Raw genomic sequence first — 106,790 nt, 5'->3', positions numbered from 1 at the left:
ATCTCATTTCAATGACCACTGCTGTTCTTCAGAAGTGAATCGATTTCTGTTTTCATTTTTGTTTGGTGCAATACATTCTCACTCCCTTACGTAGTTCTGTTTTTTAACTAGTAAAACGTGTGCTTTCACGAAAGGGGTTAGAATGTGTATGCTTAAAAACAGCAAACCGTTCTTTTTTCCTGAATTGAGTGTCCAGCAATGCACCATAACAAAACTGCAAATCCTTTGCAACTGTAAATTTCAAGAACTGTGAAACAATATAAAGTCTCTCAAATGTAAACATCTAACATTATGTACATAGCCTCGTTGTTTGTACAGGTTTTGTAACAGCGGTTAGTAAACTACACTGCAGACCGAACAACTCATTTGATCACTATCGTTATTAAACTCCAGCCATGGGTAAATCTTCAGACAGTTTGCCTGAAAATCTTTTTTTAACTTTCCCTTCACTGACATCGCTATAGTGCTGTTGTATCTCTAAGGCTGTATATAAGCCTCTAGTCTAATCTATGTATTAGTTAGTGGTGTGTGACTGAGTTTAGTAAAAATTACCCGTTGTATGTTTTCATTATGAAAGTTTATGTTTTTTAAATTTGATTTTTTATACCATTTGATTTTTACAATGGAAAAGTGACCTATATTTTATTTTTGAAAACAATGATTTGTGTTTATTTGAATTACAATTTCATCAACATAATAGGCTCTGTATTTCTTTTTTGTTGTTTTATGAATGAGTACGAAATTGACTTGGTGCCCTTAGGTTGGATCTATGTTTTGCCTTTTTGCCCCCTAGAACTGCCTTGGTGCCCCTGAATTTTCATGCCCAACAAAGGCAACATTGCCTTGCCCTTCATGATCTTAACTTCATGACCTGAATTAAATAAAGTGCCTCCGCGCATCAGCAGTTTAAATACAGTATACAAATGTCAATGGTGCTCAATCACTGAGAACAATAAATCAAAACAATTAAAACAACTTCTTGTGGGTAAGCAACTTGTTATATGATCACGATTATATTTACTCAAGGTACTGAGTCCTATTTTACTTCAGTATACTTGAGAAGCAATCGTCTCGTGAGGCGGCTTAGTTTAACTGCTGTGCTGTGGTACGTGTAATGGCCTTTGAATTAAAATGACATTACGGTACAGTATTTTACTGTCATGACTACCACTACATTTAAGCATCTGTGGCTTGCTTTTTTTCAGTTTTGATGCAAATCTCACAGTTTTTCACTAAGCGTAGATGCAAAGCTCTGCAATTCCCCATTCCCCTCCTCACCGCGCCGCTACGCAATCCCCCTCCCTCTACATGCATATCACCCACTCAAGACTTGCTTTTTTTCTACTGGGGGTCGCTGCAGACAAGGGATTGTACTTTATACACGCTGCGTACCTGCCTAATCACGCAAGATGTGATCAAATTCAAATTCAAAAACAGCTTTATTGGCTGTACACATCATTGCATGTGATAGAGTATTGCATTACATGCAGTCAGTTTGCCCCAAAATGATTCTTATAAGCAGATCTCTTGATTCTTACAAGCAGAATATTTTTGCATGGTTAGTATAGGAATTCTTTCGTTCCAGTGGTTTGATCACCTTATGCGTTTGATTCTTATATCAGTAATTCGTATAAACAGAGTGCACTGTATATAAACCTAAATATGGAATACCTAAAATAAATAGAAAACATTAGATTTGTTACATTTGGACTTATCCTCAATGCAATTTGAAAATAACAAGCATTAGTCATTTACTTAACACGATTCATCAGAACTGCCCTTTTGGAAGTGTGGGCTTTTGAATGAATGGCTTTATTGAAGTCTGAATCCTTAATTCTCAGCTTGTTGATGGCATACACTAAAAATGAAAAAAAAAACATATATTAGTTGTATTAGATACAACAGTTTTAAATCACTTACACTTACTAAAATGACTTTCACTTACATTTAAGTACTTCAGCAGACCCATTTAGACAGAAATGAATAACATTGGATTGCCTATTATGCTGGTCTGCAAGAATATAACTATCTGAAATTTGTTATTGTTATGTCTTTAAGTGGCAAACTTCCACTTGTTTTTCAGCCCATGTAAATAGCAGCAAACTGAAATAGCTTAAATATATACAATACACAACGTGAAAGTAGCATGATTCAAGATAGCTCACTCCATGTTGCTGCAGCAGCTAAGTACTGTCATAACACTAACAGCGACTAATTTTATACATTTATGAAGCAATTCTGTGCATTTTGCACACTTTTTAAGTACATGATTAATATTAACAAACATAAACAAGCGTTTTCCCCAACGAAATGATAATGACATCATAATTCAAAAGGCTGACATGGACGTGTATTGCACAAATGTCGTGCAGCGTTTCAATCTTTTGCACAATAACTTGTTTATTTATTTATTTTATTTAGCAGCCTTTATCCAAGGTGACTTAAAGAGACTAGGGTGTGTGAACTATGCATCAAGTTGCAGAGTCACTTACAATTACGTCTCACCCGAAAGAGAGAGCACAAGGAGGTTAAGTGACTTGCTTAGGGTCACACAATGAGTCAGTGGATGAGGTGGGATTTGAACCGGGGACCTTCTGGTTACAAGCCCTTTTCTTTAACCACTGGACCACACAGCCTCCTCTTAAAAAAAGTTGGATAGTGACATTATAAGCATTGTTTGATCATAGAAACAATGTCACATTGTTCTAAAATGGACAACAAGTGGATAAATAATTGTAAACAATGAGCTTATTTTTTATTTCAACATTTTTTAAATCATTTATGAACATAATGTACTGTAAATGTTTATTATTAAATGAATGTGAGTTTAAATTATTTTCGATATGAAAGCTGAACTTTTTCACTAAAGTAAAATCAGGCTTAAGTGATTTTGAAATGCCACTTGCTATATTTACTACTACTTAATCTAAATAAATAAATAAATAAATAAATAAATAAATAAATGATTTTGGTGGGAATTGAACTTGAACTCGGTCATGGCCCCGCGACAAGATTAACTTGCTAATTTATTATTTCATTTTTAATAACGGGCTGATACTCGCTCTTCATCACCTTTTTCTAAGAGTTTTTGCTGGTATAAAAAACCTTCATCTCTCTTGACCGCCGTTCCTGCCACTACCTTAAAACAACGTGTTTTTTTGTTTTTGGTTTTTTTTGTAATTGTTAGTTGACTGTTCACAGATCTTGGGTAAAACCAATATGTTAGTGTAGGGAGAAATTATTGTGAGTGTTTATAAATTTGTCCCATCTTCGAAACACCTTTCAATTTTAGGATTTTATTTGAAACCTTTAAAGACAAAAACAATGTTATACATTTCAATACAGACTATATATATTTAAATGTTGTATATTTTATAAATGTAAAGCTATGTAAACTCACCTGTAAACTGGTGTGGTTCGTGTCTTTCCAACGGAATATGCGCAAGCCTTGTGAAGCTCTTGAATCCCACAGCTCGTGCAATATGTAGCTCGCAGGATATGTTCGAAATGATACCCAGATTTCTCTGCACTGCGACTCCCTTCTAACAATAAAAATGACTACGCGACCCCACTGCCCTATGTTATTGCAGAATAGTTAGTATTGATAAGTAAAACGTGCATTTCAAGACAATATGAACAAAAACGAGTTAGTTTTCAGAATACAATCGCAAGATTTTTTAAAGCCAACAGTAAAAAATATTAAAGAAAAAAAAAAGCTTCCACGTTACGCGATCGTACCACAAGGACAGCTTCTTGGTCTAGCGTTCGATTTAGTTATTGACAGAAAGGACATATGACATGTATGTCGAGATCAAAAATATCTGCCAGGTAAGCTAGCATAGCAAGCCATTTCACATCTACAAGCTTTTGGGGTTTTAATTTTGTACTGCTGATCGTCCTTGTTGTCGGCACTTCCTTTGCTGCAGTGCCACTCGATTCTGCTTCATTGCTCCCGTTTCCAACACTTTTCTTCAGAAAGCTGTCAATTTTTAGATATTTATGCAAAATAACTTTTTGAAATCACTTCACAACATAAATCATAGAGGGTGGACTAAACTGTCACTACATAAGTGCATTCTGCTGAGTGGCTGACATGCAAGTTGGTTGCTAGGTAACCAGTTCAAAACAAATATAGAGTGAGGACTCCTTGGCAGTACGTTTTCGAGTAAAAGTTCAATAATAAAAATGAACGTACCTGTTTCTAAAACTTAAAACGATTTTTAAATTGCGCAGATATTCACAACCTTTTTAAAGACATGTTGCTATCCCTGGGACTAACAAAATATTTGCATGTGAAACGCCAAATACATTATTGATAAGATTTAGTTTAACATCTACACCATTGGATGCTGTTGTTACTACATATCCCATTCAGCTCAGTTCCTTACACCTTCTAAGGAGAGATGTGAAATGTTGTCAATTAAAATTGTATATTTAGTAAGGAGAATCACAGTTATACTACTTAGGATATCTTCCTATTATTATTATTATTATTATTATTATTATTATTATTATTATTATTATTATTATTATTATTAATAATAATAATAATAATAATAATAATAATAATAATAATAATAATAATAATAATACAATCAGTACCATGTATATTTTCTCATGAAATCTTTATGTTAACCAGAAAAAAACTTCTGGCAAACTGTCTGCCAGAAGTTTGCCCATCTGTCTGCCAGAAGTTTGCTAAAGGTTAAAAGTTAAAAAAAAGTTAAAGAGTTGCTTTACCTGAGGCACCTATAGTAGATGTTTGCATTTGCCTGCATTTGTGTTATTTTTGTGATGGAGCAACTTAACCAGGAGTGGTCAAAGCATACAATAATCCTTAATGCTTGAACTAACTACTTAGCTCATTGTGTTTTTATTGGTAATGAATATGGCATGGCTTCCCTGGTTACACTATTGGCAACACCGCTCAACCCCATCACTTTGGCTCGGCCCTCTTACAATAAAGGGATCGGACATTGACACCCTTAAAAGGCTGAATTAGTCCGAAGGTGGGAATTCCCTTTCCTGGGACTGGCATTCACCTCTGATGAGGGGATAATCGCGTTTTCGTAATCTTAGCCTGGACAGTGGGTACAAATCGCAATCAATCATCACAACGGGCATTGAAATTCAAATGAGTATATAATGCCTCCCAAAGTTTCTGCACCTTGATCTGTCAAGCACTTGCATTACAAAGCATTTTAAACATGTACATTTGTTATCCTTCCCACAATACTTGTAGTGGGTAATGTGTGTAGGTTATTGGTGGGTACCCATATGTGCCTAACAGAAAAAAAACAAAAAAAACATGTCTCTATAATTTGTGGACTGCCTTCGTCCTTCACACCTAAAGCTAGCAATAATTGATGTTGAACCATGTATTCTCCAGTGGGTTAGAAAAGTAAACCAAACTGTCTATACTGGTGACAATTCAGAGACAAGGCAACGCTGTGAGGATCAAGATTCTGTTTACTTAGCATTCTGGCTTCAGGATGTATTTTCTTTCAGTCTGCTAAATTGGTAATTGCCACTCAATTCGTATTTCTGTTAATCTCTTTAAAAAAGCAAATCTAGTGAATTTTGGGACAGATCAGGTTTTAAGCAATACTAGCACTTCAGATGTCCCCTGGAATTGATTACTATAGAAAAAGATTCCCAATCCCAATGATGAAATCCCTTATTTCTGACTCAAACTAATTTGTTCACTGTATAAAAATTAGAAAAGAGCAGGGATAAAATATACACTGTTGCATCCTACACCATATATATATATATATATATATATATATATATATATATATATATATATATATATATATACTGTATATTTTCATATATACAATTACGTATTTGTATTTGGAAATATGCAATTAAATACAAATAGGAAAGTAAAACCTAAAATTCTACAATGTTAAAATCTCACTTTAGGGCCACAACTTCTCATTGCGTACAGTCACATGCTCCACATGCAAAGACACACTGAAAACACGGTGCAGCACCTACCCAAACAAACAAAGGTCACATTGTCAGATTAAGAAAACACTTCAAGGTACCTTGAAGTTGAAGAGATGTTCAAGGTACCTGTGGTAAAGTGTTAGTAGATTGATTTGAATTGGCGAATAATTCCTTTTCTCCTAACACTTTATCATTATGTATTCTTTATTTTCAATAGTATTGACTAGAACTTCACAATCTTACTCATATTTCACATATACTTCATTATTTTGTGTCTTCAATATTTGAGACAGATCACATTTTAAGCAAGACCAGCTCCTACAGCAGATCACCTATATACATCTGTACATTTATTACTCAGCTTCATTAAGAAAATTCATCACTTAGGTTGTCATAACCTTTATCCAGAATTAGCTTTATTTCAATTCTACAAAGAGTGCTGGCATTTATTTAATCTGCCACTGTTTAGATCAAATTATAGACCCTGACGCATCTGAAAGTGTGACTGAAACAGTAATACATGCTGGTTGTTAGCAGCTTGTAATCAGCTAATGGTGTGTTTTCAGAGCTAGCTTACTGCACATCCATCCCCAGCTGCACTTCAACCCTTAACCCCTTAACCCCTTAACCCCTTAAGAGTTGCTTCCTTGACTCATTCTAAAATGAGCGGTTAATGCTTAACTGTTAAAATGAGTCACAGAAGCAATTCCCATTGTCAAGGATGGCATCTCCAAGCCACATTGCTGTCAGCGCTAGTTTATCCAATTTTGGGATTAATTTGTGAGCAATCCTGTTAGTTTTATTTTCACAAGCTTCTCAAGTCTCGGTTAGACCCTGCAGTGTTAGAACTGTGATTAGAATCTGGTATTAAATGGGTTCTTCCTCTTGTGGTGCTGCAGATCAATGCAATTTAGAAATCCATTTTGATTGGCTTTGTGGCAAGGCGAAAGCCCTAAATGTAAATAGTGTGTGTGTAGGAATGTAAGGATGGCAGGGATGGGGTTAAATCTGTCCCTCCCAACAAATCACAGATGTGACCATTCACCAGTTAGGTAATTGAGTGCTAATTGGGGAGTGGCCATGTGTATAAAAAGAGCCAAAAAGCCTTTGTTTGTTTTGTTTTTTTGGTACTGCTTTGCAATGGTATAGTGAAGGCGATTGACCTGCCTGCTTTGTGTAAACCTTTTGTTTTGGCCCTTGTGCCATGTTTATTATGTGTTTGCTTTACTGTTTTTGTTTAATAAAGTGTGCAACAGTGCTTTAAAAACTGCAGCTTTCTGCATCTGGGTCTAATTTCTGCTGGTAACCAGCCTGGGCCGTGATGCTACCCTGTCACAGGATTTTAAGTGGTCAGCAATTTGAAATGCAGTCTGTCAAATTAAACTAGTAATGCATTTAGAAGTATTATAGATATCGGGGCTGTTAAAGTTTGAACTCGTACCACAATGTATTCTGGTTCTTTAAAAGAGAAGGTTAAAGGTACCAGAATGCTTTGTGTTAAGAACCCAACCTGAACTGTCCCAAACTGTCCGGGAGGGTGCCATCATTAACTTGTTTGAGTATCAATCTGAGGTGTTAACATCAAAAACTACTGAAGTAATACTGTTTATCAAATCATTCCCTGATGTTTTCTGGAATATGTTAAGCAGCACTTGGACTAGCTATGTGGCATTGGGGAATGGTTAACAAGTATGTGTTCCAGGAATACTTGTCAGCACATTCAGGAGCTTGGAGGAACAGGCTTATCACAGAATGGGAAGCTGAGGCTGGTTTCCAGAAAGGGGGCTGATCCCTCAATCGGAGCATCCTCTACTGTCACCCTATTCTCTTGTCTCTTCTGTCGATCCACCACAGTGCAGCAAGACTCGTTCAACAGGGAAGGGTGGCTTGAGAGAGGTTTAGCACGAGCAGTCAACTACAGCTTGGTCAACAGCACTGTAGTCACTTGCACAGTGAAGACCTTATTACTGTGATATATCATTAAATCATCCTAAGCCTTTAGCACTGGCAGCCCATGTCCTAAGCATTACCAAATACAGCATTGAAATCTATCATGTGGTCGGTCAGTCTTTCTTTCTGAAAAAAAAAAAAAATACTTCAGCTGAAGGGAAGGATGCATAATAAATAAAAAACCCAGCAAAAGCTCATTATGTAATTCCAATGTTGTACTTTGATGACAACCCTGTATTAAACTGAAAGATTCTTATAAGCAAGTAGAATCTGTCTGTTTTTTCAATTAATGTTGTGCACAGGCACAAGACTGTTGTGTATTCTGTTATTAGCATGATTCCTTTTCAATTCTGTATCTGATATAGCAGGCACATGGAAATCGGCAGGTTAAATTAAGAAATTAACACTAAATTATTATTATTATTATTATTATTATTATTATTATTATTATTATTTGTTTATTTAGCAGACGCCTTTATCCAAGGTTACTTACAGAGACTAGGGTGTGTGAACTATGCAGCAGCTGCAGAGTCACTTACAACATCTCACCCAAAAGGCGGAGCACATTAATGAAGAGATCTGTCAGGTTAATAGTTTGTCAACTTTTTCTGGGTAAAATCTGAACATTTCCATTTGGATGTATAAATAAAGCTTTCCAGGGCTTAACATTAAAATCAGAACCCCAATCAATAGGCTAACTCACAAGGAACAAGGATACAATTTCTACTGTAAACCGTGTTTCTGTCATTTTTTGTTGCAGCAGCTTGTAAAATGTTTTTTTTAACTAAGCAGCAGTTCCCTGGTGGTTGATTCATTTGTGTCGCTTAAGAAATTGTGCTGATGAACTTTCTTTCCCCTATGAGATGGTTACACAGCAAACAAAACTGTTTGTTTACGGGTAAAACAAACTATAGACTCCTACAAGCTTGCTGACCTCACTCTCCAAATCGCATTACCATGATTACGAAGGAATAGATGAAAAATATAGGTTAATGCCATTCTAATGGCAAAGACCATAAGTATTTTCCAGAAGCAGGTCTCTTAATCGAACTACTATAACTGATCAGAAAAAAATAACACAACAGGTAGCTCTTTTGTTTCACATGACATACTTGACATAACTTAATAACTTTATAAGAATAAATTACTATTCCTATACTCTTCCAGCACTATGTACGTTTACACAAAAATAACCCCACACTAACCTATAAGTACCGGTAGTTCCAGTGTGTGTTATACAGAAATAAATCATGCAAAATAAACAGTGTCTGGTTAAATGATTTGTTTTGTTGGGTGGATGCTTTTTTCCCCCTGGATTACATGAGTAATGTGTAAGTAGAACCATTGGATATACACGGTGCTTCTCATCTTTTAACTTATAATTATTTATACAATGTCAATGTCTTCTCTTAACAGTATGGTATAACTCATCATACATTTTCTGACAGGCCTAAAATTACTTTTCCCCTCAATCCCAGGCCTTCAACTGACCATCACTTGAAAAAAAAAAAAAAACTGGAATTCAGTGTGCACCCCTTGTCTGTAGTTTGTGGTTTGTGTGGAGAGCCACAGCAGATTTTCAAGTTTCTGTTGTACTGTACTCTTTAGACTGTAGACTATGGTACAGTATTAGCTTCATTTTGTGTTGCCTGTATCATTTTATTTTTTATTTTCTACAGTTCTTTTTTTATCCTTCATTGGTGCTCCAAAGCACATTTATTTGGTGCTTGCAATCTCATCACAAACAAGCCAGCTGCATGGAGGCTGGCTTTCTTCAATAGGCAAATCAAATCAAAACATTACAGGCTGCTGTTTAGTGTCTTTACAATATGTTTTAGAAATAGCAGTATTGATATTTAAGTATGCTAAACAAAAAACCATGAGGAATCGACATGAGTTACACAAAAGTAGGAAAAGCATGGACAACCTAGGACTTTGTCCTTAGTTAATTATGTCTTTTCTCACTCATTGTTTATTTTTGTGTTACATTGTATAACCTAATAAACTGACATATACTGCAGCTACAAATGCCATTTTCTAATAGGTATACCAAAAACAGACGCAGATCTACAAGTGAGTGGACGGCGGCCATTACACAATGCAGTAGAGAAATGTATAAATACAAACCTCAGTATCAGAGCAACAACGCTCATTTAAAATGATGGCAAACTACATACAAAAGTACAAAAGGGGTACTATTGAAATGGCATGCAGCTATATGTTCTTTAAATTGTATTGCATTTTCCAGGACAGCAAGATGTCCTAATAAAAATCAGCATTAGGGACTTCCTAGTCAATCTGTTTGCAAAAGCTTAAACGGTATACACTTTTCAACAGCAGAAGGTAACATTTCTCAGAGAGGGGAGGGGTTGTGTTTCACTGAGGCCACCAAAGTGAGTAAAAGCTACATTTAATAGAAATCATATAGTTTCTTTCTTTCTTTTTTTTTTTTTTTACATTGATTTATCATAGATCCAATTAACCTTTTCTAGCATCCTAAAATAAGCCACCTGAGCGGCAGGTAGGGACACTAGTGTGGATTATGTGCACCGTTTAACACATTTTACGAGCATTGCGACACTGTATACTTGAGTGCAGTTTACATGTGTATCGTACTATAAGTCACTCACAAACTACATGTATACCATTGATGAGATAGCGTATCTATATCTATCTATCACACACACACACGTAAGGTATAAACCACAGCTAGCCGTGCGGTTCCCATGATATATACCACGCCTGGGGTGGCGATCTACATGTGTCTGTAATATCATCGGAACCGCACTGTCCAAAGCGGTTTAACACGGCTACCATTTGGGGGATGAAAAATTATTTAAAATAATTAAAACACATTTTAAATTAAGACAAAACCTGAAACTTTTATTGTGTATATATCCACAGTGTAATATAGTCCCTGTAATTTATTGTTCGCTTATTAAAAATAAATTGCACATCTGTTTATTGTGAATTTCTGCATTGAAAGTGGCATCTCACTAGAAACTAGAGGACTGAACGCACCATTTACAAATCCATTATTGGATTTATATCTACAGCTCATGTGACATTGCACAAGTAAGCTTCCTATGTTGTTACTACTGATTATTACACAGAGTTTGTACAAAAAAGGATTTCTTCACTTACGTAAAAAAGTTTGAATATTGTAAATAAGTTGTCCAAACAAAAGTACTTTCTTTTCCGCTGCAGTCCCTCGTCTCTGCTAAATGAGACATTGAAACTGTACTCTTTGTTGTTTTTTGTATTCTTTCACAGTTGTCTTCAAACCCATTATCAAAACACAGTATCAGTTCACAAAAAGATCTTCAGACACTTTAAGGCTGCAAGTATCATTGCAAAGTTTAAAAGAATGTTTGCAGTAGAAAAATGTAAAATAGTGTAAAAACGAAAACAATTTTTGTAGTGATACATACAGCAGTAAACATGTTAAATACAGCTGGAAAACTACAACCAACTGAACACCACAGTGTATTTTTTCTTCTTATTTTTTTAAAAGAAAGTTACTTGACAGACCAAACTACCTAGGGAAAATGTGGTTTTATTATATTTTAAGTTACTACACAACATTCAGAAGCCCGTATTGCAGTCAACACCTTTGTACAGTTCATAATTACAGACACACACTTTCCATTAATGGAATGAGAAAAATAACAAACACACACACACACATTTATATATATATATATATATATATATATATATATATATATATATATATATATATATATATATATATATATATATAGTTAGTAAAGAAAATAAAATTCAAAGTATGACAAAGTTGAAAAGAAAACTCAAGCTTTGTTATCTATGGTTTTGATTAATTAACTCAAGTTTGCAGTTCACAAAACCATTTCAACTGTTAGTGAGCTGGTTACAAGTTTATTCAATTTTTTTCAAAGCACTGTTTAACCTAAGAGAATGCTATAATTTTTTTTTTTTTAAAAAAAGCACAGACTGCCAACAAAATATTCCTTAAAACAAATTTTGTGAATAGGGCCCTATGTGTTTAAGAGGTAGCGAAAGGGGTTTACAATTAAGTAAGCACTAATATGTTGTCTGCCACTTTCTTGGTCCACTATCCATACAACCTAAATGTATCTAAATGTGTTAAAACACGCAGAAATGTAGTGTCCCCTTTCCCTTATGGACACAAACAGCTATGGCAAAAAGTTTTGCATCACCTAGAATTTTAGGATTGAGACAATTAATAAAAAAAATAAATTATATTATATATATATATATATATATATATATATATATATATATATATATATATATATATATATATATATATCTGAAATAATTATCTTATTTATCATGTACTCAAAGAAACTACAAAATTATATTGCAAAAGTCTACCGGAAGCCCTAATAAGCAGTACAGTATTTCATGTTAAATTTTGAAATGTCACATTTTTAAAATTTGTCAGTTTTTCATTAAGTATATGGAAAACTACAAAGTGGTATGTTATATGTTAATGTAACATTATTCAGCAGGTTTCATTCGACTTTATGAAGCAAAATTAGTTAATTCTATAGGGTGATGCAAAACTTTTGGCTATTGACGTATAAAGAACATGTGGCTGTACACATCTCTGTTTGTCTTGCCAGTGATGGATGGAAGTGAAGTTAATTTAAAAAAGGCACAGAGTTTCGTGTTAAGGCTGGTCCATCATTTCATATTACAGTTACAAAATATAACTGGTGTTCAATTTGGTGCTAAGAAAAACAACAAAACACAACCCACAAAAAAAACAAAAAACACCTTCTGTTAATATAAACACACAACAGATCTCAATGTTAACACCCACTGAGTCGAGACACTGCAAACGGCCCTCGTTTTTGAAGCGAGTTCAGCATACTTAAAAGTGTGTTCTGTTATCTGGAGTGCAGTTTGCATGTCAACAGCAGCCGGTGAGGCAGAATGGGAGCTGAATGAAGATTTATTTTCATATTGCTCCGACTTTGTTTTGTAACACGTTTAACATACAAATTTAATTTCAGACGCCAACATTAATCCTAGAACAAGCTTTCAACATCTGAACAAAAGACAATTTAATCAAAGACAAGATCACAAAATCTTTTCAGTGCAAAATGTCCCTAGATGGTTCCTTAATTACCCCACATATAAAAACGGGAAACAAATGGAGTTTTCAGGAGTAAAAATTCATTTGTTTGACAAATATTCTTTGTTTAAATGCTATGATTCTACAAAGAAAAAAAAAAAGAAGAAACAAAAAAGAAAAATATGCATTTTTTTTTGTTTTGTTAATTTAACCTTCTCTTCCCTACACTTCCACTTCCCTTTCTAAGCCTACCCACCCCCTCTATCTTTACTGAACTGATCAATAGATTCGCTGGTCATCAGCGTGGTTTCTAGTGTGATTATTGCTCTTCCAGCCAGGATGGGGTGTCTGCTCCGGGAGTTTTCAACTTGATGTGGAACTGTTTGAGCGTCTGTTCAAGCTGCTTCTGGTTCCCGGCGTAGTAAGCCGCAATAGCACTTTGGAAGAGAACCAGCTGATTGTGCAATACTTTTACCTGGGAGAGGGAACAAGAAGAAACAGAACTACAAAATCAGCCAACAAACATGCTGCTAATGGGACAAATAACTATTATAATATGTCCCTGATGCGAAACTGCCTGAAGATAAACCCTTTATTACTGTTTATGGTGACGAGTCACACTGAGGAATCCTCTTTACTGCTTGAATGGAAGTTGCAGTGTGGCCTTCAGCGCACAATTAAAGGAGTTGTATGCAGACAGGGCAAAGGTCATTCTTAAGACTAAAAGCTTCTCATTTCTACAAAAGATCAGTAACATATTTTCACAGTAAAAAAAAATATTAGTGAACATTCAAATATTAAGACATAAAAAGGTGCTACTTTTGCAATTACTTTATAAAGAATGGTGATTAAAGCCTGTATAAAAACACTGCTGGCACGAAACCTTTTTTTCCTTGTTTACTTACCTTGTTTTCTTCCAGAAATTTCAGTTTAATAGAGACATCATTGCGCATTTTTTCATATTTCTCTCTGTATGCCTGGAATGCATACTGAGATTGCTCAATCTTTGGAACTGTAGTGGCATCCCGAGGTCCAAGATTAAGCTCCTCCAAATCTGTACGGTATGCATCGTACTCTATCCTGCAAGGAGCCAAGGACAAAGATCACTTTAAATCTTTTTACAACAGTCATTATATTTTATAAAAGCAAGGCAATTTTACATTCCAAACTTGTATGAGGATGTCAGAAAGAAAACTCTCTAATCTAGTTGCATGATCTCCAGTTTGGTGGTCTGAACTAAGTCCTCAGTGGATCTACCATAAAAATCACTGTAAAACTCAGGTGTCTGGTTGGGACTGAATGGCAGGGAGCGTTCAGGGGAAGATGGATGTTTGATCCCTGAGCTCAGGGAGGAAGCTCATGCTGAATAGCATACCTGGCATTTTCATATTGTTTGATGTTGACCATGGTGTCTTCAATGGTTTTGTCTACCAAGGTCTTCACACTACAAATGAAAAAGTTAATGGCCCCTAGGAGCGTCTCCCCATTTTTGGACAGAAGTTTTTGTGTCTCTGCATTGAAGCCAAACTCCTCCTAAAATACAAAACAATTTTAATCAATCAATTACTGTATGCAGACGTAAGTCATCTTTAAAAACTAGCCTATGGTACATCAAATAATATAATAAATAAAAATGATGCTATCAAAATCTTAACCCCTTTAAAATGATGAACACGTCATCAACACTGGATAACACTAATGTACGTTTATAAAATGGACGTAACACCAATAAAGGGTTAATGAGAGAACAAGGCAACAAAATGAACACACACGTCAAGTACAACATGAGGAAAATATAGCTAGACGGTACAGCTATATGCATCATTAAGATGGCTGGATTCATCTGCAGCATGGGACAGTTTAGAGACAAACCCTGATTTCCTTGAATGTTTGTCCTCTGGATAAAACAGAAACATCTAAGGATAATGGTCATTTAATTTAGCTTCATCTTAATGCAGTCTTCTGTGCCATTCTTCAGTGTCAAAACAAAAAATAGTTTACTTCTAACTGCTGTTCCCAGTTTTACCCATGCCCTTAAAGAATTCATCTGCCAACAACAGCTGAAGTGTACAGTTTGCATTTGGATGTTTCCATAGAGATGTTGTTAGACAGTCTACCCCACATTCTCAGCACTTCTATTTTTAAATGCGTCCCATGCCGGTATTTAAAATTGTTTTGGCAACCATCTTTTGTATTGGTGTACACATATACATCAAACAGAACATGCAAACATACAGCACTGTACATTTTCCACATTTATGGTCCCCCCTCCATCAACCCCACAGCAATAAAAGACCTTCACCCTCCAGAGAAATGGTATCATTATATCTATCTTTTAAGTTTACCAATATCTTGAACTTGAACTGGTTGGAGTGGTAATAAACAAAGCTATACTGCTTCTAGGTTTTGTTTGTGGTTTCTATACTCTGTGTACCCTGAGTAAAAAGGGATTCCATACCTCTTCAAACACCTGCATTCTGTTTTGTATTTTATATATCAGTTTTTCATAGGATGGTGTCTCAGCTAAGTTATTGTACCATTCCTCATATGGATTTGGGGTTTGATCTTTCCAGTGACGCAGAATAATTATTTTAGCTGTTGCAACTGTCAGCACAATTCAATTCAATATTTAACGTCAGCGTTAACTTTTATGCCAATCAGAACTGATAGTTGAGAACCTTCCTCCAAAGTCTTGATACATTCCAAATGGACTCTTTGAACAATACAAGTGTCTGTGCCCAGACTGAAACAGTATGAGCTATAATAGGGTTAGAACAAGTTTGCTCAGGCGGATCCTATTCTATATAAATCAATTGGGGGGGAAAAGCGTATTTGCATCTTCACTTCAATAATTACCCAATCTGGTCTTTCATTCCCTGTCTTTCTCAAAGAAGCTATTTGAGTTAAAGAGAAGGCAAAATGATAATATTTCAAGGATTGGCAATTTAACTGGATCTTGTAATTAAGTGAGGGCTAGCCGTGGTTCAGAGAGCCGCAATATACTAATTTAAATATTTGTTGTGTCATCTTAGTGAGATCTCAAGCATGGCGAGAGTCGTGGTACATTTTTTTTTTTTTTTAAATAATGAAAGGTAGTTTAATCCCATCACATTCTATAGTGGGGTCCCCACCTTCACCCCTAAACAAAATGTGTTTCTATCAAAGCTTTTCATAATCATACAGTAGCCCCTCGCTAAACCGGATATGTTTGTCTGATATAAGGCGGTGTAGGATTTAAAAATAATATATGTACAAAATAAATCATGCTGCTGCATTGTACACATTATGCGAATAACAGATTATTTTAAAATTTAAACTAAATGACTTGAGTTTAATTTATTATTATTATTATTATTATTAACTTGGCCTAGTCAATGAACACAATAGATCATGGTGCCGCATGGAGGACTGTCAATTCTCTTTAATATGAATTTCAAGGGACCTGCAACAAACTTTGCATTACACCACAAATTCATATTATGAGTAGCCTATAAGCCAAATGTATGCTATCTGTTTTTATTTAAGTTAGTCAAGGGTGCAGTGCTAAATTGTGCATTAACAGTTTCCTATTCCTATACAGATGCTCAGAATGAGCTGGAGGGGATAGCGGCACATGTGTGCAGTCTATTACTCCCAACACGTTGGGGAAACCAGAAATGTCACAGAAATTTTTCTTCAAGGCTTGTAAATACACCTTGCTTTTAGGGAAAAAAATAAAGTATTTGGGTGCTCAATGCACATTTGAGGTGAGCACAACTGGCAATGCACGAGAAAAAACAGACTAAGAAATGCCAGCAACAATTGCAACTGTTTAAAACATGCTTTCAAAAGTTCTTAACAAATTAATGCAATTGTAAGTGTCGCAATTGCTGACAGCTTTAGTACATCTCATTACAATATTTGAATGCTCATTTGCACAATCTTTGCCCCCTTTTTGCTAATTTATGCAGGAACGCCCATAATTACATATTCATCTAAGGTTGGACCACAAAAGAAAAACTGCAGCTGCAAAGCATTCCCAAAAAAGTCGCAAATCGCATTGCGCATGTTTAGTACATTTCACCCAAGACTTCCGACTCGTTTGCAACTGGTTTGCGACAGCCACAACACTTTAATACATCTACCCCTGAGTATTTACTGAACTTTCAAAATAGTTAAAGCCATTTTAGACATTTAGAGAAAAACAGAAGAGTCCATTTCACTTCTTAAACGTTATCTTATTTGTGACATTTCTCTTTTTAATTCTTTTTGAACACCCTCATGTCTGTATTTGATAAAGCACCTTTTTACTGTGAGATGTTGTGATTTTTTTTTAATTTTTTTTTACAGTTTTAAATTCTTTGAAGTTATACCAGAATTTCAATTTCCAGTTCACTCCAGATTGTTTAAAAAAACAAAATTAATGTTAACTTGAGAATGCATGAGACCTGTGAATTCTAACAGCATTTTATTTCTTTAAAAAAAAAAAAAAAAAAAAACCACAACACTAGTCTGGAATATCATGAGTTATTTAAAGCAGTTCTAACATGCTGGAACAGATATTTGATACATCTTTAAATGCAGCTTGCACTGAGGAGTACAATGTGTGCATTTAAATCAAACATGGTTCTAACGGCAGAAGAGATTTTCTTCTAAACACCAACGCAATCGTTTCACACATGAACCCTGCTGAAAAGCAATAAATCTCTACTGGAATCAGAACATCATTAAAAGTTCATAAAAAATGACAAGAGGATTTATTCCTTTCTAGAGGCATAGCACAATAAAATGTCAAGGCTAATGCAATATAGTACAAATGTAATGTATTACCTGCATTACATTTCATGTTTAGTATTTTAATAGCCAAGACAAGGTAAATAAGATGGTCATGTCTGGAAACAACCTCAACTGATTTAAGAAATAATCTAAACAATTTTGAAAAAAAAACTCTTTAAAATAATGAATAAGCATTGAGTAGCATATTGATATAACATTACTGTCAGATATAAAAAGAAGAAGAACAGTAGGTGCTGTCCATGTGTATTGAATGCAAAACTGTAAGGAGCACCATTATAACCAACATTACATCATTTCTGCAGGTCTGTTTGTAGCTCTGAATTGTCAAAGAGCGTGGAAGTGATTGATATTGTCCATATGTCCAGCTGTCCACCAACTGCTGTAGTACTAATTCACAGCAGTTTAACAATGCCCACTAACTCACTAATCCACTATTTCTGTAACATTTCCTGTCAATGTTGCTAACAAGGCCTTTGCACAGTCAGCAATTACGTGAAATGGCTGAGGAGGCACAGTGTGCCTCACACATCTCGGGAGACCTTGACTGCAGGCTGAGAAAAAATGAAAAGGCTGCTGCAGATTACAGTGATCTTCACAAAGCAGCAAATATTCTCATTAGTTAGAAAAAAGACAAGCCAAAGGAAGCGTCAAGATTAGTAAGAAATCAAAAAAGAACTTATACATAACAGATACTGGTTCATAATTACAAAACGAATACATACTGTAATAATCCACCAACTCCTGCTTTTAGAACATTGTTTTAGAAGCCGGAAGGCTTCCATCCAACCCCACAGCGGGTACAGAAGGTATGCTCCACATCGTCCTCATACAAATCAGTCATCTGACTTGAGGAATAAAGTTACATAATCAAGTAAACGAATCGCGAAAAAAATATTGTGCAAAGCCAAATTTGAAAGTCACTTTGCCAAAAACAAGTCATTTGTGGAGTTATTATTATTATTATTATTATTTATTTATTTCTTAGCAGACGCCCTTATCCAGGGCGATTTACAATCGTAAGCAAATACATTTCAAGTGTTACAATACACTGCAGACACCCAATGAAGCTTTGGCCAAAATGTGAGTAATTTTATGCAAAAAAACAATTGACAACAATTTACACATTTAAAAATAAATGAATGAACAAATATAAAATAATAATACTGTATAATACTGTATAAGCAACGTTTTTCAAGTACATCATGTGATTGATGTGCACCGTGGCCTAGTTAGTAATCGCAGCATGGAGCTTCATTTTTTCCATGATTGAAACCCATGCTTTAACTTTTGGACAATCGCTCGCATACCTGCTGTCCATACTGTAGTGCTTCCCAAAACAAAAACACCTCCAGAAATGCAAAATAACGTTAATACATAACACATTTTGCTAGTTAACATTTGTTACACAAACAGAAATACACAATCATACAATTCATTTTAAATTATTTATTTGCTGCTAATATATATTACAACAATATTTACATTCTCTTATCTAGCGTAATACTGTCGAATATATCCGATCTACATGTTAATGTAAATTATACGTACAAAAGTCATTTTAAATTATGCATTTTTGTTAGGCTAATATATCGGATCTAAAGCGATATTCACATCATCTTATCTAGCAGCATACTGCCGAATAAATCCGATCTACTAATTGATATAAATTATACTTACAAAATTAATTTTAAATTATTTATTGTTCATTAATATATCCGATCAACTTATTTCCTGGCTCGATCTACTTATTTCCTAGCCTAGGCTCGTTTACATTACAAACAATGGAACCTCCCCTTTAAATTCTAGAGCTTGATCAACTTATTTCCCGATCAACTTATTTCCTGGGACACCGAGACCAAAATTTACTAGGGGCAATTATTTAGAAATTACAAAAAGAACCTTGAAGCTTGATCAGCAGCATGGAGATCAGAAAACAGAATGAATAGCATATCTATTTTTAAATGTGATTGTGGTCTGAAATAAAATAGTATTTTTAAAATAAAATTATTAATATGTAGCTACAGTAAGCACTTCCAGGAAATAAACTGTTAACTGTGAAGAGAACATAAAAAACAACAATGTCATCATATCCAAAAACTGCAAACTAACAAGATAATTGGTAGGCTTTACGTACTACGCGTAAAAAAAATAAATGCAGTCTGCTACAGTGGCGTAACAAGGCTTGGAAATGTGGGTGAGCCCCAATTTAGGTTGGACGAGCAATGACCAAAGGTCTGACGTTACAGGAAATAGTTTACATTTCAAAATCAATTAAAATCATGAATACATCAAATATTTCCCCTGTAAATCCATTTAAAATGTTTGAAGTAGACAAAAAATAAATGTACATATATCTGCCGTGAATGCACTTTAAAAAGCCAAACCAGCGAGAACACACTAATATTACATTTTAAGCAATTATTAAATCAAATGAAAGTTAGTAAATGACTTCCCATTGCCTAGTTAGTATCCCCTCGTCTCCGCTCCACCTTGCAGGATAAGGCGTCGGACTTGCTGTTGAATATTGCAATTCTAGTCATACTCCAGAGAATCGCACAGGTCTCTGTCAAACCATAGGAGAGACAGCATGTTCTTCAGCGACTTGTCAGCATTGTGGCTCGCAACAGCTGTATTAATCCTGTTCACGGTGTACACATGGTCACTGGGATCAAAACTCTTAAAAGTGCATGTATATATGGAAAGATATACAAATGGCAATAATCTAAAACTTAAATTAGTGTTGGATATTTTTTCCCCACAGTCGATTTGCGCTTTATTTGTTGAATGAAGACTTCAGCTTCATCCATATTAACGTTGTTCAAAGTACATGCCAGTTCTGTAGACTTCCTCTATTGCCAAATGTGTCGATTGTGGCAAGCATGCAGACGCGGCTTTCATGAGGTCATACGTGTCATTTTGAAAGCGGCTGTTCAATTCACAAAGTTGACAATCTAAAATATGATTCCACATTGCTCTCAAATCTTCATTAGAGTGCTCCCTGGGTCACTTTCCCAAAGATGAAGTAACAAACGAATCACCCAGTTGATTTGGTAATTTTCTCTTCCGACATTTATTTTCACATGTTGCCATTTCCACTGCTTAAGTAGATGTAAATTAATAACTTGCAGATATCTGTCTGTTGTCTAAAAACAAAATTAAATAGACTCATTTGTTTTGCCACGTTGACCGCCACACTACTACAGGCGCTTAGCGTCCATTGAGGCGGCTGCCTCGGTAAAAATCGGCTCAATTCTGTGAAGACGAAAAAACAAAACAAAAAAAAAACAACGTGTAAAATTGATTTGAGATATATATATATATATATATATATATATATATATATATATATATATATATATATATATATATATATATATAGTATTTTTAATTTCTTCACATTACTGTGATCTCGGGCTGTAGACACTGGGGTATATGTCAAATTCGCGCCACAAAGACGTTTCTCATCAGTCAGTTTCCCAAGTTACTCTGTACTCTGGTTTACAGTGCAGCACTAACATGAAACGGAGAAAAAACCAACCAATTACACATTTCCTTCTAAAGAAGCCAACTCTTGGTAAGAATCAACGTTAAGTGAATTTATCATTTATATTGTTGTTTTTCCCCTGCGCAATGTGATGTTTAGCTGCAATACGTTTTGATAAAGCTTTTTTTTTTTCTCCCATGTAGAATGTTTAACGCCAGCACAGCAAAAATCAAAGTACCTGTTTTTATGTAGACATTAAATGTGTAGCTAAACCGGGATAGCTGGCTGTATGTTTTTTTTTGTTTGTTTGTTTTCTCGTCACTTTAACTGGACAGTCAGCTCGTCCAAGTATCACCCTACCTGCCATATCATAGCGTTTTATTATAGCATAGTGATTGTGTATTTGCATGTATAGCGGGGCCTGTGCGCTAGGCAGCACCAGGACCTCTGGCGACCGGTTTCCCCCGCCTAAAGTACTATACTACTTCCTATCGTCGATTTATATTGACAAAAGAATATTAGAATTGACTAAGAAACTGTGTAAACGTTCAAAGGAGATCTAGCGTTCAGAGGTGGGAACACCATCATTATCATCATCATCATCATTATTATTATTTTTTGTGAATATCTTGTCAAAGTACTAGAGAGTTGTACTCGAACAGCACCAGTCCCAGCAGTGTCAGCACCAGTCCCAGTGTCAACACTTGTCCCAGCAGTGTCAGCACCAGTCCCAGTGTCAACACCAGCAGTGTCAGCACCAGTCACAGTGTCAACACCAGCAGTGTCAGCACCAGTCCCAGTGTCAGCACCAGTCCAAGCAATGTCTGGCTAAAGCCTGCGAAATTTTTAAAAATAGTATTTTTGTCCTAAACTTGAGCTCCCGCCTTCGGGGTGCACAGTTTAAAAAAAATAAATAAATAAATAACAAATATGCAAATTTACTTAAACCTGGCATTCACACAGGCACAGATTTGGGTGGGACTGCGTGCTAACTGGGTATGCCCCTGGCCTACTCTTATCATACTTAGCTTGATTCATGGGCTTGCACCGATCCTGAATGTCTGTCGAAACTGGTGGGTTTAATTTGTTGTTGTATTGTTGTCTGTAGCAGAAGAGCTGCTGGTGTATTCTGATAAGTGAAGGCATGTTCAGCACGCAGCAGACTAGATGCACTCGTGTGATACTGTGTGTGATTACTGGAACTCACTCTGACAGTATACAAGTAAGCGTCTTTCTGCCCAGTGAGCCGTCAGAACGTTTTTACAAAAAATAAGTAAATACATAAATAAAACTCCCATTCATTTTAGTGCTTTGCTCCATTAAGCGGTTCAGTGACTAACTTTCTATTTAAACAATAACTGCACTCAGACACTCAATACAATCCAATGTTGCCGCGGCCGGGATTGAAGTACGGTATGCTGAAAGGCTCAGGCACAGCAATGCAAAAAAATGTACGCATTAATTGCAGAAATTAACTACGATTAATTGACAGCCCTAATATATATATATATATATATATATATATATATATATATATATATATATATATATATATATAGACACACACACGGATGAAGGCTATATTTGCATCCTGAGCCATTCGAAATTCGAAATAATACCACAGTAGTGACGTCAAAAAGAGAGAATTCCTCTAGAGGAAAATATATTTGAACTTTGACCCATTCGACTCCTCAAAACCATCACTTTCAATTCAAACACAAAATGTCTAGTTTTCAATCACTCGACATCACCCACAGTACAGAAATGTTCATTAATGATCAACAAAATGAGAATACGTTAAATAAAATGATGTAAAGCTGGTGCATTCATAGAGAAACTGGAAAAGAACGGGAAATTAAAACAAGGTAAAAGGCAATCATCCAAATAAAGCTGAAGCACTAACAGATAACGACACAGAACACCTGAACACTGAAACACTACTTTAAAAAAAACCCGGCTGTACTGCTGAACCTCGTCTTCTTTAATATTAGCATCACAAGGGTATCCATGTATTATAAAAAAAAAAAAATAATAGATGGGCCTCTTCATTGAGTTACAGGAAAACAATTCCATCTCGGGTTTCTGTGACAGTTTATAAATTACTTGACCTTCAGTCTCGTAATTTATGATGTCACAGAAACCCTTGATGGAATTATTTTTCTGTAACTCACCGATGCCCGCCCATCTATATATATATATATATATATATATATATATATATATATATATATATATATATATATATATATATATATATATACACACACAGACGTGCTCAAATTTGTTGGTACCCTTACAGCTCATTGAAATAATGCTTCATTCCTCCTGAAAAGTGATGAAATTAAAAGCTATTTTATCATGTATACTTGCATGCCTTTGGTATGTCATAGAATAAAGCAAAGAAGCTGTGAAAAGAGATGAATTATTGCTTATTCTACAAAGATATTCTAAAATGGCCTGGACACATTTGTTGGTACCCCTTAGAAAAGAAAATAAATAATTGGATTATAGTGATATTTCAAACTAATTAGTTTCTTTAATTAGTATCACACATGGCTCCAATCTTGTAATCAGTCATTCAGCCTATTTAAATGGAGAAAAGCAGTCACTGTGCTGTTTGGTATCATTGTGTGCACCACACTGAACATGGACCAGAGAAAGCAAAGGAGAGAGTTGTCTGAGGAGATCAGAAAGAAAATAATAGACAAGCATGGTAAAGGTAAAGGCTACAAGACCATCTCCAAGCAGCTTGATGTTCCTGTGACAACAGTTGCAAATATTATTAAGAAGTTTAAGGTCCATGGAACTGTAGCCAAACTCCCTGGGCGCGGCCGCAAGAGGAAAATCGACCCCAGATTGAACAGAAGGATAGTGCGAATGGTAGAAAAAGAACCAAGGATAACTGCCAAAGAGATACAAGCTAAACTCCAAGGTGAAGGTACGTCAGTTTCTGATCGCACCATCCGTCGCTTTTTGAGCGAAAGTGGGCTCCATGGAAGAAGACCCAGGAGGACTCCACTTTTGAAAGAAAAACATAAAAAAGCCAGACTGGAATTTGCTAAAATGCATATTGACAAGCCACAATCCTTCTGGGAGAATGTCCTTTGGACAGATGAGTCAAAACTGGAGCTTTTTGGCAAGTCAAATCAGCTTCATGTTCACAGACGAAAAAATGAAGCTTTGAAAGAAAAGAACACCATACCTACAGTGAAACATGGAGGAGGCTCGGTTATGTTTTGGGGCTGCTTTGCTGCGCCTGGCACAGGGTGCCCTGAATCTGTGCAGGGCACAATGAAATCTCAAGACTATCAAGGCATTCTGGAGCGAAACGTACTGCCCAGTGTCAGAAAGCGCTGTCTCAGTCGCAGGTCATGGGTCCTCCAACAGGATAATGACCCAAAACACACAGCTAAAAGCACCCAAGAATGGATAAGAACAAAACATTGGACTATTCTGAAGTGGCCTTCTATGAGTCCTGATCTGATTCCTATCGAACATCTATGGAAAGAGCAGAAACTTGCAGTCTGGAGAAGGCACCCATCAAACCTGAGACAGCTGGAGCAGTTTGCTCAGGAAGAGTGGGCCAAACTACCTGTTAACAGGTGCAGAAGTCTCATTGAGAGCTACAGAAAACGTTTGATTGCAGTGATTGCCTCTAAAGGTTGTGCAACAAAATATTAGGTTAGCGGTCCCATCATTTTTGTCCATGCCATTTTCATTTGTTTTATTATTTACAATATTATGTTGAATAAAAAATCAAAAGCAAAGTCTGATTTCTATTAAATATGGAATAAACAATGGTGGATGCCAATTACTTTTGTCAGTTTCAAGTTATTTCAGAGAAAATTGTGCATTCTTTGTTTTTTGTGGAGGGGTACCAACAAATTTGAGCACGTCTGTATGTGTGTGTGTATATATATATATATATATATATATATATATATATATATATATATATATATATATATAAACACACACATACAATACAAATTCTAAAAGGTTTAAGAACTTACGTGGAGCTCGAGCGATTTTAAACTGAGGTCTGCGAAAGCATCTCCAAGCTGCCTCTGGGTCTGCACCATCTGGTAGAGCTGTGATCCCAGGGTCTGCGCCAGTTTCACCACATACTCGTACTTCCTCTTGTTGTCACGCAGAATTTCTATCTGTGCCTCCAGCTCCAAGTCCACAGTTCTAGAACCTCTCCCCAACTTCTCCGACATGATCTGTCTTGTGCACTGTAAAATATTCAAAATGGGGACACAGATTGGTTAAAGTGGGTAGAACAAAACAGCTGCACTACAGCTGGGTTTGAATCCTAGCTATCCTACTGAATATCTGGAGTTGACCTCCATGTGTCTTATTCCCACCTTGCTGAAAAAATGGATAGGAGCACAAACCAAATGGAAATCCGACGTAACTCCTCAAACAAGGGTTATCCTGCTTTCGTATTTTAATACAAATGTTGCAATGTCTTTAGTTTGATCAAAATATGCTGGGTGGGGATATTATAATCCAATGTTCACACAACATATGTTAAACAAATCTAAATACATTGCCTCAAAGTAAATGCAGGCAGCTAGTTTAAAACACTAAACACACACTTCTGTCCTGTTAGCCTATATTGATTTTAGCAGGGATGACTACTTTGCAAGCCATCTGCCACTGTCCAGAGATAAACATCATATTTATATGAGAAACGGACACTACAAAAACATAACTCAAGAATTCTAATAACTTCTAATTTTCAGACAAACTTTTATTTCAAGGCTGCAATCGTCTTAAGAACTTTATATTTCCAGTCCAACAGTGAACATAAAATAAAACCATGTACAGTAACATTCATATTCCCAGAACAAGATTAATAAAATCAATAAAAAGTATGGAATTAATTATATTGGGAAGGTGCCAGGAATATGCATCCTTGGGTCTTTTCAGGTAGGCCCTAAAAAAAATAAAACGGAAATTACTGTCTCCTCAAGGAAGGTGATGTGGATCTGAGAATGCAAACGTCCTCTTGCTAAAGTAAGTATTCTGTTTTACTGCATTAACATAATTATATCAGCAGAATGTGCCCTATGTTTTGGTTACTGACATATGAGGCTGGTGCCAACCAGTGGGTTGTTTTCCTGAGTGATAGGAAAGGAAGCAACTCCAGCAGTGAGGATAATTGGATCAAAAAAAGATATATATTAAAATGAGAACACATTTTTGAAATGGTGAAAGGCTGTAGAGGAAAATACCGTACAGCTGCATGAGTCCTGTCTCTCTCAACAGGCACTGCAGTAGTCAAGGGTTGTTTGAGGTGATTTAGAAGGGAAAAAAAACCCAACACAATTTCATATAAATAAAAACGACGTTTAAAACCAGCAGCCTTGTTTCACTTCAACTGTATTACAGTCTGGTAATGCAATCCAAGCCAGCTATTGTAATGTATACTGTATGTAAAGCAGAATAGGCTGGGTGTTGAGATTTGCATTTTCACACGAGGCAATTTTCACCTACTTTGTATGTGTTGATGCTCCATTTTCTCACAAGCTCTAGCTTCTCCATTGCAGGATTCTTAAGGTCATCTGAAAGAACTACTGGCCCACTTACAGGTTCAACTTTCATCATGTCTGGAATGACAAAAAAGGCACCTTTAATAAAACTACAGACGTCTCCTCTTCAATGTGTTTTCCCTTTAAACTATACATGTTTGAACCGAGAATGCCATGACAGAAATGTGGGACAGACCTGCAGAAAAAGGTTAAGCTCCCCTTTAGCTGTGCAAGGCAGATCAAACACACAGACATTTCTTACACACAGACATTTCTTGGAAAGCAGTGGAACACAAATTTCACACAATATATGCAGTTGTTGTAAAACTCTACAGCCTTACTACTTTCCACCACACCATAAAGATGTTTTGCACCCAAAGTATCAAGTGTAAGGCATACAAATTGAAAACATTTTCTACCAGACCAGTCCATGGTATCTAGAGCTATGCAAAAGTCATAACACACTTGGCTCATTAGAAAAAACATTGCTTTTTTTCTGCGCAATGGAAATCTAGGAAAGATAACACTTGAGTTTCTAAGTTGAAAGAAGAGATTTGATTGGCACAGTTGTTGCTGTTGTGTATAACCACCAGCAAAATCAGCAGTAAAACGAGTAGACCTGAAATAGAGGGATGATGAAAACCTGTGCAACACCTTAATACAACGCAAAGATGCTCAATACAAAGCAATTTAAAAAAACAAAAGGGCATTAGCAGAATACTGCTCTTACAGTATTCTCAGGAGTAGATTCTGTCCTAAAATAAATGTACAGTACTGTCAGCTAGTGTACAACCTCCACGCTAAAATAAGTAACACCACCACTGTCCTGCAAGGTTATTAAGAACATAAACATGTCAGCTGTCATAAAAGCACCGATCTCTGATTGTTTCCTCTTTTAAAAGACTGCAGTACCACCATGCATGTGATGACAGTTAGAAATACCACATATATATTTTTTGTCTTGATAGAGCAGACAGTAGCCTGAAGAAGAGATTGAAAGGCAATAGCTATGTTGAAGCAGTGTTTCCTTCAATCTGAAGAGTTTAGATTAAGTTTCAGTTTAGATTAAGAATTACAGATTCCCAGGAAAAAAACTACATGAAGTTGTTAGTGCACCACCATCTGATAGAAAGGTAATTATAATCCAGTCAGTACACTGAGTACCTTTTGGACTAAGAAAATTGTTGTCTGGTCTGGCCAATCTGCTAGTCGCAGCAGTGCTGGGAGACACAACAGTTGACATGGGCTGACTTGAAGATCCTGAAAAGGGTAGATAATTTTCTAATAAAAAGGATTTCCCAAAGGTTTAGATCTGCATGGCTTCCGCTACTTCTCAGGGGGAAAATAAACAGAATCCAAATTGTTCAGGTCAGATCCTTTGGAATGTGCAACAGGAAGGGCAAAAGGAACTTCTCACTATCCCTCACTAGCCATGAACCAGGTGAGTGCAGCAATGGATACTGCTGCTTGAGGGCACCTCTAGCAATTCCTGGCTCTCTGCTGAATGAGGTCTCCAATTTCAATCCTAGGGGCTCCTGAGGAATTGACTTATTAGCCACTTGATATATTTTTGTTCCAGTACCGTGAAGGGTGCAGACTTTAAAAACAAGCAAAATGAACAAAACAGCAGCGTAACTAAATGGATACAGTAATTTATATCAACATTGAAACTCATAACCCTATTGGCTAATAGAGTGTGAATGACCAGAACTAGTATGTTCTATTGCCCACCACCAGATCAATGAAATAATATAAATAACTAGATAACTAAGTCTACTTGTGTTTTAAGACATATGCAGCTTGATTACTGGCACGAATAACAATAAACGCAGCTGTTTTTACTGTAGAACTCTACAGAACTCTACTGTAGAGTGAAGACGCATTTTAATTTATGTTTTACAAAAGCACATTTTAGACATTAATTCTGATTGTTACTGAATGTTTGCGATTCCTTCCTGTTTTAATAATTTTATTGAGATTTGTTAATAGTAGTAAAGTGAAGTCCCATCAGTATTTGTTTCTAAACCTGGCAGTAACTATCCAGGGAATTTGTGATAATACATCCCTGTGAGGGTTTTATTTTTGATGACAGGCAGTGGAATAGATGGAAATTATAGTTATCCATTACCACAATTATCTTTATGCTTTTTAAATTCAAATATAACCTCCTGATTGGATTGTTTTAACAAATAAGAGATCGGAGGAAAACAGCTGCCTATGTCAATGCTAGGCCCTGGAAACGGTGGGAAGTTTCATGGAACCGGTTGCTATGATGTGCCCTTTTTATGAAAAAGTTTACAGCATATTCACCAAACATGCCAATTAAAATACTTAGTGGAAAGGAATATGGATGGCACCACAACAGTGAAACTCGACAACACATTCTCCTGGTAAGTGTTGCTGCAAACACAAGCATTTATGTATGTATTTATTTTTAAGATGCAACTTTCTCCTGTTTAAAAACAAACAAAACACCTTGTTATGTTAGGAGCAAGTCCAGAATAGTTAATACCTTTTTTTGGCCCTGCTTCTATGATTCCCTCTGCCGTGGCCCCAAAGCTACTTGAAGAGATGTGGTTTTCAGACATGCCATGTTTCAGGTCCTGTGAAATATGAGAAAAGGAAGGAATATTCATCCTTAGTTCCCAAATTAAAGTACATTTAGGCATTTTGGTTGGCCACAGAAGGACATGTAGAACAGAAACTTCTTTTAAGAGGAGGCTGTGTGGTCTAGTGGTTAAAGAAAAGGGCTTGTAACCAGGAGGTCCCCAGTTCAAATCCCACCTCAGCCACTGACTCATTGTGTGACCCTGAGCAAGTCACTTATCCTCCTTCCGTCTTTCGGGTGAGACGTAATTGTAAGTGACTCTGCAGCTGATGCATAGTTCACACACCCTAGTCTCTGTAAGTCGCCTTGGGTAAAGGCGTCTGCTAAATAAACAAATAATAATACTCTGTATGCATACCATGATGAAGTAAGTTATTACCAAAACTCCTTCAGCAACATAGATAAAAATAGGTGCTACAGTAACATGGATGTTTTATTAGCAAGGCAGACTTATCTCCAACCACCTCCTATGCACCCTGTAACAATAGCTATTATATATAGTTTTGGTGTTTCTTTTTTATAGTCCTGGATAATAAATAGTAAAAAAAAAGTTTAGTTTATTAGATTTATTGATGTGCACAGATATTGTTCTGTTTTTAATTTTATACATACCTTTATTCATTTAAACACATTAGAATGTTTTTTCACTTTTTACTTAAAATAATCTTATGCATTTATTCGATTTGTTTTGCCTTTGTCGCCGAGGAGAATAACGGTAGGCAGGATCACAGAGGGCTGTATTACAGATCGATCATGGAAATACAGGATTTCTGGCTGCTTTTTGAGTCAATTTTCATAAAGATGGTGGTTATACACTGTATCTGAAACAAAAACACATTGGGAATGTGAAAAAACACCATGTTATCAAAAGTGCCCAGCCATTTAAAGTGGAGATATCAAAAACACAAGCCAAGTTTCAGGAAACCATTGGGGCAACCTTGCCCAGCACCAAGCAAATAGGCACAACTGTAAAAGCGGTGGGGGTCAAGGTTGCCCCAATTGTTTCTACTAACTTGGCTTGTGTTTTTCAGGCACAATAAAAGCAAATTGAACTTGCATCAAAAACACAAGCCAAGTTAGTAGAAACAATTGGTGCAACCTTGGCCCACCACTTTTACAGATGTGTCTACTTGTTTGGTGCTGGCCAAGGTTGCCCCAATGGTTTCAACTTAGCTTGTGTTTTTGATATCCCCACTTTAAATGGCTGGGCACGTTTGATAACATGGCGTTTTTTCACATTTCCAATGTGTTTTTGTTTCAGATATCACTTCTTTTTTCACTTAATGAATAATAACACACACACATTACGGGAATAGCAAAATTGTTCAACCTATATTGAGGCAATGTATTGCTGTTTGGATAGGGTAAATGTAAATAGTAGCCAAGTCAGTTGAAAGGGTTAAGATGCGAATCTGTGTAGCGTAGCGGTTATGTAGTTGGAGTGAATGTATGACTAGTTAGGGATCAAATCCTGCCATATATATATAGACACACACACACATTAAAGTTGTGTGCAAAAGCATGTATGTTCAAAGATAGTGTCAATCATATCAACTACATTTTTACATTAAAAATATGTTTTACACAAATAAAATACATTTAATTTTTTTTTTTAAGTTTGCAATATAAACCCTGTGTGGGAGTTGAACCCAAGACATGCTTCCAATCCAGCTTGCAATGCAGACACCTCAGCTTTCACACCACAAAGTTTGTCCTTCCATTTCACACCATTTGCAAGTAGTATAGCAGTGAAGTTACAGTTTTTAACAAGTATCAAGATGAACAAGATTTTGTTAATAATGATTATGTATTATCCTGAGTGTATTGAAAGCTTTCATCTGATTTTGCAAACTATCATAATAAGCTTGATCCGTTCATTTAGTATATTGTAACGTTTTCATGTTTAGGAAGTAGTACTCAGGGAGACGGTGTTGAATTCTCAAAATGTTTGTTTTATTTGAAACTACAGAGAATTCCTGTCAGGGGCCGGAATTCCCCAAGCTCATGCACCCCCTTATTATATAATAACCTCCCGTCGTTTCCCGCCGCTGTCCGGCTCATCAACCAGTCCATGCTCTGCAACCCTGAAAACAGCAGCACACATTCTCCCCACTCATGCACTCACTCCCCCTTCCCATGCTAAGTAACATCGTGACCCGTCCCCCTTACAATACATGTAACATATATAAAAGACAAACTAAACAAACTGAACAGACAACAAGTCCTGCAGCAAAGCAATTGTCCGGGTCGTTACACTATATTTTTTAATTTGAAAGTAAAAATATATGAAAGCATGGCGACTTTTATGTACAAAAATCTTCACTAATATACAACTGAACAAGAACTGCTGAATATTTATTTTCGTTTCATACAGTATTAAATAGCAGTGTTTATATGATAGTGAAAAATAAATAAAATAAATATCAAGATAGATAAAGAAGTGGCTCCCGAGTGGCGCTCCACGTGGAGTGCAGGATGCGCCCTATAGCCTGGAGATCGCAGGTTCGAATCCAGGCTATGTCATGACCGGGGGTTCCTAGGGGGCGGCACACAATTGGCCGAGCGCCGCCCGGGTAGGGAGGGCTTAGGTCGACAGGGCAACCCACGGTTCACAGCACACCAGCGACCCCTGTGGCTGATAGGGCACCTGCGGGTCTGCAGTGGAGCCATTCAGATCTCTGTTGTCCTCCAGCACTATATGTCTGGTGGCTTCGCTGTGGATCCACAGTGTGAAAAATGACAGATTGGCAGGAACACGTTTTGGAAGACGCGTGTTTCAACCTCCGTTTACCGAGTTGCCAGGGGGGTTGCAGCGGTGAACCGGAATAAAAGTAATAATTGGGCATTCCAAATTGGGGAGAAAAACCGGGGTAAAAAAAAACCCATTGGCAATGACTAAATGTTTATTTAAAAAAAAAAAAAAAAAATAGACAAAGAAAGAAATACAATATGTATTCATTTATTTCAATATTTATTAATGTTTTACTTTTATCAAATATATAGGCTATCCTTCAGGATAGCTAATTCTCAGAAAAATGTACGTTCCTTTTTGTCCACTGGGGACCACAAATAGTGTTACTCTCATCAACCAGTATCAAGAGGAACTGTACTTCCTTGCGCCAACAGGGACCACAACGAGCGTTACACAGACAGGAAACCAAAATTTTTCAGAGCTCAAGATCAGAATCTCAGAATGAGGAGGAGGAGGATGATGATGATGATGATGAAGATGAAGATGAATCTCCAAAATATAACAAAGTCCCGGGAATTCTTAGCTGGCTGACTTCATCTTTCAAAATACTGCTCGTCTCAACACATTGTGTAGCACTGACAGTAGAACACAACACGTTTGCAAACTGAAGGTTATAGTTTCAAATCCCATGCATGCCAGGCAAATGTTCCATTTAAAAAAATAAATAAATCAGTTAATATAAATTATACAGGCATCACAATGCCTGTATCAAGTGCATTCCTTAGTATATTTCCATGTTGACAAAACAAGTTAATTGTCATTAAACTCAGATGTCCTGTAATATACATATGTGTGGATAAAACTCCCTGGGGTCTGCAAAAAAATACTTTGGGAGAAAAAGGAGAAGGACATTTTTACCTTACCTTGGCGACTTATTTCTCTTACTGTATGACAGGTATGTACTTTTTTTCTTCTTCTAAATTTCACCTAAGAGAGTGTTGGGAACTACACATTAAAAGGGAAATGGTAGTTTGGGGAATTTTTTTACTTTTGCTGCGCCAATACCCTGAAAACACATAAACTATCCTCGCTGTATAGAGAGTCTGGAATTTCTCGTGCTTTGCTCATAACTTGGTGCAAGGAACAACCCTTCAGTATTATCTGTGAAAACAGCTACTTCTATATTATAAACCTGAGTAGGATCAATTCCCATCAATGACACAATAAGGTGTATGGACTTACTAATAAGAATGGATCATCTTTTTTTTTTTTTTTTTTTTTTTAAATGTACAATTCCTTTAAATCATGAGAATGTTTAACAGCTCTGCAAGCAGGATTTTCAGCCCAACTGCTCTCCCCCCCGCCCCCCTCCAATATTTTTTTTTCAATACTAAATGTTTTTCACGCTCTCTCAGCAGGGTTACATTATTTTTGTGGCAATTAGCCTATCCTAAAACACTGAAGAGTACACTAGTCTTGCCAAGAGGCGTGCCAGTAGTTTGATTTTGAGGACTAATTCATGGACTTTTTAAATACATGGTGCAATTTGGTGCATTCCAGCAGCAGAATGCACACCTGTGACTTGCATTCTATTGAGGAACCAGGACATCTTGGTCTAATTATTTCTTTAATTATTTTTACTAAAGCAGATTATTGCAGTTTCCCGTACCTAGTCTTTAGTAAGATTAATACACGGTTTAAGCTAACAACATAAATCAGAAGCCTGTCTTGGAAAACAATAGGAATATCTGAGGGCAGCCAGATAAAGGAATGCAAACAGATAACCTGAACACCAAGTCATCTCATTGCTTTAAAAGCTGTACCTCCCTTGTCAACAGCAGAATTACATCATGTGCCACACAGGAGAACACCCAGCCTTTCATACAATACATGGTCCCAAGATTAATGTGAATAAATGATTTATAATGTTTGTTTTTCTTCTGATCTCAAAGTTACCATCACAGTTACCATCACAAAATTATATAAAAGCATTTATCAAAACTCACAGTGAGCTCTCGTGACAAGGTGTATGGAAAACAAAGCAAATATTACAATGATAACATTGTACCTAAGTGCATTATGAATCCATAAGATTTTTTTACCCGATTAAAATCAGCTTCATGTTTGAGGAGGAGAACATGACGCATTACATTGCTACAACACCCGTACATCATTTTTACATTTTTCATTAGATACCACAAAGCACTGTATTTATCAATTTTAAATGATTCTTTAATTGTCATTAGGAGATTTCAAACATGCACTTTAATGATGCCTTCTTTCCATTCCGTCAACTTTCCTTCATTAAAAAAAAATAAAAAAAATACTGAAAGCTCTGCATTGAAAAAACTCTCAAAATAGTAAACTGGAGTTTATTGGCTTGTGTTTTTGATATGATCAGTGTTTTTTTTTTTACTTGTTAATTTCATTGATATTTTAATAGCTACTTTTTTTGAAGACATTTTTGGGGTTTTCTTTGACAAAAATCACAAAAACAGCTCACCTACTGGGACGCCACGACAAGCTTCCCTGTAATTGTAAATTCACATACCGCAGAAGGGTTACTACCTGCAAACTTAAGCTATTCTGCAAAATAGAACTACTAATGAGAGTACAGCTAATTGAAATTCAATCTCAAGTCTTATCGTAATTAAACTGTGAATCAGAATGTAATCTGACATGGCATTCAATCCTACAGTATTACAGCCAATGTTTCTTCCTAATCCTAGTGTTCAAATAAAATCAAAGCCCTGCCATTTGTTAGGCAACGTAATACATATGTATACTGAACAGAATCACCAGTTAGATAGTCGTGATCCTTAACAACGAAAGACCTTTGAACCTTAAATGGTTAAAACAAACAAAGATGCAACTACTGAAAAACATCAAAGCCTCTCAACCATCAGAAATAATGCATGTATGCGCTCTTCACTTTATGGATCGCAAAACCTTTTCAGAAAGAGCCTTTGTAGTGCAGATCTATAATTAAAATAAGAGATTCACGGGCTCCCGGGTGGCGCATCCAGTAAAAGCACTCGCATAGAGTGCAGAATGCGCCCTATAGTCTGGGCATCGCCGGATCGAGTCCAGGCTATTCCACTGCCAACCGAGGATGGGAGCTCCCAGGGGGCGGCGCACAATTGGCTAAGCGAAAGGCGACTACTAAATTAAAATAAATAAATTGGATTCATAATACTGTTATCCGTGAAAAAAGAAAAAAACACAGTGTTGCATGTTGTCGCATGTATAGTAAAAAGGCAGCAGAAAGGAAGATAAGCGAGCTTGCATACTCTACTGTTTTTTATGTTTTCTTGAATGAATGTTTGTAAGTTTCTGCGTTTGGATGTTTGCTTGTTTCCCGGAAACCTTGGGATTCCTAAATTGCAAGCACCTTTTAGACTGATCTGAAAATGTTTCTACGCCTTGATATTTGTTGATACCCCAAACTGAACAAATATTTGAGTGCTTTTTTTTTTTTATTTATTTTTTATATATAAAGATTGTTTGTTAAACTACCACAAATTGTGTATTTTGGTGTTTGTCATAATAATTAGTGGCTAATGTTCACAAAATGTTTGTTTTGTTTTCTTGAATTAGCTTATATTAAGTTTAGGGTGCCAATACTTTAGTCTGTGACTGGAAATACAGATTCAACCCCCAGATTCTAATAATCTCCAAGCTTGTGCTAAGGAATGTCATCAGCAAGTTCGATCACAATTGGACAAGGGGTTCTCAAGAAAACTACAGGGCTGTATAAATCGCACAAAGCCATTTTAACACAATAGACATATTTAAAGATATAACAAAATGTAGAGAAATAGTTAAAAACAAACAAAAAAAAATTAAAAGCAACCACAAATGACACTGCGAATCGTCATTGTGGTTCAAACATGATCTAAATAGATTTTCCAATTACTTTACAAACCTGACCACCAATGCCTGGGATTTTAACAAAAACATTTTTCTCACCAGTGTTTTGTCTTGAAAACACGGTTTAGAAAAGGAATTAACAAGGCTCCAGCTTTCACAGTAAGGTGCAAATTGCTTTTCTCCAATGTAAAAGAAACCAAAAAAAAAAAAAAGAGAGTCAATGGAATAAAAGCCTCTTAGTGTTGGTACTTGTACAGGAAACAATATAGCAGGGGAAGGGGAACGGAACAGTTGAGCTTTATAAAGTAATTTGCAGTCATTAAGCTACAAATTCATCACTTCACAAACCATTACTTCCGAAGGACGTATTTCACTCTGGTGCTTTTTGTCAAATTTTTCTAACCAGACATTTTGAAACTCAGCCAACTTTCACTTTATCAAAAGCACAAGTGTTGTAAATTACATAACAGGTCTTTCTGGCTGAACATAATGTGTTAAATTCAACAACACTTGCAAAATGCTAATACAGGCCTACATGAAGTATATATTTGAATGCAGTAATACTGGCCTGCCACTCAATCACAGACACAGGATTAGCACAGAGTCAGATTAAGATTTTCACCCATTTAGCAGCAATAGTCATCCTTGATGTAATGAGAAAAAGTCAACTGGATGACATCACTTATTAAACAAATAGGCTACGTTTTTAGCTTGGGTATTTTCACTTGATATCCAAACTCAAAGCTCATTACAGGGGTAATGTACGATTCCAAAGATTTCATTTAATTGCAATTGTGGTCAAAGCTGATTTTCATAAGTGAAAGACATTGTTTCAACTTCTGTGAAACAATACCTAAAGTACAGTGAAAACTCTCAAAGTGTGCTTTTTCATTAGGAAACCTAAAAGGTCTTATTAATGGCAGCCACACTGGGTGGATAGCTAATGTCAAGGTCACCAACACATTTAGCCTGCAGCACTTGTATCTGAAAATATGAAGTCAGTACCTAAATGATCTCTAGGAGTTTTTGAGAGTTTGTAAGTGACAGCTTGTAAACTTACAGCCACAAAAGGGTTACTTATGTTATCTTATCTCCCTAATATACCGCTGGTGATACTGCCAAACACATGACTCCTTAAGCACAGTACTATGAAGTATAAGACTAACTTAGAACACTTGCTCTTCTTACGTTTATAGAGCACATTTTAACACGAAGACAGCGCCATTATTCTCTGAAATGACATCTAAAAACTAGTGAAGTGAAAAGTGAAGCCTTTTGAACCTCAGTCTGAACCCTTTGAAGCATTTGGTTCAGTAAGGTTCGCTCGCTGTGTCACAGAACTAATGTACCTTAATATACTCTTGATACAGTATATTAAGCAATGTATACGGTAGTTTAAATAAACTACTGTAGCAATGTGGCACCCTTTTCCTTTTTGTCTAATTTATTATGGTTGAGGAACAAAGTGTTCTGAAGAGATTGGTTTTGTTTTTTTATTAAAATATTGTACAAACTTTAGTAAGTGCTGCACAATAAGATACTGTGTATTTAAATAATAAAAAAGCATGCACGTCTGATGTATTCAATTTAAACTGAAATGTCAGTGTAATGTGTATTAAATATAAACAACACATTTAGAACTTAACGTTCAGTGTGAAGCAGCAATAGGCTACCGGAAAGTTAAAATGCAAGTATGATCCGTGTGCGGAATGTGCATAAGAAGACATGTAGTAGGTTACAATTACATTATGAATATAGGTGTACTTTTACTTAAAATGTGTTTGGCCTAATCACGCCTAAAGTAATAAAAACGCTTTTACCATTTTATCATTAATATATTAATTATTTGCTTTTTCCATAAATTTTCATATTTCTGACTTTTTTGCCGGTTCAATATCTTCAATGTATTTTATCAAATGCTAGTTTGTCTTTGCACTTTAATTTGTGATTTTCCACCCGCATTTGTAATGGCTTATTATGGGTTGGTCCTCATTATCCGTCTAACTTGTTCCACTTGTTCAGGTCAGCTAAACCAATTTTTAATTTTTTTTTTGGTAAGGAGTAGCTTTTTTGCTAAGATGAACTGTTAACAAGCAACCTTAGAATAACCATTCAAACTTCACAGCACTTTATATGGCAGTGGCTAGTCCTCCTTGAGTAGGTTAAATGAGTGGAGCGCTGAAGAACATTTATTTTTCAAAAAGCTGTGGCTTGGGTGCAACAGAAACTGCAATCATTTCTGAAAATCCATTCATCTGAAATCAACTAAATGTAGCCATGGCTTGGGAGAGTTTCTGGAGTCCTGCGTAAATTATTTAGCAAGTAATGCCTGCTGTGTTGGATATTAATTCTTAAAGGTTACATTAAAAGGGACAATAAGTGGCGGCAGTCTGTAGGAGTCAAGATTCACATACAGTTACTCATCAGCAGGCATCACTGCAGTTGCTATTTTCCATTGAATTGAGTGGGCTTCCAAGTGCTGGAATATAACTGTGGCTACACAACAACACATTTCTTTAAACAGATAAAAACATGAATTTGTTCCTTACAATTTAATTTGATTTAGCACCTAATTATGACATAATCAAACTGAGTTTTTTAATGCTCTTAATCATTTTCATTAACTTTTTTTTCCTGAAAGTTAAGCTTGCTTGCCAGTTATATTCACACAAGAAAATTAACAGCAGTACTGTATAAATTAAGAATTACCATCTGGAAAACATCTTCACGTGTGTCATCTGAATCTCTGTTACTGGTCACTGAGATTTCAGCGGCTGTGTTTCTCGGGGATTCCTGGGCCATTTTAGTCTCCTAGAAAAAAAATATATATATAATGATAGGGGTTTGAAGTCAAAGCCAGTTCTAAACACGGAATAGGCTGTCAAGCAGTTCGTGATTAATTATCTGTGTGAAAATAATTCACACCTTGAGTGCAAATAAAAAAAAAACCTGATGCATCCCTGTCACAAAGACGGCCGGAGTGGGTGGCGTCAGACCAGATGCAGGAAATAAACAGACAGAGATTTGGGGTTTGGTGAAGCTGGGCGCGTGATCGCGCTCAGCATTTACAGTGCCTTGCGAAAGTATTCGGCCCCCTTGAACTTTGCGACCTTTTGCCACATTTCAGGCTTCAAACATAAAGATATGAAACTGTAATTTTTTGTGAAGAATCAACAACAAGTGGGACACAATCATGAAGTGGAACGAAATTTATTGGATATTTCAAACTTTTTTAACAAATAAAAAACTGAAAAATTGGGCGTGCAAAATTATTCAGCCCCCTTAAGTTAATACTTGCAAAACAGCTCGAGCTCAGTGAGGTTGGATGGAGAGCATTTGTGAACAGCAGTTTTCAGTTCTTTCCACAGATTCTCGATTGGATTCAGGTCTGGACTTTGACTTGGCCATTCTAACACCTGGATATGTTTATTTGTGAACCATTCCATTGTAGATTTTGCTTTATGTTTTGGATCATTGTCTTGTTGGAAGACAAATCTCCGTCCCAGTCTCAGGTCTTTTGCAGACTCCATCAGGTTCTCTTCCAGAATGGTCCTGTATTTGGCTCCATCCATCTTCCCATCAATTTTAACCATCTTCCCTGTCCCTGCTGAAGAAAAGCAGGCCCAAACCATGATGCTGCCACCACCATGTTTGACAGTGGGGATGGTGTGTTCAGGGTGATGAGCTGTGTTGCTTTTACGCCAAACATAACGTTTTGCATTGTTGCCAAAAAGTTCGATTTTGGTTTCATCTGACCAGAGCACCTTCTTCCACATGTTTGGTGTGTCTCCCAGGTGGCTTGTGGCAAACTGTAAACGACACTTTTTATGGATATCTTTAAGAAATGGCTTTCTTCTTGCCACTCTTCCATAAAGGCCAGATTTGTGCAGTATACGACTGATTGTTGTCCTATGGACAGAGTCTCCCACCTCAGCTGTAGATCTCTGCAGTTCATCCAGAGTGATCATGGGCCTCTTGGCTGCATCTCTGATCAGTCTTCTCCTTGTATGAGCTGAAAGTTTAGAGGGACGGCCAGGTCTTGGTAGATTTGCAGTGGTCTGATACTCCTTCCATTTCAATATTATTGCTTGCACAGTGCTCCTTGGGATGTTTAAAGCTTGGGAAATCTTTTTGTATCCAAATCCGGCTTTAAACTTCTCCACAACAGTATCTCGGACCTGCCTGGTGTGTTCCTTGTTCTTCATGATGCTCTCTGCGCTTTAAACTGACCTCTGAGACTATCACAGTGCAGGTGCATTTATACAGAGACTTGATTACACACAGGTGGATTCTATTTATCATCATTAGTCATTTAGGTCAACATTGGATCATTCAGAGATCCTCACTGAACTTCTGGAGAGAGTTTGCTGCACTGAAAGTAAAGGGGCTGAATAATTTTGCACGCCCAATTTTTCAGTTTTTTATTTGTTAAAAAAGTTTGAAATATCCAATAAATTTCGTTCCACTTCATGATTGTGTCCCACTTGTTGTTGATTCTTCACAAAAAATTACAGTTTCATATCTTTTTGTTTGAAGCCTGAAATGTGGCAAAAGGTCGCAAAGTTCAAGGGGGCCGAATACTTTCGCAAGGCACTGTAATAACAGAACAGAAAATAAAAGGTTTGAAACAAAACAGGACACGGCACTTTAAGCCAAAATAAATAGACAGACAAAACGAACTAACACTTAACAAACGGTGCACGGAGACAAACAAACACGGTGAGAACAAACACTTATATTTACGCTTTCTTTCGCTTTCTTTCACTTTCTTTCACTTTCTTTCACTTTCTAGTTTCTCCTTCTCCACACCCGTTCTCCACTCTCGAACACCCAACCCCGACTGCAAGAAATGTGCGTCTATATATACTATTGTGCTGGGATTCAATTACTAATTAATTACTCACTTGAATCCCAGCACGTGAATTAATTCTGTGCAACCCCGTGCTCACATATTACATTTAACCAGCACGTGAAGTGATTTGTGCCCTCCTCGTGCCTAAATACAAATCTACATTTTTAAATCACACGTGAAACACAGACCCGTTTATATCCCGTGTACCAATCTGTACACCGACATTAACACACGCACGCAACACACAAATGCACACAGGGACGGGGCACATTGCCACAATCCCTTATGCAAACTCCAACACCTACGTTTGGTTGACATTGGAACATGGTGTTCCTCACTGTAGTGACATGGTGAAACTGACAAATAAAAAAATATATCATTTTTTGACATACCAATACATCTTCTTTCATAACTTTAAACACTCAATCATATACTAATTCAATAAAAAAAGACATTTCTAATGTTGTACTCCAATAGAAACTTTCGTTAAATCACTTTCGTATAAATACTATTCTATAAAAATATACTTACCACATTTGTCTAAATTGACTTACGTTTTTTTTTAGTACTACAACACCACAAAATATTGTGCGACTTATTGTATTAATTGCTACTCGTGACTCATAATTTACTGTAAGTAAGCAATGCTCTTCATAAATTGTAAATAAGGATAACATATATTGATGGTTTATTCCAAATGAGCATTCTTATTTCATTATTAGAAATTTTAAAACAGTTTGTATGAACTCTATCGCGTTCAAAAAGTTGCTCTGTCAAAACTTTGAAAAAAAACATTATGCATAACAAAACAGATACATAAATAGAAAACTTAACATGGTACAATTATACACACAGAGTTGTCAGAACTGTGAACACCAACAGTAATGACAACTGCTGATTTCCCTATTATAACACTGGTTGAAACAGATCACCATCTGCGCACATTGTGAGAGAGTACAACAGTTTCCTCACTTCTTGCTGAACTTTAACCTGGGGCCATCTCCTCTGAAAAAATATCTATGGGTGTCTAAACCCTTTGCCCACATCAAAAATAACAAAGTAGACATACTTGACCTGGGTACAAAAGAAAAAAAGTGCTTATACTACTATGACTACTACTATAATCCTAATAAGAGTAATCCATCATGTATCCGCCCAACACATATCCACCATGACCAAGCTTTTCAGCAACATTCATTTATTATTGAACAGAGAAGATTAGTTCAGAAGTGGTAGATCCTACCAAAGATGTTATACACTGTGTTGTATGTGCCCCATGCGCAACCATTGCTGGTAGTGTCACGTGAGCGGTTCAGTGTGTTGATCTGTAAATAAATCCTGTTCGCCTGCGGGGCGTATCAACTTCAACCTCCGTCTTGATCACCTGCCTGTCACTCAGCAGCCAATGCACGCACCCACACGGCTACTCTGTCACAAGCATTAATACCCTGTATCTTTCTAAACAAGGGATTTAGAGGAGCTCCCTAATAAAAGCTGAATCTCAAAACAATAATTGTGTGAATATAGTAATTGTTACAGCTGTGTATAATGGTATTTAAAACAGGATTCATTTATCTGATTACACGACAGACTACTGTAATACTAATACTAATAATAACACCATCAATAATGTCAACCAAAAATGCTTTGCAGTACAAGCCAAAGAACGGGGATAATGCTATATGTATTAATAAAATATGTAGGCTTAGTAATTGTTAAAGGTTGGAAGTGCTAAATACTCCTTCTCAGTATCTAGGCTAGTAGCTACTGCATTACTTGTTAAATGATTATTCTATCTGAAGCAGTCGGAGGACATTAAACTCCACCTGCGGATATTTGTGAAAGAGGTGGAGCAGATTAATGACTAATGTAAAAAAACTATACCAACTCAGTGTTGCAAGTCAATTTCAACAGTTTTACCACAAAAAACAAAAAAAAAATGGTTTGCCTCACTTAATCACTGAAGCGATGAAGACAAAAGGAAAAGTTGGAAAAATATGATTGCTGCCCAAGATGTTTTCTTGAGTATCCAGTGGAATTACTATTTTATTGTTTATTTAAAAAAATAAACAGAGTAGCCTATATAAAAAGAGAGAGTAAGCAAGGCTGCCAGTCAGTCATATAGTCATAGGACTTCAATCCAGACACTTAGAATTCAATTACTGGAGCAGCAGACCACCCAAAATGCCTGCCAAATCCTACAATAGTAAGGGAATGTTAAAAAATAAATAAATAAACAAACACTATTAATTACATTTGAAGGTTCTTGCTCTTTAAAAAGGCATTCAATCTGGGAATGCTGCAAGGAAAGGAAATGAAATGTTTTTCTAAAACAAGTACAGTATAAAAGTTCGATCTGTGATGCTCCAGTAAATGCAAGAAGAATTTTACATTTTGCAACCAAGCCTCAGGCATTACTATTCAAATACATTCCACCTCTGCACATTACATCTGCAGCACATTTTGCATAAACATGCATAAGGTAACTCCTGACAATTCCATATTTCTGCTGAGCCAATTAGCAGTAATAATTCACTGGTTATGTGAGCAGCAGTGGTGTAGTCCTAACCCTGAAAGTATGCCAATAAAATATAGATTTTCTTAAAACACAAATGATACAAATTCACGTTTTATTTGATCACGGAGCTTGAGGTAACATTTAATAGGTAATGCATACGTTTATAGGCTACTTCCCCAGTCAGTGCTGTCAGATTGGCGGTCTCCCAGCCAAATGTGGCTTGTTTTGAAAGCATCTAGCGGGTAAATATTGTCTCTGGAGGTTTGGTTATTTGTATTGTGTGTTTTTATCTATTCCTCTAGTTTATGAGGTCATCACCAGCGCAGAACTTCAATCACCACGATGCCCTGTATAGTATATTGTTTTTTAAACGTATTTTTAAAGACTGTATCCGGTAACAGCTCTGGACAATTTGGTTCTGGTACTGTAAATTGTGAGAAAAAAACAAGCAAACAAGATAAATAAATAGTTTATAACTTTACTTTTTTATTTTAAATAAATGTGTTTCACTTATTTATGCTTTTTTAATATCTAAAATGTAAGTGCGGTTTTTAGCTAGTCGGCTACGCAATTTCACACTGCTTTTGATAAACCAGGGTTGACCTGGGTGACAAACGCAAGTAAACAATACCTGTATCAATGCCCCGGAAGCAGCTTGTTACAGACGCTTCCATCCAAGCTTCTCTGGATTGAACCGTCAGCCCAAATGTTGATTAGAGCAAACGTTTCTTCATCCCTGCTGAAATCTGGCTCATGGGTGTGTCTCAAGCAACAAAAATATGGCTAAACTGAATAAACAAAAACATTCCTTGCGGAAGTGAAACCTTCACGCAGACGTGGCTGCTTGTTATTTTTTCGTCGGCCCTCATGCATTTTGTCTCACTCAAAGCAGGTCAAAGCGTGTCAACCCACATCCTAAGGTGGGTCGCTGGGACCCGGGTACGTGGTTTCACACTACGTGGGATTGTGACCCAGGTAGCCAAAATCCAGGTCCGGACCCAGGAAGAAAAAGTGTCACACTAAGTCATTTGCAAGGGCAGTCGTTCATTCCAATACCCGGGCCTCTGCACTGACTGATATACAAAGCAGCTGTAGGATGCGCTTTTGCTGTCTTTTTCATCAGCATTCTTACTATAAAACATTGTTAGCCTTATTAAACTTTAGTATTCTAGTTTGTAATAGAAGTTCCTAATGTTCTCTTAATTGCATCACAAGGACGACTGACTGAATCAGTCAATTGTGTGGAAATCAGTCAATTGTGCGGGAATCAGCGTGTGACTCCAATTTATGTACCATTAGAAGTGACATGTAGGAAATCAGACACTAGTTTTTTTCTGCACAATGCCATTGTGCAGAAAGACTACTTTGATTTCCACACAGAAAAGAGATTGCGTCATCAGTGCTCATGCACCAAAATTACAGTGGTCGAGTGCTATATAAGCATTTTCATAACAAAACGGTAAAGATTCTTAAGTCAAGGTTTTGCCTGTAGAAAAAAAAAGTACTGGAACAGTGTTTTCCGACTTGACTACACCACATAACTAAAGCTCTTGGATCTACTAGTCTTCTGTATTAGTCTTTTTAAATAGGCCAAACATGTTGTAGCGCTCAAAAAGAAATCAAATTACAATGTATTTCATCAAAAAAAGCCTGTTTCACCACTCTCTTAAAAACTCTTATTCTGTGGGCCTGCCTGTAAGTTGCCCAGAGTGGTCCTCTGACGCTGTAGCTCTGAGGTGGCTGCATGTCGGGCCTGCAGAGTGAAAAGCTGACAGCACACGTTTCGGAGGTTCCATGTGTCAGTCTTTGTCCCTCCCGAGTCAGTGCGGGGGTGGCAGCGGTGAGCCGGGTTGAAATAAACAATAATTGGGCTTACCAAATTGGGGAGAACATAAGAAAATAATTGGAGATTCCAAATTAAAAATAAATAAATAAATAAACTCTTATTCTTCTCATTCTAAGACTTTAGACTGATCTATGTCAATGCTCTGGTGATACCAGCCTGCCCACAGCTCCCTACCACTGTAGAGGTCAACTTGTAAATGCTAAATACTGTATATCATTTTTAGAAGAGCCACACACTGAGAACTATTGACAACCGCATAGCAGGGAATTCAAATTAAGTGAAAACTAAAATGTTTTTGCATGCATGTAGTGTGGGAGCAGGATTGTCAGCAAGTATAAAATGACTCTCTGTGATCTACTATACCTATTCATAGATTCATCACAAAAATGAATGAAAGATCAATCAGGCATTACAAACATACCAACAAACAGTATGAAAGTAGCACACACGTTCATTTAAATGGGTGGTCCGACTGATTTGTTCATGCAAATGGAATCCCTGACATTCTGTAAAAAAAAACAAAAAAACCTTACGCCTGGTTTCAAGTCAAGATCTTGACTATTCTGGGGAACAGACTTCTACAGATGTTCACCGCTTCTCTAAAGAAATCAGAAGCTGCAATCACTGAAGTATGGTCATGCATCCCTTCAGAACAATTGAAAACAATTGCAGACAAGTCAAAGCAGTGCTGTGCTGGATGCCCATTTGTTGGCCCTCAATGCTGAAATTTAACCTGGGGCCGTCCCCTCTGAAAAAAAACATGAAAAGGAAATTTATAGATATAGGAATAGATTTTCTAAAACACAGTATAAAAGTGGTACAATTTAAAAAACAAACTGCCTAAAGAAATTTCACCAAAAGAAGCCTACAGACAATGATATGGAATGCGTTTCTACTGCTTTGTGCAACCCCTGCATTAAAAGCATTTTATGACTTTAAAAAAATGGAAGCACTACGAAGCACATTATTATTACTAGTGGAATATTAAGCATCCAATCATACCCTCTTGTGGTTAGAAATTGAATATAAGACAAAACAAGGCAGAAGGCAAAAAAGGAACTAGGACAAAGACCAAGCTCATATTATGTTTTATAAAATAAAAGTACCCCAAAAATACAAGTTGTCAGACAACTTACTGTAGCTAAAGATAAATGGCATCCTGCAATTCTGTCTTAGCACTCCATGTGTCAATATTATCACTACAAATGTCCCAGTACAGAAGATGGTGTAACCGAGAGTGCAGTACTGTACTGTACTAAAAATAAAAAATATATAAATGACAAACTATTTGACTGGAAGTCTTTATCAATGTCTTGAAAAAGGTTTTTTTTTTTTTTTTTTTTTTAAATATTACTAAATATATACCACCTTTTATTATTCTGGATGAAATAACCTATATTGTATTACAAATTGCATACTGTACATTATATTTGTAATTAAAACATTACAAAGGCCAAAGACTTAGGATGGGAAAAGGCACAGTTCTCACAACAAATGTTAGCAAAATAATTACTTAGATTCTACCATTTTTTTGTTTTGTTTTGTTTTGTGCAATAAATCAACCCACTTAATTTTGCAACTTTGATACTTTTTCTCTTTTCTTTATATAGGCTGCCATCTAGTGGCTAGCTAAATAACTACACTTATTAAATAAACAAATTCCCTTTAAATCGCATATTTAGATTTTAAATAAGGGAAAACAAAATATGTAAATTGCTCAATTAGCAAAGGGACAGTATTTTCAGTGTGTTCAGGAAAAAGTTTTCATTTCAAATTTTTGCTGATTTATACGTTGTTTTATTAAAACATGGCAGTTTGATGTAGCCAATCATTCACTACCAGATACAGCAGATGATATCTCACAAGGATGATTTCAGATCTGGCCTTCACTGATGATACTGTTGCACTAGTAGAAGCATGCAGACTCAGCACAGAGCTCCTGGGGAGTTGAAGATGTCTTGAAGATCAGGCAGACATAGAGTAGAATAAGAGGTCACAGTGTATTTAACATTTTTTCTCCTTTTCTTAGTTTTTTTTTTATTAGCTATGTGAGAAAACTCCTGAATTGAGAAGAGTTCTTTTTGTTTTGTTTTGTTTTTTTGCATTTCCAAATCATGTGTTAGAAGTGCCAGGTGCTTTCTTATTCCACCAACTAGCACGTGTAACCCCCCATGGCACAATTTATTAAAGGTTACCTTCTTGCCATTAAGAGTGCTGTCACAGGCATTCTTTGTAAACTAGTCTGATTGGGTCTTGACAGTGGATGCCGACAGGCTTATGAAGTTAAAAAGAAAACGCTTAAGAGCTGAATCAATAACAATTATACTGCACACCTCTCCTAGTTAATCAGCAAATAGAGATTCTGTTACCTGACCCAATCATCTTTTATGACACTACAGGCTTTATTTAGAGGGAAAAAGTACAATCAATCCTGATTTTTTTTTTTTTTACACAATCAAACACATTGGGAGGTGGGGGAGGAAGCTGCTCTCTCACTGTTTTTATGGAGGTTCTGTTATTACTCAGTAACTTTTGACCCAGACACCAAGGTCAAACCGCAGGCAGTAAACTGTAGTTTCCAGGTAATAATGCAGTCAACAAATTCACTGCAAGTACCAGTAGTTTTCAAATTCACCTATATTAATATGTTTTAAGTGCATACATATTTAAATACTATATAGTACACGTACATTTAGTCCCTTCAGATCTGTAGTTATTAATGTTAAATGAGCTTCATGCTATGGGATTCTTTGCGCCATCTATTGGCCATATTCTGCTGTTGTTGTTGTTGTTTTAAAACATGGCATCCAGCAAAGGAGCACTGTGTGGAATTTCTTTACCAAAGCAGGAGAAAACGAAATTTGCAAACTGCCAAGGAAATATTTCATTCAAAAGGAGGAAGCACTAGCACACTTACTTAATGTGCTCCTCAAATATTTTTTGTTTAACCCAAAACAAAATATGTAAACGTTTCATAAGTGTGTGAGTAATGTTTTTCTCATACTGATTTAATTTTGTACTTTGCACCTACGCATTTTGGAGTGCGTCTGCTTTTTCTTTGTTAATCTACTTCATTAAAACACAAAATGTTTACGGTTTTCAGTCTGTTTTCTGGGGTACAACTGTTACTTATTAATATAGGGTTGGTAGATTTACATTTATTTCTGTTATCTTTACCTGTCTTTAAAGCTGTAATTAGCATTGTTAAACCTTGGGCTGGATTAAATCGAGCTCAGATATTTTGTAGCTCTGCATTCCTTAATGAAAACTGGTGGCTTTCCTCTCACTGTAAGCAGGATGGAGTCACTACACTACACACTGATTTAGTAAAATACAGATATTCTGTCTGGATACACACGTATTGGCTTTTTGTGGGTTGCTTGCATGCACAGAAAGCATAGCAGATGATCGTATTCCTTCACATACCAAGACCACTTTTCAAACCAAGCTGATTTACAGCATCCAGTTAATTTTTCATTTCCAAAGCAGCGAGCAGGAAATCTGTAGTCCTTTGGTTGAAATGCCTCATACAAATGTTCAGTGGACACAGCTGGGGACGTAGTGCGGCAGCTGCATAGGCACTGATACTGGTGGAGCCGCAACCTGAGGCAATGCATTTTCAGGGGGCTGTACTGTGTCAGTAGGTCTACTAATTTTAGAAGGTGGTGCTGCACAAATATTTTTTTAGGCTTTATCTACTACACAGTACTAGTAATTGAATTGATTTCTTACCGCACACCAGGTCTGTTGTCTTCAGCTCGTTTTTAAACAGGCGAGATTACACGTTAGTTCTGTATTACGAAAGCTTATTTTGGCCAGAAAGACAAAATATGTATTGCATCATAATCATAGACGTTTAACATTATTAAGCTTACATGTGTGCTCTTGTAGCCATTAGAACTGCTTTATCTCCGAGTAGTACAGTAATATACAATGGTTTCACCCCCCCTTTCAAACGTCTTGCATTTTTTAAAACATTTTGGAACTCTGCCATTACCTTGCGACCAATCAGGACGCATTCAGTCTGTGCTGATCTTGTTACAGTATTACTCAACAATGCAAAACACTTTTTTGGAACTCCCCCATTCCCTTGCGGGCAATTAAATACTCTCAAGTCAAAATGTAACAATCAACAATGGTCAATGGAAAAACTATTTACTGCTGGAGGCTAAAAATGAAATGTGCAGTTCGTCATCCATTAAAACTGACGTATCTTGTTAATCTGCCTTCCTTTAACGTTTTTTTTTTTTTAATAATTTAGTCGTTGCCAATTAGTTTTTATTATTTTCTCCCCAATTTGAAATGCCCAATTATTTTTTAGGCTCAGCTCACCGCTACCACCCCTGCGCTGACTCGGGAGGGGCAAAAATGAACATACGCTGTCCTCCGAAGCGTGTGCCGTCAGCCGCCCGCTTCTTTACACGCTGCAGACTCACCGTGCAGCCGCCTCAGAGCTACAGCGTCGGAGGACAACTCAGCTCTGGGCAGCTTACAGGCAAGCCCGCAGGCGCCCGGCCAGACTACAGGGGTCGCTGGTGCGCGGTGAGCCGAGGACACCCTGGCCGACCTAACCCTCCCTCCCCCCGGGCGATGCTCGGCCAATTGAGCGCCGCCCCCTGGAAGCTCCAGTCCACGGTCGGCTGTGGAATAGCCTGGACTCGAACTCGCGACGTCCAGGCTATAGAGCGCATTCTGCACTCTAGCGAGTGCTTTTACTGGATGCGCCACTTTAACGTTTTAATGTCTCTTCTTCAGTTCTTATTGAAAGAATAAATGCCACTTTCTACTTGAAGCCATTACTAAAAAAATCACAAATTCCAAATACAGTACTAGTAAGAGCCCACTACTGAAAATGATCGTGCGTCACTTGCCTGGGCTGTTGCAGTAACAGTTACAAAAGGGCACAGTGAATAAAAAAAATCACGACAGAGAAGACAGCAGCACTAAAAATACAAAGTTAGAGTACGATTTCTTTAAATTAAAATAAGTGGCATAGGGAACGTGGATTGGTCCTTACTACTATAAAGAAACGCAGGAAGGTTATGGTTTGTTTTATTGAGAAATATATTGACATGTGAACAGTTAAATATCCTTTATTCTCGACTGTTTTAAATGTGGTTCTGGAAGTTAGAGGTTTATTTGTAATGCTTTGCCATCCGACATTGTTAAGCACAGTTATGATAGCAAAACCAGCTGCTAGGTCAGGACACATTTGTAAGTAAACGCTGTCTCTCGCATGACAGTCCTTGGTGCTGATACTATCACTGATAGGTTGAAACAATGAACGTCTGCCCTCGCATAGCAATGCCTAGTGCTAATTGACTGAAACACTAAATGCCAGCACACACTCGGTAATACAATTGGTTGAAATAGTTGATTCATGACTTTCTTGCAGTGCAAATGCTCATTCACAAACTAAAGTTAACGAGAAAAATTGCCGGTGCGACAGCACAGCCGCACTCCTCCCTCAGCATGTGCACTTCCTGCATCCCTGTCACAGAGTTATCACTGACATAAACCCAACAGGATGTTATTTTCTTTCAGATTTAGATCCTGAGAAGAACAGTCGCCGCAGTTCTTATTATTGAGGTGTCCTTGCCGCTCACAGTGTGTTTTATTGTTTTCTGTAAAACACTGGTATCCTGTCAGTTAAGAAAAGGCTTAATGCAAAAGCTTGTTTTAACATTGTCTTTATTACACCGGCAAGAGACCCTCGCTTACAACTGTATTGTCACATTTTCTACATTTTCTTTAAATTCTCAAATTAATAAATCGATACCCCAGTAGTATAAAGAGACCCTGTTCGGGTCGGGTAATTTAAAACCAGACCTCCAATAGTAAGTGTGCTAATGGATGAACATTTACATCTTACTATAAACAATGAACAAAATTAGATTTTGTGACAGAACCAATATAAAGTGAAATTGAAGAAAGGAACTATGAAAAAGACCTAGGAGTTTATGTTGACTCAGAAATGTCTTCATCTAGACAATATGGGGAAGCTATAAAAAAGGCCAACAAGATGCTTAGATATATTGTGACAAGTGTTGAATTTAAATCAAGGGAAGTAATGTTAAAACTTTACAATGCATTAGTAAGACCTCACCTAGAATTCTGTGTTCAGTTCTGGTCACCTTGTTACAAAAAGGCTATTGCTGCTCTAGAAAGAGTGCAAAGAAGAGCAACCAGAATTATCCCGGGTTTAAAAGGCATGTCGTATGCAGACAGGCTAAAAGAATTGAATCTATTCAGTCTTGAACAAAGAAGACTACGCGGTGATCTGATTCAAACATTCAAAATCCTAAAAGGTATAGACAATGTCGACCCAGGGGACTTTTTTGACCTGAAAAAAGAAACAAGGACCAGGGGTCACAAATGGAGATTAGATAAAGGGGCATTCAGAACAGAAAATAGGAGGCACTTTTTTACACAGAGAATTGTGAGGGTCTGGAACCAACTCCCCAGTAATGTTATTGAAGCTGACACCCTGGGATCCTTCAAGAAGCTGCTTGATGAGATTCTGGGATTAATAAGCTACTAACAACCAAACAAGCAAGATGGGCTGAATGGCCTCCTCTCATTTGTAAACTTTCTTATGTTCTTAAAGCAAGTCACTGCAGGAAACACGATTATACAAAGTAAGAACGCCTATCATTTGCTAAGCAAATAAACCATGTTTATAATAACACACTAACTAAAGAAATAGGAGCACGCTGAAAAAAGCATGTGCAGCAATGTTCTGTATTCACGGGGTGCTAAAGGCTCAAATACATGTTCAAAATTAAACGATCAAACAAGCACTGACCAAACGTCAGCAATCAAGCTTGTATCTTTATTATTAAAAAATCCTTTTTATAGAAACCGTAGAACAAGAGAATTCATGCTCATGCAGACACGTTGTGGCCATTAGCCTTCGTCCGTGCAGTACAAACATTTAAAAAAAACACACACACCGGACAGACATTTAAGTGCCTTAGACACTAATTGTCCAATTAACTTTCAATTATACAATAACATCCATCAATTAATTATAACAAAAAATTTCAATCTCTTAGTGGAAAAAACAATAATCAATATGTTGAATGACTACAAACTAGACAATAGATCCATAACAGAAAGCAAGATGTTACTCTCATGGATAAAGAAATTACTGTGTATTAGTATGTATCCAAGAGGCTACCCTTTGCAATACAAGTTAATTACGATCTCCACCCCGACATGGGGTATTAACAAATTCAATCCCCATAAATCTAAGAGTGCAAACGCTATGTTGTTGTTCATTAAAATGTCTCGCTACAGGTGATCGTGTCCTTATTTCTAATAGCGCTTTTATGTTCACTTATGTTTATGTTTTCATTTCCCTAATGGTCTTGCCCACATAGCACAGACCACAAATAGACTACAAACTTAGACACAAGTGATCCTACCTCTTACTTTACTTCACTTTTTATCATCGCACTGCAATATGCGCAACTGTAACAAGGACAGTTACCTTGCGGTATCGTTGTTAAAAAATGAGAAGGTGGAATAAAAGTGTCTGCTTTAACAAATACATTTCTCATATATTTTTGTCATTTAAAATGTAAAACGTGGAGGAGTCTGCAAAACAAATCTTAATTTAGGATCGGTTGACAATATGTGCCAAGTATGTATTATGTTTTTTTTTACCATATTTGAAATAGGCGAACAAACAGAAACAAAAGTTAGTCACAGATGCGTCTTAATCTAAAAAATTGACTATATGGCAAATTACATTTTAGTGCAGGTGGATGGTAACTAGACGCATTTAGATAGCACACTCAGTTTATTCTCTCTACATTTACTGTACATTGATTTCAAACTATGTTACCTCGATAATAAAAAATAAAATAAATAAAAATAAAACAAAAACTACATACTTTCTAATTTTAAAAAATCAATGGGGGGCGGCGGGGGGGCGAGGACGAGACAGCTGTGTCATGTTGAAAATAAAACACCAACCCATCCTTAACTGTACATAAACTAGTTAACTATTTGCTAACATGCTGCAGACACCTGCTAATCAGGAAGGTTCCGCCTTCTATACCACAATCACTTCAATTCGGTCTGTAGACGCATCGTGAAACAATTTTACAATTTTAAAGGCTAGTACGAAAGCAGTGCACTACTGTTTGGAGAGGCATTTGGTAGCAACTGTTACTTAGTAATATAGGGTTTGTAGATTTTGACATTTATTTATGTTATTTCTACCTGTCTTTAAAGCTGTAATTAGCATTGTTAAACCATGGTCTGGATTAAATTGAGCTCAAATATTTTGTAGCTCTGCATTCCTTAATGAAAACTGGTGGCTTTCCTCTCACTGTAAGCAGGATGGAGTCACTACACTACACACTGATTTAGTAAAATACAGATATTCTGTCTGGATACACACATATTGGCTTTTTGTGGGTTGCTTGCATGCACAGAAAGCATAGCAGATGATCGTATTCCTTCACATACCAAGACCACTTTTCAAACCAAGCTGATTTACAGCATCCAGTGAAGTTTTTGTTTCCAAAGGAGTGAGCAGGAAATCTGTAGTCCTTTGGTTGAAATGCCTCATACAAATGTTCAGTGGACACAGCTGGGGACATAGTGCGGCAGCTGCATAGGCACTGATACTGGTGGAGCCGCAACCTGAGGCAATGCATTTTCAGGGGGCTGTACTGTGTCAGTAGGTATACTAATTTTAGAAAGTGGTGCTGCACAAATATTTTTTTAGGCTTTATCTACTACACAGTACTAGTAATTGAATTGATTTCTTACCGCACACCAGGTCTGTTGTGTTCAGCTCGTTTTTAAACAGGCGAGATTACACGTTAGTTCTGTATTACGAAAGCTTATTTTGGCCAGAAAGACAAAATATGTATTGCATCATAATCATAGGCATTTAACATTATTAAGCTTACATGTGTGCTCTTGTAGCCATTAGAACTGCTTTATCTCCGAGTAGTACAGTAATATACAATGGTTTCACCCCCCCCTTTCAAACGTCTTGCATTTTTTAAAACATTTTGGAACTCTGCCATTACCTTGCGACCAATCAGGACGCATTCAGTCTGTGCTGATCTTGTTACAGTATTACTCAACAATGCAAAACACTTTTTTGGAACTCCCCCATTCCCTTGATAATAAAAAAAATAAAAACTACATACTTCCTAATTTAAAGAAATCTATTGGGGGGGGGGGGGGGTTGGGGGTATTTTTTTTTTTTTTTTTTAAAGTTTTGGCTTTACCTTCAAGAATAATAGTTGGTTGAATTTGTTAGGCTGGAGCACAGTGGGCCAAACCACAGACCAATACCTCGTTTCCATGGACAGCCAACTCGAGTGGACTCGAGTGCGCTCGAGTTTCCATGCTTTTCCGAGTTACACACGTTATAACGTGAGTTGGGAAGGAAATACAAGTTAAAGATCAAGACGTGCATTCGTTGCAGACGGTATTACAGTCAAATTGTCAATGATTTAAAAGATACATCCATCTATGAAATTCCTTCATATTTGTTTCACGCAGTACATACACCTCTGGCAGACTGATATGCAGAAAGTGGATAAATGGCAGTGATGAAGCCAATTTGCTTGAAAACATAAAAAGTAGACTGGACATTTCTATCAAAGATTGCAAAAACCTGGAATTGATCTGATGCGATCAGAAACCCAGAGGCACTGTAAACTGTGCCTGCTAGTAGGACTGTTCTTTTTTATGTTTAGCATTTTTTCGTGGTGTTTTTTTATTATTATTATTTATTTTATTTTTTTTAGCAAGGGTTCAATTAAGTAACAGCCCAAATTGTTTATGCCAGACTTGTTAGAAAGTCTGTAACAAAACGGTTCATCGTTATTGTCGATATGTTGTAGATATTACTAAAGACACCCACCGTGCAGGTATCACAAAGTCCATAAACAAAACAAAATAAAGCATAAAAAAAGAGTTCTGCACTGTATAAAAATGTGCTGATTTTACCAGTGCTTGGTAGTCTGAATAGAAGGCCTTTGTTGTTCTCCAAATTGCTGCAGCGACACTGTGGATGTTGTACAGTATACATGACTTACACCGTCCAGGGTTATCGCGGGCAGCCATTTATATCAGACAAATTGCGTTTGCCATTCCCAACGATTTCAATAGCAAAGGCATCGTTTATACTGTGTTAAGCACACCGTTTATTTCGGGCAAACTCAGCTGTTTGGATCTTATGTGCCATTCACATAGATTTAAATAAAAAAGGCAGCACTTTACTGTAGTAAAAGCTTGACTGAGCGATTACCCATGTACTTACCTTGGCTATTTAATCCCTGTACGCACTGTCGGGTTTACAGTTTGAAAAAACAGCACTGACTGTGCAACAGCAAGCATGGCTGGAAAGAGAAAAGCGATGCGCATCAGCATGAAAATTGCCCTCCTAACTCGGTCAGTTAGCAAACAATGCAATGTTGCTTAAAAAAAGCTGGATTTTCTGTAGTTTAGGAGGAGAGTGCTGACAAAAATACAACCGAAACTGAAACTCTGACAACCTTTTCTATTTGATGTGCGTGCTGTGCTTAACACTGCGGTGTGCTATGGAGCATCGAGATATAGTCGAATTGGGATTTTTTTGGGAAACACTGACAGTTTGCCATCAATACTTGCAAAAAAAGACTGTCCCGATGCGTATATCACAGAGTTCTTCGCTGGAAACAGTAATGTAGCCTACCTGTACTGTACATTTTTTGCACTTACTTTTTATTACATTCATAGGTTTTCAATTAAAAAAAAATTGTGTAATGCATGTCTTAATAAAGATTTTTAACCGCATACACGCTTGTTTGTTTTGATTACTGTACTGGTGATTGGGGGACATTTTGAATGCCAGGTTATTGTGTGGGAGTTTATACCGTCCATCACTTACTGTGGGCGAGTTAACACAAACACACCCGTTCTAAGTGGTGGCAATTCAAAAACAGTCCAAATCCCCCAAGGTAGCAAATCTGCCTAATTTAATACTAGCTAAAATGTCCCGTTATACAGTATGTTCCTGCCCCCTATAACATTTCTGATTGACATTTAGTGATGTAATTTCCTCCCAGCCCAAATTCAGACTTTAGAATTCAGGCCAGCCCGAGGAGTGAAATCGGACCAGAGAATTCAGGCTCCTGCTCAAATTGGGAGCTGACTCGAGTAATTGAAAAACATGGAAACTGAGAAGGAGGTGGGGGGTGTCAACTTGAGCAGTTACCCGGGTTATGTGGTTCATGGAAACGTGGTACAAGAAACAACTTTGTTAGCTTTTTCTTTTGTAATTAATACATCTGTTTTAATACATCTGAAATATCTTACAGCTACAACAGTATTACCTCCATTCCCAGGCGTTAAACCCCCAAAAATCTGAATTATTCAGTACATTTAAAAAATATACACTACATTAGTGAATTACATGTTCTTTGTTACCTTGAATATGTTTTTGATAAAGATAAGTAACGGAGGACTAGAAGACCAAACTCTATGCCCACATGCACAGTATTGAACTTGTTCATTAGTTAGCCCCTAGGAAAGAAAGCATTTGAAAAACATCAACAAGAATAAAAATTACAAAAATATGAAGATGAATATCAGCCCATGGCAACATGTAACATGTTCTTAATTTGTCTTCCATTTTTTTAAAATGAAATATACCAATAAAAGCATACTGGTTTATCTAAAGCTTTTAAACAAGCGGTGGATGTTTAGGATTATAACCATTTTTTATAAATAGGAGTCTCCTCTTGTATGGATATGGTGTCTCTTTGCTAAAGCAAGTTTCCAAGCACTGTAACCTTGCATAACAGCACAAACAGGTCTGTACGTGTTGCTATAAACCATTTTTATTGAAATATTTCATCACCTTTAAGATATGGGGTCATTCCATATAAAATCAACACGATAGGTCACCTCATCAGAATTGCACAAAAGCTGGCAGACATACTGTAATAGTATTGTACAGTACTGAGACCTGTAAGTGCGAGGTAACAAGATTACAGCCAAAAACTTGACCTACAATGACCTAGAATAACAGTTCAACAACAGTTATTCAAGGATGTGTTTTCTGACCTCGTATTATTACAGTATGGGTCATAGAGACAACCAGCTTGTTGCACAAACTCAAAACACACACACACACACACACACACACACACACACACACACACACACCTCCATCCGAACTGGAGAACATTCAAGAATATTTTCACATGGAATGACCCAAGAGTAGCTGTAGTCGTAGGACTAGCAGTACCAGTGATATCGAAGGAAACAAATGTTTTGAAAAAACGGTCTTGTATATTGTTCACCTTTGAGTCAGCCTCAGCGTACTCGGCATCCTCTATAGCCTTGTGAGATACATCAGCCTCAGCTTCCTCATTATCCTTTTGAGGATCATCTGGCTGAACCTCAAGAGCTTCCACCTCAACAATACCTTCAGACATTCCTGAAAACAAGGACATTTGTCATTGTAAAAATTTACATTATTATTTTTATGTTTTTTGGTTTTACTTACCCCGTTAACCAAAAAGTAGCCTCGATAAAGGTTAACAGGTTATGCAAAACAAAAACTGGCCACTTTTGCAACTTTGCTAGTAATTGCTAGTTGTAGACCATCAATGTGAAATCTCAAAGACACGTGTCAAATTTCAGTGAGCTGTGTTATTCAAATTGGAGTTCAAATCTCTGCACAGCTGACACACTGTCACCCTGGGGGCAGGTCTCTTGTGAAGGCCCGAGATCCACTAACTGCTAAGGTAAGCAGGACCCTAGTGAAAACAAGACTGGGCTATTACAAGCAAATGAAAAAAAACAAAAACAAAAAAACACATACCTGGATTCCAGGGCTTTATAAACTATAGGAGGAGGATTGTTCCTAAAACAGAGCAGAGATAACAATCAGCAAGTGCTTCTCGCTAAGTAGCACCTACAGTACAGCAGGATTTTCACAGCTGAAGTTGCTGACCTTGGTTTACTAACCTGGCAGCATCAGTCCCAACAGCCTCTGCACAGAAACTACTCTGAGCCAGCAATGAATCACTCTGGTGCAATAGCCAAGGAACACCCCATAAATCAAAGCTCACAATTTATTTGAGAAACCAGTTCTGTTACAAAGAATCGTTCTTGGTGGTAACTCAATGCAGGACAACAAAAGAAAAACTATAATAAGCTTAAACTTTGAAAAATCAACAAGGGTGTTATAATTTTAATGCAAATCATAAACTTGAAAACTATTGTATATTTTGTTTTTGAATTTATTTATGTATTTATTTAATAAAACCATTACAAATACAAGCAACACAATCAATACATGTCAGCGAACTTGGTAAGCAGCCTACAAAAAAGAGCAGCATAAATAAGACACATCTATATGTTAATGTGGACTAAAGGAAAAACAATGGCAAGAAGCTATTCCCAAATACCATCTTTAAAGCCACAAAAGGAGAGATCGTCAAATTCCATCATACTATAAGTAAGAGTTCTACGTTTTTGGGAGCGGATAGGTGAAAGACAGTTCTCCCAAACGTGTGCAAACCCTTGGGACTACCAAACTAACAGAATCCTGAGAGCTTAAACTATAGCCAATTAATCCTTTCCACCAGAACATTCAGATAAGGAGGTACCAAACATTTAGGAACCTTAAAAACAAAACAGTACCAATTAAAAATATTTGTTAATGAGAGCCATCCTAGCAGTGGTCCGTGGTACATCGATACCTATGGTATATCATGATACCAAAATCCTATGATACCTAATATCGGGATATCATTGAAGTATCACGGTTTTTCGATACCGTGGGTTTTTTTTGTGTTTATTTTTTTTATTTTTGAGCTTTTAAAACAAAAACTAATTGTGTACTTTAAAAACAATATGAACTAAGCTTACTCCAACTATCCTGCACATTTAAGTTACTGCAGCAGTAATGGCGAATGCCGGAGAAAGAAGCTTGGTGTGCAACTATTTTGGATCTCTATACTGAAGTTTACTTTTCTTTTACTGTAGTTTCTTCAGTTATTTTAGTTAAGTGAATCCCCAGTGCATATTACGTTAAAAAAAAGGCACAGCAAATAAAACAGGAATGCGCTAGAAGCTAAAAGGGAATTCATTGATGCTTGTTTATTTCATCATTACAGTGCATTTGCTACAATATGCAAAAATATACTTTGTAGACATGTGTCATTATCACATGTCAAATATGTTAGCAATGTTTTCGTATTCTTTGGATTTTGTGGTAATCAGTATTTTATGTGTATGTAATGCGATAGCTGTGTTTTGAATTGTATGCATTAACAGTGGAAAGACCACGTGAAAACAGACTTCATCAGGTGCATTTACACTGCCATTTCTGATCTGGATCAAAAGCTTCGGTAGCATTTGATCCTGTCAGTGTAAACGCTCAAGTTCTGGCATGCACTGCGGGCGCCAGACTGAAACATTCCCTCCAGCATATATGCATACCTATGAATCTAGCAATATATTTATTTCACTTAAATAAATTATCCATTACCCTAACAGTTATATCAAGCTGGTACCGGCACTCTTTCCATTCTGGGGAAAAAGTTGTTATTATTGCTTGTGTTATAAAATAATATTACTTACTACAAACATTATTACTAACAAAAGATATTATCACAAGAGTGATCTGCGGGAACAAACAAGTACTGGGTTGCATTTTGTCTTAATTTTGTGTAACAATTAACATTTCAATTTAAACCGACCATAGCTTCTCACAGTTAAAATAGATACTTTCTTTCTCAGCATAAAAGTTTATAAGGGAGTCGTTTTTTTTGTTTGCATCTTTTTAAAACATGTACTTTGATGTCTTTCATTTTTCCTGGACCTTCGTTTTTTTTATTAAAATAACTTTGATCCTGCTCAAATGGCTGTGTAACCGCAACACCACTGATCATGATCAATTGTACCGATGCATTTGATCCGGCTTAGAAATGGCAGTGTAAACGCACCTATTGCTAGCATATCAGTTTCCTACAAATAACAGGATCAATGTGACGCTTCACCTGCAGAGGAAAGCACAGGACCTTTAGAAGCTTCCGAGTCACAGTTTATTATAGTAGCCAGAGTGGTTGTCTCTTGTCTAATTTACTTTCTTTGTAAAATTTTTAACAACCAAACGAGAATGATGGGCCGAATGGCCTCCTCTCACTAGTAAAATGTCTTATGTTCTTATTTAAGGTGCACTGGGGTGTTGTTTTGACGGAGACACTTGGCTTGAATATGCTTAAACAGAATTATGTTCTAATAGCACTAAGAGGAAGGCATCTACATTAGTAGCCCGTTTATTGTAGAAATGTAGTATTACATGTTTCACCACTGAAAAGCGTTTTAGTACTAGCAGAAGCAGTTATTTGCCAGAAATACATTTTTTTATCCACTGAACTAATTTTATTAAATTATAAAATTGTAAAATGAACGCAGTGTTTAAAATGAAGGACCAAGTATTATTCTGCCTACACATTTGTTTCAGCATTCTGTGATTCTAAAACCCGCCTCTCAGGTCCTTCTCGATCTGCTGCTGTTGGACATAAACGAGTCTTTCAAGTCAGTTTCATTGTCAGATATTATAATTTGTTATGAGTTGATTTTCCTGTAAACTCAGGTGTGACTGATTATTAAAGTTATAACTAGTCTTAATTCCATGACACATAATAAGCTAGTGTTATATACACAACAGAACTATGAACAGACACAGCAAGGTAATGAATTCGCTATGAAAAAGCTGAAATAATCTTAAAGAACAAGCAGAATTTGCTGGGGGCGAGGGTGTAGCGTTCTTTCTAGCGGAGAATCCAAGCATTCCAGAAGGTAATTTTTTAAAAAGCCATTCTATGGCTAATTTTAGAGTATTGGGTGTTTAATACTCTAAGTTTAAACACGTTGTACTACAGAACACTGAAATACTACTCAGTAGGGGGTTTAAAATCATTGCCTTTTTTAATGGAAAGTAACTCTCAATTTAAAACACAGCTGCTTCTGGTAAATTAATAACAGATTACAGAGTAAGTGCTTCAAATATAATTCTTATTTTTTTCCTGCAGTTACTCCATTGTGTTAAAGTGCTTCAGCTTTCAAAATAAACTTTTTAACTTCATATTCACAAGCACAAGCCACTCAGCAATGCTAGCACACAAGCCAATCGGCACAGGGCTCTCTCAGTGCTGCAGCTACTCAGCATTGCTGGTGTCATGTCAAATTTCATCAATAATATTTGATGGCCACTCACCTTGTCAAAATGTCCTACCTTAGCTATGAAATAGGGCAGGGAAGCAGAATTTTATGGCCGTTCACCTTGTGTCAAAATGTCCTACCTTTGCTATGAAGTAGGGTAGGGAAGGGAAATTTGTAATATTCTGTTGTATAGTTTTATGTTCTCCTAATAAAAATTTGATTAAAAAAAACACATAGCCATAGCATTTAACAGAAAGTGCACCAACCTTCAATCGAAAACGCAGAAGCCAGGTGACTCAAATTTTGCTTTTCGGCTTTTTTGTAGCCTTCTGGATATCCTTTAATGTGAACACCTGTCTATCATCATTAACTCCCTATTTAAACCCAGTCACAGCTCAACTCTTTCTCTTGTGTTTTGCTTTTTTACTTTATTATTATTATTCATTTCTTAGCAGACGCCCTTATCCAGGGCGACCTACAATTGTTACAAGATATCACATTATTTTTACATACACACTCCCTCCTCCTCACTTTTTTCATATGCCGCGTGCCTCTGTGTCGGTCCCCTCTGGGGGGACAGTGATTCTCACTTCCCCGATCTAGAGTTCCAGTGACTTGGCAGGTTCTTCGTGTGGTCAGAGGGGCCACCGGCCACACTTTTCTTTCACAGCTCATGTGCTATGTCTTGCCTCATGAAAGAAGGCTCTGTCTTACTTCCTCCTTTACCCTCCTGGGGCGTGGCCCTCATACTCTTAGTGCTCAAGTTCCATAACTAACAAATTATTTGTGTTCTTTCAGATTCTCTTTTCTTCCTTACGTCAAGGCTTCATACGAGCCGTTCCGTCCTCTGAGGGTTGAACCCGGTGCGCTAACTGGGACCTAGTCGCGAGGCAACACCTATAACGACTCTCCGAGAAGTCAGAGGACTGTTTCAGGGGCCCGGAGGCCAACAGGGAAGGCTCTCTCGGTTGGAGTCTGGCCCGTCCTTTTCTCTCTCCCCTGTCCTAGAGGCTGATCCTCTGATCCTAAGTTGCAAAAAACACTCCCTTCTTGCAGCCCTGGCTCTCGCCCCGTGAATTGGTTAGGAAGTCACAAATAACTGAAACCTTTGCAGCCATGATCACACTGAATAATTAGAATGAAACAAATTCCGACATTTAACAGTAGAAGCAAAATGTGATGACCTCTCCTGAGCTGTAAGGGATAAGCTTTGGGCATGTGCAGCGCACAAGGGAGGAAAAACTGACAGGGTAGGAAAAAATGACGTTACACAGGTTTAAATACAGTTTAAAGCCATAGTGTGGACAGGGCCAGTGTTTGAACGCATGAAGCCTGACTAAACATGAAACGGTACTTCAGTGTGGACGCTTTGAGCTGGACTAATTAGAATGGTTTCGAGTATGGTTCTCAAGTTTGGTTATGTAGTGTGGACAGGGCCCAAGTCTTTTGCATAAGTGACCTTGATTAGTTGTGAAATAACATTTTCTCCATGGCTCTGCAGCCGATAGCCTCCTCCGTTGGCATGTGAAACCAGTAGGCTTTAAACTGTTCTTGGATCAGCCAGCAAAATGACGTTTCAATTTGCCTGTAGTAATATCCAAAGCTCCAAAATACTGCCGTTTAAAGAATGCTTTTGGCATTTCAAATCGATGAGAATGCAGCTCAATTGCTGTCAAAGCATGAAAAAAATGCAGAAATGTAGTTCTAGTGACTTATTAATTAAGGCAATCAAAAAAGCCATAAAAACAGTATTTCATTTTCTTATTTCATAAAAACACTGATCTGAAATGGCAGAAACGTGAAATAACTAGCATTCTTATTAATGGCAAATCCATATACATGTATAAGTAGAAATGGTTTACAGTAAATCGCTTACAAAACATTAAATCCAGTAAACTTTGTAGACCAACTGGTGCATTTACAGTATTTCACAACAATGAATAAAGTTGGAACTTGGAACACAAAAGCGAGCCTAGACATACAGGTATATTTACAGTTCACACCCCAGGCATTCATTTCAAACAAAAATACGCTCGATACATTTTTTAGATACTGCCAAACATGGTCTCTATAACACTGACAGACATTACTGAGAAGACTGTATCGCCAACGTTTTTAGGTGGATTTCAGTGATAGAAATAAGACTCCCATTTCATAGCAGTTTGATCCATTCCTGGTTTAACTATGAAACACCTGAGCTTGTTACCTACACACTGTGGTTAATCAAGCTCATTGTAAAATCTGGAATGGGTGAAACTGCTATGCAATAGGAGTCTTAATTCCATTCCTGTATTCAGTAGCGGTGGACAATAGTCACGCAAATAGCACATAACATTTGACACACAAAATGTGTTGAAGGCAGACCACTGTGTTGTATAATATAACCAAGGGGCATCATAGTCCTACTAGTAGGCTTTACATGTAAATAGGTGATTTGTTTAACCTGTCTAAAACTTTTGATGTTTAAAATCCTCTCCACCAAAGCAAAAAAAATAAAAAATACAGTAATATATTTCCCTATTACCACTGGCTTGTCCAATAGGGAATTGACACCTGACCTGATCTCCATGTTGGCAGAAATGTAAGTAAAACAGAAAGGCCCAAAAATATACACATCTTAAACTTCAACGACAGGTACAAAGTAGTCTCCGAGAATGAATAATATATATATATAAACGGTATATTCTGAATACGATTTTAAAATAAATCCCCGATGCACTGTGCCTTTAAAAGAAAAGAAGGGAGCACTTTCACGACTCGTCTGCAATGTCGTGGACACGTAAACGGTAGTCGTTATCAATTTGTACCAATGCAAAAACTATACATCGAACACTTTCAACACTGCTATTTGATAGAAGCGTACTTTATCATGAAATAACACATCCCTATGTAATTCGACTAAACTCTCTCCTGTGGATCCAGCGACTATATCTTATGATGTTATGATACTGTGCCATCTATAATCATAAACTTCCTGTGGACCTTTGTTTTTCTAAAATTAATTTCACCAATTAATGCATAGAGGAGGCATTGAAAAAGTATGCGTTTATTGCTTTTTCGTCATGCTATTTTTTTCACAGGACTTAATTAATCAGACGTCATTAGACTGCTGGGTATTATTTAAAAGTGGTATACAGAACTGTGTAACTTTAAATGCTCAAAACTTGCAAAATGACACTAAAAAACACCGGGTCACCTTTAATTTTTCTTTGTTTGAATTCGGTATTCTCCATGGCCATCGACCAAAGTCGTGTACTTTTGCCATTGAACCGAAGTTTCCTGGTCACTGTATACTTCATGCCATGGGTTTCCACACCCCCGGCAGCAACATCGTTCGGGTTAATTTGCGTGTAGCAAACAAATCGTGGTTTAATGAGAAAAAATGCACGTAGCATGCGATAAAGCTTAGTCTTACCTGCAAATCCTTCGTGATGTGCTAATCGTCAGTCCTAGGAATCTAATGATGTGAGTGTTTTGCGGCGTTCATTGGATCACCTCGCACAGTTGAATCAAGTCAGTGGGTGCGATCACGATACTTGGTGTTCGCCGGCTAGATTGCAGCCAGTCTGCGGGTGACGTCACGATCTGTGCAGACGGAGCGTTGTTACGGGAGCTGCCGAAGAGCAGACTGTGAGGGTGAAATGGGGTGCTGGTAGAATTGTATATGACCATTTTATGTTGCAAGATAAAGATAAATGGAAATCTTATTTCATTCACTGAATCATCTTTAGTAAAAAGACACATATATACGCGATATTGTGTTCAACATCAACAATAGCCGTATTGTAAAACTTAACTTCACTGAAATAGTTTGCTTCATAATTTTCAGCTGTACGACATTTCCTTCTGCATAAGTCTATGCTGGCAGACCAAACAAGAGTTGAGGTATACATCCATATACAATGTTGTATTATGAAATTTGAACATATGTATCTGTATTATTGGTGCCTTTGGAAGGTTTTTTATTTGTAATAGCAAGTTAATACAAAATACCGTTTAGTCATTTGCAATTGCGTTTAGGAATTGCAATATCAATGACATCTGTATAGGCAGTGATTGTAGGGGTGTTTTTAAGGGTTTCCGTATTCAGTAGTTTGTAATTCATGAAAATATGACATGACTAGAAGGCGATTAAGTGTTATTCATACCTCCTGACTAGGTGGCAGTAGCAGGTTGATTGAGGACCGTATGTGGTTGCCGATGCCCTTCTCGGTCAGTCAGCACTCTTCTGTTGTTTTGAAGCCGGCTGCTTCAGTGCAGCAGCTTTCAGAAGCTGCGCGATCTGTGCAGCAGCTACATCCTGTGTCTGCAAAACCTCAGATGTCAAATCCGGCTGAGGTCAAGCAGACTGCAAACTTGAACGGTTTCTGCACAGCATCTGCACAGAATGACACCAGTCTGCGCGCTGTGAACGCATCCTGTTTTTCAGACCCGGAAGGGGACGAATTCCAAGGAGAAGTGCTTGTAATGGGCAAAAACATCCGGGCTGTCAACGACTGCTGCAACACAAAGCTGCCTGGGCATCCTTTGATGGAGTAAGAAGGAAGACAATATCGTAGACACGTTTTATAACTAACAGGTCATCCGCATTCACGTGTTTAGAAGCTGGTGGCTCACCGCCGGATCCACAGTCTGTTGCATTAGAAACACTCGTTTATAGAAACAACGCGCCGCATTTGCTTTCTGTTATTTTCTTTTTCCAGAAAAAGCCAAATGACGGCATAAAATGAGAAACATCCACCTATCGCACCAGCTGCTGGGCAACGGATTTTGTTGTTTATTGAACAATATTTAACACAGTTTGACTGCAGATGTTAAGGGGGAGTGGATGGCTGAACTTGTCGAAAGGTTTACCCTGAACTGTCTTTTCATGGAAACATAATTACTTACAAAAAGAAAAACCTTGTGGCAGCGTGCCAGAAGACAAAGGATCTGTATCTTGGCATAACACGTTAACACTGCATATTCTCAGTCAAGGCAAATACGTTAATTAAGTCTTGATTTAATCCAGGTTACACGTTACTCACCGCACCAGTCTAGCCAATAGAGTGTTGTCAATAACTTTGTGTTTTTTTTTCTTAACAAATAGCACGCTTGAGGGAGAATGTAAGCCTGGAGGCACGATTTCCCTTATTTTTGAGGAAAGAAATTCTGAATTTGGGCGATTCATAGTACTTTTAAAGTCACATGTACAATTTATCTACATTTAAAGGTATTATAAACAATAGATACTTGCTACTATTTATATAATTCACTCAAAACGTGTTAGCAAAATTTATTTTAAATGCTTATAGAATAGGAATTTAAAAGTATAACGTATTGTTTCAGATTTCCAGGATAATTAAAAATATATGCATAGAATATATTTATTTGTTTACTGCTACTTGTGCTACATTTTGTATAACAGTGTGTTGACTTCAAGCATGATATTCCTCTGTATAAAGTACTTACCGAAATACATGTTGATGACCAAATGAAATAAGAGGACTGTGTTTTGTTATTTTGAAAGACAACTACAGAAGAATTAGAAATTGAAGCAACAGCAGCATCATAATGTCAGAGACTGTGGTCGATTCCTACCCTCTACATCAAAATATATCGGGGGTAGCACCAAAAAGTCCATTGTCCTTGCCTGAACATCTAATTCCAGGGACCCCAAATGATTCCCTGACTCAACCTGAAAACGTTTTAGGAGACGGTCAAATGGATAAATCACCCTTGCCTGTAATACGGAAAAAGAAAAGTCTTTCCATTGAAGAGAAAGTGGATATTATAAGTGCTGTGGAAAGTGGGAGGAAGAAAACTGACGTTGCTGCAGAATACGGAATAAAGAAAAATTCTCTGTCCTCCATAATAAAAAATAAGGATAAGATCTTGGATGCCTATGAATCTTTCCGGTTCGATCCCAGCCGAAAGCGGCTAAGGACAGCTACTTATACAGATCTCGAAGAGGCCTTAATGCGATGGTACCAGATTTCATGTTGCCTGAATGTACCAGTGAACGGACCTATGTTACGTGTAAAAGCAAACGATTTTGCACAGAAGTTGGGATACAAGGACTTCAAGTGCAGCAACGGCTGGCTGGACCGTTTCAAGTCTAGGTACGGCCTGGTGTTCCGTTCTCAGCCTGTGGAGGCCTCTTCTACTCCTGTGGATACATCAGCTGTTTGGTACCAAACTGTGCTTCCATATTATTTAAATGAGTATCAGCCTAAAAATGTGTTTAGTGTAGCAGAGACAGGGCTGCTTTATCAGATGTTGCCTACCAATACTTTTGCCTTCAGGGGGGAAACCTGCTCGTTCGGGAAGCAAAGTAGGAAAATACTAACTGTGGTTGTCGGTGCCAATGTGGATGGCACAGAAAAGCTTCCGTTACTGGTGATCGGCAAAAGCGCTAACCCGTGCTCCTTCAAAAGTGTCAAGTCACTGCCCGTGGATTACGAGTCCAATAGCAAGGCAGGCTTGACCGCAGAAGTGTTTGAAAAGTGGGTCCGCAAAATCGATGAAAGGTTTCAGGCTCAGCAACGCCGGGTTGCTCTGTTCGTCTGCCAGAGCCCATCTTATCCTGAGCTGAAAAACTTGAAGGCCATCGAGCTCTTGTATTTGCCTTCCACTGCCATGCCAAATGAGCACCCAATGAAACAAGGGACTATCAAAAGTCTTAAAGTTAAATACAGACACCAGCTAATAAAGAGGTTTGTTGAGTGCGTCGAGAAGAGCAAGGAGTATACGTTGTCTCTGCTGGACACGGTCGATATGCTGCACCTGTGTTGGAGGAATGTTACACGGGAGACTGTGGCATACAGCTATAACATGGCCAGATTCAAACCGCAAAACCACGCAGCAGGCGTGGAGGACGTCAGCATGGAGGAGGAAAACAGGCACAATCTTATTGAGCAGGCCCGTGCAGTGGGGGTGGAGTTTCTTGAGGGTTTGTCTTTGGATCAATATACAGAACTGGATGAGGACTTGATGGCATTAGACCCAACAGTACTCAGCGTGGAGAGCCCGGGAAGGAGTGAAGGGACATCTGAAGAAGCGCTGTCTTTGGGGAATGAGGAAGAAGAGGATGAGGATGAGTATCTGGGGTCTGAGATGATAACTCCTTCCAAGACTGAAACTTTGGCTGCCTTGGCGATCGTGAAGAGATTTCTCAGGGCCCAGGAGGTTAACTATGGTCTCCACAATTCCGTGGCTGACATAGAGAATTTCATTCAGAGTGATCCCTCCAATTGAATGTTGCTTACCTTACAGAGAAAATGCTTTAGCAGGTTTGCAATTCCACATTTCCTAAAACAGATTATAATGATTTGATATTATTTTAATTCAACTTAAGCAGGTGGATGCTGGAAGGTAAAATGCTATATATGATGCCCAGGTATATCGCAGTGAGACGTTAGATTTATGTCTTTAATCAGTGGAAAGCATTATAAGTGGCAGCCAGGTAAAACCTGTTTACGAGAAGTAATGTAATTTTCAAAGAAAACAATGCATATTTGGAGCATGTAAGGAACACATTTTATCTTCGTACAACTTAATGTCAGTTTTTGATGTTCTGTTAATTTTAAAATGTATTGTAAATATGTACAAAGTAAAAAAGTGCCTAGTACAGTTTTGATTAACTGCAGTCATCTGCAGTGAGATAGTGTCCACTAACAGAAGTTCCTGATTGGTCACAACTAGAAACTACTGTATTACTTCAAATTTAAGACACAGCCCAAATTTCCCACCCTCAATTTAAGAAAAAAATAAAACCTAAAATAAATATGCATTTACAAAGATACAACCTCAGTTATGCATATGGAGGCAGCTTCCATCAGTCTGCTATCACAGAGCCTTACAGTTATGTGCTGTGTTGTTTTAAAAATAAAAGGTTAGTTAGGTGTTAGTGTTCTTTTCTTCTTCGTACACCTGTCAGTATAAATAATTATTATGATTCCGAACTCCGTTGTAGATTTCATAATCAGTAAGACAATACAATGTTGTAGTTAATATAGACTTAACCTTATGACATCACTTTTTTCCTTTAACCCAATCAGAAGAAAAGTTTCTTAGTTACAGTTATACAAATCTCTTATCAGTCCTTGAAGTATCTGGCTCAGTCTCATTAGAAATGTAACCAGAACCTATGCTCAATTTATGAGTTGTATTCTAAGACCTAACAATTAATTTATCTCTAAATAAAATGTTCCAACACGCTGCTTCTCATTTCCAGTCATGATTACTCACACCTGTTTTCCTCCCAATTTGTGAACTGTGGTATTGCTTGGCCTGTCGAAAAATACGGGGGTCTGATCAGCATTTCGGATCTGTCCAAGCTGGTACTGTTTGTTAGAAACACTGACATTGTAAAAGCAGGTCTTTAAATTCCTTAGGAAGCTAATGACGCTTCTTTGAAAATGGCTGCCTGTATGTTATGGATGATTCGAGATCGGGCAGTAACATTTTGGTTCGTCTTTTCTCGGCAGTCAGTCACGTTGCTTCTTGTGTATTCGGACAGTGACGTCTTTTGTTGGCGATTTTAATACACTCATCACTATACTGTACTCGAATTTAAGACGCAGGCTATTTTTGATAAGCAAAACATGATTCAAAAGTGCATCTTAAATTCAAAGGAATACGGTATACTCGTATGAACCACCTGCTGTATAGTAAATACTCCCATATAAATAGTCCTGTATTAAAAACTTGTATATGACCCCTGAACTGTTACTATTCAGCAGGTTTGCCTGTAATGTTTCTCTTTGCCTGTTTTGATTATGAAAAAAAATGTCAAGTGAAAATGTTGAGATTGCAATTGCCACCAGAACTCACAGGCTCGTACCCTGTATACGAGAATCTTTGCAAGACCAAACTTTGTAACCTGTTTCAGTGTGTTGTGGATTTGCAGCATAGAACTACTGTGGAAAATGTGATGCTTTACTACGTTGAATATATTGTGAGGTTTCTTCCTAAAAGTGTTCAAAACAGATGTAAATGTTAGCACTTACTCAGTGAAGCATTTGCAAATGAACTTACAAAAGTTTTTGTCAGAAGTAAAAAAAAAAAAAAAAAAAAAAAAAAAAGAGACAATGTAAGAAAAGGAAATGGTTATGTTTAGCTTTAGGGCTGCAACAAACGGTACATTTTGACCTTCGGAGGTTCAGAGCACATTACCGAAGGAAGCTTCGAACCTTCAATGGTAGTAATTTGCATAATTTACTGGTGATGTCACCATAGCTACATGTTTATATTTGATTGAAAATCCTATTATTTTACAGGTAATCCATATGAAATGGAATAAAACATTCACATGTAGCTTAAAAATACGTTATATAGACAGTAATCATGTTTTTATAATTGAAATAAAAATACACGTAATTGATACTTCTTATGATATATACAGTAAGCTTGCATTGCACCAGCACCAACTGCAGCGGACTTAGGAAAACAAAGCTTTATTTAACAGTCACCATTCCAAGCAGGTTCTGCCTCCTGGATAACACGAGCTGGAGGGGGGAGGGGCGGACAGGGCTCAGTTTTCTAAATTAAAATGATTAGTCTTTGCGTATATTTTTTATGTTTGAAACATATTCTACCACTTCTCTTACACCGGCTTGTACACTAGGTATTCAGTACATATTTTACTGAAGCACTACAACCGCCATGTAACCAACCCTACTCTGTACACGGCAGCGGCGCCATAGAGTTGCTACGTATAATGATTTGGTTGGATTTTAATACAACAATTTTTGTTTTAAGTAATATGCATTATACAAATCAAAAGATCGAATTTTGCATGCAAGTGACATTTAATGTGTGATTTATAGTATTCACACATTGTCAAACGGCTTCTGAGAAAAAAAAATAAAAACATACAGTGCGTGAATGCTGCCTGATGAACTTTCGAAGGTTTAGAACTGTCTTCGAATTCCTGGCTAGCGAACGAACCTTCGAACCTTTGAACTCTTAACTGATTTCTATGCGTTTTATTAAAGCTCCTGGCTATGTTGATTCAAGCTGTGCATATTGTGTATTATATAGCATTTCGATCCTCTGAGACAAAGAGGCCCCATTTTTTCATATCCCTAAAATCAGCCATTTGAATAACAAGCATTTTAATCCTCCATTTTGTGGATTTTCAGTATATATATTGTGGCTTTGTTAAACTTAAATCCTCGTTAGAACACACATTTTAATAAAACTATTCTTTAATGTCCTCCACAAATGTATTTGGTAGATTGTATGCAGGCTGCAACACAGCCCTATTCAGTAACACACTATGTTAGTGCTCAATACCAGCAACTATTAACTCAGGTGAGCTCTAACACTTTGGGGTTATTTCTGAATAATGCTGTTAATCTGTAAAACACTTAAGAGGTAATTTACAGGATGCATCGAGCTTTCAAGTGAATTAAATCTGTGACAGTCAAGATTTTTATCTTAGCAAGATTGACGATTGTATCCAAATACTGTGTACTCGATGCATCCTCTAGGTATACAGTAGCCATTATGCGACAAGTGCAGTGGACTTCATAAAAAGCCAGCTGTGTTCTGCTTCTGCCCTCAGACTCACTTTCACAAAATCAGCGACAGGCAGTAATGTGCTTGAATCCAAAGGAGCCTTTGTAATGTTTATTGATTCTACTGCATCCTGTTATCGCAGGATTTACAAGCCCGATGAAAGAGAATAGCAGGGAGAGTCCACTTGTGATATAATAATGTTTATGTTCTCTTGGCCAACCATCTCCACAACTGTTAACTCATGTACTTGGTATGCTTTATAATCAATGTACTGTATACTACTACTAATGTGTGTGTACATTTCTACTGTACGTCTGATTTTATAGTTACAGTAGAATGTTAATAAAAAGATGTGTTATTTGTAATTTCATAGACAGTAAACAAATCGGTAGTCTATTGTCCATTTAATTAACAGAAACTGAACTTGTGTTCTAGAATGCAAATCTGTGTAATGTGCCCTTTTCTATAATATATATATATATATATATATATATATATATATATATATATATATATATATATATATATATATATATATATATAAACTAAATTAGGACCTTTGGAACCTCTCGGAATGAACGTTTTATTTTTACAAAAAGGTTCTTGACCATGAGGTTGACTCTAACCCTTTGGTGGAAATCTGGAACATGCCAGAGCTCCAGGCTATCTAAATGCCAGCGCGTGAAGAAGGGAACAGTTGCAGCACATCAGTTCACCACAAGGTGGTGACAGTGAGGCAACCTTTATCAGTGTTGTTTCCTCTGTGCATTGGCTCAGGAAATCCTGCATAAACAGTGGTCTTATGAAACCTTAAAAATATTAAACTTGGCCAATGGCAGCTGTAAAAACAGGTGGATTTAAATATCACTGAGTACAAACAGTGACTTATGCATGTATAGTGCAATGTAAGTCTTCATTTGAATTTTCTTTGTTTAAAAAAGCAGCACATTAAAGTTACAAAGACATTTACAGCCGTCCCTTTAAAGAGTAAATAGTGGGGTTCTAAAAAATATGGCGTTATATGACCCCATGTGTTGCTACAACTGTTTAAATAATGTACCTGTAATTTTTCTTTTCGTTGTTAACATCCTGACAACTTTTTTATACTTATAACTTTAGTCTGTTTCAAAGCTATTTTCAAAATGGCCGATCTAGTGCACTGGGGTTGGAGATCTGTCCTCTAAATCACTGCAGGAAGAACGATTAAAAAAAAAAAAAAAAAAACATAACAAATGTTATGTTTTTTCCGTTCCGCACCACATCATGGATCGTTATTGCTGTGTTACCTGTTTGACAATGTGAGCAATAATCCTTACACTATCAGTGCACTAGAGCGGCCATTTTGAAAAGAGCTTTGAAACAGACAGGTAGGTTAATTAAACTGTTGTTTTGGAACCCTGCTACTTACTTTAACCCTTAGTGAAGTTTATTACTGGTTTTTAATTAAAAATAAGTTGCATGAACATTAAACAAAGGCGGCATTTTGATAAATAAGTAGATGACTGGATCTGAAGGAACCACTAAAGCAAAATACGATCTGGCACCAAGTGGTTTGAATTACTACTGTCAGTAATAGGGAATAGTAACAAATTGGCAGATATCAAGATTTAAACCATATACAAAGTAAACTACCAGTACAGCACAGTCTTCATAAATATACCATTATGCAACCACGGAGACAAGTAAATCAAGATTTGTACTTCTTTTTTGCATTTTTAGTCTGTTAAAACACGGCTACAGATCTCTTTGTTTGCACAAAACACAAACTGGTTCTGAACAGTGTGCTATAAAAAGCTGTGTGTGTGTGTGTGTGTGTGTGTGTGTGTGTGTGTGTGTGTGTGTGCTGCAATACAATTTGCAAAGATGTATCTACATATTCATCTACAGTATTTATGAAGCCTAAAAGAAATAAAATGCAACGTGTCCAGCAACAAGGCTTAAAACTATTTACTGGAACATTGTTAACACTAATTACTTTTCTCTGTCCTGTAGGGTAAAACAATTGTTAACTGTGAATAATGCAGAAAGACCATTCTTAATACTCCAGTAACACTTATTAATTGTAAACCGCAGTAGCAGAACAGGGTCTATAGTAAAACTAAATACATTTTTTTTTTAATTTTATTTTTTTCTTTGATTCAGCAAAACCATCCTCAGTGTTAAGGTAGTTATACAGGGTTTCTGTTTACCTCAGCATTTGTTTCTTAGAATTAAAACAGATGTACAGTTTTCTATATAGTTGTTTGTAAACTAATAATTATTTTGACACTCTTCTTAACATTTTGATTTTACAGTTGTAAGTTGATTCTATCTCCTGATAGAAACACTGTTAGCACTTTAACTAGGTAGATAGTTTCCTGCACCTGCATGCTAACTACTGGTGGAACAAGTCTGTAATTACATAGGAATCATCTGTACTATGCTGCTACCATGTAATTGTGTCAGGTAACAACATGTTCACAAGGCTGTTTCCATGTAATATCTAATTAGTTACTGCATAAGAGCAAGAACCATTGGTAATTACTCAGTTATTACGATGTAATGTAATTCATGAGGGTGGTTGGTTTTCCACCCTCTCATTTGTGTGGTAGAATGGTCCAGTTGGCAAGGTTGAAGCAATTCTGTATGTAAGTTGTCTTAGAAGGTCTTACTCAGAACTCGGCCTTAAATTCATGTAGTTCAGTGAAAGTGAGTAATGATTAGGATGGGCATCAGCACTGTCTGTAACTGGTTCTATCATGCATAGAAAAACATTCCTCACCTCGACTGCTACAAAGAAAACCAATTAGTGACCACCTCCTGTTCAATAAAGGGTGCTGCTCACAGTACTGCATTCAAGGTTCATTATCTTGTAGGTTAGCTTCAGCTAGTAAATTGCGATGTAGAACAATTGCCTGAACAGTAAGGATCATTTCAAATGATATGTGTAAGTATACGTTTGAAAATCTGGTGTTGCGGTGGAGGGGGTTATAGTGTCTAACAGAGGATTATATTGCCCGAAGCCAAAGGCATGAGGGGCAAGTAGTTTTCCACAAAACAAGAAATATCCAGTCCATATATGTCTTATTAAACCCTGAAGCTTTATCTCCATTAGGTTTCCTGATGGCTTCTCTTGCAGAAGGCGTTCCAGGTCTTGAGGCTTGTATTTCTGCATGGCTTCTAAGTATGTGCTTTTGGATTGGAGATATTGCTGAAGGACAGTGATAGATATTATCATTACTTTTGTGTTTTTGCGTCTTTTTCGTTTAGAATTTGTTGAAGCTCATCTTCAGAAAGCTGAATTAAAAGTACATGTACCTTTACTGAGGGGGGTGGGGATGCATTATTATTTAAATAAAACAAACACAAACACAGGAACAAAATAAAGGTTTTAACAAAACATTAGAAAACAAAAATTCCTCAAAATAAACAAACCTAAAACATCCAAGTTGGGCTATCCGGTGCTCTCTTTCGCTCGCTTTCTTTCTTTAACCCTGCTCCGCTGCACTCTCTTCTCAACAAATATTCCTTTGTCCTTTTATACCATGTGGCCAGGGGTTGTTTAACAATGAATTCACCACCTGGCCACATTCCACACTTCTCCAATCAAACAATGCCATGTGGCTGTGCGAAGGGTGGCCATCTTGGTTCCAGACTCCTTCACCAAGATGTATACCAGCCACCAAACTTACACACCCATGCACCCATGTGCAGAGCCTCTGCCACAATATATAACAGTTTCAGCATTGGTGTAATGCAGTATTCATAAAATTTAACCCAGTCTTCACTGTCAAGAGAAATTCATTCCTCTTTGCCAGCTATTGCTCCCTAGAGAGATTGTGTGTATTATATTCAACACTCCTGCATACCTTAGCTAGTGATTCTTGCTGCCACAAGCCCACAGTTGATTACTTCACTTCCCAAAACCATAACTCAGAAAATTAGTCAAGAAAAACACAGTCAGGAAACAGGAAATGTTGACGTATGCATGTGAGTAAGTGACTACGGAAATCAGAGTACAATGGCATTATGCCTGCACTTGACCAAGTTAAAGGGTAACAAAAAGGCAGGGAAATGTCCTTCCTCCTAATTCTACTGGCTGCTGTGTTTGCTGGAAGTGGTATGTATTTTGATATTATACTAATGATCGCTGTCCTGTGAAGCGGACCTATTACTGTGTCACAATATCCTCCTCTCTTTATAGAAACCCTTTCTATGGGTTACGCCCTATGAGGAAGTTTGGGAGGATTATTGTAAAGGAATAAAAACAGAATGTTAAAGCTGTACGTTTGCACAGCCACATGGCATTGTTTGATTGGAGAAGTGTGGAATATGGCCTAACACTTCATAACAGAATTTCAGCACCTTAGATATAAAATGTAGTGTAATGGCTTTTAATTGTTGTTAATAGTAACATAATGTTGACACATCCACATGTTTATAATAGATTATATATAGATGAATATGTTCATCAGGTTTTAGTGTGTAGTATTATTTGTTGAGAGGTACTGAGGTATTTAAACATCTATCTTTTAAGATGCATGATAAACTCGTATTGGCAAATCTGAAGCATCCCCTTTACTGTAATGGTACATTGTCTTTCCTTGGATTATCTGCAGGCTGAGCATGCTTCAGCTTGTGGCACCTTAATATTTTTTCTTCAAAAGAATGTCATACTGCTTGCATTTAACCTGACAACAACTAAAAAAAGTCTCTTTAAAGTTGTTAAAACAACTACAATATAGAGTCAATTACCCAGAAGGCTATATTAACTGGACCGTCATTTTTTATTTTTATTTTATTACCCGTTTTTATATTCAATTGTATTTTAGGCTCAGCTCACCTCTGCCACCCCTGCACTGACTCGGGAGCGGCAAAGATGAACACACGCTGTTCACCGAATGGTGTGCCGTCAGCCGACTGCTTTTTTTCACTCCATGCAGCCAACCCATCATCTAACCAGACTGCCTATTTGATGTTGTACTGCATGTATTTTTTTTATTTAGTAGTTGCCAATTATTTTTTATTATTTTCTCCCAATTTAGAACTCGTGTCCATGGTCGGCAAATGAATAGCCTGGACTCGAACCGGCGACGTCCAGGCTATAGGGCGCATCCTGCACTCCACGCGGAGCGCCTTTTCTGGATGCGCCACTCGGGAACCCCCCCCCCCCCCCCCCCCCGCGCATAGCTTTTTGATTGAAACAATATTTTTTTAAATAAGAACAGGGTCCATATACAGTAGTATGTTAAAGAGCATCTTAATGAATGTATTTTTCTTTTTATTTAGAATTACTTCAGATTCAAATGGTTTTAATTAACCCCATGGCCTCAATATAGCTCCCACAATCATGTAATAAATAAACCTGGTGTTGCGGGTGTTTTTTTGAAGCATTTTCACTGTACCAATTGGCATATCGTGACTGTAAGATATAAATTGTGTGGTATTTCTTCCACTTAGTAGTTTAGCAGGGGGACAGGTTCATAGGCAAAATTTGTAATTGGAAGTTAGACATGATTTAGGCCAGAGGGGTTCTTAGTTTGAAAAAGTCATCAGGATGAAAACAAAAAATTATACAAAGTGAATCTAAACACTAAGAACATTTAAGTTAGATAACTTAAAGAGTAAGTAGCGGGGTTCCGAAAAATATAGCGTTACACGTCCCCACATGTTGCTACAATGGTTTAAATAACATACCTGTCATTTTTCTTTTCATTGTTAACATCCTGACAACTTTTGACTCTTTTCAACATGTCACCACTAGTGCACTGGGGTTTGAGATCAGGGGCCTGCTTGCCAAGAGAGACAAACTCCCAACGCAAATGAAATGCATTGCATTATGTATTGCAAACATGTGTGTGTGTGTATGTGTGTTTTCGTAGAGACATTCATGGTCATTTTTCTTCAAAAGGATAAATTATTAAACTCCTGCTCATTTATTTTCTTAATAAAATGTATCTTTATTAATTTAAAACCATGATTGTAACAAACAACGCGTTTCGACACCAGTGTGTCTTCATCAGATGAACCTGATGAAGACATGCTGGTGTCGAAACGCATATATATATATATATATATATATATATATATATATATATATATATATATATATATATATATAGTGGAGGTTTTTAGTCCTTCGGGTTCTTTTTCAGCACTTTAAATGACCCAGCCACACACAAAACTTGATTTTTAAAAGCGCTGTTGCGCTATTTTTTTAATAATCACAAAAACCAAAATAAACAAAACAAACACTTAGCTCTTTCTTGAGCACTAATTAAACACAACACTGGACCTACCTATAAAACAGGACAGCTAAGCTGTTTACCTGTGACACAAAACATTCAAGCAAACCAAAACCACACAGGTTTACACTACCTTTTCTTTTCTTTTCTTTTTCTACGCTGTTGCACACAGACAAGTGGGCTCCTATACACACCATACAGCAGCCCAGAACAGACTGGCTGCTCTCTTTAAATACCCTGCACCTGGCTCAAAACAATTACATCAAACCAATGTGCATTTGCACATGTTTTATGCAGGGAGGCTATTAACACCCTCCCTGCTGTGTTACAATATATATTTATTGTGTTACAACATGGAATCAAAATGGATTTAATTAGGAGTTTTTACCACTGATCAACACAAAAAAAAGTCCATAATGTCAAAGTGAAAAATAAAATCTACAAATTGTTCTAAATTAATTACAAATAGAAAACAGAAAATAATTGATTGCATAAGAATTCACCCCCTTTGCTATGACACACCTAAATAAGCTCTGGTACAACCAATTGTCTTTGGAGTCCACCTGCGTGCAATTAAGGTGTTTCACATGATTTCAGGTTAAATACACTTGTCTCTGGGAGGTCCCACAGTTGGCTAGTAGATTTCCTAACAAAAACTACACCATGAAGACGAAGGAACATTCAAAGCAAATCCGGAATAAGGTTCTTCAAAAGCACCAATCAGGGGTAGGATATAAGAACATTTCCAAGACATTGAATATCCCCTGGAGCACAGTAAAGTCCATTATTAAGAAATGGAGAGAATATGGCACAACTGTGAATCTGTCTAGAACAGGCCGTCCTCAAAAACTGAGTATCCGGGCGAGAGGGGCACTAGTGAGGCCTATGGCAACTCTAAAGGAGTTACAGTCTTCCACGGCTGAGCTGGGAGACACTGTGCATACGGCAACAATAGCCCTGGTGCTTCACAAAACTGGCCTTTATGGGAGAGTGGCAAAAAGAAAGCCATTGTTGAAAAAAACTCAGATCTCGGCTAGAGTTTGCCAGAAGGCATGTGGGAGACTCTGAGACCAAGTGGAAGAAGATTCTATGTTCTGATGAGACCAAAATAGAGCTTTTTGGCCTCAACGCTAAGCGCTATGTTTGGTGCAAGCCTAACACCGCACATCATCCTGAGAACACCATCCCTACCGTGAAGCATGGTGGTGGCAGCATCATGCTATGGGGATGCTTCTCTGCGTCAGGGCCTGGAAAGCTTGTGAAGATAGAGGGCAAAATGGATGCAGCAAAATACAGAGAAATCCTGGAGGAAAACCTGCTGAAGTCTGTAAGACTTCATCTTCCAGCAGGACAATGACCCCAAACATACAGCCAAAGCCACATTGGAATGGCTTAAAAACAAAAAGGTCAATGTCCCGGAGTGGCCCAGTCAAAGCCCGGACCTCAATCCAATTGAGAATATGTGGAAAGAGTTGAAAATTGCTGTTCATCCAACTTGACAGAGCTTGAGCAGTTTTGCAAAGAAGAATGGGCAAAAATTGCAGGATCCAGATGTGCAAAGCTGGTAGAGACTTACCCAAATAGACTCATGGCTGTAATTGCTGCCAAAGGTGCCTCTGCCAAATATTGCCTCAAGGGGGTGAATACTTATGCAATCAATTATTTTCTGTTTTGTATTTGTAATTAATTTAGAACAATTTGTAAATTTTATTTTTCACTTTGACATTATGGACTTTTTTTGTGTTGATCAGTGGCAAAAACTCCTAATTAAATCCATTTCAATTCTATGTTGTAACACAATAAAATGTGGAAAAGTCCAACTTTTGAGAGCCACTGTATATATAAGCATAGATTAAAATGCATAAATAAATATACAATGTAAATGTGAATATTTGCATTCAATTGTAATGATTTGCTACGCTTTATCAGTGCTGTTCATTATTAATCCTGCTCATTGTAAATACCACCGAGTGTTTGCTGATCCTAAGGGATACAATGAAATGCATTACGATCAAAATGATTGCTGCAAATTGTAGAATCCTTGTTCTCTTGGAAAGCAGGATTATGAACACATGCAAATAGCCTCCACTGTACTATATCTTAATCTCCTCAGATGCTGGAAATAAGAATAAAGCTACTCCATCTTCATTTTTTTTTTCCCACAACCGCGTACATAGCAATAACGACCCATGATGTCGTACGGAACACAAAAGCCAGAGCACTTTTTTTTTTTTAAATGAGAACTATGTCAGTACTGTAATCTATAGCACCATTTGAAGACTTTTCATGTTAATCCTGAATATTTTTTTTCTGTTTTATTCTCTTTTCAGTGAATTCCAAAGACAATAGCTCTTCTAGCAATGGCCTTGAGGATGGCTTGTCTTGGAATGATGCTGAGAAGGATATCTCGCTTCTAAATAATGGTTCAGTGGACCTGGAAACTGAAACCCCAAAGGAATATTTGAAAGTACATCTGAACGGCAGCTTGGGCAGCTCTTACTCCAATACACCAGACGGCAATCTAACCTCTGCTCCGAATGGGCTGCATCCTCTTTTATCCAATTATAACTACTTAGCAATTGCTATTCCTCTTGTGCTTCTATTAATACTATTGGCAGTTGTGATTGGAGTGATGATTAAACGCCATAAAGGAAAGCCTATGACTTTAGGTATGTTTTCCTATATCGTTCCATCTGCTTGAATGCAACACCCAGGGTAAGAATCTGAGATCTGACTGCTCAGAGTAGCTGAATATGGGTAGCATACTGCAGTGAGGATTCCATCCAATCTGAATACAAGAATTACAAACACCGTTTTGTTTTATTAAAGGAAAAACAAGCAGATCCAATAAGAAAATACTCGTTTCAGACTTCCCAAATAACAGTGTTAATTACTTATCAGAAGAACCCATTAGTTCAGATAACACAGATATTTTACACCAAGTCTTTAAAATCATTGTATTTTAATTGATAATCATTAAAAACAATTAGAATTAAAGTTATAGCATAGATATTCTGCATATTCTATTCAAAACTGAGGAACAATATAATATATATTGAAGGGGGATAAGAATAATGTCATCAATGTAATATTCTTTTTGCCAATGTGTCTGAATAATATGATGTCCCCCACATACAAAATAGACCATAAGGGACATTTTACAAGATACATCAACTAAAGTAACCACATTTTAACAATGTAATGTTCACATGCACGATGTTATTGAATTGTACTTCAGCTCCGAGAAACCATCACAGTATCACTAAGTTGGAATTTGGAGGAGAACTGTTTGTGATCCAAACCCTATAAGTGCTGTGTGATAGGGTTGCCCCTGTATACAATGTATTATTTATTGTTATTCCAGTTTGGCAGGGATAGAGTTAATACTATCCCTGCCAAATACATGTGTATACTGTGGCTAGGACTTAATTGATTAATTAACAATCAATTAAGCCTAGCCACAGGCGTATAAAAGGAGCATCCACTTGTTATTTGATGAACCCAAGGCAAAGTCCAAACGACACGACACGACAACAATAACAATAACAACAATAACAATAACAATTGTCCTTTATAATTTCCCAGACTGAAAGTCGGTAACTACCTCCAGAACACTCAGAGACGATTACCTGCCAGCCCAGCATCGACAGCTGTGTCTGTTAACAAGCATACCACTTGTTTATAATCTTGCTCTGCCTGGGCTCTATTGCATACAGTTGTGAGATAATTAAAGAGGCAGTACCCTTTATTTGCTGAACAGTTTTTTTTTTTGTTGTTGGTTTTTTTTGTAACTAAACATGCACAAGAGTGCTTAAATTGCCTCCTTCTGCCTCTGCCTGCTATTTTTACAGTTGTTAAAGGCTGCCTGCACCATAACAGTGCCCGTTCACATGCTGTTAGACATGCTTTTAGTTATTTTAGCAGCTTGTCAGACTGGGCTAGAGATGGTTACCTGTAGCTTTTCACAGGTGCTCTAAATTGTTCTTTTCCTCTTGCAGCCTACAAGAAGGATTTTTATCAGTCACCCGGTGATGACGCAGACGATGTGAAGATAGAAAGGTAACGCATTCATTGGTACTGTAGTTATCGGGGTGGCATGAGACCATATCTATCTCATGTCTGGTACTCTGATATAGTACTCCATTATGCTGAAATCCTATTTAATATCCCCACAATCAGCTGGCCCTGCTGGTGGTTCAGACATTTGGAGTTGGTAATTTTAGACTCAACTGACTTTTTTCTAGAGTGAAATGTGTTGAATGGACACAAGTCAGAGAAAGCAAGCTTGTAGTGAAGGCACACAATCAACTGCCCCATGCCATTGAATGATATCCTGTGTGACTAATAGGAAACAGCTGGGCGTGATGTCATTCTGCCAGAACAGTTTCAGTCAGACTGTGGAGATGAAAATACACGCAGTCATGTTTTCTCTACTGATAATGCAGAACTGCAGTAATTCCGAAGCGCACCCAAGAATACAGCTGTGGACAAAAGTTTTGCATCACCTAGAACTGAGAAAAAAATACTATATGGACATAATTTAGATATGTTATTTCATATAATCAAAGAAACTACAAAATGATATTGTAAAAGTCTACACAGGTAGCCATAATAGTAGTACAGTATTTCACATTAGATTCAAAATATCACATTTTTCAATTTTTGTCCGTTTTTCGTTAAGTATATGGAAAACTACAAAGCGGTATGTAATTCAATATGTTAACATTATTCAGTAGGTTTCATTCGACTTTATAAAGTAAATTAGTTAATTCTATAGGGTGATGCAAAACGTTCGGCCATAGCTGTAGTATACAGTATTTCAATTTCAATTCAGTTCCTTTATTAAACAAGGTTAAACTGCTGAAAACAAACAAATTCTCATTTATAATGGTGACCTGGCCAAAAAGGCTCAAACTGCAGCAAAGACACTAACATTCATCATAAAAAAAAAAAAAAAAAAAACTTTAAAAAAAAAACGTTGCTATGACAGCATACAACAATATATACATTAAAACACAACACAGAGATAAGTCAAATTAAACTATACAATCTAGACCATTCAATGCAGATTTAACAATTACAATTATCAGTCGGTAGAGTACCCAGTTTCTGTTACCAAAAATGGTAAAGCAGTTTCAAGATTATCTTGTAAACAAAGTTGTTGTGGGTTGCTTCTGGTAAAAGCAGACCCTGTTTTCCAAATAGACAGACAGACAGACAAGCAGGCCTCCGGTAAGTAAACACAATCAAGGCCTTGATTGGGAAGGCTCATAACACTGCAGAAATAAGGGCATTTCCACAGGAATGGATTACTGTGGTTACCAGTCACCAACTTGCCCAGCCGGTCAAGTAAATACCCTGATGTGAGGTTATAGCTATTATATTATATGCCATCTTGTCACTAATAAGATTGCTTGCTTTAGTTTGGAATATTCTGTCTTTTTAATGTAGCTTGCTAAGAATTTAATTTATTACATTTTTTCCCCCAAGTCCTTTATTTGAGGATGACATCCCCTCTGTTCTGGAACTGGAAATGGAGGATCTAGAAAAATGGATGGATACTCCAGAGAAACCTGGTAAGCTGAACTATACATATAATTATTATTTTAAAATATTGGCCGGACATTTATTTAAAGTACATAAATATATCTAGCAAAATAATTCCAGTAAATATTACTGTGATTTTTTTAAAATCTCATATTTACCTATATTAAAGATTCAGACATTATTTTAAACTTTAAAATTGCTGTTAAAATGTATTAACCAAAGAAAGTCATAGTTTGTAATTCCCAAAAGAACACAGTCAACATTAAAAACAAGTTAAAAAAATCTCTAAACATTTGAAATGTTTGCTGTTATTTTAGTAAACAACATGTTTTGGCTAGCATTCCTAGTACCAAAAGCTGCTTTTCCTATGATTGTCATGTGAACCAGACGTGTAGCATTGAATACAAAATACCATATTCACCTTGACCATAATGTGTGCTTCTTTCACATAGTAAAATATGAGACCTAGATCGCAATGTATATTAGGTAAGATGTACCTGACATACTTTCTTAGCACTAATATACAGTAAAAAAAAAAATACTATAATAAAAAAGGGTAATATAGAAATGGTTAATAGCAATAATGTGGACGAAACCTGGCAGGGGCGAGGGTTATCCTAGTGTCCCAAGTATTTAAAGCATGTTTGACTTCACCCAAATATATTTGTTAATCCCAAAAATGTTCCATGTGTTTTTCTCATTCAGTGTTGTGCTTCTGCAATGCAGTTTTCATTCAGTAGAGGTCTCCAGTGTATTAGTAGTCCCACCACTCTTACAAGTTAACCTCGTGTCAGTATTGCAATGTCTCATGTCTGCTCCAGCCTCTCTCTCTCACACACACACACACACACACACACACACACACTAAAGGGTCAGAAACATTACACTGGTATCCTGGAACAGGATCTGTATGCATAAGACAGAAACCTGCACACCACATATAAACATAAACACAGCATAAAAGTTCAAAACAGTTTTTTTTTTTTTGTTTTTTTTTTCAAATTCTGTTGTGGCATTATACATCCCTTTTAAGTTATTTATTTAACATTTCTTTATCTACTTAAGGCATTCTAATCCTTTTCCAACCAAAAAAAGTACATAGTTTATGCAATTTCCAGTGTAAGCGGTGATTTATTTTTTCGATCTTAATAAAACATTTGTTGAGGTTTTGTGTATCTAAGCTGATTGTGTTGGTGTTGCAGCTGAGAGTGATGGCTTGCCTTCTGTAAAAGAAGAACCAGATTCCAAACTCAGGTAAGAATCATACAGGTGGTTTCGAGAGAAACTGCAGTTACAAGCTTTTATGAAAAAAATAGGTACTCCTTTTTAAAATTAAAATACAAATGTACACTTTTTCAGTTTTGGAACTGTTTGGTTTGGTTCTGTCTGTGTTAGTTTTCTGCATACACCAGATATTAAAGGTAGCAAGAGGCACTTGTGTGAATATGCAGTTCTGCTATTCAGAGAAAAACCATCACCGCTTAAGAGTTGGACCAGGACCACATAAAGGGAAAACCAACACTGTGAACTGGGCTGGAACCCAATGTTACACTCAAAGTATTGAGTGGCATCAATCATGCAGTTATCCATTGCATAGGGAGGTCCTAATGGAATAAAAGGCAGAGAGGATGCAAGCACCTGATGTTAGCTGTTTGCTTCCATCCAAAGCCATGCCTGATAGAGCTGGGTGACTCCCACAGTATAAACACGTTCAATCTCAAGAGTGCGGTTATTCCAAACTCGGAACCCCATAAAAGTACACATTCCGATATAAGGTGGGGTACAGTGAGCCAAGTCTTTTTTATTAACATAAGAGGGAGACTGTTTTAATACTAACAATAAAAAAAATCATTATTTTCGTTGCACACCAGTGCTTGTTTACTATGTATATGATTTGTCAGTTTGTTTGTTTCCTTTGATACTGTAATTCCATTAAGCTTGAAAACAAATCCTATTACAAAAAAAATGTCTATAGGGAACATACATGTAGGCAGAAAATGCACTGCTGAAACATTCAAACTCTGTATTAATACCTAGTTCACCATTTCCAAAGCTTACTAATTTAAAGGTGATCTAATTTTCAAATGAAAACACATAGCTTCAAAGTCTAGGTTGTCTGTTTTAATGATCTAGACAGTGGCAATTCCTTAACTCTGTTTGTCAAGCTAGGTTTTTCCCCCAGGGCTGATTTAAATATGGTGAAATGAGATCTGTGAACCCCTATGGAATATAGTTTGTCTTTTGGCAGCACAAAAAATTTCAATCATTCAAATTAATTTACATGTATTTATTAGACCAGAATGGACCTGCCTTTTCTGCTAAAAGAGCAACAGCCAACAACAGCAAATGTTCTCTGCAAGAGGCAGCAAATCCCATGCTTGACTGTAACTGTAAATAGGTTTAGTTTTCTTATAAAAATAACTGATTAAAAAGTAGCTTTAGTATTGTTTATGCTCAGCATGGTGGTTTTGTTGCATTTTAACTGTATCATAACCACTTGTAGAACTGACAAATTCACAGTAATTTAATGTAACTAATTGTAATGCTTTTTCTGAGAACGGACCTTTCTTACTATTACTTGCTATTTGATCCTCCCGTTTTGTTTTATAACTAAAGAAAATGAAAGTGCTCACTCGCTACTGACTCATATCACTCTTGTTTAACCATGGGGTTTGAACAGTATCAATCTGGTAGCAATTATCTTGGCATGCATGAAAGTTTGGTGCAACTCAATAAGGAGTAGATTTTCATAGGTCCGTAGGGGGCACAGTCCAAGTTAAACCAGATTTAATTGGGGCTTCACTTGACCCCTTGCTTTTAATGTCAGTAAAGAGTGCTCTCAGAGATGCAGATTTGGGGTGAAACATGGGTCCCTTAATATGTCTTGTTAAACTCCTTTTTTATTGTAACATCCATTTTTGTAGATATCACATTTTTTGTACAATATTTTTGGTCACATTACCATTATTCCACATTTACATAAAAACAGAAGTATTTCTAATACTAGCCTTGGGCTTGTGTTCAAATCTCAAACATGTACAAAATGAGTTTTTAATGAGATTTTTATTACATGAGAGTAGCTGTTATTTACTTCATGCTAATATTGGACTCTGCTTCTGCCAAGATAAAATGAGATAGTTGTGGTGGGGACCAACCAAGACGTAGCTTTGCTGTAATATACAGTATGAGCCTTCAGAGCTTTCTACGCTGAAGTGTAATTGTGGCTCCAGGGATCAGCCTATTTGCGGCCTCCCTGGCGCATCAGCACACACAACAACGGCGATGCTGGCTCCAGGGATCAACCAAAGTGTGATCTCCCTAACGCCTCAGCATGTAAACCATCCGGAATGGGCTGCGTGGGGCACTTCGCAGGGGTCATCAGGTGGGCACCTCCCATCTTCTGTGTTTCATCGACTAGCCCACAACACCCTAAGAAGGCTCAACAGTGATGCTGGTGTCCCCTTCACCCCCCACCTAACCCAGCCCAGTTTATTTACCTTAGCCATCCATTCCTTTTCATTGATGTTAACTTCCTCCACCACCTCTCTTTTGAGGTCCCCAATCGGCCTCTTTTCTTCCTCAGTCAGAGCCAGTTGCTACTACTCTCTGCCTCCACAGACAGAGCCTTCACTATGCGCTGCAACTCCGGTCCATTGAACCCAGTATTCCGCACTGATATTCTGAATGCTGCTAACCTTATTCTGCATATGCAGTATTCAGAGTATTACTACAAATATTACCAAACTAGTGAGTGTAGGGAGTTTGTGTGACTGGATATGTAATTATAATCTTGCACTATACATCCCCAAATATGACCTTTACTGTTTGCATACAAAAGTAAAATAACAAAGTCTGACATCCGTTTCTTGTGACATAAATTGTGCCTGCCGCTTCAGCCAGTTTTAATCAGTTCATTGATATGTTAAGATTTATTATTGAAAAGCAGATGTTCAATATTTGCAAAAAAATAAACATAATAACTCAACCCCCCCCCCCTCTCTTTTTTTTGCAGCGAGCCAGAATCATGAAGCAGTTGAAATGGTTTCTTCTTCGTCATCCATATCTACGGTTTTGTATTCAAATAATGGTACATGTAGTTCTTCTTGAAAGGGTGGTACATCAAGATGTGTTATTGATATATAATATAATATAATATAATTGATATTGGCATTTTGTTACTTTTTTAATTCTGTGTGCAATAGGTCAACTGAAGAACAATTGGTTGATCATCATTTCTTGAGTGAACCTTAAAGAGTAAGTAGCTGAGTTCTGAAAAATATAGAGTTGTAAGTCCCCACATGCTGCTATAACTGTTTAAATAATGTACCTGTCATTTTTCTTTTCATTATTAACAGATTAACAGGGTTTCATATCTGTCTTCTGAATCAGGGTTTCCCTATCCTGGTCCTGGGGACCCCCTGTGGCTGCTGGTTTTCATTCCAACTGAGTTGTCAATTACTTAATTAAACCCTTAATTGAACTGATCATTTGCATAGTAAGACGTTTTTACTTGTTTTCAGCTCTTAAACAGTTGCAGAGTTCAAGTTGGCTGTAACATTTTATAAGTAACTTGAACTCTGCAACTGTTTAAGAGCTGAAAACAAGTAAAAAGCTCTAACTAAGCAAATTAATAGTTCAATTAAGGGTCTAGTTAAGCAATTAGGGATTGGGAAACCCTGCTCTAAATCACTGAAGGAAGAGCGATTTAAAAAATAAAAAAATAAAAAAATAAAAAAAAACAAGTGCTGGGTTTTCTGTTCTGTACCACATCATGGATCGTTATTGCTGTGGGCAATAATCCTTACACTATCAGTGCACAGTGCACTGTGAAAAGAGCTTTGAAGCAGACTTTAAAGTCATAAGTGTAAAAAGTTGTCAGGATTTTAACAATGACAACAAAAATGACAGGTACGTTATTTAAACAGTTGTAGTAACACGTGGGGACGTGTAATGCTATATTTTTCTGAACCCCAGTACTTGCTCTTTAAATGTAGTACAGTATACATTATAATAAAGAATAATAACAGTATAATTTAAATTGTAGTTAAAAAGATTCACATGTATTAAATGGATGTCTGGCCAGGGGTAAAAGATATAATGGAATTATTAATATTATTTGTATGTTTTAAATCACATGCATACCCACAGATGTACAAAGTCAAGTATATATATTTTTAAAGAATACTTCCTATTCTAGTAAAAATGCATGTTTTTTTTTTATCAATGAGATCTTACTTTTTTACAGCGCAAATATTTTAACTAACTATTTTTTGTATTTAACACAAAAACAATAGCCTATTGTATCTATTTCTAGGCAGCTAATGAAATGAATCATTGTTGAGTTTACCGCAGTATGTTTACACAATATTTTTGCAGTTTTACTATGTATTTACCATAGTTTGCCCTGGTTTGCTACGTTTACTAATATCCTTTACCATACCTCACTATTCTTTACAGTGCTTTCCTATGCTTTACCATGCATTCACTATGCTGTAATACACTTTGCTATGATTTTACTATGTGAAACTTTGATAAGGGTATGTCGTCTACTTGAAAATAATGCAGACAGATTCATAATTTATTTCTAATAGAATATCATATAGGAGCTATACGTGTTGATTTCATGTGGATTTGCAGCCCATCCCCCACCTATTATTCAGCATGTATGAAAAATATATTATGCTGGCACCCATCTGACTGGGTTGAACATCTTACCTGCTGCTGCTGTATTTGCTATAGATTTCTAATGCATATGTGATCGAGAATTTGTATGCCGGGGCAATGGAGCAGGACCAATGGGTCTAAAAAGCAATACATATAGATAAGGACTATGTGACAGTACACATTTGTTTAATATCCCTCTATAATGTATTAGTATTTCATAAGAATAAGGGCAGCTAGGTGTGGTGTTATTGTACTCTGCGAGCTGTGCCATGTATACATAGGTATTGTTGTGTCAAGCTGTTGAAAAATGAACTCTTAGCAACAGCATTCTTCTACCAGCAGACCTAGAGCAGATTCGCTCATTTTGAGAGTTTTGTTTTGTCTCAGAATTAAGCCGTCTCATAAAATATCAGAATTCATAATGCATTACAATGGAGTATTTCAACCTCGCTGCTGTTTTTTTCTTGGTAAAGGGTATCGCTTAAATAAGGTACTTTATTACCATTTCTAATTTAGACAACTGGCAGAAATCTTTCATTTCATTTTTGTCTATGACAACAGTTATCATTTAGTATTTTTAATCCAATTCTGCTAGCTTGTTAGTAAGGATGCTTTTTTTTTTTACCAATTACAAATATGCTGTTGAAGAGCAAATGTGGAGAAATATAATCAAATATAAATCTGTTGATTGCCGTAATATAATATTTAATGTTTACAATCCTGTGTGTTTTCTAATTGTAGGATTCAAAGTAACCAACTGAGGCCTATCCAAAGATCTGGATTATTAAACTTGATCATTGTAATAATGAAAGGCAAATAATAGTTATCCCCATCTTTCTAAAGGTACAAATATTTTTATGCAAAATGTCTCTGTTCTGTAATCTACAATGTATTGATTTGTGTTTTGTCTCCACAGTTCAACAATAAATGTATATTTTTACATGTTTTATTGATTCATTTTTTGCAAAAGTAAATACAAGTATAGTATACTCACTGAAAGCTCAGTCTTATTAAATCATAAAATTCAGATTCAGCTGCCGGTGGAAAATATATCACCATAACTGGATTATGTTTGAGTATGTATATTGTACCGCTTATCTCCAGGATGTATAGACACATGATGAGTTTTATGAAAGTGCTTTGCTGTAAATGGTTTGCTAGCCTTGTATTATATGATTTTTTCATTTTTTACTACATGTAAAACTGTTATTAGCATTGGGGTTCTAGTGTGTGCATGTGCAATACAAACATTACTGCCAAGAGCTACAAGGGTCCGCTTGAACTTGGCCTTATTATCAAAACCAGGCCGCTTGGCCAGGTGTATTCATTGTATTCCTTGGTACAATGATGCGAAACATTAGATATACCCCCCTTATACAGTAAAAGATTACCACGGTATCCTTGCAGTTTTATATTGATTTTTTTTTTTAATTTAGAGTGACCAATTATTATTTTTTATTGATTTTTTCCCCCCCAATTTGGAATGTGCAATTATGTTTTTATTTCTTATTCCTCACCGCACAGACGGTCTGAGGGCGTGTGAGCGTCCTCCGATCTCACACATCTAAAGCCAGAATCGCATTTACGCTGAGCAATCCAGAGCAGAGGTGGGCGGGCTACCGATCTTGGAGAACAGAGACCTGCCCTGCTTCTTATCCACTCTGAATGTGCTCGGTGACTGGCCAGTAGGGTTCGCTGTTGCGCGATGAGGAGAAGCAATCCCTGCCGGTTTCCCATCCCCCACACCGGGAGCGTCAGAGACAAAGCTTTTGACAAAGTCCCGCATAAAAGATTAATTCTCAAACTGAACGCAGTAGGGATTCAAGGAAATGCATGTACATGGATTAGGGAGTGGTTAACATGTAGAAAACAAACCTCAAAATGGAGCGACGTAACTGTGGTGTACCACAGGGATCAGTATTAGGTCCTCTGCTATTCCTAATCTACATTAATGATTTAGATTCTGATATAGTAAGCAAACTTGTTAAATTTGCAGATGACACAAAAATAGGAGGAGTAGCAAACACTGTTGCAGCAGCAAAGGTCATTCAAAATGATCTAGACAGTATTCAGAACTGGGCAGACACAAGGCAAATGACATTTAATAGAGAAAAGTGTAAGGTACTGCATGCAGGCAATAAAAATGTGCATTATAAATATCACATGGGAGATAGTGAAATTGAAGAAGGGAACTATGAAAAAGACCTAGAAATTTATGTTGACTCAGAAATGTCTTCATCTAGACAATGTGGGGAAGCTATAAAAAAGGCCAACAAGATGCTTGGATATATTGTGAATTTGTGTTGAATTTAAATCGAGGGAAGTAATGTTAAAACTTTACAATGCATTAGTAAGACCTCACCTAGAACATTGTATTCAGTTCTGGTCACCTCGTTACAAAAAGGATATTGCTGCTCTAGAAAGAGTGCAAAGAAGAGCAACCAGATTGTTGAAGATGACACCCTGGGATCCTTCAAGAAGCTGCTTGATGAGATTCTGGGATCAATAAGCTACTAACAACCAAACGAGGAAGATGGGCTGAATGGCCTCCTCTCGTTTGTAAACTTTCTGATGTTCTTATGTTCTAATGTGACGCCCCCCTCGGGGTCCCCAGCAAAGTTCAGCCTCTTTGCACAGCCTGGATGCGAACTGGCGCCATCCAAGCTGTGTGACTCATCCTGTGCTCCCAGCGGCAGCGCTTTAACTGGATGAGCCACTCGGGGACCCCATCTTTGCAGTTTTAACATGCTTTTCCCATAGTTTAACCTAGGTTGTCATGTTTATCAATATGCTTTACCATACCTTGCTATTTCTTACCTATGCTTTATCATGTTTTCACTTTGCTTTATTACACTTTGTTATGCTTTTAATATGGTAAACTTTTATAAGGGTCACAGCAGCCTTAGTGCTAATTCAGAAGTGATCTTCCAGTAAAGCAAGACAACATTTCTGGAATTCTGGAGCTTGACTGTCTCCTTATGCAATGAGAATGGTCCTTGGTCGCAAATGTATACAGTACATTAGCCAAGTACAAGCTCTGTGGCACTGCAGCTGCATTTATATTCACTGTCAGCAGTTGCTTAGCATTCCATCTAATTCAAGGCTTTTCTTCATTTTCAAAAATGATTTTCAGGATCTTGTATATGTTTGCATCTCCTTTGCTTGAAACCAAGTTGAAAGCCTATTATTTCAGCAGTGATTTGTCCTGACACATTACCGCAATTCACAGAAACCTAGGTGTTCCCAGCTTGTGTAATGAAAACCATGTCATTGTCTCCATTGTGACACTGAGGTTCAAGTAAAACAGGTTTAATAGAAACGTCCAAGGTTAAATGAAATGCATCCCAGCCATGACGTTGAACTGCTGGTTTATTGTACTCATCCAGTATGAGGGAATTGACTGGTGCCAATGTCTGAGCCCATTGACTTATTTTGACTCACTATGGGAAAAAAATGATCCAAGTTATAAAAACAAAATCAATCAATCGTACATGTACAGTGTTGGTGGAAGCAGACAAGACAATGCATCAACAGGGGTCAAATATTATCTGTTTGTGCAGTGCTCTTGCCTTTACTCTGTTAAGCCACTAAAACACTGTTTCATCACGATGAGCTGTGGCTCATCTATGAAATAATGGCCTGTCATCTGATGCAAAAGCAATCTCACGTGTGGGTAATATGAAGTAATAAAGAGTGGCCTTTGATTGTTTGTCGGGATCCAGAATATCATTCAAATGAACTTCACTTAAATGAGACATTAAAATCAGCATTCTACAATTAATTCAATGTATACACAGCGTTTTGTATAGTGCTGCAAAGTTCAATAAGCGAGTGAAGTAATTCTGCAATGTAAATGCTTTAGGTTTGTGTGATGTTTCTGGTTTTTACTGGTTAGTAATCACGATAATCACGATAATCTTGCATAAGATAGTCTAACACCAGGGAACCGTGTGAGGGGATTCAGTTATTAAATACATTTTAAGTTAACGGCTAAATCACTTGAACTGTTATCTGCGAGAGACCTTATGAGCACTAAAGCAATGCAGTAGTTGACAGCACATGGAAAACCACATAAGAACGTGCTCCCATCCAAAGAAATTAATCTTAATAGGTGAATCCCACTGTGTTGGTGGGACATATTGCGATCTAGTCTTGCATTTACTTATGAAGTTCCTTGGAGAAGATATTGTGTTGCTGATCAGCATTCAGTTACAGCACCCCTATGGCACGGAACAGTCTTGAGCAGAGTACCCAGGATATGATAAATAACACAAATGTATCAGTTAAACGTAGAACTATGACTAAGATTACATTTATATTAATGAGTAGGTTCCAAGAATTATCCAAGTGTAAATGTTTCTGATCCCAGATGAAATGCATGAGATTGTCTTTTAGAGTGACGTTGTTTTTAGGGATGTGAAATTACTGCTGTCTGTTTCTGGTCATCTTGCCAGGACACTCTTGTAAAAGAGGCCTCGGTCTCAATGTTTTTTTTTTCCTGGTTAAAGAATGAATAAATAAATAAATAAAATAAACTTAAGTTGTCACTTAATACAAGTACCTGGTTAAAAAATGGTACCTCATAATGTCATGTGACAGCTTGTTTGCCATCTTGATTCAATGTTTGGGTTATTGTGCATATTGATAGGCCTATCAGAAATCTTTACAGCCACCATCTCCTCCTATCAGCAGAAAGTCAAACCAGATTGAAAGAGGGCCCTGTTATTAGAGTTTTCTCTTTAATCCTTGTTCTGTCATGGGAAGCAGAGCTGTTTCAATGCCAGGGGGGTTATTCTTCGGTAGAATCAATTAGAATGATTTAATTGGAGTCCCTGAAGTTTCTTAGTCTTTTTTCCAATGGACCTTAAAGAGCTGGTAGCTTCAAATGAGTTTTACTGTCCCCTTACATTTCTATAATATTTGAAATCGTTCTGAGTAGTTTTTATGGCAGTTACTTTAATATTGTATTTATTTATTTTTTCAATAAGATTGGCTTTCACTATAAGTTCAGGAGCTCATCTTCTTTTGTAGTTGCCTGCCACAGATATATGTAACTTAGGCTAGATCAGCCATTGTGTCTGTCTTTATATTAGTAAGCACCAGCATCATCTAGAGCACTACTGTGTATTGCCAACAAAACAAACAGGAAATGTGAGCCATAGTGAAATATGCCATTGGTTCTTGCATCTATAAATACACTTATCTAGCTAGATAAATATATCTAAGGCAGGCAATTTGAACAAAGGAAGAACTCCTGAACTCCTTCCTTTCATTCATAGGTTTCTTGTTTTTCTGTAGTTACAACAAAAAAGCCTAATTGCTTGTATATTCTTACCACAAATTGATTATGGGGACATAGTCTATAGGTTTGCATCACTCTTAACATTAAGCAAACTGGATCCTATATATCATGCACCCTTGAGATATATTATGAATTCAAGGTACAGTACTTGTCATTGTGTGTTATACAGTTTGGTTGGCTGGACAGTACAATTTAAGAGTAAGCTGCACGATTATCTACTTGAGAGTTGTACATGTTTTAAGTAGTTAAGTAGACTTGTTACTGTTTGTCACTATTTGATTGTTGACTGTTTCACTGATTTTTTGTATTATTATGATTTGTATTTTATTTTTGTATCTGTGTTTTTGTACCGTGTTTTATTGTGTTGCTGCTGCCTTTGTTGGCTTGGTCGCACTTGTAAAAGAGATTTTAATCTCAATGTGCTTACCTAGTAAAATAAAGGTTTAATAACAAAAAAAAAAATCATACTAAAATCCTAAGTTTGTTCTTATGTTATTTAATTTAATACCAGACATATACTCTAAAGTATAACATTACGTGAATAATTGCTTGAAGATGAAATGGCATGCATGACTCATGAGAGCTCAACAAATATAGAATCTGGGACCTTTGTCCAAGAAAGGCAGACAAGACAATGACGGTTGCTAGACAACTTTGCCTATTGCTATTCACTCCATCCTAATACTGTGCCTGGGGTCCAAAATGGAGGAGAGAGCTGCCCCAGATTGTTTTACCTTTGAAAATAAGTTTTTAAAAAAAACATAAATCCTTCCGGTTACATGACTGGTTGAGCACATTTGAATACTCAAATCCTGCCAGACTGCCATTGCCATTTTTCGGGAGGTTATTTACAGTAACTGTGGTAGTAGCATTGGTGTTAAAGATTGCACTGGATAGTCAAACAGCAACAGGAAGCCCCACACCAGTGTCTGACAAGAGGGGTGTAGCCTTTCAAAATTATGGCAGAAAAAACATGATACACAAGGGCACACTCGTTGGTAATAATGGTAGCAATTTTAGAACCTGTGCTGATATTTCTTCATAAAGGAGGCGCAATGTTCCCATTCTGAAATCTTGAATGCCACTTTGTTACATTGTTAGAGAAAGATTTCCATTACATGAGAGTAGATGTTAAAACTTCATGCTGATTTGAACTTGGCTCTCGCCAAGATAAGCACCAACTAAGACGTAGCTTTACAGTAAACTAATGTGATCCATCTGTGTCTCCATCCATTTGCGCTTCCTTCCATATGATGATGTAGATGTCCTTCTGTCTGGTGTTGATGGCTGAAGTGTAATGTTGGCTCCAGGGATCAGCTTATTGCCTCCCTAGCGCATCAGCACACACAACGGCTGCGATGCTGGCTCCGTGGATCAACCACAGTGCGGTCTCCCCAGCGCATCAGCATGACAACCGTCTGGATTGAGCTAAGTAGGGTACATCTCTGGGGTCTTCAAGTGGGCACCTTCCATCTTCAGTGTTTTGTCGACTAGCCCACAACACCTAAACAGGGCTGGACGGTGAATCTGGCATCCCAGCATCACCCCCCTCCGTCCCCCACTCAACTCAGCCCAGCTTACTTACCCGTACATCAGCGTTTCTTTCTTTCTATTGTGCTTGAGATCCCCAGCCAGAATCTTTCCGTCTCAACCACAGCCAGTTGCTGCTCCTCTCTGCTGCTTCAGATAAGTTCTTCACTGTGCGAAGCAACTCTTGGCCACTGAATCCCACGTCTCTGAGAAACCGGGTTGTAGAGTGTGCCACAAATCATCGACAACCCATCTCAACTGGGTAAACCCGGACTCTCCATCCTCGCTGTTCTGCTTCAGTGGCTAGTTGAGCATACCGCAGTTTCTTCCTCTCATACACCTCATCTACAGCATCCTCCCATGGCACTGTTAATTCTACCAGGTGAATAAGGCGTGCTGATCCAGACCACAAGACAATATCTGGTCGAAGGTTAGTGGTGGCAATCTCAGGTGGAAAAATAAGCCATTGACCAAAATCTGCCAGAATTTTCCAGTCTCTAGCAGCTTCCAGTTGTCCTGAGCGAGGATTGGTTTTAACACCTTTTCTTAGATGGTTGCTCTCCTGGGCGGAGGAATGTTGTCTTTTCTGTGTAATGTTTTGATGGAACAGGTGGCAACTTATTGGTCATGTTACGCTTGTCTTCCAATGCTAAGGCCAAACATCGCAGCACCTGGTCATGGCGCCAAGTAAACCGACCGAATAATCACCCGGGGCTGGTTTTTCAAAACTTGTACTGGATAAAAGTGATCCGGATTTTGTAATCCTATATTTTGCGATCGAAATTACTTAAAAATCGTAATTATTTGTAATCTGAATAAATGTAAACCAGCAATGACATTTTCTGAAAAAACTGATCAAAATGATCCAGATAAAAGTAATCTCGATCACAAAATATAGGATTACAAAATCCGGATCACGGTTATCCAGAGTACAAGTTTTGAAAAACCGGCCCCTGGAGATACGCAGCATCTTGTCCTGGTGTTTATGCTGCAGACAGAGAAGCAGCCGCACAGCCATCTCCAGGTACCGTGTATGTTTTAAATGTATTTTTATTACAGCCCAGAGATGAAAGGGCTATTGTGTTTTGAACGAGGCTTGTCTGAAATTCGTATTTCAGGCTGCTTCACTGGAGATCATGCTGTTATCCAAAATAATGAAATAACTAGACTCAAGGAAAACTAGACTTGCAAGTCAAATGAGGCCTCCGCAATCATTTTCACCTACAGTGGCCACGGTTCTCTAGGTTTATGATCTCCATAAATTTGCACTCCATTTGTGTCTTTCTGGAAGTACTCTCTTTCACTGTAAGGCATATATTTCAGAGGCTGGCTCAGTGCCAAAGCCTTTTCCATGCTGTTCACAGGCATATTAATTGGCGCTTAATATCTCCCTTGTTGCAAACATGTGTTCTGACTCCACACCATTTACAATCGCTGAAGCAAAACAAAGTAAAAAGATAATGTGGTGGGCGATATGGTGTTGCCCTACCCACTGTAAAGCCATTGTGTATTTTTTTAAGTTAGTGTATAATATGATGTGTATATTTTAATGAAATAACAAATATTTATGAAAAATAGATTAAAAAAATTAAGCCGCCTGGTGAACGGTGGTGTTCCAAAAGCAGACAAGGGGAATGGCAAGGCCAGTCCAGAGATGGGAGTCTTAACATTTGTAAATGACTACCATCTTGGATGAACAGTTATTATCTGAAATATTGTCGTGTGTACTACCTCATTTACACCTCAGGTGACAGTCTTGCTGTGTCTCCTTTCCCCAAGAACGCTAAAATATGAATTAGCAATATCTACAAATAAAAAACTCAACATTGATCTCAAAATACAACAATTACATAATAGATTACATGACAAAAGTTTGGCTAGAAATCTTTTTCAATGTCTAAAATATTATTCTCATTCTGAGTACATTTTAATATAAAAGGAGAAATCCGGTGACTTTCAACTGGATTTTAAAGCAAGGTCTTCCATTCTCTCCTAAACAATACTGTACATTTTGGAATCGTCTTTCGAAGCAGGGAGACTTGGAATCCAGCCAGCTTAAAGTCTGTGCTGAATTGGCCAAGGCACTGGACCACCAGCTTTGATTAATCAGTCGACACCGTACAGTATCTTTCAAGTAGTGTTTCGCCACCATTCCTGTAGACGATCCTTGCTATTGCCAGAATTTGCTGGAGCAGCCAGGGACTCATCTGGCCGTGGCCAGTGCCTGTCAAGCTCCTGATAACTGTCAATGAAAACAATTGAACACCACTGCCAAGCATCCATAGTTTACTGATTATAGAATGAGACAGCATGAAAGTGAGGGAACCTGTGCTGTAGAATCAAATTTTTCTTTGCACCCAAGCTTGACAGACATAACAGGTATTCAAATCAGGAAATCACGTGATGCAGGAATACAATTTATAAGCGGACACTTACGGTGTTTTTTCTTTAGTTATATATCTGTGGTACTAAAGTATAAAGTTAGTAATAACACAAATGTTATGACTGAGTGCTGAAAGTTATGGATAATTACTATTATAGAGTAATTAAACACATTTTTTATGTTGTTGCTATTATTATTATCAGTATTACCAGCATTAATATTTTTGCTGTTGTATTTATTATTTAAATTTATATTATTTTGTACTCACTAGTACCTATGTTAATTCTCGTCCACCCAGTAATTTTATTTCCTCATTAAAATTGTATAAAACAAACTTGCAATTTAATTTGCCCAACTTGATTTTCCAAACATATATAAACAAATTATGCCTAAATAGAAAGTGGGGTCTATTTTAATGATTTAAAGAGCTTTAACAGCCTTCATCCCATTGACTTTTCATCCGAACTTTTCTTTTGTAATTACATGGTTCAGTCACACACAAAGCTAAGATGTTACAGTCACTAACAAGGGAACAAGTATGTGTTTAGTTTCTATACTAAAATATAATTCCTTATCTTTGCACTAGAATTCATCAGAAAGCATATTTGTTTTGTTTAGCCTACAAATGTTTCAGCTGCAGACACACAAGCATCCTCCTTTCTTTAAGATACCTGGCCTCACTGTGAACTTAGCACACGTGCCCATGCTAAAACCTGACGAAGCAAAGGGTTATACACAGTATTTGAAAGCTTCGCTGTAGTAGGGTTAAGCAAAACAAAAATGTAATGAAATGTTGCATTGATCTTTTTTTTTTTTTTTTTTTAAAGGAAACACCTATACTTAGGGCAGACATGTTCAATATGGGCTTAAAAGGCAACACCCTTCCTGAAAATATGGGTGATTGCACTTCTAAATATGAATGTGTCATGTGTCAATGTCAAGTAATACAGCAGGTCTACTGATCAGCCTCAGCCATTGAAAACCAGGATCCTCAGCTGTCCAGCCTGGACACAGACAAAAAGAAATGGTGAGCTGTCCTGATACCAAACCTTGGCTGGTACGACCCTATCTGCCTGATTCTCCTCTCCACTCCGTGGACACATTACTTCCACTTCCCACACTGTAACTGCGTCTCAGAACCATACAGCTGTAAGAAAAGGAGATAAATAAACAAACACTGGATGTACAGAAGGCTAAACCCACTTGCATTGTAAAATATATGCCAGACCAGTCAATCACCTTTGATCTGATCATCTCCAAAATCGAATCATTGTTCTTATATGCAAGGTCATTCATTTCTCAATTCAATTCACCCAAGGCCTTTTGAAGCAATTGTGGGATGACAAGCAAGAAGAGGGTTTTCAGCCCGCTGTATAGGATAAGAGGCGAAAGTCTCAAGCTCACTCAATAAATTCCCCTTTGGTGGTTTTTATACCTTCCAAAGTAAATACAACTAATAGTCTCAGAGATACAGCGACAGTCACTTCAGCAAGGCTTATTTAATTTTATTGAAGCATTCGCTTTCCTATCACTTCCTCTGCTACTGTTATCCCTGTGTAATGAATGTCCTTTAGCAATTGGACAGCTGCAGGTGCGGGTTCATTATTTTGTATCCTTTTCTATGAAGAATAAATCACCTGTATGCTATTGTGGCACCACAACACACACAAGCAAAAGCAATAACCAATAAGGGTCAGTTGCTCCACATATTTCCATCAATCTAGCAAATAGATCTAGCCTATTCTTCTCATGTGCTGACTTCAACAGAATTAATTATTTAAAAAAAAGGCATCTGAGCTGTCTGAATAAATTAAATGTACACTCTCTAGCCAGCTAACCCGCTTTAACTGGTAAATACAAATTAACACCTAGTTAATACTAGCTTAGGTGTTAACCCGCGGTCCCTGATGAAATAAATAACTGTTATCCCTGTAGTTTTTGCCGTGTATTGCACGACGCATTGCCTTCTTTCATCCCGCACCATTGCAAAAAAAAAAAAAAATGGATATCGTACAAGCGTGAGGTCACATCGAAGCGACAGGGAAAAAAGAGGGAGGGGAGTGGGAAGTGGTTGCTATCAAACTGTGTGGCTGACATCATCCCCATGCGCCTCCAGTTCCCCAGCTCTAGGGGAGTGAGTGTGTCTGTGGAAAGAAGCGGTGAGGAGGAAAGCAGCGAGCCCTGTGTCTGGTTTCCTTCCGATTCCTCGTTACTTCTTAACGGAGTCAGGTACTCAGCAATCCAGGGGCAAAGAACGAGAGCGGGACTGAGCAGGGGGAGAACCTCAGCGAGCTTCCCGCGAAGGGAGATCGAGGCTTATAAAACCAGGAGTGTGTTACATCTAAGAGAAGGGAGTACGAACACCATACGAGAAGCGGAGAAAGATCAGCGGCAAACCGGCCATCATCGGTAGCATTCTAGCCAACGGAAGGGGAGCCCCTCACCAGGGTTGGGATATTTAAAAACAGAAAAGAGGCCCCGTTGGTTCGACTGGCTGTCTCTGGAGGTAAGTACCACAGTTGCTATTAAATAAACTGATGATATTTTAGAAAAAGCGTAATGTAAGTCGCTCTAACAGGAAAGGGCCAGGGAGTTGTGGGTTACGAGCCAGCAGTACTTGTACTGTCTGATGCTAGTATGAGACACCCTTGGACTACTGAATAGACAGGGGAAATCTAACGTTAACCTTCTAATTTATGTTTCAGTGTCTCGTTTTTCATTTTGGTCATGCACGTTTTTTTTTCCAAGGAATCAGAAGTGGAGCATGCTTTTACTTGCTTGTGGTAATGCAACTTGTGTGTGGCGAAATGGAAAAGGGTCTGATGTTGCCTGTTGTACAAAAAATCCTCATTTAATATGCGATTCACGTTGGCAGTGTATTGTGTTTGTTTGGTTCCGTCTACTTTTGTAAAAGTTTGCTTCTTTAGCCGACCAGTGGTAGACGGTTTATTAATAGAAAAACTCTTAACAACGCTTTCACTAAAAACAAAATTTAAGCATTTAAAAAAAAAAAAAAAAAAAAAAATGTACGTCAAACATTGTGGGGTACGGTACAACATGTATATATTACGTAAAGCCGGGATCATTAACCTTTGGCGTATTCAGCTCAGACTGGTCAGTTTCATCACAATGTCAAGTGTAAGCTTGTGAATCTACAAGTGGCTGGTGTAGTGTGGTCGGTTTTTAGTTTAATACAGATTAGAAAAGCACCAGAGCATATGCAAACACTTTCTCATATAGACCGTATATCCAGCAGCAAAACTGAAATGTTGCAAAACGTGTATCAACTGCATGCCTGGCGGAATGACACGGTAATGCTTTCTGACCGGTTCAGAAAGTTTCTTTGTGAAAGGAGAAGCACACACCACTACAGCCTAAAAAAAAACACCAGTCTGGCAAATGCTCTGAGGGGGGAATCAAGCATGCTTCTGATTCGTTTAATTGACTAATTGGGGATTTGTCTGTTGGTATAAACTGAAACAATTTGAAACTTAAACTAGAATTACATTGCCGAGTTAAGCCGATAAATAACTTTTTATTGTGCCTTGGGTTATCGAAAGCTGCATATTGAGATCAGACTAACCCGTTTAGATTTTATTATTAGTATAGTATAGTGTGACTCTTGAAGCCTTTGTGCCAAAATACCCCTTGCATGTGAATCATCACTCTTTAAATCATACAATTTTTTTTTTTTTTTTTTTGGTAAAAATCACCAGTGACTTGGTTGATTAAAAGGCATTTGCTAAATGCATATTGGGGAATGTGATGGCGTGTAAATCAATTAACAGCAGAGGGTTGGAACGTCAAATCCAATGTCATGGATTTTTTTTTTGTTTGTCTCAGGAATATGACATTTGCAGGCAAGGAATACATATGAGGAATATATTTATACAGAACAGTGTGCTGGATGGACCGATCATTCAATTATTCAGATTGAGCTCTCTACATAAGTCAAGCGAGGGTCACTAGTGATGTGTGGTCCAGTGGTTAAAGAAACGGGCTTGTAACCAAGAGGTCCCCGGTTCAAATCCCACCTCAGCCACTGCCTCATTGTGTGACCCTGAGCAAGTCACTTAACCTCCTTGTGCTCTGTCTTTCTGGTGAGACGTAATTGTAAGTGACTCTGCAGCTGATGCATAGTTCACACACCCTAGTCTCTAAGTCGCCTTGGATAAAGGCGTCTGCTAAATAAACAAACCAACAAATAATAATAATTTGCCCTCTGAGTCAGCAAAGATCTGTAACCAGGGGTCAAGACAAATCTAAAGATACTGTATTTTTTTCCTGCATGAATGTCAGTTCTGATAGATAAATGTAGATTTTTTTCATTTTTTTCAAACACAATATTGTAATTTGAGTACTGTATTTCACTTGTTACAGTAGTTGGCCTGTGTGGGGGCAGCATAGGTTTGTAGCATTCAATAATGTGCAAAATATTATACAAATGAGGTCAATGCAATAAAAAGGGACTAGTGTTATTAAGTGATCAACTAGGAAGAAAAATACTTCTATTAACATTTTTATCATTTCGAGGTAGGATTGGGATGATAATTGTATCTCGCATTGGATCAATTGATTAATTGATAGTTGTATTGTCTGATAGTGCAATAAGTAAAATGCTTGTATAAACCTGCAACAGATAAATAAAGTACCAAAATACACTAAAAGACACGTTTTTCACTGTTATTCATGAGTAGTGTATTATTAGTATGGTATGGCCTTGTAATACTTTCTTTTCACATTTTCTATTTCTGTGTCATATTTCCCAAGTATGATGTTGTAGGCTTACTGTATAAGGAGAATGAAAGTACATGCTGTGCTGCAAAATTCCTAAACTTGAAAGAGAAGTGTTAAGGTGATTTCAAAACATTACACCACCTAAGAGTTTCGACTTGAAAGGACTGCTCACCCTTTTTGAAGATATTAATAACCAAGGCAGCTCTACAAAGCAGTCTTCAACCTGGCACAGCAACTTAACAATTGGTGTGAAATGAATTAAAACAAAATGTAATATGAAAATATTGATTATGGTTCAGCTAGTACCTCACAATGCATGCTGGGAATACAGACACGTCTCACCATGAAGCTGGAATAACCAGTAAATAGGCTAAACCATTTCTTACCTCGTACCAACATTCTTTCAAGTAGTTTTGATGTTTAGGTGATTGACGCTTTTGTTTTCAAGACTTTATTTTCACTTTGACTCTCAAGCTGGCTTTCTCCCTCATTCACTCTCCTGTGTTGGCTATTAAGCCTCACCAGAACACCTCCCCATGTGTAAAAAAAAAAAAAAGTGACACTGTGCAAGAAATTGAATCCAGTTCTAAGTCTGGGAAACAAAAAGATCAACGAGCAAAGTAATGAACATGTAAGAATGCAATGAGAAAAATAAATAGTGATGCTGTATCGTGCTCTGAATGTTTGTGAACCTTTAATTTCAGTTTCTAGTAACAGTCCTGGAATCTCTTGACATTCAGAGCTCTGAGCAGTTTCCTAGTTTATCACAATAAGAAATACCACATTTATTTCAGAATTCAGTGAAATTGTGTTTATAAGAACGATCCTGGATGCAACTGTCGGAGGACGCTGGTAATGAATTAGGAGGCGGAGATACAAGGAAAGCATAAAAAAAAATGGTAGCGTAAACCCCCAAAGAAATACTCTCATTATCAAACAGATTGCGTTTTGAGCACAGCACATTGTCATTTCAATAAAACACAGGCCTCTGTTGAGCAGGTGCTGCTACAGGATAGTCAGTTCTGTATATGTTAGGGCTTGCATTTTCTATCATGTCGTGTCAAATTATCCCCTAATTTGACAATTTTGATTGAAGGTTTTGGCACGTTCTGTTTTCATACTGTCCCTTTGTGAGTTCTGGACTTTTTATATTTTAAAGTGTTTTCTTGAAAGTAGTCACTACTCGAGCTGCTTTTAATAACCTTCATTTTTTTTAATTTTGCATTTTTATATACCCCTAAGCTTGTTACGCTTGGGTTGCATTTGTTATGCTGCACCATATGTCCAAAATGGCTTGCCTTGATTGGGGATAACACAGTTCAGATTGTACCAGCACAAATAAACTCCAAACCTGACCCATAGTGCATGAGTAGCAAAGCCATTCCAATTAACTATTTGACTGTAAAGGCAAGTCTATTTGATTTGTCATGTATAAGCCTTTGGCTGTGCTGAAACAAATACACAGTAATAAGCTTATAAATGTATTACTCTGAATAAGATTTGCTTATCAGTTGCAGCAATTTGTCAGGGTTTTGCTTTACTAATCCTGCTAGTTTGCTCCCTGAGTGGACTTAAAATATTCTGGTTTATCTGTTCTTGGTCCATTTAGTGTATGTGGCATTTCAGACTAGAGGAATGTGTGTGTGTGTGGTGTTGGTGTTTTTTTTCTTCTCTTCTCTTCTCAAGGTATTCCCTACCGTGGCTAAATTTGTTATCTTTTGCTAAAGGTCCAGTTAATATGTATCTTTTGAGCATCCCGGTGAGGAGAACTTCAACTGCTAATATCTCTCAAAACAGTGCCAGATTGATAAAATCCAGCCGTACTCTTCTTGGTCCTGTGGTCCAAGATGCCTGCCATGGGGTGCTGTGACATTTTTTGCTTTCCGGATGATTGAGATATTGGCTTCATATGCGGCATGCAGCTGTTATTCTCTAGGCCAAGCTTGATCGTGGATGTTGACATTGACCTGTAGCTGCCATATTGAGGCCATACAACTACTGTAATAAGGTTTATGGTGTATAGAAACGGTACACTTTTTGAGTTAATGTGTTCACAGCTATTATATTTAGTTTTTCAATTTTTATTTATTTTTTTGGTGCTTATTTGTAGATATTTGAGTTATATGCAAATTATTATTATTATTATTATTATTATTATTATTATTTATTTTATTTTTTTTTGGGGGGGGGGGGCTTTCGCTTTTTATATACTGCATGAAATTGTTTTCGGTTACTTTCCAAAATGCTTGGCTGCTCTGTCAAAATATGTATCGTAACTCGACAGTACACTTAAGTTGTACCTTATTTCCTTTGCTGTCTTCCACAACAAAATCCTTAACTGTAATACAGCTTTAAATCCCGATAACAAGCCTCCATCCTGATTTGTAATCTCGCTTTGACTCTCGCAAGCCGAGTCTCCAATAGAAATGTAGGAATGTGTTGTCACTCAGTAGTTGGGTGGGTTTAAAGTATTCAGAACAAATCAATGATAGAAGTTAGGAAGGTGGGACATTTCCCAGCAGCACTGGGAAATGTATTTATTATTATTTTTGTAGTAGTTTTTTTTTTTTTTAATTGAAAAAGGGTAAAGTTAACGTGCATGTCGTATGCAGACAGGATAAAATAATTGAATCTATTCAGTCTTGAACAAAGAAGACTACGTGGTGATCTGATTCAAGCATTAAAAATCCTAAAAGGTACAGACAGTGTCGACCCAGGGGACTTTTTTGACCTGAAAAAAGAAACAAGGATAAAGGGGCATTCAGAACAGAAAATAGGAGGCACTTTTTTACACATTGAATTGTGAGGGTCTGGAACCAACTACCCAGTAATGTTGTTGAAGCTGATACCCTGGGATCCTTCAAGAAGCTGCTTGATAAGATTCTGTGATCAATAAGCTACTAACAACCAAACGAGCAAGATGGGATGAATGGCCTCCTCTTGTTTGTAAACTTCCTTATGTTCTAACCATTTCCACAGTTTTCCTGGTGTTTTCCGGTGTTTATTGGCTATTCACTGATTTCATTTTTTTGTATCAAGGGTTTTTTATTGGGTTTTATCGGTTAAAACCGAAAATCAGAAGCCCTATTTATAAGCCAGTACATTTTAGCAATTGTTATTTTAGTTTTTATTCCTTTTTAATTAATTATCCTCTCCACTCACCGAACACACAACCCTTAGTGAGTAAAACGCGCATCTGTATACTGTTGTGCCGGGATTCAATTACTAATTAATCATTCACGTGAATCTCGGCACGTGAACTAATCTATGCAATCCCGTGCTCGTGATTTCCATTACATGAGAGCAGATGTTAAAACTTCATGCTGATTTGAACTCGGCTCTCGCCAAGATAAGCACCAACTAAGACATAGCTTTACAGTAAACTAATGTGATCCATCTGCGTCTCCATCCATTTGCGTTTCTTTTCATCTGATGATGGAAATATCCTTTTGCCTGGTGTTGATGGCTGAAGTGTAATGCTGGCTCCAGGGATCAGCTTATTTTGCCTCCCTAGCGCATCAGCACACAC

The 106,790-nt window shown here is 37.2% G+C and overlaps 3 protein-coding genes across 9 annotated transcripts; 2 read left to right on the top strand and 1 right to left on the bottom strand.

Annotated features, from left to right (window-relative positions):
- Positions 1–12,207: 12,207 nt before the first annotated feature.
- Positions 12,208–64,999, bottom strand: LOC117408635 (arfaptin-1-like). 7 transcript variants are annotated; one of them, XM_058999766.1, is made up of 11 exons: positions 64,787–64,999; positions 58,019–58,060; positions 57,495–57,631; positions 41,116–41,166; positions 38,668–38,769; positions 29,301–29,391; positions 26,754–26,866; positions 25,265–25,486; positions 14,367–14,524; positions 13,897–14,071; positions 12,208–13,466 (listed from the first exon to the last, which is right to left on the bottom strand). In XM_058999766.1, the coding sequence occupies exons 3-11, from the start codon at positions 57,627–57,629 to the stop codon at positions 13,311–13,313; spliced, it is 1,203 nt and encodes a 400-aa protein (XP_058855749.1). In that variant the 5' UTR covers positions 57,630–57,631; positions 58,019–58,060; positions 64,787–64,999; the 3' UTR covers positions 12,208–13,310. The 7 variants fall into 7 exon arrangements, with proteins under 7 accessions (XP_058855749.1, XP_033869701.3, XP_058855755.1 ...); XM_034013810.3 differs by lacking the exon at positions 41,116–41,166; XM_058999772.1 differs by lacking the exon at positions 58,019–58,060.
- A 664-nt stretch (positions 65,000–65,663) lies between these two features.
- LOC117408597 (tigger transposable element-derived protein 4) lies at positions 65,664–69,572 on the top strand. The gene has a single exon (XM_034013722.3). It carries the CDS (start codon positions 66,925–66,927, stop codon positions 68,605–68,607), a length of 1,683 nt encoding a protein of 560 aa, XP_033869613.3. The 5' UTR covers positions 65,664–66,924; the 3' UTR covers positions 68,608–69,572.
- Positions 69,573–75,829: 6,257 nt separating this feature from the next.
- Positions 75,830–90,249, top strand: LOC117409010 (transmembrane protein 154-like). Its single transcript, XM_034014508.3, has 6 exons — positions 75,830–75,973; positions 80,429–80,767; positions 82,097–82,157; positions 83,589–83,674; positions 84,848–84,899; positions 87,658–90,249. Exons 1-6 carry the CDS (start codon positions 75,928–75,930, stop codon positions 87,671–87,673), a joined length of 600 nt encoding a protein of 199 aa, XP_033870399.1. The 5' UTR covers positions 75,830–75,927; the 3' UTR covers positions 87,674–90,249.
- Positions 90,250–106,790: the final 16,541 nt, after the last annotated feature.

The sequence above is a fragment of the Acipenser ruthenus genome, chromosome 2, assembly GCF_902713425.1.
Source record: "Acipenser ruthenus chromosome 2, fAciRut3.2 maternal haplotype, whole genome shotgun sequence".
Taxonomy (NCBI): domain Eukaryota; kingdom Metazoa; phylum Chordata; class Actinopteri; order Acipenseriformes; family Acipenseridae; genus Acipenser; species Acipenser ruthenus.
This window is presented reverse-complemented; position numbering and strand designations above follow the sequence as displayed.

Bases quoted from the DNA above. Each gene is read 5' to 3' on its own strand.
- LOC117408635 (XM_058999766.1), bottom strand. From the start codon at position 57,629: ATGTCTGAAGGTATTGTTGAGGTGGAAGCTCTTGAGGTTCAGCCAGAT. The intron at 25,487-26,753 runs GTAGGTGAAAAT...AATATTTTACAG, and splicing joins GGAGCATCAACACATACAAA to TGCACAAGACAGATCATGTC. The intron at 14,072-14,366 runs GTATGCTATTCA...GGCTCCTTGCAG, and splicing joins AAACAATATGAAAATGCCAG to GATAGAGTACGATGCATACC.
- LOC117408597 (XM_034013722.3), top strand. From the start codon at position 66,925: ATGTCAGAGACTGTGGTCGATTCCTACCCTCTACATCAAAATATATCG.
- LOC117409010 (XM_034014508.3), top strand. From the start codon at position 75,928: ATGTCCTTCCTCCTAATTCTACTGGCTGCTGTGTTTGCTGGAAGTG. The intron at 75,974-80,428 runs GTATGTATTTTG...TTCTCTTTTCAG, and splicing joins TGCTGTGTTTGCTGGAAGTG to TGAATTCCAAAGACAATAGC. The intron at 82,158-83,588 runs GTAACGCATTCA...TTTTCCCCCAAG, and splicing joins GACGATGTGAAGATAGAAAG to TCCTTTATTTGAGGATGACA.